Source organism: Pinus tabuliformis, chromosome 9, assembly GCF_031772625.1.
Source record: "Pinus tabuliformis cultivar Carrire ecotype Pingquan chromosome 9, CPIR1, whole genome shotgun sequence".
Classification (NCBI taxonomy): Eukaryota; Viridiplantae; Streptophyta; class Pinopsida; order Pinales; family Pinaceae; genus Pinus; species Pinus tabuliformis.
In genome coordinates, this window is record NC_142307.1 from 73,475,257 (window position 1) to 73,619,435 (window position 144,179).

General features: G+C 38.6%; 1 protein-coding gene and 1 pseudogene across 1 annotated transcript; both read left to right on the forward strand.

Moving 5' to 3' along the window:
* The first annotated feature begins 40,145 nt into the window (after positions 1 to 40,145).
* Positions 40,146 to 41,114, forward strand: LOC149147168 (uncharacterized). Its single transcript, XM_089441733.1, has one exon. It carries the CDS (start codon positions 40,452 to 40,454, stop codon positions 41,112 to 41,114), a length of 663 nt encoding a protein of 220 aa, XP_089297859.1. The 5' UTR covers positions 40,146 to 40,451.
* Positions 41,115 to 41,159: 45 nt separating this feature from the next.
* On the forward strand, positions 41,160 to 111,409 carry LOC149147169 (uncharacterized; annotated as a pseudogene).
* Positions 111,410 to 144,179: the final 32,770 nt, after the last annotated feature.

Here is a 144,179-nt window from a genome sequence, read left to right on the forward strand (position 1 = left end):
TGCCACTCAGACAGACCCGATAGAATATTTGTTTGAAGGCCGTGAGTTTTCTTTGTCGGCTGAGGTACAGACCTGGAAATCCACCACAACGCGATACGAAATGAAGCTAAGAATACCCAAGAGCGAGCATCCACGGCTATTTTTGAATATGTAGAGTGCATTGATATAATGTGACTGAGGCATGCAAAGCAACAATTCAAGGTGGAGCAGCTGGAAAGGCGAGTAGCAGAGTTAAAAACCGATAAAGAGCATATGTTCCATTTAGCACAGAATTAATAGCATGTCGCCCTCCTGCTTCCTGTTACTCTTTATTTTTTCATGGGCACTTTATTTTCTTTTGTTTAGAAAGCATCTAGAAATAAATTAGTCACGAGATTGAGGACAGTGTAGAGTTCCTCCAGATATTGAGAACCCATGATGTGCCAACTCAGCACTTAATGTGCGAACTTTATAAGCATGGGTATCTTTTGCGTGTTGAGAGAGAATTTAATCCGGTTCCGTATATGGGGGGCATTCATTTAAAGGCCCTCACCTCTGACACTTTTAATTATATAAGTTGGCAGAAGGCTTCTGACACATTCGAGTCAAATCAGGCCATAAAGTCTTTTATGGTAAGAGGAGAACCCGAGAGATCAGTGATTATGTATAATAAGCACACTACATTTTTGGAAATTATGTGAAACAAGGAACAGATGCTGAGGACACAAAAGTGGTGTATCGATCTCTGCATCAAACAATTGGTCACCTTTCAGAATGAGGCCCTGGATAGTTGTCAAAAGAGTTGGACGATGTCACCCACATCTGTCTGGAACAGAGAACCATTTGGAGCACCAAATTTTGCACGAGCACTCAGCAGGGTGCCAAGATATGTGGCGTGCATCCAAACATGTGGGGTCTGATGGATGGGAATTCGATTCCAGTACCCTATTCTATGGCTGCCAGCAGAACACTACACCCTAGCCTATAATGTACCAAATGATTGGTGGAAGGAAGTTCTCCTCTCAGAAGGGTTCAAGGTTCCAGGAACAGAAATGGCCGAGGAATATGATCTCGCCCAACTTCAGGAAGCACACAGCCTATCCAACCCAGACCTGTGGAGACGGTGAGCTGCACGAGGGCGTGTAGAAGGCTAGTTGGGGGGAGATGTTGGGCACCAAATTGGCCTATCTTTTCCCTGCATTTCCACTCCTCTTTTCATCCTTTTTGCATTCATTCGCATATATTTACTGTGTAACATTATGAGGTAATCCCCTTTATCGTCTCTTGGGATATTTAATTAATGAAGTAGAGTCATGAAGGTTTCTACCTACACAAACCACTAAAACTTGTGATGACCGTAGATTATGGAGCACAGGTGTTGACCGTGCAGCATATCGCAACAGTTCCACAATTCACAGTAGCTGATCGACCACAACGAAGCAGCATAACTGATTGTAGTTGCTCAACCCATTTTTGACCATTCCTGTTCTTGCTCTCTCGATGCTAGTGCTGTGATACAACTGATGTATATCTTTGGGCATATAGTTGCCAGGTTTTGGGGAGAATTATTCTCCTTTGTATTGTATAAAAGATGGGTCATTCCTGTATCAAGGAGACCCCTGTATGGTATTGTAACAACATTATTCATATTAATAAGATATAAACCCTTTTGTTGATCTATCGCTCACTGTGAGTAACGCAGCCCTGATCAGAGAGCTGGGCCCGCTCTTCTGATCAGGTGTTGCGTGTGTCCTTGTATTGTGTGTATTTTCTATTGTTGTGTTTATTTCTTGCCCCTATTACAGATCTCTTAGATAATTGTGAATACCTTTTTACGTGCCTCAGTTGAGTTTTACTTCTGTTTCAGTAATGTTTTGATTGCCTATCACGAACCCTTGGTTGAGAACAGATCATAACCTTGTGCCTACATATACCTTGCATGTTGCCTTGAAAATAATATGCACCTGGATTGATACATTAATGTAGGAAAAGGAGTGGATAATTTGTTCATATCTGGACACTAACAAGACCTACAGTGGTCCTGATACTTTTTGTTGAAGGCTTGTTGCATCTGAGCCCAAGTTGTAATGCTATCTCCAAGTAAACCCATGAACCAACGCAAAGCTGCATTCTTGAGAGTGGATGGAAATAGTTTCAACTTCTGCTCATCATTTGTATAGTCATAGGTTCGACATATGACAGCAAACTCAAATAAGAAAGTGCCTGGGTATTCTATGGTCAGGCCATGGAAATGATGAAGGGCAGAAGGGCTTATGTTTTTCATCTTAGTATCCCCATTGGTTTCCCTGATGGGGGAGGCACCCTCAAATCTTTCTCTATTTCCTCTGTCATTTATGTTTTCAGCCATAGGTTCAGTAGGAACGGGTTCTCCTTCTTCTTCTTCCCCTGTAGCTTCTTCAAATGTGTCTGGTTGCTCACCTAAGGGTTCCTCCAATTCACAGCCACCGAAGAAGAGGGAAGGTTGGTTGTTTGAAGCAGTGGGGTATTTGGCAAAAATTCCCTAAGTTATCCCTATTCCTACGAGGCATGAAAAGAAATGTTTTTGTTTGGTTTTGTGTTTTTTCAAACTTTTAAAGTAATTGCAGAATTGAAATTGAAAATTGAATGAAAACTACTAACTAAATGAAAAATTAACTACTTGATTGAAATCTTACTTGTATAATGGAAAGGAAAGCAAAGAATGCATAATGAAAAAGGAAGCAAACTAAATTACTTTTGCAGAAATGAAACTAAGACCAGAATATTACAAACAAGAAATAGAAGAAAGAAAGCAGTAATCACATAGTACTCAGACACCTCCCCGGCAACAGCACCAAAAAATGATGAGCACCAATATTGCAGCAAGAATGTTGCAACTCCTGGAGCCACCATCTTTACTTTATCAACCCAGGGTTCATACAAACTTGGAGCTGACAGTGTTGTATACACAAGTAAAAGTGATGGTTCTACCTTTTGTCACTATTCAGCTAGCAAGAGACCACTATGGTTTTGAAGCCAGACTTCTATGGATTCAGAAGAAGCTTGATTGCTGATGAAAGAAAGAAAAATATACTCTAGGAGAAAGCTTGTCTACTGCAAATAAGGAAAATGACTTAAATCCTATGCTGAAAACACACCATTCTTTAACTAACTGTTGAGAAACTATGCTTTACAAGAATTCCAAGCCAACATGTATGAAATGCTACTATCTAAAGCATGGAAATTCAAGACATCAAACATCACTATTATGCATGTAAACAACTAAAATAAATTTGTTTTGTTTTTTTATTCTTTTTCTAGAAAATCAAATGTAAACCCTAATCTCTTTTCGTGAAGTGGCAGGTGGCTTAGTGATGCTGGTGGATGGTGGGTGGTTTAGGATAGTAGAAACCTACAAGATTCCCTGTATTTCTACAGGATACGGCCGAGAGAAAAATGATGGTTGTTGGAGGTTATGGAAGGCTTAGGGAAGGTGGTGGATGGGTGGAATGGAGTTAGAAAATGCCTAGGATCACTCAGAACTCAAAACCAAGGTTAGGAGATGGTTGGATTCGCTCAACATGCTTGGAGGAATTTCTATGTAAAATGATGAGATTGATGAAGATCTTGGTGAAAGCAAGGAATGATTATGAATGGATGAAGTGGGAAGGTGGTTTCCTGCTATGAGATCCCTTTAGATTTCTGAAGCACCTTCTCTGCATCAAACATTTATAATTGCCAAAAAGTCATGTAAACAAGAATAATTCTAACAAGCTAGAAAAGCATAATTTAATGAACTAGCTGTCTACTTCATGCATGAGGAAAATTGTTGAATAAAATGGAATCATGGATGAGATCTACTGTAATACTGAAGATGGAAGAGATGGTAATTAAATCCTACACTTGCAAAAATGATCAAATGCTGGTTCAAGTACAGTAAACTCTAAATCTTATGAGAAAATGGAAATCTGTCTTTTTGGGGCTGCATAAGGGTCTTTTCCTCAAATCATGATCCCTGAGGGAAGAGGTGAGGCCAAGACACCTACTGACAGCTTTGTGGTGCTCCTTTTATCCCTTCTAACCTGCTACTGAAGTAAAGCACAAATGGAAGCAAACTAATAAACAACTAATCAAATCCACAGTACTTGCAATGAAATACTTCTAGAGACAATTTAACCATGAATCTATGAAACTAAGCCAAGCATACAGATACAAGAAGAGGAGCCTTTGCTGCTAGGGTTGGGCCCTAACCCAAGAGCTTCATCCCTCTGAGTTAACTCAGTGCTAGACCAAGAAAAAACTCATTTTCATTATCAAAACATAAACTTACATCAATGTCTTCCACAAGTCTGGAGCTTGAAAACAACAAGTGTTTTTACCACAAAAATTCAAATCCTAATGAGGCTCTAGGCCTCTCTACTTATACAACTGAAGTCTCCAACGACTTCCTTAAATCTAGGGAGGCTCAGCTCCCAAACTTGAGATGAACTAACTCTTTGTCTATCACTTGCTCAGCTACCTTTTGATCTTCATGACTTGGCTGCTTGCACTCCGAGCTGGTGTGATTAATGGAGGAATATTTGAATGGGGAGGAGTAAATGAGGAGGATTTACCTCCTACAATCTCTCTCCCTTATCCCATTCTACTTTCAAACCTTATTCTTGCCAAAATTCCTTGATTTTCTCTTCCAAACCTGCATTCAATGCATATTAGTCCACTAGGCATAATATCTCACTTTAACACATCCCATTAAACAAAATATAATCATAACATGTAATAAGTTGTGAGAAGAGTTGATTTGACTAAGCTAGGAGGTGAATTAAGGCCCATATAATTACCCAATGATGAGGCTCATCAGCCATCATGCTCGTGGCTTTCTTCCATTGTGGGCACGTCTTTTCTGAATGACACTCTTGATGAAACATGCAATATTGATCAATGTCCATCTTCTCAATGTTCGGGATAGCATTAGAACTCTACGCAGAATTTGTTGGTTGGTTACTGCCACTGCTAGAAACTGCAATCCTTCTAAATGGGTTATACTTGGGGGGCTTGCTTCTCGCGGTGGTCTTGCTTTTCCTCTGTTTGAGTTCTACCATTTCAGTGAACAGAGACTTGACGAGACAAATCAGGCTTCAATATCATTTGGTTCTTTCTCTTTAGCCCTACTCACATATTCTTGAGACCTCTTAGTTGTGTCCTTTGAGTCTTTTTTTGGTTCATCATCTAAGATGACTCCAATAGCATGCAAGTCCTTCTCAATAGAGATATTGTCTTCGTAATTTTTTGTCAATGTCTGTTTCGCAGTCCACTTCACAAACTCCGTAATACTTGCTGGCAAGGAAAAAGTGTGGTAATCTATGGTGGTGGAGTCATGAGGTTTTGTCTTTTTCAGAAGTTTGTTCAAGATGTGATTGAACCTCTGGTTGAAATCTTTCACTTTTCCCTATTGCTCCATCTTAATATTACCCAACTCCTTTAATAACATGGTCGAGGTCTTTTCATAGGAAAAAATTTCAAGAAAGATCTTCTTGAAACCCCTCCAATTCTAGATGGAGTGTGGGGGAAGGTTGCGATACCATAAAACTGCTCTACCATCTAGAGGGAGCAATTAGAAATCCTTGTTATGACCTCAGAGAAAGTTTACCTTAGATTCCTGGATGATGGACTATCAGTGTAAAGGGGAGTACTCAGTCAATGTGACCTGAAAGCATCTATGATGATGGATCATGAGAAGCTACAAGGATTTCCATATTCAATTTTTCGTCAATTGGCTCTGTTATAATTACTTGGATGAGCATGAAGCAATATGGTAGAGACCAATAATATTATAGTTGAATTGGCAAGTTGAGAAATATTATAGATTCAAATATTACTTGTGGATTTTGATCAAGTGCAGGTGAAGACCATGTTGAAAGACATGGTGCAGAAGGGAGCAGTGAAGCTCAAGTATATCTCCATTAAGGAGTAGATAGATGATATTTTGATGAAGCATCTTTCTAAGGGAATTTTGTGTACTTCTAGAACAATCTTGGGATTATGGAGAATGCCTCTCTAATTGAGAGAGAGAGATGATTTCATCATGGATATAGTTTCTCCCTATGTCATGTACTTTGACCAAAATTAGGGATGTTATCCATGTGTCAAGTACATTGATCAGAATTAGGGAGAATGGTTTAGATAACATCATGGAGAGACATTATTGGTGTGTCATGTATGTGGATCGGAATTAGTTATGTGATCCCTATATCAAGTACATTGACTAGAATTAGGAAGAATGATTTGGTGGATAAACATTCTCCCTGTGTCAAGTATTGTGATCAAAATTTAGCGTAGGTATCCCTGTGTCAAGTACAGTGACCAGAATTATGGAGAATGGTTTGGTAGAGGCTAGTTAATTCCTCCCAACATCCTACTTGAATCTATGAGAGAGTTGCTCGAATCTCTAAGAGAGTTGCTCAGATCTCTGAGAGAGTTGTTAGGACCTTTGAGAGTGTTTCTTGGATCTCTGTTTAGAGAGAGCTACTTGGATCTTTGAAAGAGTTGCTCATATCTATGAGAGAGCTACTTGGATATCTATTTAGAGAGAGCATGTTTTGGCATATGGCCTAGTTTGAGGTTATTTGGAGTTTCACTTGGACTATGTGCACTAATAATATGATGGTGAACGAGGACTAGTCTGGATACCATGAGGTTGAGGTGTGTTATGTAGCCTCTACAGTGTCTGGGGCAGTGCCCCGGGGAAATTTGTTTTAGACCCTATATTAGGTGGGTGGACCTACCTATGGTTTTGTGTGTGGTTTTCACACATGGTTTTGGGCATGATGATTTTCTTCCCATGGTATTTTGTAGATTTGGTCAAGGGAACTATGGTTATGTTCTAATCCAGGGTTAATGGATTGAGGTTTATGGATGTTGCGGCATATATATATATGTGTATTGTAACATTGAAAGGAATATAATGAAAAATCAATCAGGTAGTCCCTATTTTGGGATCCAAGGGAAAATCTCTATGTATATATGTTTTATGTTTTATGCTCTCGGCATTGTTTATTTTTGTGTTTTAGAATTTGTATGCATGTAATTTCTGTATGGAGTTAAATCCTACATTTGGTATCAGAGCCAAGTTTTGGCTTCAAGGGGATGCCTTTGCTGCTGAGGTGTTTTGCTCGGGCCTGTGGTAGACCCTGTTCTATGTGTTGACGATGCTGGACCTGCCAACATGTCAAGGGATCTCCCCAATAAGAAGTCCCAACTAAACCTCAAACCATTCGGTGTAGGAGTCCCAACAGTGGGTCGTATGGTATCGCCTTGACCGCGGTTGCGCGCAAAGGTAAGTAATATGTCCTTGTTGGTAGCAAGGGTGTGCCATGCGCAACAAACCAAGGAAGGTGCATGAATGGTCCTAACACATGGAAGATGGGGTGAGTGCACCCCTTGGAAACCTATGGAAACACATGTCTTGGAAGGGAACACATGAGCAAAGATGCATCACAAACTGGAAGGCATGTGAACCAACAATCCAAAGTGATGGTTAAACCAACAGCACATCTCAGTAAGATTCATACATACATTTATAGAAAGATTCTATACATACATGTGTAAGAAAACAACTGCATATATCATTAGAGTAACCAAGATAACTGAAATACAATAACAACATATGCATGAAACGTGTTGGCTCTTTTATATTAAGAAGTGAAAGTTCCAATCATATAGTACAACCATGACCAACCACTAGTCCTGATAACGGAACGTTATAGTCACTTCCGTCTGTTCCTCCAAAGAGATGTACTAGCTCTGCACTGTGGAGAAGTCAAGGTTCGTTATAATACACTCCAATATTTCTCTAAGATACTCCTATCAGAAGCTTAGCTGCCCAAAAGCCTGTACAATGAGTTATGAGGTTCTACAAATAGAAAAGGGTGGGGTGACCCTTGACATTCACCTTTGTGATTTTTCACCTACCCTCATGACTCTTCAACTACTCTATGGCTATTACATTCAACTATCGACACTTGGACTTTCACTTTACAAGATGTTACATACAATATGCACATGTACCCATGTGAGACAAAATAGGCTTGAGCAAGCCATGCAAGACATCACTAAGACTTGGAAAACTGTGGGAAGACCAACTCTTCGACATCCTCGCGATGGTCGATAGTGGCGAATTGATGCCAATCTTGGTAGTCCATGATGGTGTTCGTGTATTCTGTGGTGACATCTTTTTGGAAATGAAATCTTGCCTCTGTTGCATCCGGGTACACTGATTTGGCTTCTCTATCCAACTAGTCTGATAACATGTGCATAATCATTTTGAGTGTGGTCGGACCAGTGACATACTAATGCATAGTGTCTGCGTTGATCGCCAAGTCTTTGCTGGTGGCTATGCGCATCAACTCGTCAAAGTACATGTCTAGCTCCAGTCAGACTTGATTCTTTGTCTTTGCCTCGGTGAGTGTCCCAATGGATGGGATCGCATGCATGCACACAACAACATCCATGATTTTGAACACCTGTGCATGTGAAGCCTGCAAACTAGTGATGAGTTGCGGGAGTTCCTCATAGTTCCAGATCTGACTCCAGATGCATGCCTTCAACTCTACCACCTTGGACTTCATCAACTTTGGCAAGTGTAACGGGGCTCCCTTTTATCTCATTGTCCATATTTTCATGCAGTTTATGGTAGTTGTTGGCTTGTAGAGGCCTGACCCAGGTTTAGAGGTGATTTCGCCAAACAAATCCCTGTACTACTGACCCTTTCGGCAATAGTCCGCAAAGCATGGACTAAGGTCTCACCCGAAGTAGTGTGGGAGGGTGTTAGAACCAGGTTTCCACACTTTGGGGATGTCTTATGAGCTCTACTAGTCCCTGGTTTGACCCTATGTGCACGTCGCTACACGCATCTATTAGTTCCCCGCAACCTGTGATGTTGCCCTCACACAGCCCTACTCAAGGCGTGATCCGTATTATTACCCAATTTCCTTACTATTAACCTGTTATTATCTGATTACTTAACTTATCTGTGTAAGTATAGTGATAATTAATAGTATATCCAACATTCATATAAGTGAGCGCGATAAACAAAAAGCATAAATGTATAGAATGCAATATACAAGCAGATGCATAGAAATTGGAATCAACTTCTCTTTATTATTCTTCATTCAAGATTACAGACTCGACATCGCCCTGTGCACTCAGCTGCAGGGGTCCGCGCACTCAGCTATGGACTCTACTAGGCCTCTGCACACTCAGCTGCAGAGCCTCTTCCTACTACTACGACCCAAAACACTTAGACTCTTACTCTATGCTCAAACCATTCGTATTCATCTATATCCAGTTCGCTATCTTTACAACTTAGAGCCTCACTCTATTTATACAATTCCATGGTCCGTGGACCATGGGTAGGCCGACCTGACATTACATTACATTACAAAACTTAGGGTGAACAAACATATGACTCAACCTATACTTCGCGCTCTGCGCCCACAATTCACAGAGTCTTACAATACATTTGACCAAAATTTGGGCTTTGAGCCCCAAAACATGTTGTACGGGGATCTAATTCCCAAAAAGCCCCCAACACAAACATAGTGACTCATCCCCAAGTCACTCAGTTGGCACGGTGATCTTGCGTGGAGTCCCTCCAACTGGTCCCACGCTGCTCAAAGGTTCGCAGCGCACTGTTCTGCGATTTGCTGGACTTGCTACATGTGCTCTTCTGATGCTTCTTTGTGAGGATCAAATCTCTGCCTTAGCACGCGTAGATCCCCTACATTTATGCGAGCTTGTGCTTGATATCTACCGTAATGGTGAAGGCCTTGTCAATCCATGGCTGGACGCGCGCTTTGAGAAGTGCCTCTTTCTGTCTTGTGGCATCCACCTGCTCTTTCAGTGCCCTTGCTTGCTGCATCTTTGTGAGCCGTTGAGTGAGGACAATTGTCTGTGCAGTTCCTCAGACACTGTCGTACTGCTCCTGAAGTTTGTGCACCTCTATTTCCAGGCGCTGTATGTTGGGGTCCTCCTGCAAGGATGTGAGGATGCCAAAGGCTTGGTCCAACATACCGGTACAGTCCTGCACTGCCCATCCAATTTCTTCCAACCCTGTTTGGATAGTGCTAACGCGTTGCTCTCTAACTTCTAGGGGAGTGGAAGGCTTCACCTTCAGCCGCAGCTCAGCAATTTGGAGATTCAGCTCCAGTTACACTCGCGTTGTTTCCTTGTGCACATTTCAGACTCCACTTGCCAAATAGTGGATCCATACTTCTGTTGGTAAGTCTGCAGCAGGGAAAATTTTAAGAACCCCCCCTAAATTTATATGTATAATAAATGGGCGAATATCCATGGTATATAGGAAAAATGGAAGGCGATTTTATCAATAATATAATATTATATATAATTTTTTGGCAAATCTCTAACCAGGCATAGCGAATATTTTACTCAATTATAAAATCTTGTAAGATCTTGGCGAGTCTTTCACTAAATAATAAAACTTTGTAAAGTCCTAGTGAATCTTAGCATTATGAACTCTTAGATAATTTTTTGAAAAAGTATAAAACCATATATGACAAGAGCCACATGGTGGCAATATCACTATTTTTTTTCACATTTCCACAACATGGAACTTGTTTATAAAATTATAAAAAATCCAACCAAGTCCCTTATAATATGCAGGTAAGCTTATAACAGAGTCTAATACCTCTACTATGCTTGTCTTCATTCAAGTGTCATAGCTGCTATACTTAACACTATGAATCACAACTCTCTCATAACTCAACTCTATAGTGTAATTAAAGCCTTTGGAAATTGAATCTGACAACTCTATAAAAAGGATTAGTGAAATAGAAGCTTTTGTGAATGAGCCCACTAACTATCACTACTAAAAAATCAATCTAGACTATGAAGTCTTCCATCTTGATCACAATCGTGCTCACGATCAAGGGAGTGCGACCACCTGACCTGACATAATGGCCATCATAGCTTCCAATAATCAACAACCACCTTGCAAGGACATCCTAGCTCATGTCTCATGAATTTTATTCATCAATCTTAACTTATATAAATCTTATAAAGATAATATTAGAATCCTCTCCAGATTCACTGTTAATACAAGGGTAAAGGTCCAAAAGAAATTTTCTAGCTCAAGGCACTAGCCAATACCAAATTTGGTATTTGTGACCCCTTTGTGGGGATGCACCTACCCTGCCCCATTGAGTTTCTGCCTTGTAACATAGTTCAAGGATCACAAGACTTTCCAATCTTCCTACTCCATTAGACACACTTTATATGCTATACATAGTGAATGGAAAAGAAGCATTATAGAACATACAATTTCACAGGAGCAAGAAAACTCTTAGCCAGTTCAATATCAAAATCTTAACCACTGATTAATAAAGAATAACAAGTACTGTAATGAATTGTTACGAGTTATTTATTTACAGTTGTAAAGAATGTAGTGGAACGGAAAATATTACTTAGGCAACCCTTCAATATTTTCTACTAATATGTCTGTGCATGTACATATGAAATTAAGAGCATTGTTGAATACAAAGTTTCCTTTTCTCTTGCCTCCATTTTGACAAATCAGTGTGAAATCAGTGTCACTTTGAATCTCCTTTCCTGTGTGGATGTTTTGACAAATCAATGTGAAATCAAAGTCACTTTGAATTTCCTTTCCTACAAGGGATCACATCCACAGTTGATTAGTAAAAGATAATCTACTATATATTATGTTCAAGAAACTGACTGCAATCTACAGTGGAAACGAGACCTCAATTCTTATTCTGAATTTGAATATCTCGGTACAACATAAGAGATGAAAATTCATATGGCCTTAGTAGCTAGAAAACAATCACTCCATCATTACAGGACCACCTAGATTTCGGCACTTAATCTAAATAATGGCACTAGTTGCAGTGCTTATTTGCATTAACACCATGGAAAAGCAACAACAATGTTTCAAAGCACACTTACTGGAAAAGTTGTATTGTTCCGAGAATATTTAATGATAGCATCTGAACCTCGTAGCTATGGTGGGGAAACTAGGGAACCAAAATCTTGGAAGATATCTCATACCAAATCTAAGAAAAAAATAAAAAATGGAAAAAATCAAAATCTATAAATCAAGCAATGAATTGTTTACAAATCAAATACAATTCCTTTAACTAACAGTTAAATTGTGGTGATATATTTAAATATTTAGTAAGAGGGGAACTTCAAACCATGGAATATTACCTTTGTCATTATTGTCATCCCTCAGTGACTAAGATTACAAATCAATACTTATGGAAAGATTGTAAGAAATTCTATGAAATAGTAAAGCATAACCTCTATTTTCAAGCAACAAAATCAAGACATTGTTACATCAAGAGCCATAATTGATACATAATCAATGAATCAAGTCCTTGTATGGCACAGGCTTGTTTCACAACCTCTATTTTCTCAATAACAAAATCAAGACATTGTATGTGGTTATTGCCAAAATGAAACTGTGTTCTAATTTGGAAGAGGATCTTATCAAAAGACATGGATTTATTCAAAGCTACAAAGCCTAATGGGTTACTGAAAAATAAGTTGGAATATGGGATCATTATACTTAAATTAAAAAAAAATGCTTTCCTTTTAGAAACATTACAGTTATACAATGTTTTTTGAAAGCATTAGAATTTGAAATTGGGCCTTTCTATCAAGACAAATTTTCATTAACAAAATGTACTTTCCTACCTGAAACGTTGTAAATATCCAAGAAAAACTTGAAAAGCATAAGGGAACTTAGCATAATGTACTTTCTTTCCTTCCTTAACATTCTTAAAGAGTTGAGGTTCCCCAAGTCATCAGGTAACTTTCGAAGGAAATGACAGTTAGTAATAGTCCAATTCACAACTGAAGATGTGTCACAAATACGAGGGGGCATCTCCTCCAAATCACAAAATTGCTCCAGGTTAAAATCTAGCATTATTGGAAGCTTAATGCTTGACTGGGTGTTATTGAACCCAGACATTTAGCCAATCTTCACTAAAAGCTTAAAGATATCTTCTCTAAGTTCTACATGACTTTACTATGCTCTTGAAGTGGGGGCACATGCAGCCTCTCCAAGTGAATAGTCTTAAACTAAGTGAAGATAAGGCCAATACATCATTCAGTGTGGATCTCTTTAACCCATAATTGAATACTATGTCTCTCTTGAACCCATAATTGAATACTATTAGGACTTTCAAATTTTTCATGGAACTCAAAAATGTTGGAAGAAAGTATTTGCTTCCAGAAAAGAATAAAACTAAAGCCTCTGCTTGAGGACAATTGATGTCACACCACTAATACTTCTCCATGGAATCTGTATAGGTAAACCACAAATGCAGAATTCCATTATAATATTGTGTTTATTGAATACACAAATGAAATCATTACATTTCTTTAAAATATCTTTTGAAATCAAAATTATCGAAATTAAATATCGATAACCTAGTGGGTGTAGGATAAAATTCACCCGTGTCATTCACAGAAAGCATGAGAAAAAAACCTAATACTATATATAAAACCATTCCTGTTTGCAGTTAGAAAAAATACCCAAATTACAATCTGTTTACTCCAGCCTATGTTGGAAAGTTATAGAAGGATGACTAGTGCAGTCAATCCATTCCTTTTAGCCTTGGATTTGTTTCAGTTTAAAACAGAAGTATACAAATATACTTGTCCAATGTCAATGCTTTAACCATTCACCTTAAGATGTTTTACAATATAATTTCCTAAATCTATTTAATATCTTCATTATCATAAAAACCAACCTATATCCATCTTAACTCCACATCTACCACTCTTAGGGGGATGAAATCTATTTATCCCTCTGAGCACTTGGTAGACCCAGAATTAAGATGGATCTAAGATGATAGAATTTCCCCTTTAAATAGTCTATGCTCACATGAATACCATGGTATTACCATGGGTTATCATAAACCTAGAGCTTAAAAATTACTATTAGTAATTTATAAAAATTAATAAAATTAATAATTGATTTTTATTTTATTTTTTATTTTAACCAAGCTAAAATGTTTAACATACATTAAATTACAACATCCATTTTTACTCTTGATCCAACAAGTCCTGAGAGGGATCAAATATTTTTTCACTCTATGCTAGTTTGCATATCACGATATTTGATACCTCTTGGGGGTTAGTAGATCCAGAGTAAAGATGGATCTATGCTAGTTTAATTCCCCCATTTAAATAGGCTACATTCCAGGTGAATACCATGGGTCAATACCATGTGCCATTTTGGTGAATACCATGGGTCAATACCATGTGCCATTTTTATTTTTATTAATACTAATATTAGGGTTAATAATGTTTTTTTGCATGGTATTAATAATAATCTAGCCCATGGTATTTGTCCCATAGTATATTTCCATAGGTTTCACCTAAATATAAGGCATTTTTTGAGTGTTCGTAAATATAAGGTGACTTATGGAGTAAATATAAAAAAATGTTTTATTTGTTTACCATACCTCTAGTTTATTTATATTTTTATTAATTTACCATACCTCTTTTACAAATATGGCATTTGGCCCATAGGATTCACTTAAATAAAACCTCTTTTTTGAGCCTTCATAAATAGAACGAGGGTTATGGACTAAATATAAAAAGAGGTTTTATTTATTTACCATACATCTAGTTTATTTATATTTTTATTTATTTACCATACCTTTTGAGTAAGTATAAAAAGACTTTTTATTTGTTTACACCCTTGCATGTATATAAGGTGACTTACGGAGTAAATATAAAAAATGCTTTATTTATTTACCATACCTCTCATTAATTTATATTTTTATTAATTTACCATACCTCTTTTATAAATATGGTATTTGGCCCATAGGATTCACTTAAATAAAACCTATTCTTGAAAATTAGGGTCAATGGAAGGTTGTAACTCCTAATTTCAAGGGCTAAATTTACCTTTTTTACCCTCTCCCTTAAAATAAGGTGGGCTATTTGAGGTGATTTGTAAAAATGTACTATGATACAAAATATTCGCCCACTAAAAATTTAAAACCCCTTAATTTCACCAAAGGGTGAACATTCGCCCCTAAAATTTTCCATGGTCCGCAGCGATGGACAACTCTGGGACGCACCAGCACGCTTCATCAACTGTCTACACTAACTGCTGGTTTTGTGACACCAGTTCATCACGCTGCAAACTGAGTTGTTCGATGTTGATCTTTTGCTCACTTAGCACCTGTATCGCGTGGCCCTCCCTGGCGTGGAGTTCTGTGGTTACTCCATCTTGCAGTTGGTACAGTGTGTCTCGCGGAAGGGCAACCAAGTTAAGGCCAAGTCCCTTGATCCTGCCAACCGCGGCTCTATCAATCTCATTCTCTGCTGCTAGCGCCCCTTCCGATAACATTATGGTATTGGCCATCCTTGCATGTAGCATTTGTTCTGCTGTTGATGTGCCTATTGTGACATAGGTGGCTATGGTTCCTTCCTATGGGGGCCGCACCTGTAGTTCCTGCAGTTGTGCCCTTAGGGCCCCCAACATAGTCTGTTGCTCTGACATGACTTCTTGGAGTGCTTCCTTGGTGACATCGCGAACCGTCTCACCAATGTCGTAGAGGTCACCTTCTGTTAATGTGATCAGGTCAATGGCCAGCTTCGAGGCCTTGAACTTTTTCCACGGATCCAATCTCTCGATGACGCGCGACCTTTTGAGTTGGGTGGAAGTGTGCCCCTTTTGTGCGGTTTGTGTCCTCTACCTCCTATCCTATAGATAATTCCCAACCCTTCTTCGCCTGCATTGTTGTGGCACTACTACTGCTGCTTCGACGGCCTTTGTCTGCTCCGCAACTGCCTGTGCTGCCTCACAGACTGCCCTTACCTCTACTACGGCTTTTTCGTTGTGCCTCTTCTCGGCCAGCTGTGTGACGCACAGCTTGGCCTCCTCCTTTCTTTTCTGTGCTGCCACCTTTTCCAATTCTACTAAATTCAGGGCGCGCCACTCGGGAGGCCATGTCTCCAAAATTGTAAAAATTACATCATCAGTGGCGATGAATGGGAGCTTGGTCCACTGTTGCACCGGATCTTTCCACACCCTAATGTAGATATTGTGCATGTTCGCTTTGAAGGCTGTGAAACTCTACAAATTGTTGTGCACTGTGGGGGATAGGCGCAGCTTCCTATTGATCCACATGCAAATGCTTGCCTCCATGAGCACCCAGAAGATCTTTGTATCGTGAATCTGATTCGTGTCCTTGGTAGCCCAGAGCAATGCGTACTTCGCAGCCTCTAGTAAGTCACACTCAATGCTCGGGAACTGACTGTCCTCCGGCATTTCTCCCGCTACTAAAAAAATGAACAAGAGAAACCACGTGTAGTGGAAGGTCTTACCCTGCTCCCGGGCTTCCTTACAGTTGATCAAGAATTCCGCGCAGAGGAACTCAGCCAAATTGAATTGGATCCCCTCTGCGTATTGTTCATCCAATGCAACTACTGGCACTGGTACTTCATCGCCGTGGCATTTTCTCATTACCTTCTCGGCCAGGAGTTGGGTAGCTATGCGCACCCCTTTATCCTTGATACTGCTGATGGCGTAACCCCTCTTTTTCTTCTCGAGCTTATATTTTTTCTTCATGGCTTCCGCAAGATCCAAATCCCTGCTTTTCCTACTATCATCGTGAGGTCCTTTCCCTTATATGGAAGCAGAGAAATTCTGTGGATGAGAGCCTCTGTGATGGGAATAGACTCCTCCACCCATAATTACCCGTCATGCACTAGGAAAAGCAGCTGCCTGATGATGAAAATGGTGATGGGAGCACGGTGAAAGTGTGGTATCCACAACAGATGAAGCAATCCGGCCTTCTCCACACAGCGCAGCCATTTTCGTAGATCTAATGTTATTACTGGCCCCTCCATGCTCTGGTTCATGAGGCTCTCCGTCTCTAAGTGTGGCAACTTCTCGCTATCCGCGAGGTCCCAATCTTCGAACTTCATTGTGGGCATGCGACCCAAATGCGAGCCTTCAAATACAATTCCATCAGGGAGGAGCGAGGTCTGGATTGCACTCTTTGTGGCATCCAAATCCTTTGGTATCTTAGTTTTCCCTTTTCACGGAAGGACGTACTCGGGCAATTTTGCTGCAGAGCGCACTGGCTGGATGTCCTCTTCTATGTCCTCTACTTCCTCTACCTCAACAATGAGAGCTTGTAGGTCCTCTTCTTGCTCATCTGTCTCAATGGTGACAACCTTTCCCTTTTCTTCCATTGAGAGCTTACCAAACCGCGGATTCCTCGGGGACATGTGGACTGGTCCCGCTGCCTGCTTATATTTTTTCGGTCTCAATGTCTGAGGTGATTTTGGGATTTCTGGCATGACCATAGTATCTTCAGGAACATCGTGTGCCATGTGGGTCAGCACAGCCTCGCCGAAGATTCCTTCTTCAAAGCCCAAACATGCCCTGGTATCCATCATCTTGTCTGTAGTGTATGCGGTCTCTCGTGAACCCAGGGGCTCAAATATCACTCGACGCTCAACACTCTGTGCTCTATTCAACCGCTCAAGTATCAAGTGAACAAGTGTTGTCTCGTGGCTAACCCGTAGAGTTTTATAGTGCCTTTTGAATTCAAATTCGACCGTTCCCCCCAATTCTGGGCCATCAATGCTTTCTTGGTGGCAGATTTTCCAAAATCTTGCCCATAACTGTTGTCTTAAATGTCCATCGCCCACTCCATTTGGCCTCAAACCATACATCTCATCATAAACAGTGACACCAATGGTCACTTCCTAGCCTACCCATGCGATAGCGCAGCCCCCTGTGCGCGGGCACGAACCTTGTGACATGTTGATTCTACGCGCACCTCCCTTATCGCGCACCTCCCAAATAGACTCTTTTATAGTCCTGCGCTCACTTTCAACTGCGTGGAGCACTGAGACTGTGCTTCCTACAGCTATTCAAGTGGTCGCACCACCTGTGCGAAGCTTCATCTCGCCTTCTAGTATAGTCCGCAGAAAATCCTCAATTTCCCTCGCGACAGTTGGCGCCGCACGTTCTATCGTATGTAGTGCGCTCCCTCGGTTACTGTGTTTGGTGAGATGCGGTCATAGCCATGATAGCAGAGTCATAAATTCTTGGCAATAGTCTTTTAATTTAATGGTATAATCATCCACACCTTGCCTTTCCATCCTTGGTTTATCAACGAGACATGCTTACTTGATCTCGTTTTCCAGCCTCTTGACCTCTGCGTCCATCAAAATGCTTTTCTTCCTCAGTCGTACCCGGTCTTTTTCAAGTTTGCGAAGTCTAAGGTTCCCTCGCCGAATGGCTTCCTAAAGCCTTATGTGTTCGACCTCACGTAGCTGTGTGATTTCTTTGTCCTGGGCTTCGCGCACTGTCACATCTGTGGGCACTATTACGTGTGGATTCCTCTTTGCATTCTCTTCAGAAATTACAGTCCCTACTCTATTCCGCACCTTTGGAATTGTTTCTGCGGTCAAGGTTTTGCACATGGTCCTATAGGCCCATCGAACCGTTGGTACGCACAGGTCCCAATCAGTGTGTCTCGCCTGGTGAACCTTGTTCAGTACTTCACACACCCTATTGAATGCTTCTTCGTGGATAATTGGTAGAGCGCGTCACCTTTCCTGCTACTGTGTTTTGTTCTAATTCTCTATTCTTGGAGTGGTGTCACTTTTGCGGGTTGTACGGCATATGTTAGTACCCATCGGGAAATGTGGGCATGTAAGTTGTTCCGCCCCTGGTGACTGGCTCTCATCCTGAGCTGGGGTTTTCCAAATCATAGGCGCATCATCCTTCTACATCCGCGCCAATCCTCAAAACTTCCTTGATGCGTACCCCACCATCGTGCGGGCGTTGCGCACAGTACCCACTTCAGAGCATCAAACCACTGTTGTTCTAGTACTGTGCTTTCAAATTTGTTCAAGAATTCATCCATCGCTGTCAACCCATCATATGTAGGCAGATCCCTTGCCTCTGTTGTCATGCAGTGCAGTGATCTAACCATCATGTTGCAATTAAGCGTTGTTACTTCGTGCAGCCGATTCTGCCATCGCTCTATCTCTTCGTCTGAATCCAAAGTGTAGGAGCTTTTGCGCTCCCACGAAATCCTTCCATATGCAGTCGGATTCACCCAATCCTCTTCTCACACGGTTATCTTGTAAATACAATCGAGATCATCATCACTATCTTCGTCGCGCACCGGTTCAGTGTATCACGCTTCTTCAACTGGATCTAGCAGTACTACTACGCAGAGTGACTTTTTTTCAAAGATCATTTTGTGCTTCTTCAAATTTATGACTCTGTTCATATTGGTGGCCCAATCTATTCCTAGTAGTGCAGGATAGGGATTACTATCATCATCAATCTCTATCACTTCAAAATCCACCTGCGCACTTGCACCTTCAATATCTATTGTTACCCCTTGCAATCTTCCCATGGGTAAGATATTCTGTTGGTTCACCATTCGTAACTAAATAGGAGACCACTATAGCGCAGGTCTACCCATGCATTCCCATGTTTGTTTTGGCAGTACATTCACGTTTGATCTGAGATCCAGGATTACCTGATCCATTTCATACTCGTCGATTTGTGCAGTCAACCTCATTTCCCTTCCTGTGCGCAATGCATGCTTTCCAAGTTTCTAGACCATGCGCGGTTCTCCTGACCCCGCGCACCTAGTGATAAGTTCCTGTAGCCCTTTTACTGCCTTGTTGTCATGTAGCAGTTTCATGCATGTCTCCAAAAAGGTAGTGAGCATTGAAGGATCCATCCCTGGTTCTAGTTGATCCTTACTAACTGAAGTAGAGGCCTCCGTGAAGCTCTTCTTAGCTTCCATTAATGCCTCCTTCGTGCATTCTAAATCAAATTCGGGTTCCTTTATAGGAGCCTTGTGAACCCATGAACTTTCTTTTGACTTCTTACCTTTATCATTGCCAGTGGTCATTCCGCTCCTAAGCATCATGTTTACATTTGGGTCTTCTTCGCGTGGCTCAAACCTCATCATCTACAAATTCTGAGTTGGAGGGGGTTGAAGTACCCCTTTTTCGCACAGTCTCGCTATCAATGTAGGGTAGTCTTCTACCTCATGATCAAATTGAGTACAGTAAAAACATGATTTCCTTGTCGGGTTTGTACAATCACGGGCATAGTGCCCTGGCCCTCCACAATTGTAACAAATTAATTGTCCGCGACCCCTTCCTGGTCCCATTCCACCTTGACCTCGACCGTGCCCATGAAATCCAACGTGCACCATTCCTGCATTTGGGTTGAGGGCTCGCGTTTCTGTCTACACCCTGTAGGTAGGAGTCTGATCCATCATTAGTTCGTAGCTTCTGCAGGTGCGTTCATCATGGCCTACCGACCTGCAGAAATTACAAAACAATTGTTGGGACGTCTGCGTATACTTATGCAATAGATGAAAATTATCCGTAGTGTGTTTTCCTCCTATTTGACAGATCGTGCACCATAATGCAAGCTTCGTGCTTGGTCCTGCCTGTGCCTCAGGTTTTAATGGCATCGGCCTTCCTCCTGCCAAGTAATTCATGAACACTAGACAGTGGTCCTTGTCATGCCCCTGGCCTTCGCATTTTATGCACCATACCTCCTCACATGCCTGTGGCCAAGGTGTCCTGTCCTGTTTCAAACTATGCATCTCCAGACACAGATTTTGCAGTTGCGTGTGTATTTGTTGGACTCCCAGACTAGGGTCTTCTATAGGGGTCTCATGCAATCTCATCGCCATCTCCAAAGCTTCTTCCTGGGTGGAAAGTTTTTTCTATGACAGCGTCGTCCTTAAGTGTGGTGTTAGTGACGCTACAAACCATGCACGGTGTTGTCCATCTATCAACGTCATGTTGGATTCATGAATCATACCCTTCAGTCTTTGGTCCAGATCCCAGGGGGTCTCGCCCAGGAGCATCGCAATCTCCTTAAACCCGATGATTGATTGTGTTTCCGACTTTGGCCTGCTAAATTCCCTGTTCAGCGTGGTCTAGATTTCTGCAATTCCTATGTTTGGATGGTCATTAGAATGCTTGATGTACCATGTTAATGCATGATCCTGCAACGCGCTTACTAGCGTAGCCTTTTTTATATTGTCATCCACGACTCCTTGTGCTTCCCATACCGCTCTTACCATGAACTAGAATTGGTTCGGATCTTCATTCCCTACTCCTCTAAATACCGGTAGTTTGATCGCACTCACCATACTAAACTATGGTGGTGGCAGAGGTGGGATGGGTGGAGATGGAGGTGAGGAGGGTGAGACGGGTGGCGGTGTAGGTGGAGGTGGTAAGCGTGGAATTCGCTGCCTTATCAGACTGTCTATGCTTCTCGGAGAAACTTTCGCGAGCTCTTCCTCCACTTTCCCATGAGGGGGAAATTAAGGGACTGGTTTCTAATTCTTCACTACTTCCGCTTATGTAGATATTCCTACTTCGCATAGCCCCAAACATTAATTTATTTGCATAACCCGCTTTTCACACAATAACATCTTAATCCAAGTGTTCAAAGATTTAATATACTTACCTCGCGGTCCCTTGAGGAAATGTCGCTCTGCCTCATTGTAGTTGACGATCGTATCTACCGCGAACTCAGTGATAAATCCTCCTATAATTCAGGCGATCCAATGGTCCATAGCTCGCGCGATCTTATCTCCTGACGCTTCTAGTTTGCACACTAATTCCGGAGTCCACACGATTGGTTTGTCGAGCCTACACCTTCCCTAACTGTCTACTAGCTTCACAATCCACTCATACAGCTCAAAAGGAAAGGATGCAAAGAAGATTTTGTAGATTTCCGTATACAAGTAGTGTTCCAACCACTGTTCCTTAGATACTCGCGCGTTTCTGTTTTCCTACGTCGCGAACTCGTGAATCTTCTTTGTCCAACCACCCTTCAATTTCTTTCTTTGTTGGATTTCGGTGGCACGACATCAAACATCCCTTATGTAGATCCCAGTCCTGGCAATGGAACCATTGGTTGGCTTGTAGGGGCCTCACCCAGTTTCAGAGGTGATTTAGCCAAACAAATCCTGGTACTACTGGCCCTTTCGGCAACAGTCCGCGGAGCGCGGACTGAGGTCTCACCCGAAGTAGTATGGGAGGGTGCTAGTATTGAGCACTGAAGAAGGTATGTTATTATCATTTATTTTGTCATTTTTTCTTTAAAACTCATAACCTCTTTACATCATGAACTAGGTAGATAATAAGAAATTATGATAAAATCTAGAAGATTTGTATGTAATGCGAAATAACTAATAATTACCCTTTTCTTATGCAGAAAAAGGAGAAAACGGAAGATTTTCGTCCCAAGGGAAAAGACAAGACAAAGTTAATTGTTGTCCCTTTGACAGGGAACCGCATGCAAACAAGGCGATCCAAATTGGAGCATATCAGCTAGGAAAAGGAAAAGGAGATACCAAATCGGTGCAAGAGAACAAGAGGATAACTGAGAGCTAATAGTTTGGTGAATCCCTTAGGATCCTTTGATCCTGAGGGATCACTATCTTAACAATTTTTTGTATCGTTGATATCTCCGCTCGGCTGTTATAAGAAGGGGCAGCACTGCTAGCCCAGGGGGGATGAACTGTTGTTGTTTTTATGAAATTCTCCTTTGTATTTGAAACTTTGATCATCGACTCTCGTTGAAGAGCGATCCACTGTAACTCTATTTTGATGCTTTAATATATAAATCTGGTTGTCGTTCCATCTTTGATTCTGGAGTAATCTTAAGCAGTGTATCCCTGGAGGCTAAGGGCCCGGCCCTGGTGGAACACTTGCTCCTGTACCATTATTTCCAATTCGTGTGTGGTTTGATCTTCTCCATTAGCTCTATTCAGTAATCTAATCTGCCTCGTTGTTTTACATAATGGTTCTATTATATTTCGTTGATACTTGACTAAGTAATGTTATTCTCTGTAATAGGAATGTTGTGTTGTTCATTCTGACTTTATAGCGCATTGATGTTCCTTTAACCCTTGATATAACATTGTTGTTCTTTACAGATTGCCATTGTTGTTCGATTACAGAGTAATCGTGTTGTACATTCATAAATCGGTATTACTGTATTTATCTATGGTTCATATTTGAATGTGATTGTTGTTCATTTGGGATTGTTGTTCCATTGCGAATCACAATTGCTGCTCTTTATAACTGTGATTTATACTTGTTGTATCAAAGCCAGATTACTGTTCCTTTCAATATTAAGCGTGTCGTGTGTAATAATTGATCTGGTTTGTTGTGCATTTGTTCAAGTTGCTATTCCATATTTCATTTCTGTTAGTTTGTCATTTTGTTTCCGTTTGTGGTCCAATTCATCTTTAAAGTAAGGATTGTTACTTAATTCCTGGAGGATACAATTGATGTTGCATTCATTTCCATAGGTTAAGGTTTTGTTGTTCAATCCTATTCATAAGAATAGTTTCTGTTCCATTTCCTGTCATTTGAATTATCATTGCTTTGGTGTGCAGAACGATTTGAGACTGTAGAGAACATTGACATATATTGTCTAGTTCCTAGATTGATGATCTTTTCCTTGATCGCCTTTTAATTGCATCAGTTTACAGAGGGAGGAGTTACCATTACTATACCCTTGACTGATAAATTGTTATAGCTTTTTGAGTGCATGATTTGAGTTTTACGTTTCTTTTCTGTAAGTAGATCTTATTCCAAGCATCTGTTTACTCTTGTATTTAGAGCACCATACTACTAGCATTACTTTGAAAAATGACCACCTCAAATTGAGTACACTCTTTGAGATAACAAATCGTTCCTGGATTGACAATTAATGTAGGGTACTAGAGGTGAAAAAGACCCTTTTTATTGCTCGACAGCAAGAACCAGGTTTCCACACCCTGGGGATGTCTGATGAGCTCTGGCAGTCCGCGATTTAACCCTGTGCGCACGTCACTACACACATCTCTTAGTTCCTCGCAACCTATGATGTTGCCCTCGTGCAGACCTACTCGGGGTGTGATCCATATTATTACCCAAGTTCCTTACTATTAACCTATTATTATCCAATTACTAAACTTATATGTGTAAGTCTAATGATAATTAACAATATATCTAGCATTCATATAAGTGCACACGATAAAAAAAAAATAGTATAAATGTATAGAATGCAATATACAAGCAGATGCAAAAAAATTGGAATCAACTTCTCTTTATTATTCCTCGTTCAAGGTTACAGACTCTACACCGCCCTGCGCACTCAGTTGCAGGGGTCCACGCACTCAGTTACGAACTCTACTAGTCCTCTATGCACTCAGCTACAGAACCTCTTCCTACTACTACCACCCAATACACTTAGACTCTTACTCTATGCTCGAACCATTCGTATTCATCTATCTCCAGTTTGCTATCTTTACAACTTAGAGCCTCACTCTATTTATACAATCCCATGGTCCACGGACCATGGGTAGGCCGACATGACATTACATTACATTACAAAACTTAAGGCGGACAACCCTATGACTCAACCTATACTTCGCGCTCTACGCCCGCAATTCACGGAGTCTTACAATACATTTGACCAAAACTTGGGCTTTTAGCCCCAAAACATGTTGTGGGCGGGATCCGATGCCCAACAATAGTGTGTAAATCTGACAAGATGTGTGCTCTCCTAACACAGCACTACTTCCAACTGTTGAGATGGACAACTGACTTATTCACGGTGACAAATCTGGAACAGAACATTCGCATGATTATCTTGAGAGCCGATACCTCATTCAGTATTTGTTATAGACATTTTTGGGCACTACAACCCCAAGCATAAAATGTCCATAAACCAAGGGCTCCTAAGTCCCTAAAAGTGTTGTTCTAACCCCTAAAGGAGCAAGGTCAACTGATTACAGCTTCTCCCAGAAGTTCTCCATGAAAAACTGCTCAGAATTGGTCAAAACAGGATCATTTCAGCTACTCCATAGGCAAAGTGCGTTGCATCTCACCTAAATACACTGTGTGGGTGCGTTGCATTTCAAAAAGCCCTTCTATGGGGTGCGATGGGCGAGAAGTGACAAATGGCAGTGTCATTCCGCGAGGTGGAGAGGCATGGAAACTTCCAGAAACTTCTCCTGTGACACTTGCCTCTCTGAATTCGACCAAGGATGAGTAAGAGATCATCAATATCCAAGTAGAAGCAAGAACTATCAGAGGGAAGACACTAATCAAATCACAAGATGACTCATCTCCCTTACAGATATCTATATATGGATCCCTCATCCCAGAGATCCAGAGGCTGGAATTTTGCATATTGTAAGGAATTGTTGTTGGTTTCTTGAGACAACATCAGATTGTTGGGTGATCTAAGCTTTGTATGAGGTGAAGAGGGGCTTCCTTGCTGAGAGGACGATGCTGGGTCAGAACAACTGGTTGTAACTCCCCTTGGCTCTTTCTTGTTTATCAATAAAAGCTATTCAATTTTTCCTCCATACCCTTGTGTCATTCATGTTTGCTGCATTTGTATGGTCAATTTACATATGATCCTGAATTGTTTATGATTATAGATCCATGTTCTTGTATAGTGCTATGCTACTGTGATCTTACAGGTACTTTGTGAAGCTGGGCGTGCAAGGGAACAAGTAGCGAAAGACTATCAAGAGAGAGAGGAAACGAACTAGGAGATTAGTACAAGACAGAGGTTGGTCTTCTTTGTTCTTCTCTCATCTATACTTCATAAAGGAAAAACGAAAGTAGCTTTACTTTTTTTGTTTCTAAGGTAGCTATCACACCTTAGTGGGATAAGCAGTTCTGTGTGGACACTTTTCCCTGTAACAATATTGCTCTCTTCAAATCTTCTATGGTGGATATTGTAACTTGTTCTCCTCCTTGTTTGCCCATCTGTAACTCCTTAGTCATCCGCTCATTCTCTGCTATCAAGAAGCGAACACTCAAGATGGTAGCTTTGGCATATGCTCTAGTAGCATCGGCCAATGCTATTGGATACTTGAGCACGTCAGATACGATCACTTGTTCTTCATGTTATCACTCAGGCTTTTTCCTTAGAAGTTATTAAAGAAGGAATGGCCCAAGGTAACCACAAACCAATATCTTAGACTCAGGTTCTAGCCAACCTAAGTCCAGAGATGGCTCTCTATTTAAGATTTAACTTTGTTTAAATAAGATTCTAGGCTAGTTCTTAATGTTCAAGGTTGTTTTTTTTTATTGGGTGGTGGAATTAAGAAGACAGATGGGTAGATCAAATATTTAGGCCATTTGGCTATGGAGTCAATCAAGAAAGGCTTAACTAGATTTGATTTATCACTGAGGTAAGAGTTCACAAGGTAGGCTAACACAGTAAGAGCAAATCTGAAGGTTTCAATGAATGGAAAGTCCTAACCAGGGCCAAGGGCAATGAAGAATCCTTAACCGGGATTGGGATGAAGAAAGGAAGGATGGCCAATAGCAAAGGGCAATGAAGAATCCTGTACTATGGGCCAAAGGGGGGATAAACTACAGAAGTAAGGGGGCAATCAAGAATCCCCAGACCAAGGCAGTTTAGTTGAAAACATAAATAAAGAAAACAGTTAAAACAAAGAGCACTTAAGCTAATTCTAATGACATCATTCCTTGTTTGCTTTTAAGATTTTATAAGAAACACATATGAATAATTCATGACATAAAGAGAAAACAATATTTAAACATGAGAAAATGATACTTATTTGTTCCAACTGTGCACAAGAATCCAGTGAAATGTCCTCAGCTTTATTTCATTTCCAGCAAAACCAGTCCAGTCATGAGTAAAAATCTCCTTGGCTCAAAAATAATATGTCTACAGAAATGTATTTTAGTCCACCCTAATTACTTTGATTTGTGAAGTATTTATACAAAATATCTCATAACTATATGAGAATTATTCTAAGAAACAAAATATATATTCAACATGAAGATAGAGACAGATGGAGAACTGTTTGTTTGTTGTCCCTTTAATTGTGACTATGCTGGCTGTTGTTGCTCAGATTTGGCTCTTGTAGTTTGCCTTGTAGTTATGTGCTGGAATCACTTTTATCTTTGACCTACTGATACTCTTTACCTATGTTGTTTCATCTTGTCTTACCTGTTTTACCTGGCAATTATCTTTTACCTTAAAGATTTACTATAGTAGCTTATAGTAAATCAGTGAAACTTGTCCACCATTCACTGTTAGGTAACTTTATTCTTATCATCTTCCTGTAAATTTCATCAGCTTCTGTGTACTTAGAAAAACTTGGTTTTCTTGTGAATAAGTGCTTGATTTCATGTCCTATGTAGAATAGATTCTCAAAGCTGTCATAAAGCACTCTTCCAATGGGCAAAGATTTCACCCCTGAAGTACTAGCTTGTCTTGTGGCCAGCTTGTTTATTTTATCAATGTAATATTCCTGGGTCATCAACTTATCATGAATTACCATAGGACTGGGAAGTCCTTTTTCTCTTAAGATGCCATAGTTTAGCATGATGCTGTCAATGTCTGTTTGGATGCTCTGACATCTTTTCTCTAGGTTTAGCATTAAGTTCCTTTTAGTGAGGACCTTTTTGATTTCTATGATTGTGTTAAACACACATGGACAGCAAGAGAGAATATGAAAGATAAAACATGCAGTACAATTTTATTAACAAATGGTTTACATTTATAGTACATGTAGTGACCATTGGGTTTCACATCCCAAGGTCTTTTGGACTCCTTTTGTCCATTCGGCTTCCACACTAACCCATTAGGATTAGGTGTCCAACATTCCCCCCCTTAATCCGAAGGGTTATGTATGAGTCCAAGAAGAGAGCTGTAATACAAAATGTGCAAAAAATGCATGGCAGCGCTAGGCTGAATGTGCTCTATGAAATGTTGGTATAAAGGGCGGTGGTTTAAGGATGACCACTAACACTGGAACGCTTAGTGCAGTTCCTGGAACTCTTCCAAAACTGGCAAGAAACTGAAGTTTTCTGCTAGAGGAAGTGATCCTATTGTTTTAAAGAGGGAAACCTTCAACCATGAAAGGGAGGTCTCACCCCGCATAAAAGGGAGAACTTCAACCTGAAAAGGGAAGTCTCAACCTGTGATGGTTTAAGGATGACCAACAACTCTGGAATGCTTAATGCAATCCCTGGAACTCTTCCAAAACTGGCAAGAAGCTGGTGTCTTCTGCTAGAGGAAGTGTCCTCAATTTTGTTACTGGAATTCTTCCAAAGTTGGCGAGAAGCTGAAGTCTTCTGCTAGAGGAAGTGTCCCAGATTGCCAACTGAAGGCATGTTCATGGGCATCTTTGTCTCTGGCTACAACTCTGAAACTGGTGTGGCAAGTTGTGGCTCAGGCTCGCTTGATGTGGCTTTGAAGCTTGTAGATGACCATCATTTCCCCCCCTGTCAGATACAAGGTGAGATGATGGAGAAAACTCAACTGCAAGACTGTTCAATATTCTGGAACAAGTTCTGACATGTGTTTGGAATATCTTCTTGGCTGTTGATGCCCATTGCCAAGAAGCGATCCATCCAAGATGAATCTTTGTTCTTGCAGGACATTTGTTTCTGAAGCATCTGTGTGAAGAATGACTGGTTTTATGGTAGTGCTTACATTGATGAAGATCAAAACAGTGATCTTTCATATGGCCAACTCGGTCACAGTGTTGGCATTTTACAATCTATGGTTGTTGTTGTTGTTGTGGAAGAGGAGTAGAATCTGGAACAGCTGGAGGTGAACTGTCATGAGGAGCAGGTGAACTATCATGAATGAATCCAGCACTCTGAAACTGAATGGGCTTTGAGTAGTCTGAAATATGAAAGGAAAAGTCCTTGTCATATCCAAGACCAGTTCTGTGCTTGTTGTGGACCAGCTGTTCCCAAGGTCTGATGATGGGCTTGGGAAGAGCAGTCTGAGTTTCTGCATCTGCATGTATCACTGCTTTTGAATAGGGCACTGGATGTGATTCAACCTCAACTTTATACTGTTGATGTTGATGGGATTCCGTCTCAATATTCTCAATAGGCTCAGAATTACTACGCTTCTGTTGAAGCTCATCTCGCTGGAACTGAGATTCCAGTTGCAGAAAATCAATCTTTTCCTGTGCATTCTGTAGACAGTTTATGATATCAGAAAGATTGTCCTTGTTGATGTTTACCATCCCATCGTCATTGGATTGTATCAAAGTATTTAATAAATCTAATACATCATAAATAAAAGGCATTTTCTGGGCTTTAACAATCAATGTGCCAATCAACCAGCAACAATCACTGTGATGCTAAAAGAACACTACTTTCATGAACCATACATACTTATTCAGCAGTGAATATAACAAGGAATCAACAACTCTGGAATCAGCGAGTCAATACCTCTTTTCTTCAAAGATATAATGTCATTATCATCTCAAGAGCAGGTTCGATCCATACAGAGTTCAGATCAGGATCTTAAAAGATACATCTCAAGTCAGTTGATGTAGCTGCTGATCTGGAGGCTTTATTAAAGAAGTGGCCGCTGGAGATTAGTCAAAACGTAATGAATCAACGCATCAACACTGGAGCTTTGGTAAGGCAAAACTTTATGGATATAAACCAAGTGTATACCAGCACACGAACTAATGTAACATAGTCACTCAAATCAGAGCGTCGAATGCAATGATATTTTCATCTTCAAAATAAAGTTGTTCTGAGTGGTGCGTGGTGCCAATCGGGAGTTCGTAGAGCTTGTACATCCTGTTAGCGCTTGAAATTTCACCTCAGGCTGAGAAAGGCAAACTCCAAGGCAACATCAAACCACTTAGCCTCGTAGCTAGCCCTACGGGGCAGGAGAGGGCTCTCTCCGGTATATCTCGGTAAAGATCTTCAACGGGTGAGATAACCAATAAGGAAACACTGATTTTAGGCTAGTAAACTGATAAAAAAGGTTTGAATTGGAAGTTTTAAGATTTTGGTGGAAAGTTGGGGAAAGGCAATTTTGGGTGCGGGGATTGGACACAGTTTTTGCAGGGGGTTCTTTGGGGCAAGGTAGGAGACAGTATTGATGCCTTTGATAGAGGTGGATGGATGAGAATGACCGGTGAGGAGTTAAGGAGAGCAAGCAATAACCTTGAATTCCCCTTAAACAGTTGAAAACATTGATATTAAGCAAACTTAAAAGCAGAGCATGACAGTCATGAATTCTACTTTAACACTTCATTTGCCTGATTTGCAGAAGGAAAAGTAAGGAAATGATTCACATAACAAACTTACAAGTACAAAGAGAAACACACCATCAATACATGTGACCACAAGAATCCCAAAAAGGACTGCAAAACCCTGGTCTTTCTTCCTTTGCCAAAATTGCAGAGATACAATGAGTAATACAATAGAGTTTCTCCCTCAAGAGTCCAACCATGAAAATGAGCAAGAAAGTACATAATATAGGCCATCTAACATCTTTCCCTGCCTCTAGGGGTCGAGCTCACTATCCTAGGAGCTGTTTCAACCAATTCTAAACTAAGCACTGAAAACTAGGCAATCAAAACAACTTGCCTCTATAAGCTAGGAAACCAATTCATTCATTAAATTTTTGCCTATCTTATGAATGAATCTTCTAGAAGAGATAAATAAGTGTCAAAATATCATAAAATTACATCATTTACAACAAGGAGGATGAAAATCAACTCCAAAAAGTCAAATCCAGTCAAAACTGCGTTTTGCTGAGCTGTAGGTTGAATTCCTGTGCAAACTGCCTGATGGGTCGCGCGCAATTCCTGAATGGGTCGCGCGCCTTTGGAGGCACTTTTGAGGCACTTCTAGGTGTCCAAATGAGGCAAAAGTGGGCTTGTTGGAAAGGTCTGGATGTCTACTTTCCAACCCAAGTAGAATTTCTGAATTTGGTGGTCATTTTCCCTTCCAAAATTGCAATATCCCAATACGGCTTCCTGTGTGTCAAAAATGTGGCAGAAAGTCATTTTTTGCTTTTTTTTGACTTTCTGGAGGCCCAAAACTTGGTGAAATTTCTTGGAAATGGCTGAGCAAGTGTAAATTTTCATGACAAATCCATAAATGCTGAGTTTTCCCAAAATGGAGTTGCCAAACGAAAGGGTCGCGCCGCCATTGGTGGAGAAAACATGTTTTTTGCCAGAAAAATCACAAATGACCCAAAATGCTCAAAATTATTTGAAATTTGTGCTGGAGTTGAGTTATTTAGTATCATGCTCCTTCAAAGAAGCCTCAGCCAAGATGTGGAGGGGGTCGGGCCTTTTCCTTCGTTTTTGTGCTTTGGCCAACCGTCTTTGGAGCACTTTCATTCTTGCCTTGCATACGTGCATCCGCGCCCAATAATGATTTTTCATGTTCCTGAGCAAGTCCTTATCTTGGTTGGCCTTGGCCAGCAACCTCTCCAAATGAGCATTGACCCGGAGAAGCATAGCCTCTCGCTCAACGGGTACCAAATCGCCGGGTCTCTTTCGAGCCAAGTTGCGGTCCTCATGAATCCTCCGCAACTCATCAAGAGTGTGCTCATCCTCCAACTGCTTGTTGCGCTGTTCTAAATATGTGATCGTCCATTGTGCCCCTTCCAATCTTTGCTGCAATGAATCATTTTCAGCTCTTAGGTGCTGAATGATCTCCTTTGACTCTAGGCTAGGAGAACTGATGTCAAGATCAACAACCTCTATGCCCGGAACACCTGATGGCCCCTCATCAATCTTGGGCTGCTTGCCTCTCTCTGGTACCTGTGCTGCTATCGGAGACGAGACCCTTCCACCTGGTGTGGAGATAACACTCCCTGAGTTGATGAAGAAGGCGAGACCCCTTCCACCGGATGTGGAGAAAATACTCGCCGAGCTGCTGCAAATAAAGCCCTGTGGCCTCTCTGATAGGTGACCAATGGAGGAGAGCTGACATGTCTAGTCTCAGGGATATCATGCTGCTGTGATGGTCCTCCCTCCTCATGAACAATCTCAGGATGTGGTGGTGGTGCTGTGAAAAACTCACGAGAGATAAACTCCTCCCATGGGATGCCATGCTGAGCCAACTAATGTATGACCACAAGCTGGATCAAACCATAATGATAGAGGCTCCTATATTGTTGTGCTGGGCTTTTCCTCTGCATCAAGGGCACCATCCTCTCAATATTCTGGCACAGGAAAACAGGGATGTTCATCATCCGTACCCGTGTGAAATGCATCAACAAACCAATATGGTATGAATACACACGTGAAAATCTGCCCTCACAGGTGAAATAGCGCATGATAAGCCTCATCAAAGGAGCATACTCATTCCTCAAAAATCTGAAAGGAAATACACCTGTCAAGTGTCTCATAAATACAGGTTTAATGTAAGGCTCGTATTGAAAATTGTCCAATATTTTGCGCTTGTTCCACACTTCTCCAACATTAGATATCCCTGTTGCTTGAGCAATCATCTCGGGTGTCAATGTAAAATCCACCCCTGCAAGGTTCACATGCCCATCATGCAAATGCAAAACAAACAAGCGAGCCAACTCCCTGTGATGCTGAATCTGAGAGATCCTCTCGTAAAACTCATAACATGACAGATAGCGGAAACATGTGATTGCAATTAGACAAGCCTGCAAATTGGTCAAAGAGGTGGGCTCCTCTCTCCTATGGTGACCGCTCTTACCACCCCTGTGAGGCCTCCTATGTACCTCAAACTCTGAGGCTGACTCATGGCCATCACTTTGCTCATAATCGGTTTCGGTTTCTGACATGGTTTCAGGAGCAAAGTGGCTGAAATGTACTGCTGCTTCTGCTTTAAAATCTGATGTTTTAACTGTTTGAGATGTTGTTTCAAGGGGACAAATAGCACAAGGGAAATGTTAGGGAAGGGAGACTTTGAAGGGAAATTGGGAAAAATATATGAAATAGGAATGCACATGGATTCCTTATTTTGCAAATGATGGCTTTTTTAAAAAAAATTCTCATGCTATTCTCAAGCTCTAGCAAATAATAATCTTGATGATGGGAGGCCTACCTGCAAGCTTGAAAAATTCCGGGGTCGTTTGGCAGCTCACTGGCAAATTTCTGTGGAGAAATCCCCAACGGGTCGCGCACACTACCCAATGGGTCGCACGCCCTCGATGGGTCGCGCCCGTGTAATTTTTGCACTGGCAAAGGCACTCTGATGGGTCGCGCTCGCCCAACGGGTCGCGCGCCAGTCTCAATGGGTCGCGCGCACTCAGACTTCACAAATTCGCCCAAATTCTCTTCAACACAATTCTCTCTATTGCTTTGAGGCACAATGAAGACTAATGGAGGGAGAGTGAGGCTTTATATTCTTGTTTTAAATTGATTTCATTTCAAAACCCTCTTTCTAATGTTTATCATGACACTTTTTCAAAATTTGAATGCTGTTGACTTTATGGTTTCCTTTTGTCCTGAAATTGGTTGAACTGATGTTTTTTCTTGAAAATTTTTGCAGGGATAGCTTCTGAGGAATCTTGGCAAAGGGGACCAAGGCTGCATGCTGATTTTTGAAGACTTTTGAATTTTTACAACTTTTTACAAAAATGAGAAAAATGACCTTGTCTTTAAAAACAGGGTTTTTAAATCCAAGGTAAAAATTAGCTGTACAAGATGAAATCTTTTAAAGAAACACTTTGATAATCATCCCTCTGACCTGCTGGGCATTTATTGACTTTTAGAGACATGACCTTGAAGACAAATTGGACCTAAACCCTAGACCTAGAATTTTGACCTCAAGACAAAACAAGTAACCTTGAAATAGTTTATTGACTGAAACAACTTGATCCAGCAGTGCCAAGAGGGGAGTAAAGACACCAGCTCCTCCATCAGGGTTATGGCATGCCTAATGGAATGCAATAAGATGACACTGATGAGACACCTACTTATGCAAATGCAAAGAGCTTTGATCGCTGATGGAGGGCTACTAGACCGACTCTAACACATCCCCTAAAGTCATCACATCACATCGTTGTTGTCATAGGTTCACTGGTTCACAGGACCACGAATTTCTTCAAATGGCAGTGAAGAAGCAGAGTCTAGGGCACAATTAACCACAAAAAAACTGATGCGTAATCCAGGTGTCCTGCTGGCTTTTATTATGTGTATTAATTTCTGAGGCAGTGGAAGCATTAACCGTCATAAAACAATCGAAGAGCTTGCTTCTTACTGTTTTTGATTGGCCGAGATTGTTAATGTCATTGGAAGACCTGGAGCGAGATTCAATCGCCTGATTCACTCAAGGCAGCCAGCAGGTGAGCTTTATGTATATCGCATATATGAGAGATATCAGGATATGATAGAGATACCTGAATGCCAACATATAACTTTCCCACTGAATCAATTTTTACTCGACATCGAATACATACCGCGGCCGACTTTTTCTTAGGTGGGCAACATACTCTATTTCTTTGGGTCATTTCCTTACACACAGCGTGTTTGGGTTTTTTTTTTTGACATGAGTACCCAAGTCTGGAACAATGGCATTGTTGAAGCTCACTATTGGGGCAGTCTGAATGTTGAGAGAAATGTGGTGCTTATAGCTTATGATCTCACACATTTCGACATACTGAGATACGATTCATCAAATGAGCGATGGATTAGAGCTACATGGATGTTACCGCCGCTGGGTATTACCATGCGTTGAACTTCAAAAATCACATTCCATTAATGTAATTAGTGCAACTCATTCTACTATTCATCAAAACAAAAGAAGCAACAACATGTAATGCAAAACCAGCGACCATTTTAATCACCAAACAATCTCTATTAATTCCGACCGAAAGGAAGCATAGTTGCCCAACAATTGCACATCTTCTGGGTATGAGGGGAATACGCCCATTTTTATGTATCGCAGAGTTTCACAGCAGGGTTTATCCACGCTCCAACAGTGATGTCCTGAATCGTTTCATACAAAACTCAACAGCCTCCAAGCAACTTTACTTCTCGTCATTTCAGATGAGCTATTTCAGCTACTCGAAATCATCCACGTCGCAAGGGAACGTGAGCGGCCCTCCCTGGCCGTAACTTTCCGTTTCAGCCAGAAGTGTGGCAATGAATGGATGGCTCAGAACCGCTGCCGTTCTTCTCCCACGTAAACGGCCACGCAACCCTCCGAAACCAGCTCCCTGTCGTCGCTTGGATTCAAAGACTCGATCCACACTCGCTGGAGTCCATTGTTTTAAGCCTGCGAAAAAGTAATGGATAGAGATAGAACACTGCACAAACCGATTTCAGATTGGATGGCGGACGACATATACAGTATTGTTACCGTGTGGGTCACGGGTTTGAATCACGCACGAACCGATTTGAAATGACATTATTCAAAGCGTATTTGAAATAAACAGCATTCGAACTTATTTTTGAAACAGCCACATCAAAACCATGCACATTGTTCATAAAATTGTCAGGCTGCATTTACTTGAAAACAACAGCATTCGTTGAAAGCATTTATTTGAAAACAATCATAACCAGCGTTTGAAACAGTTGTGATACCGCTTGGCTCACAATCACGCTTCCGCTGCTGGGCTCATCATGCTTCAACAGCGTTAAGCAGCAAACGTATGAACAGTAGTTGCAAAAAACGCGTTGTTGTTGCAGTGCAAATATGGTTGAAACGCAACCATAATCAGGATCCGAGAGCCTCGCCTGAGCCTCGTAACAGATGGTAATCACAGTTTCATGTACGATTACTCTGACCCATGTCAGATTGAATGCAGAATGCGGCAGAATGGTAATGGTGCCAGGTGCTAGGTTTGTATGGGTATGGCAACCGGTGGGGAGAGCTGAGCATTTTTGTATTCAGGTGGAGCAGTGACAGGAGCAGCGGAGCAGAAGGAACAGGCCAGTGGAATAATAGTGAGTCGCAAGGGAATAAGGCAGAGTCAGAGGTCAGGTAATGCAGAGCATTAATATTCAACAACCATTCAATAATGATACCAACGCAGCGTTAAAATTGAACAGCGTTAATATGATATGGACAGCGTTCAAATGGAAACGCATTCAAATGTTATGCAACAGCGTTAAACCGATATGGACAGATGTGCAACAGCAGCAGCTAATTATATGGAGGAGCAGCGCAGGCATTGTCAGGGGTATGGAGGTGCTTTTATATGGAGAGCAGACACCAGCAGCAGTATAATTAGGTTGCAGCTAAAATTGAGCTGAAGAAATACTCATGAGAAAATATTCATGAATTTCATAGCAGAAATAAACTGCACACAAAGGCCATAAAACAAATGGCTCAAATTGAAGCAGGACCAGCAATCGGATATGAAAGATAAAACATGGACAGCAAGAGAGAATATAAAAGATAAAACATGCAGTACAATTTTATTAACAAATGGTTTACATTTATAGTACATGTAGTGACCGTTGGGTTTCACATCCCAAGGTCTCTTGGACTCCTTTTGTCCATTCGGCTTCCACACTAACCCATTAGGATTAGGTGTCCAACAGATTGTTGCAGTTCTATAATCTATTTCAAATTCATCCAGTTCATATCTGTTTTTTCTATTCAAAAAGGTGATCAAGTGATTGGCTTCTTCTAGTTTACTTCCCAATTCTTCCACTGTCTGGTGGATTGCCTCTGTAGCCATCTTGACCAATTATGTTTGCTCAAAAATAATCTGAATAGAAGGCCAAACATCATTGATGGAATCAATGATGTTGGCCCAAAGGATTCCTCTCATGTCTCCCAGTGGTTTGTGCAATGTTAAATCCTTTTCTAAGGTTTTAATCCTTTCTTCCATCCTTAAGTTCCTCTGAGTTTCTTCTTTGTTCTGTATTTGTACAAGTTTACAATTGGTTTCTAAATTTGACAATTGTTCTCTGAGCTTCTTAAACTTTGTGGCCTGGATACTCATTTCTTCCATGGCTTTGAATAACTCTGCAGTTTTATCTGTTGATGTATTTGTGCTAGTTGATGTGCCTGTACCTGCTGTAGTACATGTCACTGGCAATGTTGTTGATGGTGGAATTGTTGGTGCCAATGCAGCTGCCAAGGTAGAGGGCACCGCTATGGAAACTGTAGGAATTACAGTCTGAGGAGCGGTGGCCAACTCACTCTGTTTGGATTGTATCAAGTTGTCCAATTCTTTCTCAGTCTCCTTCAATTGATTATTTAACTTAAGGACCAGGTCCATAAGTTCTTCCTCCCTCTGTCTCCAAAACTTCAGCTGTTTGAGGATGATGAAGAGGTGGAATCTTTAGCTGCTTCTTCAGTGCAGCTATGTCATCATTTTTCTTCTTTATCAATTGTTCTACTACTTTAACATCCTTGGGATCATGTCCCAGCTCTATGACCAAGTCCTCTAAGGACTTTATTCTAATATCTTTGGCCTGAGAAGAGGCCTTTTCCAACTGGAATTGGGCTGAGATATTGTTCAATGAATTCTGAAGTTGGTGAGCTACTATGGCCTTACTGGTCAATGTGGAATAGACCATTTCTCCAGTTTGTTTATGCAACTCAATTTGGTCAATAGGATGGATATCCTTTGCCATGACCTCAAAATCTGTCTTAAGATAATCTGCCATTGTTTTAGGTTGTTGTATGGTTGGCTTGAGAAAGCTCATCTGCATCTTGCCTTCTTTTATATCAAAGGCTGACATTAGCCTTGTTTGGTTTGTTGGGGCCATTCTCAGATAATGTGCATAACTCTGCACCTTTAGCTTTTCATTCCTTGCCTTGATTTCCTTGTATTTTTCTTTGATGTCTTGGCTTTGTCCTGTGGGAGCCCTGAAGGAGGATACTTCCACACTCTGCTGCCTTTCCAAAATTTGATTTTGAGAGGTGGAAGGTTCTTGTGTCCCTCCTAAAGGAATGGTGTGCCCGCTTTTTGTCCTCTCTGCTCTTGTAGTCCCTACTGTTTCCTCAGTATATTCTTGCTCTGCATATGGATTTAACCTCTACCTCTTAGCAAAGGTTTGAGCAACAGGCATGCTGGAAGGAGTGGCCTCCTCTCGGTTTCTCTTAAGGTTTCTTTCCTCATTGAGAGGAGTCTGCAAAACAGGAGGATTGCTCATGATTTGTTCAGGTTGAGCAAATTCCTCTAAAATTTCAAGCTATTCAGATTCTGCTTGTTGTTCTGAAAGCTCTGGTTGTTTTGATGGCTCTGCTTGTTCTGATGATGTTGGTTGTCCTAATGGTCCTACCTCTGATGATGGATTTGCTTCTATTTGCCCACTGTGGTCTTATGCTTGTCTTTGAGACTGAGAGTCTCCTGGAACCTATACAAAGGAATCCTCATCAAGTCTCATGTCTAAGTCCATTAATACATTATCAATAGCAACCTCTGTACTATCTCGATCTATCAAAGTGCCTTCCACCCATTTGGATTGATTAGCATATTGTTCAATTTCAAGGATCCTATGATGGATGTAAGGAGATAGTTTATTCTTTTGTCTCCTATTACAAATGAAACTGTGGGGGTCATCAGTCCACATGAAACTATGTTTCAGTTTCAATCTTCAAAGGATTTCATCTGCCTCCTTTCCTGCTTCTCTATTGTTACAAATGAATGGGCCTAGCTGATCCTTTATCTTGAGTTAGGCTTTCTTCTCGGTTCTTACAAAGTGCACCTTATCTGAATTGATAATTTGTCTGTAGTACTCCAGAGAAAATAATCTCATGGGGAGGTACTTTGGCAATTTGTAAGGTGGCAGTTCACATCCATAAATTCTAATTTCAGTATGGTTTTGGTACAAGTACCAATCCCCTACTTTGTATTGTTTTGACAACTGCAGGACCTTCTTGATGTCTGCACTGATTCTGGGTGGAGGGCTTCCTAGCATCATGGTTGTCACAGGATGAACAAAGAGGTCTATGAAGTCTGTATAGGAGTATTGAGAATCAAACTGATGAATTAAAGAAGTCCAGAAGATCATTGATCTAGGTTTCCTTTAGTATCAAGCTTTTGGAGGGAAATTGGAAACCTATCAGCTTGGTAGTACAAGAAAAAATGATACAGAACTGAAGAATACTTGAAAACTCTTTCATTTTCCAACCTCATGAATTGATCATGCATTTTGTCAGCAATAAACTTTGCATAGTCAAACATGATAGCTGGTGGTTGGTCAAGAGAGTAGATTGACATGATGGATATTATGATCGCATCGATATATTCACTGGTGGTGCAGCCTAATATACCAGATATCATATCTATAATATCTCGACCAAGGTTGGAGAATATAGTCCATAGATAAGGAGGTGGGTTCTTTGGAATATATTTTTCTTCACTGATAAAAATTTGGAACAACTCGGCTAGTCTAACTGAAGTGAGTGTAGGGTATCTGTTCAGCATGTCCCCAATGGAAATAGGGGTTAGGTTTTGGCTTAGTTGCAAATGAAGCATCTAGTTGATGGATTCAACAGTGATAGTAAACAGAACAGACTAGTCAGGAGTTCTTACTACCCTTTGGATAGGATCATAGTTCATGTGGCAGTAATGTACAATTTCTGGGAATACATGCACTCTGGGGAACTGGTACTTAGGAAAACCTGATTCCCAAAGTCCAATGGAGTCGGCTTGGTTTAGGTACTGGTCTCTATACTTGCAGAAGAGTTTCAGAGGGGATTTTGAGACTGAGGTGTCTTTTATTTGGAAATATTTGTCTGCAAGTGGAAGGTGGTCTAAATCCCTGTGGGGAGTCATAATGGGCATGACATTCAGGAAAATTGGGGCTTCCATCTGTTATCACTCAAGAAAAAAATTTTAAATTGTTCACATCAGTTCGATTGTTTGTCAAAGGGTTGGTGTCAATTTTGGGTCTAGTCTTTTCATCTGGTTTTAGAGTCTAAATAGTTTGAATAGGAGTCTTGTGAAGAGTATTGTTGGTATGTACAAAGGGGTCAATTCTCTGTCTTAGTCTATCATTGGTCTCGCATCTCACATGAATATCATATGTCCAAACTCGTTTCAAAGCTGAAATTGTCTAGGTGATTTCGTAGCGCCTGTAATCATTTTAAAGTGGTTTCGCAGCACATAAATCCTTTTATCAATTTCGCAGCGCAACATGTTTTAGGTGATTTCGTAGCGCATAATTCATATTTTGCACTGGCTGCGCTACGAAATTGGGGATTTGTTTGAATCCATAGCAAATATTTCACAGCTGTCATATCCAGCAAAATCCATCAACAGTTGTCAGCCTATATACTTCGTCTATCATATCCGACCGCTTATCCTCATCATTAGGTCGTGAGGTGTCTTGGTATTGGTACGTGTTTGCAGTTGTATTTTACTCTGCGGGTTTGGTCGATCAATCAGGCTTTTCAAAATAGTACCAGTGCAGTCAGAAGAAATTAGAGCGATGGCAAGGCATTGTAGTGTTGGCACTGAACTGAGGATGTCTGTTGAGCGGTTTATTCTCCTTGACACTCAGCCTGTATTTAGTGCATCTGTTTTGGCGGAAATGATGAGGCCTGATGGATCTTCTTCGATTTCTGTTTTAAGTGGAGAGCAGTTATCAGCTGAGTTGGCTCATGAGTTAATGGGTATTCAGGGCACTTTCTAGCTTGGCGTTTTCCTTGCTTCAGTCTGCCATGTGCTGTTGCTTGTGACAGAGGGCCTTCATGATATCAGTCTCTGGAGACTCATGCTAACGGTTGATATGCTAAAGCAGGGGATACCAGACCCATCTCTTCTGAATTCCCCTTCAACTGGAATAGGTGCCTATTCACAAAGTTCAAATATAGCGTCTGACAGAGAGGAGCGGGACACTTTACAGGATGATTCAACTGAGTTTTTGGCTGATCCAGTGTTCATTCACACAAAGTTGCGTGAACAGGAGTTTTCTTGGTACAATGTTTTGTGTTTGAGAAAAGCGCTTTCACTTTATTTCAATTCATCTTCTTTCAGGAAGAATGGGTTTGTTCAGTATTTTCCATCACGGCTCCAATACAATGATCATTTGGATGTGCTGAATGAAACCCCGTCTCAACCAAATAAAGATGAAGCTGGCCCTCAAGGGCAGCATATATTCAATAACTCACAGAGCAGATCTTTTGAGATTCCGACTAATTGGTCAAGTCCTGGTGAAGTTAATTTCTACGTTCTTCCATTGAAGGTGTCAGATGATTTAACAAAGATCCAGCTTGAGAGCTATACCTCAATACTGAAGCAACTCCGTGATCAGGTGCTTTCGATGCCACGTCGTTCCTTTGCAAGGCCAATCAGTGAGCGTGAATTGCAGTTTACATGGTGTGAGTTCGGCAAAAGATGTAACACGTTTCAAGACTCACAAAGGGTTTTGGGATGAAGTAGCCGAGAAATTGAAAGAAGAGACAGGAAAATGTGTATCGCCATGGAAGTAATGGACCCAGTTAATAGAACTATTGTGCCATCATCACCTTCGGATGGAGAACCGTTGTCAGAAAAGGAGGAGCTTTCTGCTCTCAAAGCAGGTCTGAGAAAAGTTAATATTTTTAGAGATTATGTAGGAGCAGGAAGAGCAAAGAAGGCTTGTAGAGAAGAGGATGGGAGTGATGGTAGATTGTCTGCAAGGAGTGATGGATGTGAATATGTATTTGACAGTGATTCTGTTGATGAATGTGATGAGGATGAGGCTGAGGATAAGGATAGATTTAGTTTTCGGAATTCCTTTAGTTATGGGACATTGGCTGCAGCTAATCATGTTGAAGGAGCTCTCTATTTGGACTTTAGAGAAGATGGAGTTGATGACAATTGGATCATCAATCATAAAGCAAATATAGAGTCAAGTTCCAAGGTGATTGAGGAGCCATGTTCATCAGACTCTGATTATACTCTTGTACAGCCTCCTTCCATGCGGAGCCTTCTTTCTTGGAAAAAGAGGAAATTGAATTTTCGGTCACCACGAGCAAGGGGAGAGACGCTGTTGAATAAAGCATATGGAGAAGAGGGTGGAGATGATATTGACTTTGACCGCCGACAATTATGCTGCCCTATTGACTCTCTTCCTTTGTATCATAAGAATGACAATGGAGTATCGCAGGACATATGTGAATGTTTAGACTTTGGTGATGACCATTTCACCATAGGTAGCTAGGAACAGAAAGATTTTATTAGTAGAGATGGTCAGATAAAGTGTCGTCCCAAGTTTTTTTTGCTTCAATTGATCAGCGTAGTGAAAAGGCTATCGGGGAGAGTGCTTGTACTGCTTTGGTGGCTGTTATTGCTGATTGGTTGCATGATAATCCCAATTCCATGCCTATAAAATCTCAGTTTGATACCTTGATACGAGATGGATCTTTAGAGTGGAGGAATCTTTGTGATGTAGAAGCTTACAGAGAGAAGTTCCCAGACAGGCACTTTGATCTAGAGACAGTATTACAGGCAAAGGTACGTCCTCTTTCTGTGGCCCCAGGGAAGTCCTTTGTTGGTTTCTTTCAAGATGAAGGAATGGGAGATTCCTTTGAATTTCTACAAGGGGCTATGTCTTTTGACAATATCTGGGAAGAAATTACTAGTGCATGTACTGAGGAGGCTGAGAACAGTGAACCACAGATTTATATTGTCAGCTGGAATGACCATTTTTTTGTGCTCAAGGTTGAAAAGGAGGCATACTACATCATTGACACCCTAGGAGAAAGATTGTTTGAAGGGTGCAACCAGGCTTATGTCTTGAAGTTTGATAAGGAGACAACTGTCTATCAGTTGCCAGAAGAACAGAAGTTGGAAGACGAAAAGTGTAGCAGCACACATCAATCTGCACCAACAGAGAATTTGAAATCTATACCTGTAGACATTTCAAAACCTTCACCAGCAGCCAATGGGAATAGACCACAAAAGGAAACTCCTAAAGATAAAGAGACAGATTCATCTGAGATTGTTGAAAAAAGAGACTGTAAAGAAAGGTTGGTTTGTAAGGGGAAGGAGTCATGCAAAGAGTTTATCAAGGGATTTTGGGCAGCACTTCCATTGCGGGAGTTACAGATTGACATTAAAAAGGGGTTGATAGGAAGGATCCCACTACATCATAGACTGCAAATTGAGATTCATACAGTTATATTTGGAACAGTCAATGGTGTTATTGGTGTCATTACATCTCTTCCTCAGGAGCAATATCTGTTTCTTGAAGAGTTGCAAGCAAATCTTGTCAAAGTGATCAAGGGAGTAGGGTGTTTAAGCCATGAACAGTGGCGATCATTTAGCTATGAAAGGAAGACTGTGCTTTTGAAATTACACAGCAGCTTCGTAGCGCACTACGAAACTGCTGTAGCTGCATGTTACAATTGAGTTGATCAATTATGATTGACAAAGCAGCAAATCTTTTTGAAAGGTTTTGTCATCACACAGGTACATGGGAAAGGCTTACAGCACATCAAGGACGTGGCAGTCTGCTCCATTTTGGGTAATTAAAGGATAAAGGCATGCTTCTTTGGATTCGAACATTTTGAGGCAAACCAAGGACCGACAAACAGGGGTAGTTTCCTATGTTTCAGGGCAATGGAAAAGATGTGTCATTAAAGATCAAACATGGAGCCTTGAACATCCATTACAGCCAAACTAAAGGGGAGCAGATGTCAAAGAACGAGAACCATTGTAATCAAGGCTATTATTAGCATAACACGGTGTTAGAATCCTACTTGATTTAGATCTCTAAAAACTCCAGTCAACACTTTGTTGTATTTATTAAGTAGTTAGAGTTTAACAGATGTCAGTAATAGAAGTAGTTTTTGAATTCCCCTCATGCTGGAGGAGGAATCTCGATCAATTAGAATAAGAGCTCTATATATAGTTGAAACAGCAATGTAATCAGGGTTGGAAAATTTTATGATACAGCTTGTATTTGGCTTATGTAAAGACTCATTTCAGTAATATAATTTTGACTTTACTTCTCAGGGTTCATGAGGGATTTCTATTGTTCAGAATGTGTGATCTTGTCCTTTCCATAATTTTTACAGTGGTATAGATGTATAATCACTCAGAATTCACTGAATGTGCTCTGATTTCCTGTATGCATTTATAAACTGTGGTCCCATATGAGTTTTGTTCTGAATGTCTAAATGCTGAGTGCCCTGACTTCTATGTAAGGTTGAGTTCACTGTTATATTGAGGTGTTGTTGACTCCATAAGCCCAATGGATAGTTGTTTAATGTATTTCCAGCATTCATATTTGTCACACTTGTTCTATAAGAGTTAGCCATCTTAATCTTTATCAAAATCATTAACCTTTGAGAGAGCCCTCTCAGGTTGAGGAGGCTAAGCCTCAGCCAAAATTTGGTTTGAAATAGTTACTTAGAGTCAACCTGACCAGCAGCCTATCAGGGTCTGCTTTTGAGATAACACCATCCTTGGTTCTTATGGATTCAAGGACAGGGCGAAGGATTTCATGGAATTGGGGAACAATTGGTCTATTTCAGAGTATCTCAGGTTTACCCGGTGGATTAACTGACTAAATTACTTAGCATTTAAAGAAATTTAGCTCAAGTTTGGCAAGAAATCATGGTTTCTTAGTCATAAATGGGGTAAATATATGGTTTTGGCTGTTTGAATGGTGAAATGATGATTGTGCACTATTTGCAGGGAGCGCACGGGTCTGTAATGTGATCTGGAGTTCTTCGGCTGTGGAAAGTTGACGGTTGATAGCAGGTTTGTAGTTGAACGTGCTATGTGCTTTGCATGGAAGCCAGAACATCCTTTTCATGATAAAAAACAAAAACAATGAGTTTTTTGGCTTTATGTGTAAAGTCAATGATATTGGCGGGTATAATGGGAAAATGACAGTTGGCACCAATCAGAGGATGGGATAGTTTGTCACTTAGCAGAGGCGGTAAGCGAGATCCATCACACCGCTTTTCGAGAAAAATGGTTTTGGGGGGGGGAATAAATCGTGAAACCGCTCACGCCGAGCGAGGAAAGGTCGGCCTTCGGAGGCTGCCCGATATGAGTAGAGGCCGTTAGATCTGAAGGGGTCAGATCGTACGGTGATCGGGAGTGTGATTTGATTGCGGAGTTAATGGAGGGGCCTGACAGGATTTTAATTGCGGGTTAGGGCAGCTTAATGACGTCGGGGGCGATCTGATTGGAGGAAGGTTATTAATTAATCACTATTTGATTAATTAATCCTTTTTGGTTTGGTGGGGGGTTATGGCTCTTAATTAGTCGTGAATCGACTAATTAATCCATTTAATTATTTACTATTATAGTTTATATTGCAAACCATCGGGAGGGGATATTATCATACGGGATTTAAATAAAATATACGGGAAAGGGGGTTTTCTTTTGGGGAGTTAAATAAATACAATAAAGATTAATGTTAATATGAAGCGAAAGTGGAAAGTTAATGCGCTAAGTATAATATATTGATATTTATTTTAATATCCACATCTACACATCATTACTTAGGCTAAATGCTTTTTTGTGGGTTTTGCGGGAAAATGAATGAATTGAAGGGGATGAATTTTCATGAGGGGATTTTAGTACTTAGAACCTATAAGTTATTTGGCCGAGGTTCCGATCCTTCCATAAGTCAGAGAAATGCTTTGAGCCCCTTTAACTTAAGGTTTAGGTACTCTTTACTTTGCTTATGGGAAATTAGTAAAATTAAGGGTGAAATGAATGGGGAAATTAATCACTTGACTTTGTGGAAATGCTCAATTATCATCCACACTCTTAGCAACTTGTTGATGAAAGTAAATGATATGACTTTATGCAATCAATCACCATAATTCTACAACCATCCAACTACTTACCCACCTACTCATCCTACCAATTTTTTTCTTTATTAGGGTGCACTTACGCTGTTAAACCCTTATCAAACTTTTCTTTTCTTTTACAATAGAAATCTAACTAAATCTATCCTTATACATCCAAGGGCTTAGATTAAACTGTTGAGCTCCTTTCATTTACTCTACCTATCTACTTATCTGCCAAGATTAAACAGTTTTGTCAGATTTTATTCTCTATCTCTAAGCATGAAATTCAAAACATGGAATAACCAAGATTAAACTGTTTGGTTACCATGGATTGTGGCATGAATAACAAGTTGCACACAATCATTATTGTACAAAAAATAAAATAGCGGTGGCATTTGGACTTGCACATTTTCATGGTATTTTTCCTTTTCTTGGGGTTCATTTTTCATCTTTTTTTACCTTTTTTCATTCTTTTTGTCTTTTGATTTTTCTTTTATGACATACCCTCTTTACATTTTTTATTTTTTTTATTTTTTAAAAATATGGAAAACATTTGTAGAAAGAAAAGGTATGTACATATTACAATTTTGACCTCATCCATTCAAAAATTATGACACCTATTGGTATAGGAACATAACAGTGGCTCCACTTGGGGATGGCATTTCCTGGTGAAATGTCAAGAACTAGCAGATCAATGGCCTTCTGAATTTCTATGATTTAAATCTGCAACTTTCCTTTACCTTGCTACTTTATTGATATTTACTGACAGTAAAACTTTTTGAAGCTTAGGGCATTCTCTTCGGGCTTCAACTTCAAAATTTACCATGCAATCCAAACTAAAATTTGTGACGGATATAGTATGTACAAGTGATTAGTAAAATCAGTGATTGGGATCTACATAGTGCTTAAGCATTCAACCATTGACTAGTCCTCCTTCTACTTCTGTACAATTCAATTCTTTAAGGTAATCAGCATTATTGCCTTTGAAAGCATAAATAATGTAAGGACCTTTCCATAGGAAGTCAAACTTCCCATGTTTTCCTTTATCTTCCCTTCTTGAGTCCCATTTCAAAACTTTATCTCCCAGATAGAAATCTTGTGCCTTGGTTCTTTTGTCAAATGCTTTCTTGATTTTCTCCTGAACAACTTGGGACCTGATGTACACTTGTTCCTTGGTTCGCTGCAAATGAATAGTCTGGTTGATCCTTCTCTGAATATCATTGGGCTTAACCTGTGCTTCTTGGAGTAACTTCATCACTAGAGTTCCCAAAGAAGATGGGAAGACAGCCTCCATTCCATAGACTAGCTGATAGGGACTGGTGCCAATAGATTTCTTTGTGGTCAGTCTGTCTGCCCACAAAGCATTCACTAGTTTCTTATTCCAGATCTTCTTATTGTCTTCCAATAATTTTTTGATAATATTCATTAAGCTCTTATCGAAGGATTCTGCAAGTCCATTTCCCTAGGGATAGTAGGTTGTGGAATGGCCGAGGGTTATGTGGTACTTGTTGCAAAAATCAATCATCCTTTTTTATTTGAAGGCTGCAACATTGTCTGTGATGATTTTAGTGGGACAACCGAATCTGGATAGAATGTTGGCCTCAAGAAAACCTATTATGACAGTATCAGTGGCTTGTCTTGAGGGTATGGCTTCTATCCATTTTGTAAAATAATCTGTGGCAATTAAGATCCATCTATGTTGAGCAAAGGAAGGGGGATGAATTTCACCAATGAAGTCAAGACCCCACTACTGAAATGGTATTTAAGTTGATATAGGTTTCAAAGGTAATGGCAGTAATTTTCTTTTTCCTTATAAAATTTGACATTTGTGGCATGAGGTTACAATTTTTTTCACATCGACAAACAGAGTGGACTAGTAAAAACCAACCCTCAAGATCTTATCAGTTGTTGTCTTCCAATAGAGATGCCCCCCGCAATCACTTGCATGAAACTCTTGCAAAATTTTATCAGATTCCTCCTTTAACAAACAATTTAGAAAGATGCCTTCATGATTTTTCCAAAATAAAGCGTTATCAATTATGAAAAACTTAAGAGATTTCATCTTTAAGAACCTACTTAGTCCTGGATAACTCTGGAGGGGCTTGAAGGTTTTGTAGAACGTATATTATGGCAGCATACCATGGTGAATCTATAAAGGCTTGGTTGATCTGTGGAGTCGCCATCTCCTCTTCATGATCCAATTCTGCAATGAAGTTCATGTCTAGGGCCTGGTAGTTTGATTTAGCCATGAGCTTAGCCAAACCCTGGCCTTTGATAAATTTTGTAGGTTTTATTTCTAAATCATACTCTAATATGGTAGCTATCCACTTCCCTCTCTTTCCATCAAATCCATCCTGTGTCAAAATGTCCTTGACTACAACATAAGCTACTATATGAGAGTACAAGATATAAACTTCGAAATCTTTAATAGCTTTAACCAGAGCAAAAGCCTGCTTTTCCATTATGGTATATTTTAAAGGTGCATCTCTCAGGGATTTACTGAAAAAGGCTATTGGCTGTTAAAAACCCTGATCATTTTTCTGTAAGAGGACTGCGACAATGGTGTGTTTTGAAGCAAAAGAAAATATGATGAATTCCCTATCAAACATTGGACTGATGAGGACTGATGTTTGTGTCAAGGCCAATTTTATATCTTCAAATGAATTTTTAGCTCTAGAGTCCATTTAATAGTCGAATATTTCTTTAACATGTTGTTTAGTAATCTAATTAACTCGGCTAAATCATAGATAAATCTCCTCAAAAAGTTTATTTTACCTAAAAAGGCCTGAAGTTCTTTGATATTCCTAGGATGTGGTATCTGCAAAATAGATTCAATTCTTGTTCGATCAATCCTGATACCATCTTTGGAGATAATGTGACCTAGTAATTTCCCTTCTTCCAACCCAAACAAAGATTTTTTAGGATTCAGATAAATTCCATATTTCCTACATTTAGTAAAGACATGTCTAAGATGATCTAGGTGTTGCTGATCTGATTTAGAGAATATTGTGAGGTCATCAAGGTATATTACCAGGAAGTCATGGATTTCTTTGGCAAATGCTATGTCCATTGCTCTTTGAAAGGTGGCCCCTACATTTTTCAACCCAAATGGCATTTTCAAATACATGAAAGTGCCCCATGGAGTTGTGAATTCAGTGTTTACCTGATCATCTAGGTGGACTAGGATTTGGTTATAACCAGAGAATCCATCTAACAGTGAGATTCTGGAGGAACCTACTACCATTTGTAGTACGTGGTCCATTTTCGAAAGAGGATAGCTATCCTTAAGTGAAACTTTATTCAAATTTCTAAGGTCAACACACAACCTAATTTCGCCAGTTTTCTTTTTAGTGGGTACCAAATTGGAAACCCGGTCTGAGAACCTGATAGGTGCAATAATCCCGGCTTCATACATCCTTTTGATCTCTTTTTCAATAGAAGGAAGTAGAACAGGGTTGATTCTTCTAAGCTTCTGTCTAAAGGGCTTTTGATCTTCTTTCAATGGAATAGTGTGTTGTATTATTCTAGTATCATAGGATTTCAAGTCCTCATAACTCCAAGCAAAAACATCTTGGAATTCTTTCATCATTTCCATATATTTTATTTTTTCATTGGGAGGTAATGATTTTGACAATTTTATTAGTTTTGGATTCTCTTCAGATCCTATATTACATTCCTCAATGTCTGATTTCAAGGGTTCCATTTTAGGATTTTTAGGAATATCATTTGAGTCAAATAAGTCCTCTAAGGGAGTTAATCCTTTGGGTAAAAAATTGTCTTTAAGGTTTATGACTTCAGTTTCTTCATCAATGGCTTCATCAATTCCATTTGTTTTAGGTTTCTAATGTTGGTATTTGTAAACTTTGTAGGGTGAAATATATCTATCTGATCATCTTCTAGTCTGTTAATTTCTACTTCATCAAAGCAATCCAAATCTACTGCTATGTCTGTGTCTATGTTGGTATTTACAAATTCATTATCTAAAGTTAAAAAATTGTTAATTTTCTAATCATTCTCAAATACTTTCCAGTTCTTTAAATTTTCAGGAATGGAAGGTCTATGCCTAACCTCAACAGTGTACTGATGGTTGGGCTGGAAAGGCAACTTACAAGTACTAGCAAACATGGCTAAGCTGTGAGCCTGCATGTTGTGTTTTCTGGGGATAATAGCAAGTTTGGTTTCTAAGAAAGTATTTAGTATCTCTATGATTGTTCCTCTATAAAACCCTAACCTAGGATCCCTAATCATATAAACAGCATTAATTTTTTTAATCACTAACTCAAAACTCCCAGGATAGAGACTCTAATGGCTCCTAACCTTTTGACCAGTTTCAGACCTAACAGAAGCACTTCATATTTGGCCATATTGTTTGTGCATTTAAAGTTCAACCTGTAGGCATGACCCTCTGAATGATCGTTTTCTAAGTTATAAATCCAAACACCTGCTCCTGCACCTAGTTTGTTGACTGACCCATCAAACTCAAGATGCCATAGGATTTCATGCTCATAATTTTCATCTGGGGTAGTGGAATCCTTCTTGACTAAGGTATCTAGGTCATCTTTTTTATCTGAAATTTCATGAATTTGGACATTTTGATTTTCTTTTAATATTGCAATTTCTTTTGGTTCTGCTGTTATGTTGTTTGAAGTTTCTTCTTGATTAGTTTCAGCATTGTAAAGTATGAAAGAATCAATATCAGAATGTATTGAATATATGGGAAAATTCTGAGGTCTTTCCTGGGAACTCACTACATACTTCATCAGAGTCTCTCTATACAACTTCTTGGGGTGTCCAAAGACTGATATGGTAGCATAGGACATGTCCAGTTGCAGAGATCCCTGGAGTTTGGTGCCCCAATATCTAGACAGCAGCATACCATACTTGGGTGGTATGTCAGCAACAACTATGTCCATAAGTATGGTCTTGGCAGGGTACTGAACTAGGGAAACACACAAATATTTTATGAGACCTAAACATTTAACTTGGCTTGAATCAAAGGAGAACAGATCCTTATAAGGCTTGGTGATATCCAAGTTAAGTTTTTCCATTACAGACTTAGGCATAAGATTATGTGAGGCCCCAGAGTCAAGCATGGCATTATGTAGGATTTTATCATGGATGTTAAGACTGATGTAGAAGGGTGGTATCCTTCCTTCAACTAGCTTTCCATTAACATCTGGTCTGAAAATTAACTCAAGTTGGTCATCAAATAGATTCACAGAGTCTTCGTTTTCAACAAAGTTCAGAGATTTGCTAATTTGAGATCTTTAAGTTTCATGTTTAACTAATTCCGACAAAGGCACTGAAATTTTGAGTCTAGCTACTTCTGCCCCCAAATTGAAAGGCAGAGGGGATTTATCTGTTTGAATATTTGGAATTTTAGAGCCAAATTTCTAAGTCGTATGTTTGTCTTTTTCATTGTTAGGAATGTTTTTATCCGAATTTTCTAATATGATTTCTGGGGGTTGTTCCATTGTTCCCTTAAGGGGGATTGAAGTGGAAGGATTCTCATTAGAAAGCTGGTTATCTATTACATCTTCAATGGTGGAACTGGGAGGATTTTGATGTGGTCTAGAAAGAATTTGTAAGGTTTTCGTAACTTGAGGATTCTGATTTGTAGCTTTTATTTTCTTAGGCTGGTTAGGTATTGCTTTCTTATTTTGATTAGGAACATCAGTGTTCTTCTTGCTTATTAAATTGTACTATTTATGAACTTCGTAAATAGCAGAGTCGTACCCTTGCTTATAATCGAAAGATTCTCCTATTTGAGTCGGTAACTGTTGAAGCATGTATAATTCTTGATCATCCTGAGTTAGAAAAATTGTTTCTTCATCATCTAAGCCCATAAGGTTGATCTAAGTGTCTATCTCAAGGTCTTCTTGGTGGGAAGTCTCAACATAATTTTCTTGGAAAGGTGGTCTAATGTTCTGATCAGGACCATTTTTACCATTGGTTTAGTACCCGGAGCTACCGCGATCAACTGATCTTTATCCACCAACAGATCCTCCATCTTGAGTTTCCACAACTCAAAACTCTGACCACTAAATTTCTCGATCTCTATCTTTCCACTACTCGCCATCTTCTTTCACCACCAGAATCGATCTCACAGATCTCCCACTGAACAGGCTCTACCAAAAGCTCGAGCGAAACCCTTCAGCAACAAAGGCATCCCCTTGAAGCCAAATCTGCTCTGATACCAAATGTAGGTTTTAACCCTGTACAGAAATTACTTGCATACGAAATCTAAATTACAGAAAAATAAAGAATGCGAGAGCATAACACATAAAACACATATACACAGAGATTTTCCCATTGGATCGCAAAACTGAGACTACCAGCTTGATTTTTCATTATGTTCCTTTCAATGTTACAATACATATTTATACATGCCGAAGAATCCAATACCATGGACCAAAAACCATCGCGTCCAATACCATGGACTGAAAACCATCGCGTCCAAAAAACATGTGCGAAAATCATGCACAAAACCATAGGTGGGTCCGCCCAACCTAACATAGGGTCCAAAACCAAAATTTTTCGAGGCGCTACCCCGGACCCCATAAAGTGGGGTTACGGGTGCCCTTCAAACCCCCTGTTAACTACGTGGAAAGAATATAACACAACCCAACATTCTCCCACTTGTTGTTTTCTTTCCACAGGGGGCCACAAGAGAGCTTGGTCATTTTCCTAGCCCTGAAATGCCCATTGTCTCTCTACACCAAGAGAACTTCTCAGAGCTCGCAGATTTTGTCAATGCATCTGCAGTGTTCTTCAAAGTGTCCACCTTTACTAGCAACACCTTTTTTTCCTCTGTCATATCCCTCACAAAGTGATACTGAACATCAATGTGCTTTGTCTTTGAATGATATGCAGGGTTCTTTGCCAAGAAAATTGCACTTTGGCTATCACGGTCTATCCTTATAGCTTCCTGTACTAACCCCATACTTGAACACAATCTCTGCAACCAAACTACTTTCTTGCTTGCATGAGTGGCTACCATGTATTCTTCCTCTGTAGTTGATAGTGCCACTACAGATTCTTTCTTACTCATCCAACTGACTACACCTCCAAATAGGTTAAGCACATACCCACTTGTATATCTTCTCTGATCCAGATCTCTAGCCCAGTCTGCATCAACAAAGCCATGAATATCCAACACTCTGTCCAATCCTGGTCTTCCTTGGTAGCACAAACCATAATCACTAGTGCCATGCAAATACCTGAAAACCCGCTTCACTGCTGTCTAGTGCTCCTTCCCTGGTTTTGACATAAACCTGCTCAATACTCCCACTGCATGTGCAATGTCTGGTCTAGTACAGACCATTGCATACATCAGGCTACCGACTGCACTTGCATATGGAACACAGGACATGTCCTCTTCCTCTTCTTGTGTCTTGGGACATTGTTCAGCAGATAACCTCACACCTACAGGAATAAGAACCTTCACCAATTTACTATCCTGCATATTAAACCTCTGTAGTATTGTCTCGACATACTTCCTCTGGTTTAACCAGAGCTTCCTCTTTGTACAATCTCTTTTAATTTCCATGCCCAAAATATAGTTTGCAGCACCAAGATCTTTCATGTCGAATTTGGGGGACAATTGGATCTTCAAATCCTGGATAATTTCTTTGTCATTTCCAACCAGCAACATATCATCCACATACAAGACCAGATAAATAACATGGTCACCAACTAATTTAAAATGCACACAGTGATCTGCTTTGCTTTTGGTGAAGCCAAGTCCCCGTATAAATGTATCAAATTTCTGATGCCACATCCTTGGTGACTGTTTTAACCCATACAGAGACTTCTTTAACTTACATACTAGTTATTTCTTACCCTTCATCGCAAAGCCTTCAGGTTGCTTCATGTATATTTCCTCTTCCAGATCCCCATGAAGAAATGTTATCTTCACATCCATCTGTTCTACCTCAAAATCAAAAGCAGCAGCAACAGATAAAAGTAATCTAATAGAAGTTACCTTGGCAACAGGAGAAAAAATATCACCAAAATCAATTCCCGACACCTGGGAATAACCTTTTGCTACCAACCGATCTTTGTATTTCTCCGCCTTTCCTTCTGCATTTGTCTTCTTCTTGAACACCCATTTGCTGCCAATGGGTTTCCTTCCAGCCGACAACTCCACCAGATCCCAAGCCTCATTTTTGTGCAAAGATGCCATTTCATCAACCATGGCCTCTTTCCAGAGTTTTCCATCCTCTGAATCCACTGCTTCCTTCACAGTTCTGGGATCATCATCAGTAACAAACAAAGCAAAATTTGAACAGAAAGCAGATGGACTATACCTTTCTGGTTGCCTTCTTCCTCGAACTGATCTTCTCACAGCCAGAGTTTGTGGCTCTTCATCTTCTAATTCCTCCTCTGTTGTAGAGTCTTATTCTTCCTCCTTTAGCTCAAACTCTATCTTCTCAGGTTCCTTTGGTTGGACTTCATGTTTAATAACATCTTTCACCTCTCTAAACACCACATCTTGGTTGTACACAACATTCCTTGTTACTGGATTCCAAAGCTTATAACCCTTTAAACCATCCTTATACCCAATAAAGATGCACTTTTCAGATTTACTATCCAACTTGGTTCGTTTCTCCTTTGGAACATGTACGTATGCATCACATCCAAATACCCTTAGATGTGAAAGAGAGGGTTTCTTACTAGTCCATACCTCTTGTGGAGTCTTATCCTCCAACGCTGATGAAGGTGACCTGTTGACCAGGTAACATGCAGTATCCACTGCGTCTGCCTAGAATTCCTGTCCTAACCTAGCACCATTGAGCATGCTTCTTGCCCTTTCCATGAATGTCTTATTCATTCTTTCTGCAACTCCATTTTGCTGAGGTGTATATGCAGTAGTCTTATGCCGTGCTATACCACACTTCTTATAGAATTCTTCAAATTCCTTACTACAAAATTTTCCACCATTATTTGTCCTCAGCACCTTTATCTTCTTCTCTATCTGCTTTTCCACTAGAGCCTTGAATTCTTTAAACCTGTCAAAGACTTTAGATTTCTTCTTAAGGAAATATATCCATGTATTCCTTGAGAAGTCATCTATAAATGATACATAGTACACAGACTTACCCATTGATAGAACCTTCACAGGTCCAAACACATCATTGTCCACAAGCTCTAATATTTGTTTCGTCCTCTTACCACTAGAGGGGAAACTCACCCGATTTTGCTTCCCATATACACAATTTTCACAGAAATCAAAATCCAAAGAGCTATTACTCATACCTTCTACCATACCTTTACCATGAAGTATTCGAAGGCCCTTCTCTCCAATAGGTCCAAGCCTTTGATGCCACAGCGTGGTCTTCTCTCCAGAGACCACTAGATTTTCTGCTCCACTTTCAGGTACCATAGAACTATTGCACCCATCAATAACAGTGCTACCTTGTAGCTTGTACAGAGCTCCAATCCGAACTCCCCGCATCAATACCAGTGCTCCCCGAACCATTTTGCAGGTATCCTTCTCGAACATTGTTTTTACACCTGCTTCATCCAGCTTGCTTACAAAAATCCGATTTCTGGTTAATGCAGGAATATGTATAACACCTGGAAGCATTCTAACCCTTCCACCTTGCAACTTCAACTTTACTTTCCCGTGACCAATGATTCTAGCCTTCCTATCATCCCCCAAGAAGACATCACCACCATCATATTTCTCATACTCGCAGAACCACTCTCTGTGAGGAGTGAAGTGAAAGGATGCACCTGAGTCAATCAACCATGCCTCATGATCTGCATGTGTACTTGAAGAAGCCAAGTACACATCACCACCTTCATCTGAGGTGGTTTTCGCCTCTGCAGAAGGAGCCTCATCAGATCCCTTTCCTTTGTCAGGAGCTTTAGATTTACAGTCCCTTTTAAAGTGGCCTTCCTTTCCACATTTCCAGCACACCACCTTTACAGGTTTTCCTGGAGATTTAGATCTCCCTCTAGATTTAGATCTCCCACTTGATGACTTATTTTTGTTTCTGTTCTAGGACCGTCCTCGTACAGACAAGGCATCACCATTCTGGCTCTCCATATTTTTCCATCTCATCTCCTCCGTCAGTAAGGTTGAGACTATTTCATCAAACTGCAAGGCAGTTACATTGCTACCTATTGCAATAACCAGACTGTCCCACGAATCTGGTAGAGAACACAACAAACTGATGCAATTATCTTCATTTGAAATTTTAATATCAACAGATGCTAACTGACTTACCACAGTATTAAATGCGTTCAGATGCTCTGTCACCGAGTCTCCATCTTTCATCCTCAGGTTATATAGCTTTTTCTGCAGGAACAGTTTATTCACCAGAGACTTAGATTGGTACAAAGTCCCTAACTTGTCCCACAAAGCCTTCATCGTAGCTTCCCCTGATACATTCAGCGATACTGAATCTGAGACACACAATCGTATTGTGCTCTTTGCCTTCTGATCCAACTTATTCCATTCTTCATTGGACACTCCCATTGGTTTAGTACCCGGATCTACCGCGATCCACTAATCTTTATCCACCAACAAATCCTCCATCTTGAGTTTCCATAACTCAAAACTCTGACAATTAAATTTCTCGATCTCTATCTTTCCACTGCTCGCCATCTTATTTCACCACCAGAATCGATCTCACAGATCTCCCACTGAACAGGGTCTACCACAAGCCCGAGCAAAACCCCTCAGCAACAAAGGCATCCCCTTGAAGCCAAATCTGCTCTGATACCAAATGTAGGTTTTAACCCTGTACAGAAATTACCTGCATACAAATTATAAAACATAGAAAAATAAACAATGCGAGAGCATAACACATAAAACACATATACAAAGAGATTTTCCAACTGGATCCCAAAACCGGGACTACCAGCTTGATTTTTCATTATGTTCCTTTCAGTGTTACAATACATATTTGTACATGCCGAAGCATCCAATACCATGGACCGAAAACCATCGCGTCCAATACCATGGATCGAAAACCATCACATCCAAAAAACATGTGTGAAAATCATGCACAAAACCATAGGTGGGTCCGCCCAACCTAACATAGGGTCCAAAACCAAAATTTTCCGGGGTGCTGCCCTGGACGGGTGCCCTTCAAACCCCCTGTTAACTACATGGAAAGAATATAACACAACCCAACATTTTGGTTCCGATTTGTCCTAAAGTTTGCATTCCTTACTGGATTAGCCTGTTGGTTATCCCAGTGAGGTTTTCTTTCAATGACTTCTATTCTATCCATCAACCTTTCCATTCCTTTAGCTAAAGCATCCATTTTCTGATCAAAGGGTGAAGATTCATCTTTCAAAGGTGTTCTTCTCTCATTTCTAACTCTAGCCCTTTTGGACAGCAGATTAGCTTCTACGCTAACCACTACACTTTGCATATCTTCAAGTGTGGGGGGATTCCTTTCTCTAAGTTGAAAAGCCATATCTGTGTCAAATCCGTCTGGAAATTTAATCAGGGCTAAACCAGGTGGAGGTCTAAGGTCAAGTGGGATTGCATTATACACATTGTTAAACCTGGTGCAATAGTCCTGAACAGTTTCGTTTGGTCCCCTTTTAAGGTTTTCATATTCAAATAGAATTTGCAAGGGGTTCTTCTTTTTCTCCCACCTATTTTAGAATTGTTGGTAAAGGACTTCTAAACTATCTATGCTATGAGGGGGAAAATATATAAACCATGTTCTCACTTCTCCAGCTAAGCTCTGGACAAAGATTCTCATTTGGACATCTCCTATGTCAATCTCATGCAATTCAAAATAGTCGGTCATTTTCTTAGTGTGTTGTTGTGCTATGTATGTTCCAGTGCCATCAAATGAGGTAATTTTACTTTGATAATCTGCTGGCAAGACACCTTGAGGTGCAGGCATTATGAGGGGAGCATATCTGAGTGTCATAGCTCTGAGCTGTACAGAATTGAGAACGGGTGTTGGGGTAACTGGGGGATTTGGGACAACAAGGGGAGTTGGTGTAACAGGAGTGATAGGTGTTTGAGGGGTAGTGATAGGATGATGGGGGAGTGAAGGTATGAATGGAGATGAGGGATGATCTTCAGAGGTGTGGGGAAATGATGGTGAACTAAAAGATGTTGAAGCTGACTCAGAAAGTTCAGGGATTCTGTCAGTGGTGATGGATGACTGAGGGGAATTCAGACAAGTTAATTGAAAAGTTGGCTCATTGGGTTTCAAGTTCTTTGGTGAATTCTGGATCTGGGACTATGTCCAGCAATTCACTATAAGACATGGTTCTAAACAGATAGAGACCAAAATACTCATCAAAAGGGATGTATTCAATGAATAACCACTCAGCATGGCATGAATTGGATCTAAAAACAGGTCTAGGACTTACTAAACTTTCCTGTCTTCTGATTATTCTCGGAATAAGGTTGGGATTTTCAAATACAGGGGGAGGATTTGGATCAGGGTTGGCCCTGGTATCGAGTTTTTTATGATTATTTTTTGTTTTTTATGAACTTTTTTTTAAGAAATAACTTCTAATAACCCTTTAAGATGCTTAAAAATAAAAATTTGAATTCCTCAAAGGTTTATTAAAACCGAGGGTTTTGAATCCCTAGTATGGTCGCCACTATGTTATCACTCAAGTTTTTTCCTTAGAAGTTATTAAAGAAGGAATGGCCCGAGGTAACCACTAACCAATCTTTTAGACTCAGGTTCTAGCCAACCTAAGTCCAGAGAAGGCTCTCTCTTTAAGATTTAACTTTGTTTAAATAAGATTTCAGGTTAGTTATTAATGTTCAGGGTTGTTTGTTTTGGTTGGGTGGTGGAATTAAGAAGACAGATGGGCAGAGAAAATATTTAGGCCATTGGGCTATGGATTCAATCAAGAAAGGCTTAACTGGATTTGATTTATCACTAAGGTAAGAGTTCACAGGGCAGGCTAACACAGCAAGAGCAAATCTGAAGGTTTCAATGAATGGAAAGTCCTAACCAGGGCCAAGGGCAATGAAGAATCCTTAACCGGGATTGGGATGAAGAAAGGAAGGATGGCCAGTAGCAAAGGGCAATGAAGAATCCTGTACTATGGGCCAAAGGGGGGATAAACTACGGAAGTAAGGGGGCAATCAAGAATCCCCAGACCAAGGCAGTTTAGTAGAAAACATAAATAAAGCAAACAGTTAAAACAGAGAGCACTTAAGCTAATTCTGATGATATCATTCCTTGTTTGCTTTTAAGATTTTATAAGAAACACATATGAATAATTCATGACATAAAGAGAAAACGAGATTTAAACATGAGAAAATGATACTTATTTGTTCCAACACAAGAATCTAGTGAAATGTCCTTAGCTTTATTTCATTTCTAGCAAAACCAGTCTAGTCTTGAGTACAAAGCTCCTTGGCTCAAAAATAATATGTCTACAGAAATTTATTTTAATCCACCCTAATTACTTCGATTTGTGAAGTATTTATACAAAATTTGATACAAAATATCTCATAACTATATGAGAATTATTCTAGGAAACAAAAGATATCTTCAACACAAAGATAGAGATAGATGGAGAACTGTTTGTTTGTTGTCCCTTTAATTGTGACTGTGCTGGTTGTTGTTGCTCGGATTTGGCTCTTGCAGTTTGCCTTGTAGTTATGTGCTGGAATCACTTTTATCTTTGACCTACTGATACTCTTTACCTATGTTGTTTCATCTTGTCTTACCTATTTTACCTGGCAGTTATCTTTTACCTTATAGATTTACTATAGTAACTTATAGTAAATCAGTCAAACTTGTCCACCATTCACTGTCAGGTAACTTTATTCTTATCATCTTCCTGTAAATTTCATCAGCTTCTGTGTACTTAGCAAAACTTGGTTTTCTTGTGAATAAGTGCTTGATTTCATGTTCTATGTAGAACAGATTCTCAAAGTTGTCATAAAGCACTCTTCCAGTGGGCAAAGATTTCACCCCTGAAGTACTAGCTTGGCTTGTGGCCAGCTTGTTTATTTTATCAATGTAATCTTCCTGGGTCATCAACTTATCATGTATTACCATAGGACTGGGAAGTCCTTTTTCTCTTAAGATGCCATAGTTCAGCATGAAGCTGTCAATGTCTGTTTGGATGCTCTGACATCTTTTCTCCAGGTTTAGCATTAAGTTCCTTTTAGTGAGGACCTTTTTGATTTCTATGATTGTTGCAGTTCTATCCTCTATTTCCAATTCATCCAGTTCATATCTGTTTTTGTTGTTCAAAAAGGTGATCAACTGATTGGCTTCTTCTGGTTTACTTCCCAATTCTTCCATTGTCTTGTGGATTGCCTCTGTAGCCATCTTGACCAATTCTGTTTGCTCAAAAATAATCTGAATAGAAGGCCAAACATCATTGATGGAATCAATGATGTTGGCCCAAAGGATTTCTCTCATGTCTCCCAGTGGTTCTTGCAGTGTTAAATCCTTTTCTAAGGTTTTAATCCTTTTTGCCATCCTTAAGTTCCTCTGAGTTTCTTCTTTGTTCTGTATTTGTACAAGTTTACAATTGGTTTCTAAATTAGACACTTGTTCTCTGAGCTTCTTAAGCTCCGTGGCCTGGATACTCATTTCTTCCATGGCTTTGATTAACTCTACAATTTTCTTTATTGATGTCTCTGTGCTAGTTGATGTACCTGTATCTATTGTAGTACCTTTCACTGAAAATTTTGTTGCTAGTGGAATTGTTGGTGCCAATGTAGCCGTCAAGGTGGAGGGCACCGCTATGGAAACTGTAGAAATTACAGTATGAGGAGCGGTGGCCAACTCACTCTGTTTGCACTGTATCAAGTTATCCAATTCTTTCTTAGACTCCTTCAATTGATTATTCAACTTGAGGACCATGTCCATAAGTTCTTCCTCCCTCTGTGTCTCCAAAACTTCAGCTGTTTGAGGATGATGAAGTTGTGGAATCTTTAGCTGCTTCTTCAGTGCAGCTATGTCATCATTTTTCTTCTTTATCAATTGTTCTGCTACTTTAACATCCTTGAGATCATGTCCCAGCTCTATGACCAAGTCCTCTAAGGACTTTATTCTAATATCTTTGACCTGAGAAGAGGTCTTTTCCAACTGGAATTGGGCTGAGATATTGTTCAGTGAATTCTAAAGTTGGTGAGATACTATGGCCTTATTGATCAATGTGGAATAAACCATTTCTCCATTTTGTTTATGCAACTAAATTTCGTCAATAAGATGGATATCCTTTTCCATGACCTCAAAATCTGTCTTAAGATAATCTGCCATTGTTTTAGGTTTTTGTATGGTTGGCTTGAGGAAACTCATCTGCATCTTGCCTTATTTTATATCAAAGGCTGACATCAGCCTTGTTTGGTTGGTTGGGGCCATTCTCATATAATGTGCATGGCTCTGCACCTTCAGTTTTTCATTCCTTGCCTTGATTTCCTTGTATTTTTCTTTGATGTCTTGGCTTTGTCCTGTGGGAGCCCTAAAGGAGGATACTTCCACACTGTGCGGCCTTTCCAAAATTTAATTTTTAGAGGTGGAAGGTTCTTGTGTCCCTCCTGAAGGAATGGTGTGTCCACTTTTTGTCCTCTCTGCTCTTGTAGTCCCTGTTGTTTCCTCAGTATATTCTTGCTCTGCATATGGATTTAACCTCTGCCTCTTAGCAAAGGTTTGAGCAACAAGCATGCTAGAAGGAGCGGCCTCCTCTCGGTTTCTCTTAACGTTTCTTTCCTCATTGAGAGGAGTCTGCAAAACAGGATGATTTCTCATGATTTGTTCAAGTTGAGCAAATTCCTCTGAAATTTCAAATTGTTCAGATTTCGCTTGTTGTTCTGAAAGCTCTGGTTGTTTTGATGGCTTTTCTTGTTCTGATGATGCTGGTTGTCCTAATGGTCCTGCCTTTGATGATGGATCTGCTTCTGTCTACCCACTGTGGTCTTGTGCTTGTCTCTGAGACTGAGAGTCTCCTGTAACCTGTACAAAGGAATCCTCATCAAGTCTCATGTCTAAGTCCATTAATACATTATCAACAACAACCTCTATACTATCTCGATCTATCAAAGTGCTTTCCACCAATTTGGATTGATTAGCATATTGTTCAATTTCAGGGATCCTGTGATGGATGTAAGGAGATAGTATATTCTTTTGTCTCCTATTACAAATGAAACTGTGGGGGTCATAAGCCACATGAAACTCTGTTTCAGTTTCAATCTTCGGAGGATTTCATCTGCCTCCTTTCCTGCTTCTCTATTGTTACAAATGAATGGGCCTAGCTAATCCTTTATCCTGAGTTGGGCTTTCTTCTTGGTTCTTACAAAATGCACCTTATCTAAATTGATCATTTGTTTGTAGTACTCCAGAGCAAATAATATCATGGGGAGGTACTTTGGCAATTTGTAAGGTGGCAGCTCACATCCATAAATTCTGATTTGAATATGGTTTTGGTACAAGTACCAATCCCCTACTTTGTATTGTTTTGACAACTGCAGGACCTTCTTGATGTCTGCACTGACTCTGGGTGGAGGGCTTCCTAGAAGCATGGTTGTCACAGGATGAACAAAGAGGTCTATGAAGTCTATATAGGAGTATTGAGAATCAAACTGATGAATTAAATAAGTCCAAAAGATCACTGATCTAGGGTTTCCTTTAGTATCAAGCTTTTGGAGGGCAATTGGAAACCTATCAGCTTGGTAGTACAAGAACAAATGATACATAACTGAAGAATACTTGAAAACTCCTTGATTTTCCAACCTCATGAATTGATCATGCATTTTGTCAGCAATAAACTTTGCATAGTCAAACATGATAGCTAGTGGTTGGTCAAGAGAGTAGATTGACATGATGGATATTATGATCTCATCGATATATTCACTGGTGGTGCAGCCTAATATACCAGATATCATATCTATAATATCTCGACCAAGGTTGGAGAATATAGTCCATAGATAAGGAGGAGGGTTCTTTGGAATATACTGTTCTTCTCTGATAAAAATCTGGAACAACTAGGCTAGTCTGACTGAAGTGAGTGTAGGGTATCTGTTCAGCATGTCCCCAATGGAAAGAGGGGTTAGGTTTTGGCTTGGCTGCAATTGAAGCATCTGGTTGATGGATTCAGCAGTGATAGTAAACAAAACAGACTGGTCAGGAGTTCTTACTGCCCTTTGGATAGGATCATAGTTCATGTGGTAGTAATGTACAATTTATGGGAATACATGCACTCTGGGGAACTGGTACTTAGGCAAACCTGATTCCCAAAGTCCAATGGAGTTGGCTTGGTTCAGGTACTGGTCTCTATACTTGCAGAAGAGTTTCAGAGGGGATTTCGAGACTGAGGTGTCTTTTATTTGGAAATCTTTGTCTGCAAGTGGAAGGTGGTCTAAATCCCTATGGGGAGTTGTAATGGGCATGACATTCAGGGCAATTGGGGCTTCCATCCTTGGTTCTTGTGGATTCAAGGACGGGGTGAAGGATTTCAGGGAATTTGGGAACAATTGGTCTATTTCAGAGTATTTCAGGTTTACCCGGTGGATTAATTGACTAAATTACTTAGCATTTAAAGAAATTTAGCTCAGGTTTGGCAAGAAATCAGGGTTTCTTAGTCAGAAATGGGGTAAATACCTGGTTTTGGTTGTTTGAATGGTGAAATGATGACTGTGCACTATTCGCAGGGAGCGCATAGGTCTGCAATGTGGTCTGGAGTTCTTCGGTTGTGGAAAGTTGATGGTTGATAGCAGGTTTGTAGTTGAACGTGCTCTGTGCTTTGCATGGAAGCCAAAACTTCCTTTTCACGATAAAAAAACAAAAACAATGAGTTTTTGGCTTTATGTGTAAAGTCAATGATATTGGCGGGTATAATGGGAAAACGACAGTTGGCGCCAATCGTAGGATGGGACAGTTTGTCGCTTAGCGAAGGCGGTAAGCGGGATCCATCGCACCGCTTTTCGAGAAAAATGGTTTTGGGGGGGAAGCCACCCAATGCCATTCATCGTGTGCCATGTAGCGGCGGGATGAATAGTGAAACCACTCACGTCGAGTGGATAAAGGTCGGCCTCGGAAACTACCTGATATGAGCATTAGCCGTTAGATCTGAAGGGGTTAGATCGGGAGTGTGATTTGATTAGGGAGTTAATGGAGGGGCCCGACGGGATTTTAATTGTGAGTTAGGGTGACTTAATGACGTCAGGGGCGATATGATTGGAGGAAGGTTATTAATTAATCACTGTTTGATTAATTAATCCTTTTTTATTTGGTGGGGGGTTATGGCTCTTAATTAGTCGCATATCGACTAATTAATCCATTTAATTATTTACTATTATTGTTTATATTTCAAACTATTGGGAGGAGATATTATCATATGGGATTTAAATAAAATATATGGGAAAGGGGGTTTTCTTTTGGGGAGTTAAATAAATACAATAAAGATTAATGTTAATATGAAGCGAAAGCGGAAAGTTAATGTGCTAAGTATAATGTATAGATATTTATTTTAATATCCACATCTACACATCATTACTTAGGCTAAATGCTTTTTTGTGGGTTTTTGTGGGAAAATGAATGAATTGAAGGGGGTGAATTTTCATGAGGGGATTTTAGTACTTAGAACCTATAAGTTATTTGGCCGAGGGTCCGGTCCCTCCAGAAGTCAGAGAAATGCTCTGAGCCCCTTTAACTTAACGTTTAGGTACTCTTTACTTTGCTTATGGGAATTAGTAAAATTAAGGGTGAAATGAATGGGGAAATTAATCACTTGACTTTGTGGAAATGCTCAATTATCATCCACACTCTTAGAAACTTGATGATGAAAGTAAATGATATGACTTTATCCAATCAATCACCATAATTCTGCAACCATCCAGCTACTTACCCACCTACTCATCTTACCATTTTTTCTACTCTTTATTAGGGTGCACTTAAGCTGGTAAACCCTTATCAAACTTTTCTTTTCTTTTACAATAAAAATCTAACTAAATCTATCCTTATTACATCCAAGGGCTTAGATTAAACTATTGAGCTCCTTTCATTTACTCTACCTATCTACTTATCTACCAAGATTAAACAGTTTGGTCAGATTTTATTCTCTATCTCTAAGCATGAAATTCAAAACATGGAATAACCAAGTTTAAAATGTTTGGTTACCATGGATTGTGGCATGAATAGCAAGTTGCACACAATCATTATTGTACAAAAAATAAAATAGCAGTGGCATTTGGACTTGCACATTTTCATGTTCTTTTTCTTGGGGTTCATTTTTCATCTTTTTTTACCTTTTTTCATTCTTTTTGTCTTTTGATTTTTCTTTTAGGACATACCCTCTTTACATTTTTTAATTTTTTGATTTTTTACAAATATGGAAAACATTTTCAGAAAGCAAAGGTATGTACATATTACAATTTTGACCTCATCCATTCTAAAATTATGACACCTATTGGTATAGGAACATAACACTTCAAACTGCACAGAAGATGCGTGGACATCCGGAGTAGTCACTCTCTGTGATTGCACAACTCTATGGTATGCCTCGTCCAATGATATGTTGCGCGTCTCTGCTTCTGGATTGTCTTCAAGGATCTCAATATCTCCTTGATCGCTTAAGACTTTCTCTACTTCCAGATCTGGTGAAGTTGGTGTGTTGAGCTCTTGGTTGTAAGGCATGAGGTCAATATCATGTTCTGACTCTGGCTACTCCATCTCTGTATCCTTCTACTCAAGTATCTGTTCAATCTCTTAAGCGGAGTCATGATCCTGCAACTGCTCACTCTGTTTGCTTTGTGTCAGCTGCTCAGATGAGTCTACAACCTGTATGGGCGCAGTTTCATCAATCTGTGCATGTTGCACCTCCTACTGTGTCTGTTCCTAGTGCTCTTCCTTCTCCTGTCTGCACAACTCTTGCTCTTGCAAATCCTTCATTGTTTCCTCCATCCTCTGTTTCTCTCTCTACCTTTGTGCTTTCCTTCTGTCGTGTTTTCTCCTTTTTATGTCTATCTCCAAAGATGCTTTCTCCACAAGTGGGTCTGCTTTGAACTTGCAGCTTTATTCTGCCTTTGTGTTGTCAACAACCTTTCTCTTGCCTTTGTCATGCACAGGTACGTTACCCTCTGCTATTGTTGATGATGGTGCTCTCCTAGATGCTACTTCCCACTGTTTCGCTAACCATTCCAAAGCTATGCCAACCGGTTCATTGAGCCTGGAGAAGCTGTGACAATATCTCCATGGGGTCATGGAATCTAGGTTTTAAAGGAGAGAAGTTCCATCCCTATTTAAAGGACCATGGAAAAGAATGTTAAACCAAAAAATATATTGGTTTTGAAATTCTTTGTGGGTTATTCAACATCTAGCAAACACATTCAACTATTCAACCGTTCTAAATTTTAATTTGGTAAGCACCCACATCCATGTTATTTTTTCAAATGAATAATCAATGTGATTAATAAAATTTACATTGTGAAAAAATATTTTGAGCTACATTGTTACGATTTTTTCTTATTATAAAGCTTTATATAAATAGTAGGCATCGTTGAGAAGAAGATCGAGTTGAGTTTTGCCCAATCTGTTGAGCTCCATATTGGTGAATGATTCATCTATTTTGACTAGTAATAATATATCAATACATATGTTGACATAGATATAGCCATATATTTTATATCTCCCCCTCCTTGGATACCAACCTAAGATGATCATATGCTCTATTTTCTTTTTCCTATGAGCTTGAGTTCAATCCTACCTTTTGGTAGTTATCTCATTGGCACATGCAATCTTTTAAAATGGTTAGCACTCATACATAATGTATAATTTGATTTTGTTTATAATATTTATTAATAGATATGTTTCCTATAGATTTAGTATTTTAATATATATACAAAACAAATCATATTTAATTTTAAAATACTAAATATCAAGTTGTAGAGAAACAATTATTTATTCTTAAGAGTATGTTTCTTCTTCGAACTAAGCCACAGACAATGTCCTTGACTTTATGAGAAATTTCAAGAAGTAAACCACATCATATCTATTATCTTAACAATAGTGATGGTAAATAAGAAAATAATATAGCATAAATAGTTTTTAACAAAATTGAGGAAATGGTAAAAAAATTAAAGCTAAAAAAATGCATGAAAAACATTTAAAACTCAAAATTCAATGATAACAACAACTCTTGGCAATTAAATAACCTCATAGATTATGTTGCATTGGTTAAAAAACAATAAACATGTTTTTCCACATACATATTTTTAAAATTTAAATTTATTAATATAAATATAAAACTTAAATATATTAATAGAAATATTATATGTAGATAAAGTCAAAGTCAAACAAAGAGTAATTAAATTAAATAAAAAATAAATGATATACATTAAAATAAATTAAATCAATCAAATTAATATTTTGATAATAAAATAGTTTTTATATGTTAAAATGATATTTACATTAAAAATAAATAATAAAATTACTAATGTTACCATGTTTAATGTTATGCAAGACTAGTGTAGATTTGAGTCCCTATACTATATGGAATTTCTTTCTAATTTACTAATATAATTGATATTAAAGAGTTTCTAGTTGTAAAGATTATGTGATTTTAATATAATGCAACAATGAATAATATAATTGATATAGAATTTCATGTAATAAATAATACTTAATGTATTTTATTATGGAATAGATTTACACTAATAATGCATGTATGAGTAATATTGTTAACAATATAGAATTTATAATACCTATTTGTTAGTGATGTAGTTGTGTTTATATTTCTTGTTTTGCTATGTATATAGTTGAGTATATGAAATATTATATAATGACCATATATATAATATGTTCATATAACTAATGCAACCATATAAATTAAATGGCTAGTAAAGAGTAATAGGAATCAATCCATGATAAGAATCAAAACACTTACTTTATGATACATCTCTCATTGCTAAAATTTAAAAAATGATAAAAAAAATAACTAAAATATTATTATTATTATTAAACATATAGACATTTAAAAAGAACGTATAACAAGATTCTTAACCATGGATATTTATCTCCATCTTACCATGGAGATTCTTAATGTGTGAATAGGCTTTGTTACAATACCATGGCTTATTAATACCACATGCCCAAAAAAACATAACTCATTTCATATGACACTTGTTCATATGACATTTTTGTAAATTAATCAATTTAATTAAATCAGGAAAAAAAAGGCCATAACCACTTTGGAGATATATATTAACCTTTGATTTGTGAATATTGTTAAAAATGTTTTAGAATATTGCATATCCACCTGATAAGTATTCACAATTGAATTAAAATTTTGGAAGCCCTCAAGGGACTTTATTTCTCTTGGAACTTCATAGTAGATGGATATTAAATAGGATATATAAGTGAAGAAATGTTGTAATATAGGAATTACTTATGTAAAAATGTCAATTTGTTAGGTATTCAGTTATTGTTGGATGATTGAATAAATAATCACACAGTTAATCCATCTCTAAAAATAATAAGCTTTATTCTTGAGGTGTAGATGAGTTGGTGATAGAGTACATTATTAAGGCAACCTTTGTGACATCATTAATTCAAACCCTAAATAACCATGAGTACCATATGAAGGAGGTTTCCCTGGTCACTACAAGCAAGGTGGTTTAGTCAATTTTTGTGAATTATGTGAAGAAATTGACAACTAGAATGGAGCAACATTCATAAGAAAATGACACCTTGAGTTGAGAAGGAAATGCCCATTCTAGAGAAGGTAAGTACCAATATGTATGTATTTATGTATGTATAGGCATTTGACTTATTCCAAATCCATGGTTGGATATATAAAGATCAATTTTATAATGAAAGTATGTGGATCATAAAATTTCCATTAAGAGCAATGCATGAGGGGAATTTGTATTGGATAAACATTCTCTCATTTTAGACAAGTCAAGAGGAAGTTAAAGATAATTTTGGAGGTGTGTCCAAATCAAATAGAAAAAATAAGGCACATTAAAGTTCAAGTGAAATCAATATTATTGTAATTAAGTTGTAATTTGCAAAGGCATCATAAAAAGTTCATGTCATAAAGATTTGAAATGGTCGAAGTAATGGCATCCTTGTGTAAGTTAGTGTAATTTTTTTTTAAGCCCGACATAAATGGAGGTGGAGAGTAAGTGTCAATGTAAAGTCATCATCATGTTTTATTGTCCAACAAGGTGACCTTTGACACATTAACATAATACTTTTCTCTTCTATAGTCTCACTCATAAATGAGGAGGAAAGTAGGGACACTTTCAAACTAAATGGGGACAAGATTATATGATGTATGAAGATATACAGAGTAAAGTCTTTCCAATGATGCACCATAATAATATATCCTAGCCAGTCTTGTAGTTCTTGAAATGCATGCATGTACTTATTTTTTTATTTTTTTTATTAATCTGTTATACATTAGTTATTTAGATTTTTTTAATTATTTTAGCCTCAACCTACATACATGCATATATTAAAGGAATTTGTGGACACATTGTGAACTTATAAAATCCCATTAGGTAAGATAAATAAAGACAATTTTTCTTTATGGTATTCTTCATATTTTCTATTTATTTCCCATGTTTCTATGTTAATATCACATTTAAATAGTTTTACAATGTGCTTACCTTCTCGACTCTAGTATTTTAGCTCAAAAATGTTTGAATTTTCATCACATGGATTTAGATCTAGAGAATAAAATAGGTCATATAGATAGAATATTTGCATTAGGACTAAAATAATGGTAAAATTCCATAGTTTGACATTTCAAGGAAGGGTATCATTACCTAAGCCATGCTTGAAGGTGAAGGGTTACACTAAATTCTTGCTTGATACACCACATGTTCCTCTATCTTATCTTTTTGTTTCCCTTTCCAGATCTATTGATCACTAAGAACGGCTGGAGAAAACCCTTGTCTTTAGAAGGATATAAGTTCATGGCATAATTGATCAAGCTACACCTCCCTAGGAAATTACTTAGTTTAATTAGGAAATTCCTAGTAGCATGATAGTGTCTCTTAAATGTTGGTCCTTTATAATATCTTTGTACTACCATCAAAATGTATCAAAACCATATATAAACATTAAATTCAGACATTCATATCAAAATCAAGTATGGAATCATTATGTTATTTGGTTTCTATTAATAATATTAATGTTAGATCTAAGACTTTTGTGATCCATAATGTAGATATCAATCTTTCGGATTAATCACATCGTTAGGATTTGGTCGACGTTTCGAGCCAACTAATGTGGTTCATCCTCAGGACAAGGTGAGAAATCAATCTATCAGAGTGAATAAATAGCAGGGATGCATCATTGCCGGGAGTTAGCCTGTATATCCAAGGTACCACTGACAGGATTGCCCATATTCTTAAGAAGATGAATGTCTCTTCTTCTTTCAAACCTCTCTGAACCATAAAAAACTCCCTTAAATATGTTAAGGATCCTATTGACCCTAAAGACTCGAAAGGAGTTTACCTTATTCCCTGCTCCTGTGGCACCCCCTACATTGGAGAAACAGGCAGGTCCATTAAGCTGAGAATCGGTGAGCATGCTGCTGACATTAGACACAGTCACTCCCGCACATCAGCCCTTGCCGAGCATGCAGAGAAATCAAAGCACCATGTCTGCATTGAAGAATCCCAAGTCATTGCTAGGATTGATCATTTCCACCATAGGAAACTCAGAGAAGCAATTGAAATTGAGAGGCATGCCAAAAACCTTAATAGGGATGATGGCTGGAAATTAAGTAAAAGTTGGATTATGGCTCTCTCCTCTTGAAATTTCCTCCCTTCCCTCTCCTTTCTCCTCTTGATTTTTCCTCCCTTCCCTCTCCTTTCTCCTCTTCGTTCTTTCGTTCCTTCTGGTCTCTCCCTTTTCGCCCTCAGACCCCCTCCCTTCTTCCCCCTTTTTTTTCTGGATTAACCTCCATATGGTTAGCTTAGCTAACCCTAATTCTTATCTCGTTTTCCTTCAATTTCATTTCTCTTCTAAAATTTTTAATCCAATTGAGTCCATTCATTAAGTTCCCCCCTTGTATCTGTATTAACCTTTAAATTCATTTATGGTTGATGGGTTTTCCTCTAATATTTTTATTTATAATAATATTAAAATATTTTGAATCTATATTACTCCAAACATTGTGCCTTTAACCTAATTTATCCATCCTTAACAAATCACATCTCATTAATTTATTATTTATTAATTAAATTAGATAATTAATTTATGATATCAAAACTATTTTTTTTAAATAATCAATTGATGATACATAACGGCTAGTATCACTCTAAATATTAAATTATTAGATTAGTCAAACCCTAACAAGCAATAAAAAATAATTTTTCTAGATAATTTAGTTTGATATTATTTAATAATAAATTTAGACCATTATGTAATAAATAATAAATATTTAAATACTATATAGCAGCTCATTTCTATATATATTATTAAACAATTCAACTAATCAACTAATTAACAGCGACTTTTTAGCTAATTAACAACTATTTTTCAACGGCTATTTTTCAACAATGATGCATCCGTGCTATTTATTCACTCTAATCAATTGATTTCTCGCCTTGTCCTGAGGATGAACCACATCAGTTGGTTCGAAACGTCGACCAAATCCTAACAATGTGATTAATCCGAAAGAATAATATTAAAATTAAGGTTTGCTAATAAGGTTTAATAAGATTTATTAATACACTATTATTAATAAATTTTAATAATAAGGTTTAAGGTTTAATAATAATATTAAGGTTAAGGTTAATAACATTAACGTGGCTATTAATAATGTTAATAATATTTATATTAGGTAAATAGTAATTATTTATTAATAAGGTTTAATAACTTATTAAAAATATTATTTAAACCTTAGTAACTTTATAATACTAGATTAATAATTGTAATAAATAATAAATATTTAAATACTATATAGCAGCTCATTTCTATATATATTATTAAACAATTCAACTAATCAACTAATTAACAGCGACTTTTTAGCTAATTAACAACTATTTTTCAACGGCTATTTTTCAACAATGATGCATCCGTGCTATTTATTCACTCTAATCAATTGATTTCTCGCCTTGTCCTGAGGATGAACCACATCAGTTGGTTCGAAACGTCGACCAAATCCTAACAATGTGATTAATCCGAAAGAATAATATTAAAATTAAGGTTTGCTAATAAGGTTTAATAAGATTTATTAATACACTATTATTAATAAATTTTAATAATAAGGTTTAAGGTTTAATAATAATATTAAGGTTAAGGTTAATAACATTAACGTGGCTATTAATAATGTTAATAATATTTATATTAGGTAAATAGTAATTATTTATTAATAAGGTTTAACAATTAAAAATATTATTTAAACCTTAGTAACTTTATAATACTAGATTAATAATTGTATATCAATACATTTATCTACACATAATAATATATCAATATAGATATTAACAGATCTCAATCATGGTTGACATGGTCAACCATAATCAACATGGACATCATGCTCAACCATGATTATCAATAGACAACTATAGGCATTAGGTTTATTAATAATAAGGTTTAATAAGTTATTTACTAATAAAATATAATAATAAGAAGCTTCGTTAATAACATTAATATTAATAACATTAATGTGGTTATTTAATAATATTTCTATTAAAGATTATTAATTATTTATAAATAAAATTTAAGATTTCTTAATGATTTTAATATTAAAATTTATTAATAATAACATTTCTTTGTATATTAATAAGGTTTTTAAATATTTTTATAGTATTATTTAAACAATAATAGATTCATAATAATACATTAATAAATATGCATCAATACATTAATTTATACATTATATATATAAGAGAAACCACTTTCATTCACAATATATGAAAAAGGAGTACATAAGCAAAATAGAAACAAAACCTCTGGCAGGAATACTAGTAATGTGCCCACAGAGGTGCCCCATAAAGAGGCAAGAGACTTAAACTTTAACAACTCAAAAATAGTAGAAAAACAAAAAACTTATGAACATAGATAATCAAAAAACTAGCAGACTGGACCAAAGGAAAACCACGAGATGGTGAAACGTATCCAAAACAAAATATATTCCAGAAAAGTGAAAGGGAGAAAATTTTAGTGCCCGTTATCTCGTTGGATTGGTTGAAAATCCACAGGGATCTGTAGAGAGTCTCTTCGCAAGAGGAGAAGACCTTGACGTTTCTCAAAAAAATACTGCCCTCCACCAGTAAGGCCCTTTGGGTATAAAATCCGTTTGTTGATTCCAGACTCTCAGAATATGTTAGAAGAAAAGTTCTTGGAAGTGGCCTTTGAGATCAAGAATGTGGTCCATTCAGGACTTTAGAGAAATGACATTCAACTGACCCTTCCCGGCCATCTAGTTGGCCACACATTTTGGGTCCCCGAACGCTTGTAATGAGGTTATCTTCAATGAGGTTGCGAAGTACAAGAGGGCCCAAGCTGCCACGATTTCTGCTTTAGTGTTTGTGCCTTTACCAACATTCAACCATATATAATATGAGGCATTGTCTGGTAGAAAAATGACGGCTCCCCTGCCACAAACCCCATCTTGGAAGGCTCCATCAAAGAATCAGCATTAGCAGATAGGGAGCTAGGAGGAAAAGAATAAGTGATCGATTGATTCTTCATCTTTAAGACAGAGCGCAAATATTTGGCCCATGGAAGTCCATTTTCAACAGTCGATCCCAAGTTAGAATTCGTTTTCTGGACCAAGCCAAATAAAACATTTCAGATTATGCGCAACAAGCCACTTCCAGAGTTTTGAAAGCCACCATTTGTTCCTTTGAATTGAGGAAGACTTTCAAACTGCTAAGTATGCATTGCGGGCAATAACAGTTCAGTTGAGGACTTCCCAATCCACTCCAGAGAATCCTCCTTATGCGAGAGGAAGAGACCACTAGTTGTGAGAGATTTTATAAGCCTCTCCCATTCCTCCACAACAGGACTACACAAACCCAGCTTTTGAGAGGTCTTCCAGCTCTCAACTGAAACCCCTGGCAGGGAGAAAATATAACCCTGACGAAGACTGAATAAACCCTGCATATTGAGATGAAAAATAAGATCAGAAGAAAAAGGATGAAAGCCAGTTACACCATTGATCGGGAAGGATCCCAACCTAACCATATCACCTCTACCAACCTTCCACTTAATCCATTTCCAAATACATGGGATTTTAGCCTATATTTCCCTCCAGACATTTGAGCCAGCCTAGGGAGTAGGATTGAAACACCAAAGCCAATCCATAAGCGACCGACCATGAACATATTTCTCCAAAATAATTTTACTCCAGATGTCATCTTCAGAGAAATCCCTTTGGGTCTTCTTCATAGCTAGAGCAAGGCCATAATGGGGAAGGTTTTTAAAGCCCAATCCACCTTGGTGCTTTGGTTGGGCAAGGGCCTCCCAGCGCACCAAATGGCGAGCAACATTGTTATGATTATCAGACCACAGAAAGTTTCTCATACGTTGGCTAATCTTCTACATGACTGACTTTGGGATCTTTCCAACGGAAAGTCAGAACACAGGGATACTTTCTAGAACATATTTGATTAATGTCAATATGTCTTGGATTGAGACTCGAGAGCCTTGTTCACCTTACTGTTGTCAGTTCAATTTATTGTGTAAATTAAGACATGTATTTTACTATCAATCCAGGTTGGTAATCTTAGAAACAAACCACAATTTATGAATTTTTTGATAAAAACTAATATAGAAAGTAGTTATGAGAACAAAAACGCATATTACAAATATAAATCATTTTACATAACTAAGCAAAAATATTTAAGTCTATTTCATAAAAGCATGCATTATTGGTCAATGAAATTAGACTATTTTAGAAAACAAGGAAGAGGCTATTTCAAAGAGACCTGGTTATCCTCCCACAACAATTCTATAATGAAATTGCGGATATCTAAGTAAACATAAAAGAATGTAATGAAAGCATAAGAACTTAATCTAAGAAAGCTTGAAAGAAGTGAATCTTGTTCAATCTTAGTCGTAGCTCATGAAAAAAAGGCTCTTTTCAAAAGCCCTGGTTGTCTTACCACATTCAAGCTAATCACTAAAAGAAAACAATCTTCACTTAACACATTCCATAAAATGAATTCGCATTAAAGATATTTACAAATATTTACAGCGAATGAATATAATAAACATGGAGAATTAAACTAGCATATGCACAAATATGAACATCATACAACAAAGTGTACTTAGCTTGGTATGGGGGGCCCTCCAACCTTGCTAGTGCATTGCTAAAATACTTAGCTACAGCAACTCATTCACTCCAGCGAACACGAAGAAATCATTGAACAAAAGCTTTGTCTTCAATTATCTCAAAATAATATGTTTTTCTTCATAGTCTAACTATGAATGCCTCTCTTTAAATAGGCAAATTAATAACCATATAAGCTAAAAAGTTTGAAACAACCATCATTAATGTTATCCCACTTCATCAGGTCAAATTCATCCATTAGTTACAAGAAATCTGGAAAAAATCAAAAAAATCCTAAAACTACCCCTTTTTAATAGGGATTTCTGGGTGACAAATCAAGTTTGACCAGCGTTGATCGGGCTTGTATTTGCTCATTTTGACCGAGCCAATAGTTGTTCATCCATCTGTGGTTCCTAATCTTTCCAAATATGTATTCATCTCGCGCCCAGGTGTCCTGCATATATCACTTTAATGGAGCTATTACGGGAATTTTCAATTCTATCAAAAAATACTCTTAAAACCCAATTTTTCCAAAAATATCTAAAAATTGAAAAACATAATTTATTTACCTGAATATGCATAATAAGATCAAAAAAAGGCATATATGGATGATTTAAGGTGGAATACGATGGAAATTAAGTGGATTTTTAATAAGCAAAATTGACCAAAATTGAGGGCCAACATCTCCCCCTCGCTGATCTTCAAGCATGTCCTCATGCTTGCTTTCTTCTCTTTGATCTTCTGAATGTTGATGTCCCTGCTGAACTTGTACCTATACTTGTAGCATCTTGTTGTGTGGCTTGAAGTAAAATGTCAATGCCTTCTTGCTCCCCTGCTTTATAGATGGCAGTTTTTACCTTCTGTCTCTCATATTTGTATTTCCATGTGTTCCTTTCATTGAGCCACCTGTAAGCTTGTTTAGAGATCAAGATGTTCTTTGTTTCAAGCTTATCAATTTTCTTGATCAATTTTTCATTTTCTTTGGTTATATTTTTATTGTTTTGTTTGTACGTCTTATTCTCTTTCTTCAAATGCCTTTCCAAAATCTTGTTGACTTCTAACTCCCTTGTCAACTCTTCTAACTTCTTGAGGTGTTTTTCTTGCTGTAGCTCTCTTTCTTCTCCTACAATATCCTTGGAAAATGAATGTGATGAAGTGGTTCCTATCCATGCATGCTCAAAGTAGGAATATTTTTCCAAAGGCTCTTCTTGAACTTCTCTTTCCATTCTTTGCAATATCTCGTTAACTTCTTTTGATGTTGTTGGAGGTTCAACAATTTCTACCTCCTGGTCTTTTTCTTTCTCACTTCGCTCTTCTTTCATTTTCTTCCTAAGCCTTCTAGGAACAAATAGGAAGGATTTTTCTTTCTCAATCATGCCATTGTCATGTTTCTTCTTAGATCGGGTCCTAGGATACATAGGAGAGTTCATGATCCTCCTAGTAACATGCATTTGTTCAAATTTTTCTTTTGTTGTTTACTCCTCAATATGATGCTGAACCAAAAATTCTTTCCAAATCAATCCCTTGCTTCTCACCTGATGTTCTACAAGTATTTTAATGATCCCTTGATGATAAATATGTGTCTCTTTTACTTCAGTTTTATTTTTAACACCCTCTATCATTTTGGTCAAGCTTCTTAAAAATAAATAGGGTAAATTAAGCTTGGATTCTCCCTTTATGTGTTGAAGTAGCCTAATGTGGTAAAGATAAACTATGATGTTCCTATTGTCACAAGTGAAATATCTCTGAATGATTAGAACTAATTCGAACCAAGGCTCCCTGAACCATTCCCTTTGAATTCCTTTTGATCTATCAAATGATCATTTTCTCTGTTTTTCTAAGAAAAATGTCCAACCTTTCTCTTTGAAATGTAATCATTTGTGGTATTCTTCTCCTTTTAAGGGAAGATCTAGAGCTTGGGAAAGAAATTATGGATTTAGTGGTATGGAGAGATCACCCACTTTTTCTTGTCCTTGTTCATAATGATTTATGAATTCTTGTGTAATCTTATCATTATGCCCATTAAATTTATGAAGAAACCCTGTTAATCATGCTTTATACAATTTTTCAATGTTTTCTTTCCCCAGTTCTCTATCTTGAATTCATTTTGCTCAATTCTAGTTGTCATGTGCTCTGTATACCAATTAATATATCTTTGGACAGTTAACATCCTCATCATAAACAAAAATACATGTATATATATACCTTTGTCTTCTTATTCATGCAATTTTTATTCATGGATAATTATCATGGCAAATAAGCTTACATGATCTTTGAAGTTCTTTGAAAAAAATGAAATTATTCTCTTGCTTGAATCCTTTTCAATTTCCTTTGTTCTGCTGCAAAAAGGAGTCCACTGCTCTTCAAAAAAAAATTCTCACTGTGTAAAAGATATCAAAAACATCTTATCAATGTTTTACTGCTCCTAAACTCATGCTTCAATCTTTGTTTTCCCAAGTTTTTTTTAATGAAAATCCCTTCTAGAAATGCTCACTGTGCATATGAAAAATAGGACTCTACATTTTTCAAATATAGAAATTTCACAAATATGCATGAGGGAATTCGAAATGGGATACCTGAACTGGAAGAAAACTTGTGAATGTTTCTGAGTTAATAACTTGTTTTCCTGTGTTTAAATAGTGTCATTTTAATTAGAACTCCTTTCAACATCTTTGAAGATCTATTCATAACACAGGTGGCATAGTTTGTTTAATGGTGGAAAAGTTTTCAAATCAACAACTGACATCTTTCTCCCTCATAAAATGACACATATTAACCACATATCGAGCTTAACTACCCTTGGAATTCGTTTAATTGCTGATAGAAATCCGAGATTTGGCTCTTACCTCTTCTCTTGTAGAATTTCTGGAGTTTGTTGGGAAGCACGGTCAACTTGGCGTAGAGAGAATCTCGGCCTTCAATCTCCTTGTTAAAACCAATGTATCTTTCCTTATTTCTCCACGGACTCTTTAACCTCCTTGCCTATTTCTTATGTGCTCCCTTCTCTGTTCAGGGCTTCGCAAACCTCTTTGTTCTGGCTTCTCTGTCTTACGCGGACTTCTCTTCAATTTTCGTGTTTTCTCTGCACGTTTTCTTCTTCTATGAGGGTTTCTCCTTACGTTGTGTAAATGCACAGTGTTACTCTCACCTTCTGAGCTCAATTCTTTGCTATGATGGCGGAAGAGAGACTTACATAGAGCTCGGTTTATGCTATAATGGTGAAATATAGTATGACACAGAGTTTTGTTTGTTTGAATGTATTTTGATCGTTTTACCGCTCCCAGCGCATACTTTGTCCTACGTTCTCATGGTTGCCTACGTGTCACAGTCTTGAATGTGTTCTCTTCTTTATGTACACTCTTCCATTCACGGATTTGTATGCATGTCTTATCACCATAATGCTTGCACTACCCATGTTCTATTATGTTCATTTTTTTAATCATAGTTTCATTCATTTCTTTGTTTGCCCACTATAATTTGTAAGCACCATCATATTCATTTCTCATAGTTTTGTAAGCACCACTATAATTTCATTCATTTCTCATTGAAATCACCATCATATTCCGCATGTTTGCAATTGTATGTAGTTGATTTAAAAATGACCATAGTTTTAGGTCATTTTTTGTAATGATACTAACCCTTTTTATAATGACCATAGTATCAAATATTTTTATAATGATACTAACCCTTGTTTTTGTAGGCAAGCAAAAATTTCTTATGGGCAAAAAAATTGAGCCTCAATTTTTGATTAAAAATGCTTATGTTTATGTTGAAGGATAATGAAGGAGTATATGGAGTTAATGTAGGACTATAATGAAATGTAGTAGGATGCATATCCATGTTAAATTTGTTTTAACAATTCTAGAAAAAAGAAATTAAAAATCAAAGGTTTTAAGAATATATATATATATATATATATATATATATATATTTACTTACAGTACTTCTTCTTTCGCATAATAGCCCAATGTTCGTTGATGATGACCTTTGCTAGCTCGTCCATACTTGACTCTTTTGAATGATGATAGTTCTTTAAAGATAAATTCAGATGAAATGTAGACACTTGTATCTACTTATTTAATCATTTTGATGTTGTTTCATGTTTTTTGCATCTGATATTGATTCAGGTCCCTTCTAATGAATTTTTATGTTGTTCAGGTCCCTTCTACAATGATCTTTTGAATAATGTTTCAAGTCCCTTCTAACGTTAATTTGATTCAGGTCTCTTCTATATATGTTAATGATGATGTTTATTTCAGGTCCCTTCTGGTAAACAACTGCTTGATATCAAACCATTGCATGGTTTGTTGATTTATTGTGAATGTTCCCCCTTGCTTATCTTCAAACTTGTCCTCAAGTCTTTTAAGTTTTGGAGAATGATCCTGTAAAAACAAAAATGGAAAGAAAAACATGAAAAATAATTCATATTGACCAAACATGGTTTTTTTATATGAATTCAAGTTTGTATTGTGCCAGTATCCTTGATTTTCACAACCAAACTCTTTTATTATTTTTTAACTCTTTTTTTCTTTTCTTTTTCTTTTTCTTATTTTTTCTTCTTTTTTTTTTTTTTTTTTTTTTTTTTTTTTATTCTGGAAGTAGAGAAAGCATACTGCTATGTTTTTCCAATACTTCTATATTATTGTCTTCTGAAACTGTTTTCAAAAAGTCTTCTCTGTTTATAGGCTTACGATAAACTTTTAGTCTATGGCCATTAACGAGAAAAGAATTTATTGCTTCATCAATTGTCTTTATCCTTACTGCTTCATTGTCAAATACTTCCTCTATTTCATATGGCCCAAGCCAATGAGTAGTAAATTTTTCTTTGAAATCTTTGAACTTAGAGTCAAAAAGTAGTGCCCAATCTCTTTTATGAAATATTTTGTTTTTAATGAATTTTTCATGCCATTTTTTACTCTACTGTTGAACTAGAGATGTATGTTCTATAGCTTGTTTTCTTGTCTCATCTAGTTCATTGAGTTGCATGAACCTCTTTTGTTGTGCTTTTGTCAAGTCCAGTCCCAATTATGCTACAAGTTTATATGTAGGGATCGCAAATTCAATTGGCAACAAGACTTTTTTTCCATAAACAAGCTGATAGGGGCTAAATCTAGTAGTATTTTTCCATGTTATCATATAAGCCCATAGTGTTCCATTCAGCGTCTCTGACTAATATTTTTTATAATGCATGTTCAATATTTTTGTCATGATATTCTCGAGTACCGTGTTTGTTGATTCAACTTGTCCATTTGCCTGTGGGTGGTATGGAGTTGATTTTCTATGCTTAATCTCGTATTTCTCTATCAGGTCTCGAACAAGCTTGGAGGTGAACTGTCCCTTGATCTGTGACAATTTGTCTTGGAACTCCATATCTTACGAATATTCTTGATAAAGAAAAATAACTATTGTAGTTTTTGTTGTTTTGTTCAATGCTTTAGCCTCTGCCCATTTTGTTATGTAGTTAGTACATATTAGGGTGTACTTCTTAACATTTGATGGTGGACTGATAGGACCCACAAAGTCAAGAGCCCATTGTTCAAATGGCTCTATCAGTACTTACGGCTTCAATGGCATTTTATCTAAAACTACAGTTCTACCTATTCTTTGGCAACTATCACATATTTTAGCATAAGTCTTTGAATCTTAGAATATTGATGGCCAATAATAGCCTTGATTTAAGACCTTGTATGTTGTCCTCTTCCCTGCAAAATGACCACCACAGGGTTCGTTATGACATGTTTTTAGAGTATCAATGATTTCATCTTCTCTTATGCATTTCCTAATTATAAGATCAGGTCCGATTAGAAAAGATCTTCATTAATCCAAGTGTATCTTGCACTGTCTCTAATTATTTTATTTTTCTGCTTACTAGTGAAATGTGATGGTAATATTCCAGATGATATATAATTAGTTATATCTGCAAACCATGTGGTTTTACTTGTTATAGAAAATAGATGTTCATCAAGGAAGTTATCTGACACAGGTGTAAGATTATCGGAAGAATGAAGTCTTAATAGAAAGTCTGCAGTGATATTAAATTCTTGTATTAATAACAGCCATCTAGTAATTCTGCCATTAGTAATTGTTTTATTCATTAGATATTTAATGGTTGAATAATTTGTATGGACAAATACTTGATAACATGTTATATAATGCCTAAATTTTTTGAATGCATGGACAATAGCTAGCATTTCTTTTTCAATTACTGTGTAGTTTAATTCTGCAGGAGTTAAATTTTTGCTTATAAAATAGATGGCATAGTTAAACTGATTTTCTTTTTGTCCTAGAGATATTACTGTTTTTGTGTCTAATGCATCAGTTGATATATGGAATGGTAATGACCAATTTGGTCCTCGAGAATGGGTGTTAAAGACAATTTTTCTTTCAATTTTTCAAATGAATTTTGACAATTTGTAGTCCATTGAAACTCAATGTCTTTTGCAAGTAGTTTAAACAAGGGTAATGCTATCTTACTGAAATTTTCAATGAATCTTCTATAGTAGTTTGCATAACCCAAGAAACTTCTTACTTCTTTCTGTGTTTTGGTGGCATTAAGTTTACAATAATTTGTATCTTTGTTGGGTCTACCTTGATTTCAGAAGAAGAAATATGGTGTCCCAACACTATCCCTTCAGTTAACATCATAAAACATTTCTCATTGTTAAGGGATAGGTTTTTCTCTATGCATCTCTTTAAAACCTTTTCAAGATTATTCAAACAATCATCAAATGTATCTCCATATACAGTAGAATCATCCATGTAAACTTCTACATATTCATGGATTAGATCAACAAAGATTGCTAGGACTGCTCTTTGAAAAGTAGCAAGTTCATTACATAACCCAAAGGGCAAAACATTATAAGCATATATTCCCCATGGACAAGTAAATATGATTTTATCTTATTCCTCTAATGCTATCTTAATATGATTGTATCCACTAAATCCATCAAGAAAAGAATTTATTTCCAGCTAATGAATCTAGTACTTGATCAATGAATGGTAATGGGAAGTGATCTTTCAATATGGCTTTATTCAGTTCCCTATAGTCTACACATATTCTCCATTTTCCATTTTTCTTTTACACAACTAAGGGTAAAACCCATTGACTATTTGAAATAGGATAGATGAATCCTACTTGTAACAGTTTTTGCAGTTCCTCTTCCACTATTTCTTTCATCATAGAATTCATTCTTCTTTGTGGTTGTTTCACTTGTTTGATATGATCATCAGTATAGATATGGTAAATACATGTCTTTAGATGAATTCCTTGCATGTTTGTATAGTCCCAAGAAAAAGCTTTTGAAAATTTCTGTAATAATACAATTACCTGTTGTTCTTGTGATAATTGTAGATTATTACCAATATTTAGATTCTTTCTTGGATTGATTTCAACAGTTTTGTTTTGAAAATTGGTAATTAGGTTGACAAGGAAAATGCTTTCAAATGAATTCTACAATGTTTGAATAGTACAGTTTTCCTGAAAACATTGATTTAAAAGATTATTTGTAGCTTCATATTGTGTTATTCTTAGCTGCTCAGAAATATCAGGTTCTGAGATAAAAAGATCTATTAAATCCTCATTTTCTTCATCTTCTCTAAAATTAAAGGCTTGATCAATGCTTAAAATAGGCTGAGTATTTTCTTGTTCATTATCAAGCCATGATAGTAAAGAAAGAGATTGAACAGAAGGATAGAGTGTAATATGTTTCCTTTCATCTCCATGTGCTATGATCATGCTTCTTGATCTGCATCCAATGAAGGCATCTGTTGTGGCTAACCATGGTCTGCCAAGAATTAAAGGATGGCCTCCTAGATTTGTTTTTGATTGCAAGATCAAAAATTCTACAGGGTATTCCCATGAATCTAAATAAACAATGATGTCCTCAAGTATTCCTTCCGATACAAATTTAGATTTATCTGCTAGTTCTAAAATTGTAGTAGTAGGTCAGATGTTTAGCGATTTTAAATACTTCATAGTTTTTGTTGTCATAACATTTATAGCAGCTCTCAAATCAATTAAAGTTTTAAGAACTGAAAAATTATTGATTGAAATGGTAACCATAGGTATCCCAGGATCAATATATTTTTCAATTGTTGTTTTTGTAGACATGAGACTAGCTAATTTTCCAATGACTTGTATTGTGTGTGGATCTCTTTTCTTTTTGCCAGTTTGCTTAATGCATAATTCCTTTGTTGTTTTTCTATAAATTGGAATTTCCTTAATAGCTTGGAACAGAGGAACTTTGAAATAAGCATTCTGTAATTCATCTACAATATCAAATTCAGGAATAGAAATTGATGGTTTATGATCCTTTAACCTTTCTAGGAAAGGTGGTGTTTTATTTTTTTGAATTTGATTCCTTGGATTAGATTTTTCATATTTTTATCCTTCTTCAATTTGTTCTTCTATTATTGGTGGAGAATCTTTTTGTAGAACTTTTCCAGACCTCAAGTGAATATCTTGAATAGGAAAAATAGAATATGTAGGAAATAATGTTGTTTCTTCCATATTATATGTTGGTATTTCCACTCTATTACTCGGATTTGCTACTGGTTGAGCTGGTAATTGAGTTGGTTTGGGTGGTAGTTGATTAGAAGGCAGTTGAAGATACTGAGGTTGAGTTAGTGTAGGCATTGATTGTTGTGTAAATGGATTTGACTGAGTGGATTGCTAGAATTGTTGATATGGAAATGATTGTTGAGGATATGACTATTTATATGATGGATAATAATGATATTGTTGAGGGTAAAATTATTGAGGAGGTTGGGCTCCATAAGAATATCCTCGTCAACTTTGTGAAGGTTGGTTTTGGTTTCGCTAAGGAGGCCAAACCTGCCATGGCATAGTAGTATTCCATGAATTTTGATATTGAAAATTTTGGGGAATTTGTTGAGCAAATTGTTGAGATGTACCTGCAAAACATGGTTGACAAGCTCTTCTTGGTGCCATATAATAAAATCCTTGAGTTTCTTCTATTTCACTTGCTTGCAACTCTTTTAATGTTGTACAATCGTCTGTGACATGATTTTATGTACATAGTCCACAAACATGTATATTATCCAAAGGACATTTGTGTAAAAGATGTTTCTTCCTACACTTAGGACAAAAGATTGACATTGTTTATTTTTCTTCGTCTTGTTTTTTATTTGTTTTTAATACATCAACTTGTGTTCCTAAGGTACTCAAAGGATCTGTTTTAAAGTTTTCTAACAATCTCCCTATTTCTGCTCTTGCCAATCCTCCTGCTGCAGATTTAGAAGCTCTAGAAGTTACATCTCTTTTTCTTGTTTTGGATCTACTTCTAGAGTACTTTTGACATAGTTCAACTATTTCATCAAATGGTATGTATGAAATACCTCATTTACCCATCACATTGAGAATATCAAGATACTCATCTCTTATTCCTTTAAGAAAAATTGTTCTAATGGTATCAGGATTTAGAGAATGTTGTTTGGATTTTTGCAGGTTGTAAAGAAATCGTTCCAAATATTCCTCCAAACTCTCATATTCTTGTTGAGACATTCTAAAAATATCTTCTTTTGAATCTCTAGGCTAAAAATAGGCTTGATATTTCTTAAGAAAAAAATTCTTCATTTCTTCCCAAGAAGTAATAGAGTGTTCTTGTAATCCCATAAACCATTTTAATGCAGTTGTTTTAAGAGTAACAGGAAAAAAACAAAGTTTGTGTATCATCAGTATAACCATAAGTTCTACATAATATATCAAATTCGAACATGAACGAATCAGGATCTTTGGTAAACATTCTATAGAAATTTGGTAAAACTAAAGGTGGAATATTCTTCATTTTTACTTTTTCTCCTAGAATTGCTCTAGTCTCTACAATAGGAAATACAAAAGTAGATTCTTCATCATTTTTTTCATCTTGTCTTCTTGTATGATCATATTCTCTTTTGAGATCTTTTTCTCTTTTCTTTTCTATTTCTCTTCTCGTCTCTTCTTCTCTTCTTCTGTGCCATTCTTTTTGTTGTTTTTCATATTGTAACCTTTGTTACGTAGTGAGAATGGTAGATCCTTGCCCTTATTCTGCTATATATTTTTCAGTAGTTTCAATTGTTTCAATAGCAATTTGAGATTCAACATGTTCTATGTGTTCAAAGATAGGTTGATCTATTTGTTCAATAATAGACTGATCAATTGGTTTTCTTGTTTCTCTTTGTTTTCCTAGGGAAAGTATTTCTGTTTGTTTTTGTCTTCTTTTCACTTTATAAGCTAACAAAGTTTGTCTTTCAACAAGAGTTAACTTTTGTTTTGAACGTTGTTTTTCCTATAACTTTTCCAAAGTTGGTTTTCCAGCAATTGGTGTAGTTAATTCAAATGGAGGTAGACCTGCTTCTACCAATGGTTTAGTCTCTGGGGGGTCTTGTTTGATGTATCTACCCTTTTCATCTCTATATCTAGGCATAAATGACCATAACGAAAAATCTTTTTGATGTTTTTTTTTATGTTTTTTTAATCTTCCTAATTAGTTATATCCAAAATTTGCTTCCCCGACGACAGAGCCAAAAATGTCAGCTCAATTTACTGTGTAAATTAAGACATGTATTTTTTTATCAATCCAAGTTGGTAATCTTAGAAGCAAACCACAATTTTTGGATTTTTGGATAAGAATTAATATTGAAAGTAGTTATGAGAACATAAATGCACATTACAAATATAAATCATTGTACATAACTAAGCAAAAATATTTAGGTCTATTTCATAAAAGCATGCATTATTGGTTAATGAAATTAGACTATTTTAAAAAAACAAGAGGCTCTTTGAAAGAGCCCTCGTTGTCTTCCCTCAACAATTCTATAATGACATTGTCAATATCTAAGTAAGCATAAAAGCATGTAATGAAAGCATAAGAACTTAATCTAAGAAAACTTGAAAGAAGTGATTCTTGTTCAATCTTAGTCCTAGCTCACGGAAAAGAGGCTCTTTTAAAGAGACCTGGTTGTCCTTCCACATTCAATCTAATCACTAAAAAGAAACAATATTCACTTAACACATTCCATAAAATGAATTCACATTAAATATATTTACAAATATTTACAGCAAATGAAAATAATAAACATAGAGAATTAAACTAGCATATGTACAAATATGAACATTATACAACAAAGTGTACTTAGCTTGGTATGGGGGCCCTCCAACCTTGTTGATACACTGCTAAAATACTCAGTTACAATAACTCATTCACTCCAACAAATGCAAAGACATCATGAAACAAAAGTTATGTCTTCAATTATCTCAAAATAATACGTTTTTCTACATAGTCTAACTATAAATGCCTCTCTTTAAATAGGCAAAATAATAACCATATAAGCTAAAAACTCTGAAACAACTATCATTAATGTTATCCCACTTCATCGGGTCAAAATCATCCATTAGTTACAAGAAATCTAGAAAAAAAATCATAAAACTGCCCTTTTTTAATAGGGATTTATGGGTGACAGGTCAAGTTTGACCAGCGTTGACCGGGCCTATATTTGCTCATTTTGACCGAGCCAATAGTTTTTCATCCATCCATGGTTCCTAAGCTTTCCAAATATATATTCAGCTCACTCCCAGGTATCCTGCATATATCACTTTAATGGAGCTATTACGGGAATTTTCAATTCTATCCAAAAATACTCTTAAAACCCATTTTTTGCACAAATATTTAAAAATTGAAAAACATTTTATTTAATTGAATTAATAAGGTAAAAAAAAAAACATATATGGATGATGTAAGGTGGAATATGATGAAAATTAAGTGGATTTTTAATAAGCAAAATTGACCAAAACTGAGGGCCAACAACCATCAATTCTTTTTATAAGCCATTTCCAGTCTTCAACCCTATAGCAATTTGGTTTGAGAAAAAATCCCACATAATGAAAATCTTGTTCCAAAGGCGGCATCTTGTAAGCGAAGGTAGATATAATAAAACCAGTAGTCTGATCCGAAACATTATTGATGTAAAAATCATATTTGAGTTCCTTGATTTTCATGCTAGAGGCCGAACAATAAATGGAAAAGATTTTATGGAAGGATCTCCATTCTATCTACATATAATAAGAGATTAATAATATTTTGTCTACACATTAAGATATTAAGCTATACATTAATATATAGAACAAATCTAAATCAATCTTCAGAGATTCACCACAAATAAACAACTTACCAATACTCTTTATTTTTGAAGATGACCCTTATACTCCAGCTTGATTAGAATAGTGGTCTAATGACTCAAACACTACTCTTACATCTGGAACATATAGCAGTAACATTCATAACAAAACTGAATAAAATATCCACAGAAGACGCTTTACAGCATTCCCAACAATCTTGCACTCTGTTGCAAACATATATGCATCTGTAACAATCTATCCAATAGCACAGACGATATTCAACACATGGCTGCAGTCATGCTTTGCAATGTACTGTTTTTATGATATTGCTTATCGAAGCACTTTAAAATGTTAATGCTAGAGTATACACAGCTTTCTCTAACTCAATAGCAAATTCTCACAACAATAGCATTCACAATCTCGATTATGTCATCAAGATACATACTTAGATCAACGAATACTTTGTGGATAGAGTTAATGGGATTTACCACAAATCAACATAATAGAGCTTTTTGTGCGATCATACTTGTTCTACGAATTCTTCTTCAGATTTGGTTTTTCCTAGGTCCCACACAATTTTTTGCAAGCCCTAATTCAATAATGGCAACAACATTTCATTCCTTCTTTGGTCAAACAACCATTACAATGCAAGTCCTTTCTTGTTGATTTGGGGTAGCATCAGATGTGCTCTAGCCACGAAATTTGGTGGAGATTGGGGCACAAGAGATTTCCAATACCCAAAAAGGGTTTGGGAAGATTCTAAACAGTTCAGGAGATATTAATATAATTAATATTTTTAATGGAGTCCCTAAGTTTGAACTTAGGGAAAATAAAATATTAATGTGGATTAATATGAAATTGTGTTAGAAGGGTCCAAAAGACATGGATCAAGCCAGATCTAATCTTATCCGTTGATTAGGGACTTAAGCTCGACCGTTGATATGTCAACAGAAAAAGTATAAGAGGAGGCTTGAGGGTCACTTGGAGAACACACTAGAATGATCAGTCATTCTATTCTCTAGAGCGGGGTTTGCTAAGAGAGATAGAATCAGTGATCGGAGTTGCAGCTGAGGGGCATTGAGTACAGAAAGACAGAGAAGTGGAGATAGTGTCGGGAGAGCAGCGCAGTAGCCGGGGAGAGTGACGCAGTAGCAGCCAAAGCTCATGCAGGGCCACGCAGAGGTAGTCGGGAGCTGCGCGAAGCCTCATAGAGGCCAGCGTTGCTGACATAGAGGGCCAGAAGGCTAACACAGGGCCTCCTGAGGTTGACGCATACCCATCCGGGGTGACGCAGGGCCAGCGCTGGGCAGAGAGAGGCTGACGCAGTCCGAAAAAGGCTAACGCTGGGGTTTCTGGGGCAGATTGGTGTTAAGGAGTTGTCGGAAGGATTATTCGGGGTTTCAACCAGGAAATTTGTCAGAAACTAAGAGGTATTACTGCCAAGAAAATTCTCTGTTGGGTAGGCCAGTTTCGGCACCCAGATTGTACTCTGATATTTCTTAATAAGAAAACCCTCATATAGCTGCACCGGTTTTCCCACATTGTGTTTTTCCGGGACATTGGTCCAAAAATAACGGTGTCATTTGGTGTGATTGTTTCTGTTTCTTTCAGTTGTTGATCTGTAATATGTTAAGCATGCACTAGTGTTTATTTTCAGTATTTACATTGTAAATAACTTGTTAAGTAACGGAACAAGTAGGTAGGAATAAATCAAGTAAAGTGCATGGAGGGTTTCTAACTAAGTAGAATTAGAAACTTCAACATGGTATCAGAACGTGATTGCAGATCACAGGAGGACTGAGGACATCAGCCGAGCGGAGCAATAGCAACAAAAACCAATTGTCCCGAGGTGATAGAAGTTGTTTCTAGCAGAGCAGCAACAAGGGAAGGGTGACGTAGTGCTTGTGTTATCAAGGGTGAGCCGGGAAGAGGCACCGCAGAGGCTAAGGAAGGCAAAAGGAGCCTCACGCAGAGCCACGCAAAAGCTGAGAGGGCTAACACAGTTGGCTGAGGAGGTCGGGTTGCTGGTGCCGGGATTGCGTAGAGCCTAGGAGCTCTCACCTTCAAGTTGTTGGGGTCTGGAAGGTTGTGGGAATATTGCAAAGTGGAGCTGGTAAGGTACTGTAGTTAGAACAGTACCTGACAGGGCAAGGCCAAGAGGAGGGAGTTACTACCGAGGGTTTCTAGCCGAGGAACCCAGATCAGTGGTGCGGTTGCTCAAGATGATCAGAGTAGGGGGCATCTCAACAGCGGCAAAAGGATTTCCAGAAGGGAAATCGGGACTCAGAGGAAGTCCAGAAGAGAACTTCCAGACGAGGAGTAGAGACTCGAAGGAGTCGATCAGAGAACTTCCAGGAGGGAAGTAGAAGAGCATCATAGCACTACACAAAGTAAGAGACCAGGATAGACTGGAAGGAGCGTCGAACTTCGCAGTCTGGAAGGCCAGAATCTTATACGTACTTGACATAAATCATGTCAAGAACTTCGCCTTGAAGGTTATAGTTATCCCAATCGACCCCAATGATAACAATAAGTATGAGGAGGCAATGGCGAGGGCTAAGAGCATCATCCTTGACGGGGTCAAGGACCATGTAGTACCACACATTGCTGAGAAGGAAACGGCATATGAGATGTGGGAGGCCCTCAAGAAATTGTACCAACATACTTCTGTGCAAAGAAGAATGTTACTTGAGAATCAGTTGAGGTCGTATCAAATGAAGAAGGGAGAGTCAATTGACACCTTCCTCGGAGGACTGAATGAGATCTGAGATCAGTTGACTACTATAGAAGCCACGCCAAATCATGAATTAATGGTGAGGACGGCCCTGAATGAAGTCTCAGAAGACTAGGAAGTATTTGTCCAGAGTATACTAGGCAGAGGGACACTTCCACCTTGGGATGAGATGTGGGCTACTCTTCACCAAGAAGAGATTAGACGACAGTCGAAGACGGGTAGCAGCAGCAAGGGGATCCAAGTCAAGCAGGAGGAGGAAGATGTTGCCTTAGCATCTGAGGGAAAGCAGGAAAAGCAAAAGAAGAAAGATCTCTCCAAGATCAAGCGCTTCCATTATGGGGAGCTGGATCATTATGAGACCCAGTGTCTAAGGAAGAAGAGTAAGGGAGAGTCTTCGGAGACTAAGGCAGCGCCAACAAGGCAGAGAAGGAAGTTTTGACAGACGATGATTGTACCATGAGTGCATACGCACCACTTGAGCGGAAGTGGGGAGACATAGAGCTATAGTCAGGCGGACTATAGGCGATGAGGGGCATGATCCTCAAGGTACCCAGCCTCTTGGATTAGACTTTGCTATGGGAGCCCCGAAGAGTAGCAGGATTGGCTGAATCGGGTAGAGATGGATGCGGATGAAGCGGCAGTGAGAGTGTTATAGACATTTTTGGGCACTGCAACCCCAAGCATAAAATGTCCATAAACCAAGGGCTCCTAAGTCCCTAAAAGTGTTGTTCTAACCCCTAAATGAACAAGGTCAATTGATTACATCTTCTCCCAGAAGTTCTCCATGAAAAACCACTCAGAACTGGTCAAAACAGGATCATTTCACCTGCTCCATAGGCAAAGTGCGTTGCATCTCACCTAAGTACACTCTGTGGGTGCGTTGCATTTCAAAAAGCCCTTCTATGGGGTGCGATGGTCGAGAAGTGACAAATGGCAATGTCAATCCGCGAGGTGAAGAGGCATGGAATCTTCCAGAAACTTCTCCTGTGACACTTGCCTCTCTGAATTCAACCAAGGATGAGTAAGAGATCATCAATCTCCAAGTGGAAGCAAGAACTATTAGAGGGAAGACACTAATCAAATCACAAGCTGACTCATCTCCCTTACAGATATCTATATATGGATCCCTCATCCCAGAGATCCAGAGGCTGGAATTTTGCATCTTGTAAGGAATTGTTGTTGGTTTCTTGAGGCAACATCATAGTGTTGGGTGATCTAAGCTTTGCATGAGGTGAATAAGGGCTTACTTGCTGAGAGGATGATGTTGGGTCAGAACAACTAGTTGTAACTCTCTTGGCTCTTTCTTGATTATCAATAAAGCTATTCAAGTTTTCCTCCATACTCTTGTGTCATTTATGTTTTATGCATTTGTATGGTCAATTTACATCTGATCCTAGATTGTTTATGATTATAGATCCATGTTCTTGTATAGTGTTATGCTACTTTGATTCTACAGGTACTCTGTGAAGCTGGGCGTACAAGGAAGCAAGTAGCAAAGGACTATCAGAAGAGAGAGGAATCGAACTAGGAATCAAGCGCAAGACAGAGGTTGGTCTCCTTTATTCTTCTCTCATCTATATTTCATAAAGGAAAAACGAAAGTATCTTTACTTTGTTTGTTTCTAAGGTAGCTACCACACCTTAGTGGGATTAGCAGTTCTGCATAGACACTTTTCCCTGTAACAAAATGGCGACTCCGCTGGGGAGCGACTAGGTTGCTTGTTTATCTACCTTGTTGTTTATTTTATAAACTTACAAACGGAGCCTGAAGTTGAGCCAGGTAGCTTTCGAACTGCATTTGCTATGCGAATGCAAAGTAGATAAATGTCGCTTCAGTCAATCTCCGGGTTTTGTTTATGAATTAAACAACTGATTTACAAACTCTCTAATTGCCCTTGTGGTGGCTCTAGTAACCTCCTTAGATCTATCCCTGTTGTTGATTTACTGATTACCACTTGCTCGGCCAAAATCCTTGAACTGAACTGCAAACTGTGACCCGGAACCCAAGCAAAGTCTCGTCTCTGGCCCAGTGCAGTCTCTGTTCTGTGAATCTGAAATTCAGCGCACTTCCCGAGTGTAGTAGGTGCGCTGCATTTCAAGTTCACTGTGTTACAGGTGCGCTGATCAGACTAGGCATTGTTCCTCAGTTTTGGTTTCTGTGTTCATTCTTTTCAGTTCTATTCATGAATTTTGTTGCCTGTAGTCAGTATACCTCTGTTTGAAACCCCTTTTCCTTGCTGTTATTCCGCCTCCATTGTGCAAAGAACTGTAAATGTTTTTGTGTATTTGTTGAGTCATTTTCAGTTCTCCTTTGCAAAAAAGTAACGTAATTGTACTGTCGTTTCTTGATTTGAAAGTGTCACAAGTGTCGTTTTCAGTCGTAGAAGAGAGTCTGATTGCTCTTGATAGTCGATTACCCTGTTACTGTTGTATTTGATCTGGATTTGTAGTTTTTCTAGTGTCGAAAGCAAGTATTCATTTCCAAATTGTAAAGTGTTGTCATTATCTTCATTTTTTATTTTGAAAAGAAACTTGTTAGTAATTGTCACTTGAAAAGTAATTCATATTTGCGCATTAGCTTTCTTTTTATCATATTAAGAAGGCCGAAAACAAATACATGCATGTGCATTTGTATTTAGACTGTTTGATTGGTTTGATTTAGGACAGTGCATATAGTGTGTGCTCTTTGCTCTTTGTGAAAGAATATTGTCTCTCTTTCCTTAGTAGCTAGGATTTTCATTGCACAAAGAAGATAAAAGACTGTTTATCATCTTAGATTGCATTTTAGGAATTGTACATCTACATCACGCAGTGAACCTGAAAGGAAAATTTCTTAAGCAAGATCAACTATAAAATAAATTTAATGAATCTAAAAACGCTTTGGAACCTAACGCACAACATCTAGAAGTCTAGGCTAGAGATGTATTCTGGCGTCGTAAAGCCTGGTAACTGTTGTTCTCACTGTTGGTTGGGTGATTCCTCCACTTTGAGACGATAAATGTCAGTACGGACTTGTGCTCCCACATACCGTCGAGTATATTTTGGGAGACCACAATAGGCTTAATCCTTTATCCATAGGAAGCCGTGTCTGCCGCCCTATCGATCACAATGCACTGAACACAGCATTCGGGAAGATTGACTGCGTACCGTAAAAAGTATTCTGCAGTTTTGCGATTGGTTTGGTAATCCCTCTGCCTAGATTTCCATAGCAGTCCCTTTCGTTCCTTTTCAGACTCCTTAACAGAAAAGGTCCATCTGAGCACTTGTCACTTCAGGCTCATTAAAAATCGAAGGCGACTAGAGTCATCTTTTGTTTTTTCTCGACTCTTTAAAATTGGAAAAACAAGTTGTGTCAAAACGTCTAAAATTTATTTTAAACGGAATAATCATCACCCTTTCCTACGTTGATCTTAGGTTGAGAAAATGGAATCCACCAACCAAGGAATTCCCCTTGGAGGAAATCCTGGTCCCTTCTCCTCTTGGGGAGATGTTGGTGCACCCCATATGGCCACATTGTCGCTTCCAGGATTGACAATCGGCTTGCCCGTATGGCTCTTCTCAACCTCTGTCGTTCAAAACACCGCAATTCCTGAACAATCGAGTCAACAACTAGACAAATCCAGAGTTACCCCCCAACCCTCTACTTCCTCCAATTCTTCCTCTCCTCCTTCCTCTTCGCTTGATGGGGCTGGTAAAGCCAAAAATCAAGTATCTGAGAAGAAGAAGGAAAAGAAGAAGAAAGAGAAGAAGAAGAAGGAGCCAAAAGCGAAAGGGGGCAACCAAGCATCGTCTAGCGAAAATCCACACACTGCACCGACCAGGCCTAAATCGTCATGTGTCATTTACAAAGGAGACCACTATCATAGAGATTGTCCCTGCATCCCTCGGATCTTAAGGGACTGGTCTCCTCGTTTGCACAACCCGGTGTCGTCAACCTCTGATGATCATGTTGAAAACACATCGTCGACTAATGAAAGTGAAGCCCCAAGACAAAAAGGAAAATATAGATTTCCTTGTAAATTGTGCAAAGGCGATCATGCCGTCCACCGTTGTCCCTTCTTAGACGAGGCTGAAAGAGTTTTGGATGATCGTCCAGTTTCACCGTTACGACTTCCTCCTGGATATAAAAAAACTCTTGCAGAGTCCGTCACTAGTTGAAAATCCGGCTGACCTGCTCAGGTGGTCGCCCGAAGCGTCCATCATTGAAGACAAACCATCTGAACCCATACCAGACGAAAGTCAAAAGGTCGAGGCGGCAGTTGACCCGGTCTTGCCTTCAGAGGTTCCATCTTCAGATGATACAGTCACAGAAGAGAATAAGGATGACATCGTCCAAATTCTTTTCGTAAGCACAGACTCCGATGAACATGGGGGCAATTTACCCATTCCTTTACCGCAGGAAGGAAGTTCGTCAGAGTCGTACCTGGCCGTCTATTCGGTCCCACCTCCAAGAAACCTAGTTGTTTCCTTTGACTGGAATCAACTAGGCAGACCCCGTTTACCGGCTAGTGTACCATTCCGAATCATTGCTCAAATATATAGAATGGTTATGGCCGGTACCATCATAGATGAAGGGGCTTCTGTGAGTATCCTTTCCTCGACTGCTTGGAAAGTGTTTGGTTCGCCATCGCTTTTGCCTGAAATGAGAAATCTAACAGGCTTTGACAAAGGAACCAGTTGACCGTTAGGGATCCTTCCCAATGTGCCCATAACATTGAGAGGGAAAACCGTTCACATGAACGTAATGATAGTCCAAGGACCCTTGGATTATAATCTACTCCTTGGATGAGACTATATTTATTGCATGGGAGCCATTGTCTCATCACTCTTTAGAGTAATGTGTTTTCCGCACGAAGGAAGAGTGGTCAAGCTCGTAGACCAGCTTTCATTTCCTGGATCACGCATAGCAAATAGTCATATACCATCCTGAATGGTCTTTTCACACAAGGAATGTCTCATCAATCTCCAGTCCGTCCACCTGATGAGCGCGAGTGATTTGGGGGACATGATTGAAACCCAGGGGGCATGCACCCTGGTCTGTTTCGGCAGGAAAACTTCGGGTATAGGATAGGTTTCCGCGAGAGATATATGACTAGTTTGTACTCCCGTCCGTGATTGGAAAAGGGGGTTAGACTGGAATAAGATTCCCTCGTCAAAGTTATGTGAGTGGATTGTCTCACCTTTGTCTATTTCGGTAGACATCGCCGAAGAAGTGTTTTGTTTGCGCTGTGAATAGGACAATCTTTGGTAACCTGAAAGAGGTAGACCTTTCCTGATAAAACAAATGTTTTGTCGGTAGAATAAAAGGTGACCTTGAAGCTTTATTTTATACCTGGGGGCATGCAAACCTTTTGGCATGCAAGCGAAGAGCGACTATTTATTTTTTAAATTTGTAGGTCCTCTAACCCTTTAAACTCGTAGGATTGGTCGTTTCCTAACTTGCATAAAGAAAGGATGTGGGGCAAAACTCTAAAAATTACCGTTTCCATCTATGAGACATTCTTATTATACGACTGGATTAATCGAGCAGTTTTAGCACATGGTTCAAGCTTGTTGAAAAATAAACATAAGTCAGGAGCAAATGTTTCTCCCCGTGTTTAAGCTCATTAAAAAATGAACTATTTCCCGGTAAATAACCATCGTGAATGTAGTACTTCAGCCTTTAAAGCTTTGGTCGTGTTCCCATCATCACCTCCACTCTGTGTTGGTCGATCATTCACCTCCATTTGATTGTTTAGCCCTTTTGAGGAACAGCTGCGAAGAGTGATCCCGCTAGCCATCCTTGTAACACTGCCGTGATTGGAAAATTCCAAACCTTACCTGGAATCAGCTGCTACCCAATTTTATCACTCGTTCCTCAAAGACGAGTCTCCTTTAAGCTCTTTTCAACTGACTCGTAAAATATGAAAAGATTGCCGAGCCATTGGCCTCTCCAGCTCGTTAAAGGGACCGGAAGTGCTATCCCTCCTTTAGATTTTAATCTTTTTGGACCTGAGGGATTATTACACAAAAATATCGAGTGCTTGTTTTGTTCGGCTCGTTAAAAGTATCGAAAATTCATCCCTTCTGTATTGTTTTATACTTTTTCGGACTTAAGGGATTAGATGACGAAAAAAGAATTTTGGAGTTTCCTTTACGTCCCTTTTCAGACTCTCTAAAATTGAAAAGGACCGAGTTATCTTTGTCGTTAAACTCGTTAAAACCTAATAGCAACAAACTTGTCCATAGCAGACAAGAACGAGTTTCACTATCGCTAGGATCGTTAAAACATAGCGATGGGTTTGCCCGAAGGGAAAATTATAGAACAAGCATATGTTATCCTCCTCAAGCTTGACAAAAATAAAGAGGTACTGGTCAGCAATGACTGGGGAAAAATTGGGAAGAAAACTTGAAGAAACTTTGTTGGTAGCAAGTCGCTCTTGAACATGACACTTTCACTCCGCATCCAAGTCGGGTTGGGTTGTTTCATTCACCGGTCACATCACCATGGTCCCATCACACCATCCACATTTGGGGTTAATGCTATCGATCCATCACGTCAGTGTCACCGATATGTTCAAGAGAAGTCACTCAGAGAATTCACCTGTGTCTCACCCGATGCAATACATTTACGCTCCATTCTTTCATGACCGCCACCTTGAACCTTATATCACCAGATGTTTTCACCTCCATTAAAATCATTTGCTCCGTTCCGTGTCACTGATGTGGGATTCATTAAGGCCCTCCTATGACGGATCGCTTCTTGTCGACATCAGCTCATTATCCAAGAAGTTGATCTAGGAACACCCCTTTCAGTACTTTGAAGCTTGCATGCCTCAATGGCAAGTTTCTCACTTCCGGCGACAGGTTTATATCAATGACCTTCGACCGAAAGATTTTGCGTGGTGTTCGACGCCAAGTCCTTTATTCACACCACGTGAATTGTACTGCAGTACCTTGAGGGTCATTATCATTATCAGTGATTCCTCCCGCGCCTGTTAACAGCTTACATCATTGGCTGGTAATCAGGCGATGTCTTTCCATGTTCAACTCTAGAACATCTCTCACATGGATCGACTTGTACTTCGAGTGAAGATCGAACGAGATTGAAGACTCCGGATCTAGTTTCATCAATCCGGGCTGCGATATATATTCAGGGAAATAAATACATCAAATGTACATCGTTACTGCACAGATAATCATCCAATCAAAGGGATGATGGCTCTACCAGAATCATCAGTCTACACTCAGACGATTGTCTGTCCTATGTACATGAAAATGAATTTATAAAGCTGAGCATGGGAATGCCCACCTCAGCTAGATCATGAAAATAATATGAAGATAATGTATTGTATTGTATCTTATTACAGGTCTCCTCCCAGCTTGAAAGAACTTCGGATCCTCATGATAAAGCATTTCACCCGACATCAAAAAAGATTAACGACCTCATGCTTTAGGGGGCAACTGTTATAGACATTTTTGGGCACTACAACCCCAAGCATAAAATGTCCATAAACCAAGGGCTCCTAAGTCCCTAAAAGTGTTGTTATAACCCCTAAAGGAACAAGGTCAACTGATTACAGCTTCTCCCAGAAGTTCTCCATGAAAAACCACTCAGAACTGGTCAAAACAGGATCATTTTACCTGCTCCATAGGCAAAGTGCATTGCATCTCACCTAAGTACACTCTGTGGGTGCGTTGCATTTCAAAAAGCCCTTCTATGGGGTGTGATGGTCGAAAAGTGACAAATGGCAGTGTCAATCCGCAAGGTGGAGAGGCATGGAATCTTCCAGAAACTTCTCCTGTGACACTTGCCTCTCTGAATTCGACCAAGGATGAGTAAGAGATCATCAAACTCCAAGTGGAAGCAAGAACTATCAGAGGGAAGACACTAATCAAATCACAAGCTGACTCATCTCCCTTACAGATATCTATATATGGATCCCTCATCCCAGAGATCCAGAGGCTAGAATTTTGCATCTTGTAAGGAATTGTTGTTGGTTTTTTGAGGCAACATCATAGTGTTGGGTGATCTAAGCTTTGCATGAGGTGAAGAAGGGCTTACTTGCTGAGAGGATGATGCTGGGTCAGAACAACTAGTTGTAACTCTCTTGGCTCTTTCTTGATTATCAATAAAGCTATTCAAGTTTTCCTCCATACTCTTGTGTCATTTATGTTTTATGCATTTGTATGGTCAATTTACATCTGATCCTAGATTGTTTATGATTATAGATCCATGTTCTTGTATAGTGTTATGCTACTTTGATTCTACAGGTACTCTGTGAAGCTGAGCGTACAAGGAAGCAAGTAGCAAAGGACTATCAGAAGAGAGAGGAATCGAACTAGGAATCAAGAGCAAGACAAAGGTTGGTCTCCTTTATTCTTCTCTCATCTATATTTCATAAAGGAAAAACGAAAGTAGCTTTACTTTGTTTGTTTCTAAGGTAACTACCACACCTTAGTGGGATTAGCAGTTCTGCATAGACACTTTTCCCTGTAACAGAGAGCTACAATGTAGGAGTCCCGAGACAGAGTGAGGCTAGCAGGTTGCCGCAGTGCAAGAGGCACAGGAGTGTTGCACTAGTACAGGATGGCACAGAGAGGTGTGCAACGGTGCGAGATGCAAGGAGTTGTTGTAGTAGCGCAGAGATCAGAGAAGGAGCACTTGTCAGTGGTAGAGGGAGCTTCAGCATCAAGAGGGTCTCTAGCCCAACAGGGAGGTCAGGTTGGGAGATCAGTTACTTACTTCTCAGTAATTGAGTTGCAGTGTAGCGGTGGGCAACACAATGCAGCGTGATGAGAGGTGCAGTGCGGATGTAGTGCTGGGAGAAAGGACCAGCGGCAGCACGGATGCAGAGGGAGCTGTCATACAGATGCAGCAGTGGCAGTGGTAGAACCATGGGCAACAGTACAAGACACAATAGTGCAGAAGATGGTGGGCAACAGGCCTAGCATCAGCATAGGGCTAGAGCATAGTCCTCACTAAGAGGGAGTGTTGATTTGGGGTAGCATCGAATGTGCTCTAGCCACGAAATTTGGTGGAGAGGTTGGGGCACATGAGATCTCCAATACCTAGAAAGGGTTTGGGCAGATTCTAAACAGTTCAGGAGATATTAAAATAATTAATATTTTTAATGGAGTCCCTAAGTCTAAACTTAGGGAAAATAAAATATTAATGTGGATTAATAAATTCTGTTAGAAGGGTCCAAAAGACATGGATTAAGCAAGATCTAATCTTAGTTGTTGATTAGGGACTTAATCTCGGTCGTTGATATGTCAACAGGAAAAGTATAAGAGGAGGCTTGAGGATCACTTGGAGAACACACCAAAGTGATCAATGATTTTATTCTCTAGAGCGGGGTTTGATAAGAGAGGTAGAATCAGTGATCGGAGTTGCAGCTGAGGGGAATTGAGTACAGAGAGACAGAGAGACAGAGATAGTGTCGGGAGCGCAGCACAGTAGCCGGGGAGAGTGATGCAGTAGCAGCCAGAGCTCACACAAGGCCACGTAGAGGTAGTCGTGAGCTGCACAGAGCCTCAAAGAGGCTAGCGTTGCTGACGCAAAGGGCCAGAAGGCTGATGCAGGGCCTCCTAAAGCTGACGCAAACCCATCTGAGGTGATGCAGGGCTAGCGCTAGGCAGAGAGGGGCTGGCGCAGTCTGGAAAAGGCTGACACTAGGATTTCTGGGGCAGATTGGTGCTGAGGAGTTGCCAGAAGGATTATCAGGGGTTTCAGCCGGGAAATTTGTCAGAAACTAAGAGGTATTACTGCCAAGGAAATTCTCTGTTGGGTAGGCCAGTTTCGGCACCCAGATAGTACTCTGATATTGTTTAATAAGAAAACCCTCAGATAGCTACACCAGTTTTCCCACATTGGGTTTTCCGGGGACATTGGTCCAAAAATAACGGTGTCATTTGGTGTGATTGCTTCTGTTTCTTTTAGTTGTTGATCTGTAATATGTTGAGCATGCACTAGTGTTTATTTTCAGTATTTACATTGTAAATAACTTTTAAGTAATGGAACAAGTAGGTAGGAATAAATCAGATAAAGTGCATGGAGGGTTTCTAACTAAGTAGAATTAGAAACTTCAACATTTCTCACTTTGTTCACAAGGAACTGTCAACCATTAGGACTTTACCATATATCTTTAACATACAAAGGATTGTTATCACAAACTTACTGTCATAATTGACATCACAGTCATGAGAACATAGTTGTAAGATCATTGACCTATCAAGGTCATAGTCATACATAAAATTATTGCATACTTAGAGCACGGCATACATAAGAGCCTAGCATAAAAGCACATGTCACAGTTATCCCTGTTGCATATCACTGTACACAAGTTCCTGAAGCTTCGGCCTTGGTTAGGGCACACTGAGATAGCTACAAAAAAGTCTGAACTTTTCATAAATGTAGCTTCAGTAATGTCACATTCAGAAATTTGTGTTTAACTACAAGATGTCTTTGGTAATTAAGGCCGCAGAGAATTAGTGATAAGGTCGTTCTTCATATGTGCTACAAATCCTTGTTTTGAAGGCCAAAACAAAACCTCAAATATTGCACATTTACCACAGAAGTTTTGGCTTCAGATTGTGCGAGATTTTGATCATAGAAGCAGCAATTGGAATATCCCACAGTCCTGGACTAAACTCAAGAAGATTGGGCCGCAGAGGAATTAGGTTACAAGACTACATTGCTCCTTATCAACCCTAGCATTGTGTAGTTCTTGCGTACTGCTTCCAGATCAGTGGAATTATCACAATTTTCAATAGTTGCCTTAGGATTAGCTTCAAAAGTGGCAAGAGCTCATAGATTTATCCTTGATGGCATACGAACTTTAGGACTACCTGCAAATAAAACCAAAATCAGCAAAGCCCTAGTACCCAGAAGATAAACCATTTAACCCAGATAGAAACAAAAATCTCCCAAAGCCAACGTTCAAAACCAAAGCATCAAACAAGGATTTTCGAGCCTTCTTATGATATGTCTATCTTACATAGGGTTGAAACTAGTTCAATCATAATTTGTTTCAATTCAATGGTTCGATCATGATTTGATGGCTAAATCACCTCTGTATTTATAGTATTAGGGAAGTCGGCTCACCACCATAGAAAAAGGGGATCCGTTTTAGCTTTAAAAATGATTATTAACACTCTACATTGAGGCCGACTTGCCTTGGAGGGAAACGCAATTTTTGAATTTTCAAAATTTGTCCTTTTAATAACAATTTGAATATTTCTTTTGACATATTCCCCAAAATTTTGACCATAACAAAATTGAGATTTTAACCTTTTATTTCATCTTATGAAATATACCATAATCTGACCAATAGAATGTTGCCACATCATCCTCCATTGGAGATTTTTCCCACAAGTTGGGGGCTTCATCTTCAAACAAGTATAACTCCTAAACCGTGAGGCCTCTCGTTGTGTGCAAGATACTACCGGAATCGCCTCGATGAGGATAATCCAACAAATATGATCTTGAGATAAAATTCACTAAGTTTCATCCTTTAAAACCTCAACAAATGTGGGGCTACTAGGGTTTCCAGCCATCCTTCCATTGGAGCTTCCAACTAATGTAATCCATACAAATATTAAAAGCGTTCAATAACAGATGTTGACATCAACGACAACACCATTCAACAATCTCCCCCTTTGTCACTGATCGAAAAACATACTCCTTATGTGGTCACTGCTCCTCCTAACTTCATGCCTCTGATCTTATTTTCCTGATTTCTCTCCCCCTTTGACATCAATGGAAAAGGATGACTCCTCCTAACAAACTACTTGCTTCTTTATTCCTATTACATGCATGTGCTCCCCCTAGTGAAATGCCTTCCTTTGTCTTCCTATAAGATGCATGTCTACTTCTCTTATATAAACTTGTTGCTTTGCTAACCTATTTTCTCAGAATGTTGATCAGGACTTCTTCATATCTCCCATTTGTCAGCTTGTTCAAAGGACAGATCTTCAAATGTACAATTGTTGCTACATAGACTCCCCCTTTTCAATGTTCATAGGACAAGGAGTCATCATGTTGGATTCTTTAGAATAATGTACAAACTAGCGCTTTAGCTGGATCATCCTGAACTTCAACATCTTCCATTGGAGGGTCATCATGCCCTTTTGCCTTTACAAAACCTAAAAGCATGACTGCTGAGACATTCTCATTTGCTTGATCTTCTTGCATTTGTTTTCTTCTCTGGACTTTCTTGTACCTAGTGTTAGGTTTGGAAGATTCCATCTTGAATTTACAATCGCGAGCTATATGCCCATAGTTATGGCATTTGTAACATTCAATGTTGGGCATGAATAATGGAGCAAATGACATATACTTTCTACTGGCAAAGTCATCATTAAACATGTCTTGTGATCCAGCAGCCTTGCTTCTATGGTTTTGATAATGTCCATGATAATCAACCCTGCTATATATATTGCAATCCATGGCCATATGCCTGAAGTTAGAACATGAAAAACAATAGCCATTAAATTTGCTAAGGTACATGGATGAGATGTCGTGTCCTTATGATCTTTTGTAGTCATTCTTCTTTGGAGGAGGTGCATCATATTTCACCTTCCTCTATTCTTCATCTCGATTTGGACTTTGAGGGATCCTGCTATCAGCCTTCTCATCAATTTTTCTCTGCGAAGACTTGGAGCTTGTGCCTTCGTCGCATGTATCGTTTCCTACTTCTGCTTTCATCTTCAATTGAGCAATTTCTTGATCTATCCTTTCAATATCCTGCAAGTGTTCCTTTTGTCATTCCTTGAGCTTGTTGATTTTAGTAAGAGCTACGTCAAGTTCTCCTTGCTTTTGAGCAAGGTCTTCCTGAAATTTTCCTTTCAAAAATTTCCTTCTTTCTTCTGCCTCTTCTACTTGCAATTTTAGAAGAGTGATCTTTTTAGTTGCTTTGTTGAAGGTTTGCATTTGTTCCTTCTACCCTTCATTTTCTTTCCTGAGTTTGTCTCTTTTTGTAATAGTTGTATTCATTTCCTTTTGCTTTTGGCTAACCTCTGCCTCACACTTTTGAATAGATTCTTCTAATTTATTTTCTGCTTCCTGCATTTGAAGTTTTAAGAGAGAAACTTGTTCTTTGAGTGTGGGATTTTCTTTCTCTGTGTTCTTCCATTCTTTGAAGGCATTAATTAATGATTTCTCTACATCCTCTTCTGCTTCTTCTTCATCACCATTGTCGAATTCTTCAAACTAAGGAACTGCTTGATTTGAAACATGGTTATCGTCAACTTGATTTGAAACATGGTTATCATCAACATGATCTTGAATGGCATGAAGATTTTGAATTCTCTCCCTAAGATGTTTGGAAAATGAGCATGGACCTATATTGGATTTCATAGAATCTGGCAAGGCACTTAAAATGATCCTCATGGCCTTTGAATTATACCTTCTTGATTCATCAATGGATGTATCTCCAGTAACAACTGAAAACCATATGTCACATCCAATATCTTGCAAATAGGCTTCCATTTTAGCTTTCCAAAATGCAACATTTGATTTATTGAATAAAGGAATTGGACCAACATGTTTCTCTTCATCAATGGTAATAGGATCTGAAACTATTTCAATACTTGGAACTTCCTTTGATTCCTTTGAATGCTTGGTAGCTTGCTTCCTTGATTTTCCCATCTTTGCACTCTGAGATCTACCTTCCAGTGGTTAAGTTGTTGCTGAAGGAACCCACTCTAATACCATTTGTTGGAAACACTGAGGGTGGGGTGAACCAGTGTTTCTTATCAATTAGTATATTTTTAACTTCACAGAGAATTAATTGTTATTAGCATCAAATAAATATAAACATTCATCAACACCATTCAACAATGCACAATAAAGATAGTAGACGGATTTTTAAGTGGAAACCCCTCCAGGACAAAAACCACTGAACGTTTCTTAATATTTGTCTTTCAATAAAATGTACATCAATATTTTCCGCTCCAACTGAGGAAGGCTCCAACCCCCTAGTTTACAAGCTCCAACCTGTGTGACGCTCCAAAGCCTTGTTTACCAATTGCAACTAGGAGGATGCTCCAACACCCTAGTTTATAGGCTCCAACCTGAAGGATGCTCTAACACCTTGTTTACCAGTTGCAACCGAAAGGACGCTTGAATGCCTTATGCAGGCTTCGACCTGCCCTAGTACCACCCTACCACTCTGAAGTGTTCTCAAGATTCAACTAGAAAGAGACTCCACTCTCCTGCCTTGCACCACCCTACCACCTTGACCAGTCGACGGACCATGTTTCACAATTTCCAGACTGGATCCACCTGCGCTCAATGTCAATACAAATAAACTGTGATAGAAGAAATTGTTATACAACCACTATCAATTAATTTTGCCTCTGCTCTTATCTATATATCAAACCAAAGCTACATCAACAAATACTTCTATAGTAAATCAAATTTACATCTGCTCAATTTTCATATTAAGCCCCTGTATTAGCTTCTGCACAAAACATCAACCTCTATCAACCTTTAGTTGTCAGTGTCATTGTTGCACTACCGAATGATATCATCAGTGTCAAACCCTAACAATTTCTCATCACATCAACAACAGCTACAAAATTTGATCCAAACAATTTCTGAACCAACAAATTGCTCGAAGGTAAGTCTGCTCAACACTGCAGCAAACCCTAGGTAGACAACCCTTGCTCAAGTACAACACAAGCTCTACTCATATCAACTTTGATCAATATACATGATTACATGCAGCTTAAAGGTTTTTATTTAGTACCAAAACAAGTCAACACAATCATAGATTTGTGCATCTGTCACATAATGTTTGACAAAGTTGTCCTAGCAGTAACAGACTACAAAATTTCTGCTCAAATCATGTACATTGTCCAACCTTATCTGCACAGTTCTAGATTCACTGATCAACTAAATAACACTTTTCACACTGCTGCAAATGATAAGACAAACTTCTTCACTTTCCAAACTCTTTCAACTGATATAAGGTGTGACAGATAGAAAACAAAAAACTATCCTCTACTTAATTTTCCCTCAACATGTTGATGCCTGTCTTCATTTCTGAAGATGACCCTTCTACAACAGCTTGATTAGGATAGTGGTCTAATGGCTCAGACAATAGCCTTACATCTGGAACATACAGTAGTAACATTCATAACAAAACTCAATAAAATGTCCACAGAAGACTCTTTACAGCATTCCCAATGATCTTGCACTCTGTTGTCGCGCAGATTGGCACGACAACGCTCGGACCGGGGGCTGTCACTCTGATCCCCGATCCCTCCGTTTAAGCCGGTCTCCCGCGGCTAAGGGGGGTAGACCCTGCGAGATGATGTGACCAACTGTCGACCAGTTGGTTGGGAGACACGATGTAAAAAAGCACGCGATGATTTGGTTAATTTAGCAGACCAGTGCCTTGTGGAGTTAATGTTTAAATGATTACTTTTTAAATGATATAGAAACATGGACCATGAATAGCAACCATCTATCATCAGCTAAATCATATGACCAAAACGATACCCGGCAACTGAAAATTTGAAAAGATGAATGCTTTTAATCACCACGAGAATCATAAACCATTAACCAGATATCAATTTCGCATCTCGGCTTGAAAACTTTAGATCTCAGCAATAAAGATATAATGTGATAAACAACTGAAGGTGGAAAGAGCAATTTTCCACAAAAAGAAATTTTTATGCTTTTTCAAATTTTTTTTTTTTTTTTTTTTTAATAAAATCTTAAAAAAAATAAAATCTTAAAATAATCTAAAACTAAACTAATAAAACTAAGCCTAAAGTCTTTTTTATTTTTTGTCATTTTTTTTTTTATTTTTTTTAAATATTGTAAAAATCTACAAAAATTTAAAGTTAAAATCTAAATATGAAATAAATCTAATTAAAATAAAACAAAATTTAAATCTAACTCACATTAATCTAAAACATTAAAAAACTAAAGCATAAAATAAAAATAAACTATATAAAACTAAAAACTAAAATATTTTTATGATTTTTAAATTATATGAAATCTAACTATATGAAACAAATTAAAATCTAAAAATAACTACGCTAACCTATCAAAATCGTTTTTTTTTTTCTTTTTTTTTATTTCCATATCATTTAACGTCTAAAGAAATAAAATCGAAACTATTCGAATCGCATATATACAAAGTCTGAACTATGCCTACGGATTTTATATGCATATATGATTTTTTTTATTTTTATTTTTATGAAATTTTAAAAAAATAAAATAAAACTAAAAAAGAGCCTACGTCTAAACGCAAATGCATCCGATCAAAACGCATCAATTAAAAATCGTAAATGGAGCTTTTGAAATCTGAAGCGGAACTGGAACTGAAGGAACGATTACGCAGTGATACACATGACCATAGACTAAAATCAATTTGCCTGGGCATTACGATACCTCTCAGCAGAAGTCAAAAACGATACATATTTGTTACCTGAGGCACGTGATAGAAATTCGTTTGCAGATCTTCGATGGTGGATAAGGAGGACTCGATGCCTGGTCTTTGCAATCTGAGGGTTTGCGTGTTTTTTGCAGGTTCGATCACCAGAAGGCAACGTTTCGGCAGCAAGTTACATGGATAAGACACCTCACGCTAAGATTTGCAGTCACATTCCTCCAGCGGCGATTTATAAAACGCGTGGATGAGCAATTCTGACGTTTTCATATGTTATATCTATTACGTGGAAGAGATTTCTTTTCTTATTTTTGTGCAATTCGAAAGGCAACAAGAGAACCACGCTGCTTCATTTAATAATTTTTTCCTTCTGGGCATGAAAACACATTGACAGTCTCCGCTTTTTTCTCTTAAACTGAATTGTGTAACCCTGATGGCGATCTTGCAATCAAAAAAAAAAAAAAAGACAAAACCCTAATAAAAACTGTACAAAATTTTGAAACCCTAGGTCAGAAAAAATTCGAAACCCTAAGACAGCTGATTTATTTGTACATTTGGCCCCTTTATAGCCAGATTCAGCAAATAAGAGCAGGAATACTTTCAATATATCAGAAATTTTGAACTTCACTGTGAACAGAAAGAAAATCTCTCAATGTAAAACAGAAAAGAAACTTTGATTGATTAACCCAGGGAACAATCAGCTGAGCTCTGCACAGAAAAGCCAGTGGGAGTCGGCTGGTTCAGCCTAGAACTTCCCCAAACGCCCACAATTTCCTTCAGAAAGGTTTTCCTGCACATCTCAAGCAACCATCAGCAAAGAGAGAGAGAATGCTGCTAGATCTCAGGAAATAATGGAGATACCTGCCATTATTTCAGAAACCCTAGCAGCCCTCAAACCCTAGCAGGTGAACAAGATACCTGTGCTCACACTACTCTAAAAACAAGCTATGATTAATGGCTGAAAACTGAAATATGCAGAAAATTAAAGATCTCACAGCAATTCCAGAGAGTAACACCAACACGATTTGGACCCCAAAGTCTTTTTATTAAACATAAAATCAGATTACAAGAGAGTTTTTCAGTACAGACTCACAGATCAGATGATCTCAAATGACTCCCTAAGACCCTATATAAAGGAAATGATCCTAACGGCTAGTTCGAGTGATCCATGTAGAAATGATCTCGACCGTTGATGAGGATCAAAACATCTCTTGATCTCATCCGTCGATTTATTAACTTAAAATATTATTATTTTATTAGTTAGGGTTTTTGCTCCATTTTATAATTTTTATTTATTTTTTATTATTTTATTATTTTTATTCATTTTTTAATTTTTTAATTCATTTTAAAATGGATCACTGAACTAAGCCTTCGAAGACATCACCTAGGACCTAGGACTTAGGACTCATGAGGGGATTTAAAACATTTCTCGACCCTCAGGACACATTACATCATGACTTTTACAAAATTACATCTTAAGGGACAAACTCATTTAATACAGACCCTCACAAAACACCCAGTTCTGCGACACAACTATAATCTAGCAGATTAACTCACTAGGATTCTCCTAAAGTTCTAATGACAAAATCCATCCCGGCTTTGGGGTCAGGTTTGAAGGAAAACTCTGCCGATCCATGGATCGGTGAGACGAAAAACCTTCCGGGACATAGATTATCATAGAAAGTTAGGTCCACCTAGGCAAATTTTACATACATGACTCTGATCTGCTTAGATTATTTACAATTCATACATGCAAACTGGGTTTACAAAAAAAAGATCAAGCTGCTGATGATGGCAGGATGGCACGGACATGCTGATCAGGTGCTGCTTCTTTCTGTCAAGAAAAAACGGGGTGCACTGCATGGGTAGTTGACCAGTAGGGGTCAACATCTGGCTCTACTTGGGGACACGTTGCTGCTTGCAGGAATGTGAGAATCCAGAATCTGCATCCAAACAACACAAAAATAAGTAGCGTCCATCCAAAAATCAGCATATACGTTAAGCACAGGAAAGATAAAAGCTCTTCATTTATTGACTATCTAATAACATGAAAAGTAAATCTAATCCTAAAAACAGAAATGAAATGCTGAAAAGACAAGGAGTAGGGATAGAAATACAATACAAAAGATGCCCCATGGCATCAGATGTGTTCAATATAGTGCATACTGAGCATTTGCCTGCTTTCAGGCAAATCTGTCGGCTGCTTGTCGGATGTGCCATGTCCAATTTTGCATATGGTAGGACTCTTTCCTATCCGAAAATCAAGTTGCTCGCGGCCGTCTGATGCATCAAATCTTCGTCTAATCTTCTTTCTCTTACGCTTCTTCTTTCTGGCAGGATGAATTACTGATGATCTGGAACTTTCTGTTTCGAAACTATTAGATGAAGTACGCGTGATATGTCTCTCTTTAGCCCGCATCTGATCTTTATCATTCTTAAGTCCAACCTCGATCAACCATCTTTCAACTGAACTAATAACCTCCTCATAATAAGATGGATCTTGTTGCAACAAATCAGAAGGCTCCTGATCTATTGATGTTATCTGTTTTCTTTCATTTTCCAATTGCTGAAATTTTTGAACCTGTATTCTAATGGCATCCATCTGTCTAGAGTGTTCAACCTTTATAGCATTAATTTGTCTGGCATGATGTTCTTCCATGTCTTTTATTACTTTAACATTTTCTTCCTTTATGTTCATCAAGCAATGTTGTATGGAATTTATTTCTTCTTCATGATTCGCTTGCATGTTTCCAATTTCCGTTTCATGTTTAGTTTTCATGGCCTCAATTTCCTTAGCATGCTGATTTTGCGTGTCCTCAATCTCCTTATTACGTTTTTCCAGATGGGTGCGTAAAGTTTTAACATCATTGATAAGATTAGTTTGGTTGCTTTCCAGATTTTTTACCAGCATCTTTAAATCTTGTATTATTTGCTTTTGCTCCTCCTTTTCATTGTCATTTATCCCTGATTTTTCACTATGATGATCTGCAATATTTCCAGTGGATGACACATTCTGACCTTGAAATCTTTCTTCAACAACTGAATTACTTTCTTTCTGTTCAACAATTTTAGAAGTAGAAGGCAAGCTGTTTGGACTATCATATCTATCTTTAAAAGCATTGAGAATGTCTTGTAAAGAAGTGAAAAAATCATTAGGAAAGTTATTAAACCAATTCAAGGCATCACCCTCTAAAGAACGGACAAATAGACGCATCTTGAAATCTTCATTATTATATTGAGGAAATCTACAGTATAAGATCATTACACAAGTAAACATGTTTAAATGCCTTTTAACAGCGACCGAATCATCACCCGAGAACTTAAGTAATTTACCAATGGCCTCTTTCGGAAGATCATGGAGATTATCAGTAAAATGACATGGTTTAAATGAATAATCCATGATGAACAATAAGGGATCAGATGGATGATAGAACTAGCTCTTTGCTCAAGAAAATCAAAAGATGAAAGAAGTGGAGTCGCCACTTGAACAATAAAACTGATTCTAAGATCCAAGAAGTAACCAACAAACAGATATGCGGGAGGCTTCTTGTCTGGGAAAAAATAAAAAATGGAGTCGCCACCCAAACAAGAAACACACCGAAGAGATGCTGCTGATATGTGATGAAAAGATGCCAAAATATTGAATCTGCCAGCTCAAATGAGAGATGAGAAGATGAGAAGATGAATGTCGATGAAACTCCAGGAACAAAAAAAACTCTGTCCCCGGCAGCGGCGCCAAAAAATGTTGTCGCGCAGATTGGCACGACAACGCTCGGACCGAGGGCTGTCACTCTGATCCCCGATCCCTCCGTTTAAGCCGGTCTCCCGCGGCTAAGGGGGGTAGACCCTGCGAGATGATGTGACCAACTGTCGACCAGTTGGTTGGGAGACACGAGACACGATGTAAAAAAGCACGCGATGATTTGGTTAATTTAGCATACCAGTGCCTTGTGGAGTTAATGTTTAAATGATTACTTTTTAAATGATATAGAAACATGGACCATGAATAGCAACCATCTATCATCAGCTAAATCATATGACCAAAACGATACCCGGCAACTGAAAATTTGAAAAGATGAATGCTTTTAATCACCACGAGAATCATAAACCATTAACCAGATATCAATTTCGCATCTCGGCTTAAAAACTTTAGATCTCAGCAATAAAGATATAACGTGATAAACAACTGAAGGTGGAAAGAGCAATTTTCCACAAAAAGAAATTTTTATGCTTTTTCAAATTTTTTTTTTTTTTTTTTATAAAATCTTAAAAAAAATAAAATCTAAAAATAATCTAAAACTAAACTAATAAAACTAAGCCTAAAGTCTTTTTTATTTTTTGTCATTTTTTTTTTTTTTTTTTTTAAATATCATAAAAATCTACAAAAATTTAAAGTTAAAATCTAAATATGAAATAAATCTAATTAAAATAAAACAAAATTTAAATCTAACTCACATTAATCTAAAACATTAAAAAACTAAAGCATAAAATAAAAATAAACTATATAAAACTAAAAACTAAAATATTTTTATGATTTTTAAATTATATGAAATCTAACTATATGAAACAAATTAAAATCTAAAAATAACTACGCTAACCTATCAAAATCGTTTTTTTTTTTTTCTTTTTTTTTTTTATTTCCATATCATTTAACGTCTAAAGAAATAAAATCGAAACTATTTGAATCGCATATATACAAAGTCTGAACTATGACTACGGATTTTATTTTTTTTCAAAAGGTGGAAAAATCTATCAAACTCAGTTTGTCAAACCAACAGTGAGGACAGCCATCTCTGGCTGCTATCCGCAAATGTCAGTTGACACATCACTGTTATCAAGGAAAACCACGCCACCTGAAATAACCCGCTGGTGGTCCGTAAGGGAGCAGGCTTTCACTCCTGCCAGATGCCTCTGGGTCTTGGGCCGTTAACCTGTTTCCTTACGTCTGAGGAAGACGAGCTCTTAGCCAAGCAGAAGCAGTTTTAGGGCATACTCCAGGCCCAATGACTACGGATTTTATATGCATATATGATTTTGTTTTTTTTGTTTTTTATGAAAATTTAAAAAAATAAAATAAAACTAAAAAAGAGCCTACGTCTAAACGCAAATGCATCCGATCAAAACGCATCAATTAAAAATCGTAAATGGAGATTTTGAAATCTGAAGCGGAACTGGAACTGAAGGAACGATTACGCAGTGATATACATGACCATAGACTAAAATCGATTTGCCTGGGCATTACGATACCTCTCAGCAGAAGTCAAAAACGATACATATTTGTTACCTGAGGCGCGTGATAGAAATTCGTTTGCAGATCTTCGATGGTGGATAAGGAGGACTCGATGCCTGGTCTTTGCAATCTGAGGGTTTGCGTGTTTTTTGCAGGTTCGATCACCAGAAGGCAACGTTTCGGCAGCAAGTTACATGGATAAGACGCCTCACGCTAAGATTTGCAGTCACATTCCTCCAGCGGCGATTTATAAAACGCGTGGATGAGCAATTCTGACGTTTTCATATGTTATACCTATTAAGTGGAAGAGATTTCTTTTCTTATTTTTGTGCAATTCGAAAGGCAGCAAGAGAACCACGCTGCTTCATTCAATAATTTTTTCCTTCTGGGCATGAAAACACATTGACAGTCTCAGCTTTTTTCTCTTAAACTGAATTGTGTAACCCTGATGGCGATCCTGCAATCAAAAAAAAAAAAAAAAAAAAGACAAAACCCTAATAAAAACTGTACAAAATTTTGAAACCCTAGGTCAGAAAAAATTCGAAACCCTAAGACAGCTGATTTATTTGTACATTTGGCCCCTTTATAGCCAGATTCAGCAAATAAGAGCAGGAATACTTTCAATATATCAGAAATTTTGAACTTCACTGTGAACAGAAAGAAAACCTCTCAATGTAAAACAGAAAAGAAACTTTGAATGATTAACCCAGGGAACAATCAGCTGAGCTCTGCACAGAAAAGCCAGTGGGAGTCGGCTGGTTCAGCCTAGAACTTCCCCAAACGCCCACAATTTCCTTCAGAAAGGTTTTCCTGCACATCTCAAGCAACCATCAGCAAAGAGAGAGAGAATGCTGCTAGATCTCAGGAAATAATGGAGATACCTGCCATTATTTCAGAAACCCTAGCAGCCCTCAAACCCTAGCAGGTGAACAAGATACCTGTGCTCACACTACTCTAAAAACAAGCTATGATTAATGGCTGAAAACTGAAATATGCAGAAAATTAAAGATCTCACAGCAATTCCAGAGAGTAACACCAACACGATTTGGACCCCAAAGTCTTTTTATTAAACAGAAAATCAGATTACAAGAGAGTTTTTCAGTACAGACTCACAGATCAGATGATCTCAAATGACTCCCTAAGACCCTATATAAAGGAAATGATCCTAACGGCTAGTTCGAGTGATCCATGTAGAAATGATCTCGACCGTTGATGAGGATCAAGACATCTCTTGATCTCATCCGTCGATTTATTAACTTAAAATATTATTATTTTATTAGTTAGGGTTTTTGCTCCATTTTATAATTTTTATTTATTTTTTATTATTTTATTATTTTTATTCATTTTTTAATTTTTTAATTCATTTTAAAATGGATCACTGAACTAAGCCTTCGGAGACATCACCTAGGACCTAGGACTTAGGACTCATGAGGGGATTTAAAACATTTCTCGACCCTCAGGACACATTACATCATGACTTTTACAAAATTACATCTTAAGGGACAAACTCATTTAATACAGACCCTCACAAAACACCCAGTTCTGCGACACAACTATAATCTAGCAGATTAACTCACTAGGATTCTCCTAAAGTTCTAATGACAAAATCCATCCCGGCTTTGGGGTCAGGTTTGAAGGAAAACTCTACCGATCCATGGATCGGTGAGACGAAAAACCTTCCGGGACATAGATTATCATAGAAAGTTAGGTCCACCTAGGCAAATTTTACATACATGACTCTGATCTGCTTAGATTATTTACAATTCATACATGCAGACTGGGTTTACAAAAAAAAGATCAAGCTGCTGATGATGGCAGGATGGCACGGACATGCTGATCAGGTGTTGCTTCTTTCTGTCAAGAAAAAACGGGGTGCACTGCATGGGTAGTTGACCAGTAGGGGTCAACACACTCTGTTGCAAACATATATACATCTGTAACAGTCTATCGAATAGCGCATAAGATATTCAACACATGGCTACAGGCATGATTTGCAACATACTGTATTTATGATATTGCTTATCGAAGCACTCTAAAACGTTAATGCTCGAGTATACACAGCTTGCTCTAGCTCAATAGCAAATTCTCACAACAATCACATTCACAATCTCGGCTATGGCATCAAGATACATACTTAGATCAGTGAATACTTTGTGGATAGAGATATGGGATTTACCACAAATCAACATAACAGAGCTTTTTGTGTGGTCATGCTTGTTCTACAAATTCTTCTTCATATTTGGTTATGCCCAGGTCCCACACAATTTTTTGCAAGCCCTAATTCAATAATGGCAGCAACATTCCATTCCTTGTTTGGTCAAACAACCATTACAATGCAAGTTCTTTCTCTCTTTATTCAAAAGGGACTGTCAACCATTAGGACTTACCATATATCTTTGACATACAAAGGATTGGTATCACAAACTTATTGTCATAATTGACATCACAGTCATGAGAAGACAGTTGTAAGATCATTGACCTATCAAGGTCACAGTCATACACAAAAGTATTGCATACTTAGAGCACGGCATACATAAGAGCATAGCATAAAAGCACATGTCACATTTATCCATGTTGCATATAATTGTACACAAGTTTCTGAAGCTTCGACCCTGGTTAGGGCACCCTGAGATAGCTACAGAAAAATATGAACTTCAGAAATGAAGCTTCAATAATGTCACGTTCAAAAATTTGTGTTTAACTGCAAGATGTCTTCGGTAATTAAGGCGACAGAGAATAAGTGATAAGGTCGTTCTTCGTATGTACTACAAATCCTTGTTTTGAAGGCCAAAAAAAACCTCAGACCTTGCACATTTACCACAATTTTTGGCTTCAAATTGTGTGAGATTTTGATTATAGAAGCAGCCACAGGAATATCCCATATTCCTGGACTGAACCCAAGAAGATTGGGCTGCAAAGGAATTAGGTTACACGACTATGATGCTCCTTAACAACCCTAGCACTGTGTAGTTCTTGCGCACTGCTCCAGATTAGTGGAATTATCACAATTTTCAATCGTTGCCTTAGGATTAGCTTCAAAAGTGGCAAGAGCTCACAGCATTTATCCTTGATGGCATACGAACTTCTTGAGGACTACCTGCAAATAAGACCCAAACCAATGAAGCCATAGTATCCAGGAGATAAACCATTTAACCCATACGGAAACAAAAATCTCCCAGAGCCAACATTCAAAACCACAACATCAAACAAGGATTTTCAAGCCTCCTTATGATATGTCTATCTTCCACAGGGCCAAAAACTAGTTCAGTCATAAGTTGTTTCAATTCAATGGTTCAACCATGATTTGATGGCTAAATCACCTTTGTATTTATAGTATTCGAGAGGCATTAGGGCAACAGACTCACCACCATAAATAAAGGGGATCTGTTTTAGCTTTAAAAATGATTATTAACGCCCTGCATTGAGGCTGACTTGCCTTGGAGGGAAAGGCAAATTTTGAATTTTCAAAATTTGTCCTTTTAATAATAATTTGAATATTTCTTGACATATTCCCCAAAATTTTGACCATAAGAAAATTGAGCTTTTAGCCCTTTATTTCATCTTTTGAAATATACCATAACCTAACCAATAGAATGTTTCCACATCATCCTCCGTTGGGGATTTTTCCCACAAGTTGGGGGCTTCATCTCCAAACAAGCATAACTCCTAAACTGTGAGGCCTCTCGTGGCATGCAACATACCACCAGAATCAGTTCAATGAGCAGAATCCAACAAAGATGATCTTGAGATCAAATTCACTAAGCTTAATCCTTAAAAGCATCAACAAATGTGGGGCTACTAGGGTTTCCACCCATCCTTCCATTGGAGCTTCCAACTTATGTAATCCAGACAAATATTAAGAGTGTTCAATAACAGATGTTGACATCAATGACAACACTATTCAACATGTACACCAACACTATTCAACTTCTTGTAAAGTCAATTATAACTCTTTGGTTTCCCATAAGTTACAAACATAATAAAGGCGAATATTTAGAATTCTTCAAAATTAGCTTGATAATTGTCTTCCTTTGATCAGGTTTTCAATGGAAGTTTCTCAATCTCTAGAATAGGTGCCACGTGGTCTTCATAATATGATGTATAATCATCATGGCTCTGTTGAAAAGTAGGCTCTTGATGATGACATGGCATTGTGATGTGCCCTGGGAGGTGATTAAGATTTTCAAAGGCATGCTAGAAGCCCCCTGTGAGGAAGAAGTTGCTATTTCAAGAGAAAGATGGTGCTGCCATCTTCAGGCTTATCGTGGTAGAGATGTCAAGAGACCACTTCGAGGATGCAATTGACATAGATGTGAAGCTCATAGTGTCTTACAGCAGAGGCACATTCATTTCTTTTGCAAATGTGCAAGGAAACCACAGAGTTCATTTGGCCATTGTTTGAGACAGTTATTATAGTAATTGCCATGCTCAGAATTGTTCTTCTTAAACCATGGTCACAAGAAACCTGTAGCAGATTTTCGAGCAGGCAGATCAGCTAAAGTCCTGTAGCAAGATCTCATTCAACAATTGAACATAACCCCTGAAGATTATAAGGTTTGTTATGACAGATTGATAAGTCGAATATGAGGCAGATTATTTTGTGGAGACAACAAAGCTCAGAGCCTGATATAATATACATCACCCAGGACATGGTTTTGGACAGTACCTAACACTTACTAGTACAAAAGACAGGCAAACAGGTGCTATACCATGCCTCTCTTTTAGTCCTGTGTATAATGGGTTGGTTGCTGCTGGGTCCTACAATTGCACTGCATTATGTGTTGAGGGAACTGCAGAACTTTTATTTGTCCTACATGGCCAAGAAGGTAGTGTTACCCAAGTCCTTTTTTCAAGGAATGGAAACTCTATCTACATTAGGGGATGTAATAATCCCTACATTTTGGGATGTGTGAAATACAATTTGGGATTTTGTACAAGTTGTACAAATACTAACCAGTGAATAGCCTTTGATATCGAACCTAATGGGCAACATTTAGGTACTGGTAGGCAGGATGGGAAAGTGAATAAATGTGATTTGCAAATTGGAGAGTGGATTACAAACTTTCGGGCTTCTTTTGAGCCAGTGAATGGATTTTGCTTTCATCCATGTCTTTCTTTAGCTGTGTCTTCCTCTAGGTATTGCAGATTTTGCATACCAGGTGATGATAGAGAGATTTTAAACATATGCGCTGGGGTGAGCTGTGTGTCAATATGGAGTTTCTCATATACATGGTTGGACGCCATGGGCCTGATGTTGACCGTCAAGATAATAACAAAGACAAAAAGTCCAGAATGTGTGTTCTGAAGCTGACAGTAAAGATGCAGTTTCCAACATCATTCTGGGGTATTAAAGGCCTTAAGAGGACTAATCTAAGAGCTGTTGTGATAATACTCCTGTCTCCTAAGTCACCATTTGACCATTTCAAGGCACATTCCTGTAGCAGATCTGAGGGCAGAATTCATGTTGTCCTGTGCTAGACATAAACACCTATAATTACAGTCTGAAGATATATATATTATGTTGATGAATGAGCATGTAATGTTGAGAGTTATAACAAAATCCAGGGCATAATCTGAGATCATAATGGACATTTTATTGTGACTGCTGTTAGATATCCAATGCCATGTGTATGCATAAGTTGAACAAGCTTATTGTTAATACTGCCAAATGTTTGGAAAGGTAAATCTGATTGGAAGTTTATAGTATATACAGCCCTGTCCCATTATCAAATAGTGGCTGAAGTTCCGGTAAAACTAGCAGTAAGGGTGGATGCTTCGAATTGGAGTTACAACAACATTATGAGATCGGCCACACTTGTATTTATTAATTTAAAGGGTTTAAGAGTTGGCCTTGACCTACTTCTGGGATTTAAGCACAAATAGAAGGACAAAATGGGAAAAGAGCTCATTCATGGTGTGCACATGTAGAGATTGAGATTGCACTGCAGCTGATAGTCTGTCTTTTGAGGTCTTTGGGGCACCAGCAAGGTGCTTGTATCAATCAAAAGTCCATCTTTTGAAATGATATAACCAAAAAGTTTGCCTTCTGAAACTGAAAAATACTCTTTTTCAAGGTAAGAAAGCTGCCATTTCTTAAGTCATTCAAAAATAGACTGACATCATGAAGGTAAACCACTACTCTTTGGTTTATGAGCCCCCAGAAGGCTATGTCCATGGCTCACTAGAAAGTAGCTCCAGCATTAATTAAACCAAATGGCATTCTATGACATGAAAAAGTTCCCCATTTCATATGAAATGTGGTTTGAAGTCTGTCAACTTCAACCACCAATGCTTGATTATAACCATAAAAACTATCCAAAAGTGAAAACATTACGAATCTTGATATAAGCTACAAAGTCCTGGAGGAACAAGATAGTTATCAATATTTGGTGCTTAGTTCATATTTCAGAAGCCTAGACACAATTTGATCTCCCTTGACCTTTTCCTAACTGGGACTAAATTTGCCACCCATTCGAATGTCAACTTTAAAAATGATCTTAGCATCTCGCAATTTCTTCAAATCTTTTTGGATCAGTCATTTCAATGTTGGATGTACCTTCCTTGGGAATGGTTTGACACCTTCCTTCTAAGGAATGGGTTGTGTAATTCTTGTGTCAGTTGCCCTTCAAGTCCTCATAAGTCCAAGTGAACACATCTATATACTGCCTAAACAAACAAATACAAACCTAATTTTCTGTTTCTGAGTAGCAAGTTCACAAATTAACATTTCTGCTGGGATGTTCTGCAGTGTCTAAGTCAATCCATTCATAATACATAGAAAAGCTGTGTGCCTTGACATTTTCAGATTTTCAAAATTTGCCCAGTGAATTATATGGCATCTCCAAAGTTAAGGTGACCTTTGGAATTGAATTGCATTTAAGATCCTTCATTCCATCTTGGCAATTGTGTATAGCTTTCAAATGCTCATCATCAATTATTACATCTTTGAAGTATCCTCATCGGTCAACAACTGGATAATCTATTAATCATCATTAATCTGGATAATATTACACCCTACAGTAAGTAACATTGTCAAGAACTGATGGGCTAAAAAGCAATTCAAAGGAAAAAACATCATTTAATAAAGCCAAATAAAAGCAGCATCAGCCAACACATCAGCAGCTACATTTTTAGGCCGAGAAATAGAAGCAATATTAAAAGAGTCAAATTCATCAATTAATTTCTTCACCTCAAACTAGTAACTTTTCAAATGAGGCAACAAGTGATCAACAGAATACCGGCCTCATGATTATCTTTAAATCACCAAACACTTTCAAGGATTTCACCTTTAAATCAACTGTTTTTCTTAGACCTTGAATTAAAGCCTCATACTCAACAATGTTATTAGTGCATTCAAATTAACGTCTACAGGAGACAAGGTGTCGTTTTTTCTACTGCAGATTAATCAAAATATCACTGGACCTCCTGCTTTCTTGTGACTTATATCCATCAAAAAATAAAGTCCAACTATCAATATTTACATTCCAGTTAGTTGAAATACTACTTTCAAGTTTCTTCATCTACTATGGTACAATTATCATTTTCATCAGTCCGAGTGCAGAGAAGGAGCTCAAACTATTTGTCAACTTCCAAAGGTGATTATTTTGCGATATAATTCCCAATTTTAGTTTCAAGAAACTACCCAGAATTGTATGCATAAACTATATAGGTTCATTTGATCCTTCCAATTCTGTAACTGTGCTTCATATTAGCCTCTCCATCAATACAAATCTGATTTTATCGTCCCTTCCATGGTAACCATAGATGAAACCAATCTATTGTGAAATATCATTTCAAATTCTTAGACCAATCCCTGCTAAGAAAAAGAGCATAAGACTCAAGATATCAACAACAATAATGTATATAATCTAGTATACCTTTGGGTTAGAAGCTACCCTGATTAAAGCGTCAAGTTCTCCAATAACTTTAACGTTTGATCTATTGATTTGAATAATTCAAGCAGAGCACTTGGTTGGAGTAGCATTTCTCTTGTTGTATATCAAGTAAAGATGCCCTTAAATTGACCAAACAGTTATGAACACTTTAGTTGCATATTTCAAAGGACTCCAGAAAGGGTGGGGTTTGAAACTTGGATTGATTACCAAGACTGCAGAAAGGGTGGGGTTTGAGACTTGAATTAGGTTTTACCATAGTAAAGTTTTGTTTTGTTTTAAAATTTTCTTCCGTTTTCTAAGGTCCTTTGAGGGAAGTCTTGAATGTTTGTAAAATAAAGTCTCTTTGTGGAGGAATATCATAGATATCAAAAATGGAAACAATTGTCTTGGTTTTCTACATATCCTCAATCACATTCTAATCCATGTTCATCCAAGGTACATTTGTCATTTTTGTTTTCCTAGTTGATGCAAGAACTACAGTTTTCTTAGGTGTTATGGCAGGTTGTGATGTAGAAGGAATTGAAGAAACAAGACCCTTGTTCTTCAAGTCGTAATTTCTTTGTATTGTTTGATTGACCTAAATTTATTCTACCAATTCTTGAAGTCCAAGTGACATATCCCATATGAACTGTTGTTGCAAAAACTAGCAGGCCCGGTGCAAAGCCTCACTAGGCAAGGGGGAAGACCTTATGGCAACAATGAGGAAGGGTTGTCATTGTCACCTCAGCAACCTTCCTCCTGCTCTTTAGTGGGATTTAAACCACAAGGGAGGCTTCCCTAAATCACCTATAACGATACTCTAATACTAGGGCTCAAGGTGATAAGTTTTTGAAGGTTTAAAGATGGATAAAGTACTTGAGAAGGCCAAAGATGACCTAGGTTTTCTATGTTAAGGTTCAAGTACTCTAAGCCTTGACCACTAGATGGGCTGTTATAAGTTAGGGTTTGGATGATCTTCAATAATATGGCATTCAATGTCATATAGCAGCCTTAGAAAAGGCCTTAAAATGATATTCAACAAGAATGGTACAAAGCCTTCAAATAGAGGTTAGGGTTAGGCTAGGGTAAATTGTTTTATTGCTGTTAGATATGCATAAACAGCAAAATAGAAGGGTGACATCAGCCCTATTAAGGTATGTTATGCTATCCCTTATGCTAGATTTTGCTTGTGGGTAATTTATAGAGACTAATCCTAAATTATGAGCCACACTCATGCAATAAAACAACACTTTTATGCATAAATCAGACCTAAAACCCTAGCAGCTGCCCTAGCCGTCTGGGAGAGAGGAAAGGGAAAGGATTATTATGAAGTTTTATGGTGATCAATGTTAGTTTTTGTAGCATTGGAGGTGTTCTAGTCTCAAAACTTTGTGGAGAGACTAAAACACAGGAGTTCTCCATAACCCAAAAATTGTTTCTGGAAATTCCACCTAGAAGTGTTTCAATTAGATTATTAGCCTATTTTTAAATATTTCATAAGTCTAAACTTAGAAAAAGGGGTTAATTACTCAGTATTAATTGAGAAAGGTGTGAATTATCTAGAAACTCACACGGATCGATCCAAAAATAATCTCAGCCATCGATTATGTTTTAATTTTGGTCGTTGGAGTCCCAACTGGAGATTATAAGTGGAGGTCGATGGATAGATGGAGAACACACACTTGAGATTGATTTTCTTGGGCAGCTCGATTTTCCAAAGAGCAACATAGCATTCTGCCAAAAGAGTTTAAGCTCGAGAAGGGAAGAAGAGACAGAGAGGGGCAAGGGCAGTGATCTGGTGGAAGTTTCCAGATCCAGAGAGGCAGCAGCAAGTGGTGGAAGTATTCCACGCAGAAGCTTCAACAGAGCAGTTCGATTTAACTGGAGAGGAAGTCGATTTAGCCTCCAGAGGCCAGGAAAGTCTTCCAAAAGTCACTTTCAGCAGCAGAGACAGGTAGGACGGCTTGATCAGAGGCTGAACAGAGCCACGTGTGAGAGGCAGCGCAAGGACTACACAGAGGGAATGCGCAAGGGTTTGGACAGAAAAATGGAGGAGCTAGTGTCGGGATTGCTTGTGGAGTGAGAAATTTCTCTCTAATTACTTTTGTCAGATACTTGTTGATTGGATAGCCAGTTGGGCATCCATAGATTGTACTCAGATTATTTCACTGCTCTTAATAATTAAAACCCTTAGTTGTTGCACCAGTTTTCCCAAGTTGAGTTTTTCCGGGGACTTTAGTAAAAAATAACTGTGTTAAATTTATTGTGTGTGCCAGTATTTTCTCAGTCTCCAACGCTTTTATTTTCCACAGTATTTTTGTGAAGATTGCAGTGTGATTATTTCATGTGAAAATTTCTGAATCTACACATCAGAAATCCTACTGCAATCATTGGTTTATCATCTCCAACTTGTTTTTACATTCAACAAGTTATTTAATTATTTAAATACTGATGAAAAACACTACTGCAGACTACACTGACATACAGATCATAAACCGAAACAAATATGAGACAAACACACAAGGAACACTGTTATTTTTGGACAAACGTCCTTGGGAAAACCCAATGTGGGAAAACAGTGCAGCAGCTTTAAGGGTTTTCTATTATTAAGCAATAGTTCTGAATACAACTCTGGATGCCCTCTCAGCTATCCAGTTACAGAGATAAAATATATTGGCAGAAACCTAACTGAGATTACCTCACTTCACCCAGAAAAATCTCTCTGATCCGGCAACTGGACTGACTATCCCCGGCTACAACTTCGATGCCCCTTCGTAGTAGCTACATGGAGCACTCTGAGACACTGCGTCAGCTTTGCGCTGCCTCCTCTGCCTCCTAGAGCTCTGACGTCAACCTTCTCGGCTGATCCTGTTGCTCCCCAACTGAATTCGAACTTCTGCAGGAGGGCAGCTCTTCCCCTGCACTGTCACTTCGTCAAGCAATGCGTGGGCCCTTCTGGCCCAGTGTCAGCCTCCCTTGGCTTGCATTGCCTCCTCTGGTTTATCTTTGCCTCTCTATGCCGTGTATTCGGGATCCCGGAGAAGATCCTCCAACCCCAACTATCCCTGCCCCTCTGCTGCAACTCAGATCACCTGTTCGATTTTCTCAGCAAACCACGCCCCAGAAAAATCGAACTAACTGATCAATATGGTGTGTCTCCAACTGACCCTCAAACCTTGTCTTATACTTTTCCTGTTGATGAATCAACGGCCAAGATTAAGTCCCTAATCAATAGCTAAGATTAAAACAAACTTGATCCTCGTCTCTTAGAAGCTTCTCACCCATATTTTTATTAATACCCATTAATATTTTTATTTTCCTAAGTTTAGACTCAGGAACCCATTAAAAATATTAATTATTTTAATAACTCCTCATCCAGGTGGAATTTCTCCAAACAATTTTTGGGTCTTAATGATCTCATGTGTTCTAGCCCCTCCACCAAATTTCGGAGCTAGAGCACATCCGATACTACCCAAAATCAACACTCCCTCTTAGCGAGGAATGTGCTCTAGCAATACTCCCCAATACAAGATCACACTGACCCACGACATCAGTCCTTTGTGCTGCTCATGCTTGGCTTGCTGCCCATGACATTGCCACTGCCACTGTTGCATCTGTACTACAACTCCCTCTAAAAATGTTGCATCATGCTGCCCATAGCAGTGCCACTGCTAACTGTTGCACTGCAACTCAATTAGTGAGAAGTAAGTAACTGAAACTTCACCCAAAAACTGACATGTTGGTCAGTATGGATGCCTCGTGATGTTGAAGCTACCTCTGTTGCTAATTTGTGTTGACCCTCTACTACTATTGCACTGCTGCAATCTGCTCTGTGCCTCTCGCACTGCTACAACATCCACTGTGCTGCTTCAGACTTTGGCACTCTAGCTCTGCCATTGTTGCTCCATCACACCTCGCACCAACCGACACCCGTCATTTTGCTACTATCATTAAGGGCTCCCGTAGCCGTATGTGATCCAAGAGTTTGGGCACCTCAAGGATCCTGCCCCCATGTAGTCCTCCCGACTACAGCTCTATGTCGCCCCACCTCTTCTCCAGAGGTGCATGAGCACTCATGGCACAATCCTCATCATCATCCTCCTTGTCAGCCTTTGCTAGAGCAGCCTTCGAGTCAAAAGCCTCTTCCTTTCCCTTCTTCTGGGGGCACTGAGTGGCGAAATGTCCTAGTTCACCACACCTGAAGCATCTGACCTTGGATATATCCTTTTTCTTCCTTTTCTGCTGCCCATGTTGTCCCGATGATGCGAGAGCTACATCCTCCTCCTCCTCCTCCTTGACCCGGGCTCCTTTGCCGCTACTTCCTGCCTTGGTCAACCTCCTAATCTCTTCTTGTCGAAGAGTTGCCCACATTTCCTCCCAACTAGGGAGAGAAGCTATGCCCAAGATACTCTAGACAAATGTCTCCCAGTCTTCGGTGACTGCATTCAGGGCAGTCCTGACCATGAACTCAGGATCTAGTGTAGACCCCATGAAAGTCAACTAGTCTCGAATCCCTTGCAACCTGAGAAGGAAGGGATCGATCTCTTCTCCCTTCTGCATCTAGTACTGTCTCAGCTAATTCTCCAATAGCATCTTTCATTGAACGGAAATCGCTTGGTACAAGGTGGTCAGTGTTTCCCACATCTTCTTTGCTGTGTCCTTCTCAGCAATGTGTGGGACCACATGATCTTTGACCCCGTCTAGAATCATGCATTTAGCCTTCGCCTAGGCCTCCTCGTACTTCTGCAGCGGATCAGCGTCGACCGGAACAGCAACTACCTTCAAGGCATAGTCCTTGATGCGATTCTTGTCTAGGACTGCCAAGATCTTGGCCTTCCAGATGACAAAATTGGATGCTCCATCCAATCTGTCATGATCCCTTAGTCCATTGATTGCCATCTCTGCTCAAAAATATAGGACTGGTTCTCTTCTCCCTCTCCTGTTGTTAATCCAGCAAGACTCAGATCTGGATTTCTTCGGCGCTAGAAATCCTCTAAGGAACAAGCTCCTCTAGACTCCCTCTGAGTCCTAATTTCCTTCACGAAAATCCTCCAGCCAAATGTCAAATCACTCCTCTCCAATCCTCCTTTGTTGCTGCAACCCGGATCTAGATTTCTTTGGCTAGAAATCTGTCAAGGCAGTGACTCCCTCTACCTCGGCTTTGTCTCCACAGACATTATTCTACACCAACAGCAACAGTGTCCCACTAGCTCCACTGATCGAATCTGCTCTGCTCCTCCAGCCTTGACAACTGACTAATTTGAGCCTCTCAGGCTCTGCGCTGGCCCAAAGAGCTGACGCAGTCACTACGTGAGCTCCTCTCGGGTACTGCGTCACCCTCTACAAGCTCGAAATGCTGATGCAAGCACTGTGTGAGCCTCTACATCACTTCTCTAGCTTTGCGTCACTCCTTCAGCTACTCCTTTGCCTCTGAAACAACGCTGTCACTCGGGACAGTTGCTTCTCTGCAGCAAATTCACTGGATCTCTCGACTGATGTCTTCGGTGTCCTATGATCTGCAATGATCTGATACCATGTCAAAATTTCTGAATCTACACATCAGAAATCCTACTGCAATCACTAGTTTATCATCTCCTACTTGTTTTTACATTCAACAAGTTATTTAATTATTTAAATACTGATGAAAAACACTACTGCAGACTACACTGACATACAGATCATAAACTGAAACAAATATGAGACAAACACACAAGGGACACCGTTATTTTTGGACAAACGTCCCCAGGAAAACCCAATGTGGGAAAACCAGTGCAGCAACTCTGAGGGTTTTCTATTATTAAGCAATAGTTCTGAATACAACTCTGGATGCCCTCTCGACTATCCAGTTACAGAGATAAAATATACTAGCAGAAACCTAACTGAGATTACCTCACTTCACCCGGGAAAAACTCTTTGATCCGGCAACTGGACTGACTATCCCTGGCTAAAACTGCACTGCCCCTTCGCAGTAGCTGCGTGGGCCTGCGTGGAGCACTCTGAGACACTGCGCCAGCTTTGCGTTGCCTCCTCTACTCCTGGAGCTCTGACATTAGCCTTCTCGGTTGATCCTGCTGCGCCCCTGCTGAATTCGGAAATCTTTAGGAGGGCAGTGCTTCCCCTGCGTTGGGACTGCATCAAGCAATGCGTGGGCCCTCCTAGCCCAGCGTCAGCCTCCCTTAGTCTGCACTGCCTCCTCTAGTTTATCTTTGCCTCTCTCTATTGTGTATTCGGGGTCTTGGAGAAGATCCTCCAACCTCAACTATCCCTGCCCCTCTGTTGCAACTCAGATCACCTGTTTGATTTTCTCAGCAAACCACACCCTAGAAAAATCGAACTGACTGATCAATATGGTGTGTCTCGAACTAACCCTCAAGCCTCCTCTTATACTTTTCATGTTGATGAATCAACGACCGAGATTAAGTCCCTAATCAACAGCTAAGATTAAAATAGACTTGATCCTCATCTCTTAGAAGCTTCCCACCCATATTTTTATTAATACCCATTAATATTTTTATTTTCCTAATTTTAGACTTAGGAACCCATTAAAAATATTAATTATTTTAATAACTCCTCATCCGGGTGGAATTTCTCCAAACGATTTCTAGGTTTTGGAGATCCCATGTGTTCTAACCCCTCCACAAAATTTCAGAGCTAGAGCACATTCGATGCTACCCAAAATCATCATTTCATTGTTGTCGTAGTAATAAATTGTTAATTAATTTACAGTGACAACAAATGCTGCAATAGGATTTAGTGGTGAAATTTTCACATGCTATCAGAGCGATTTTGATCAAACAGGGAAGCTCAGAAGCAGAGGCAAAAAATTGTTGTTCAGAGAGAGCAGCAAGACAAATTTCTGGAGGTTGCGCAAAACTTAAGCCAGGCAATTCGAGTTGCTTGAGAAAGTTTGATTTTTCATTGCAAGTGAGCAGGAAAATTTGGCTTGCCATTTCGAATGATTCCAACAAGCAGAGGGAGCAGCAATCCAATATTTTCGTTGGGAAAATTCCTTGTTTGGGCGCAGAAGGGTTTCGCAGTAGTAGAATCAGCATCGGGTGGAAGAGAAAGGCATGCACAAAGAGAATTTCTCTCAGAGGGTTTCTAGCCTAGAAGTCTGATTTTCCCAGTTGTAGTTGGCAGTTGTTGCAGGTAGTTTTTCTCACTCCAAAAGGGAGTGCGAATCGCAGATTCAGTAGCGAAGCAGAGGAAGGGGGAGATTTTTGACCAAGTTCAGATATGGCCACATCTAGGGTTAGAGATCATGATAGGTTGGAGGGAGCCTCCAACTTTGTCATCTGGAAGGCTAGGATGTCCTTCCTTCTGGATGAACATGGCCTGAAAGCCTATGTAGATAATGTGGTGCCAGTTCCTCAAGATGCAGATCAGCCGAAGGAGTACCCTAAGGAGATGGAGAAGGCGAAGCGGTTGATCCTGGATGGAGTCCAGGACCATATAGTCTCGCATGTATTTGGCAAGACCACTACCAAGAAGATGTGAGACGCTATTGTCCAGCTATATCAGAACACTTCCGCGCAGCAGAAGATGTTCCTGCAAGAGAAGCTGAGAACCATCAGGATGTTGAAGGGTGAAGGCATTGATTCCTTCCTCACTAGGATTCAGGAGGTTCGTGATCAGCATGCAACCATTAGGGAGGCACCTCATCTAGCAGAGCTTGTACGGTTGGCACTAAACAGTGTCTCATAGGAGTGGCAAGTCTTTGTCCAAAGTATCTTGGGCCGAGACACATTACCTAGATGGGACAGGATGTGGTCAGACCTACAGCAGGAGGAGTTGAGGCGAGCTCTATTAAAGAGCACCATCAACAGAAGCAGCAGCAAGGGCACAAAGGGTGAAAAGGAAGAGGAGAATGTGGTTCTAGCATCAAAGGGACAGGGTGAGAAGAAGAAGAAGAAGAAGGACCTATCTAAGGTCAAGTGTGGCAAGTTTGACCACTACAGTACCCAGTGCCCTCTTAGGAAGAAGGACAAGTAGGAAAAGTAGGACCAAGCGACAGTGTCCGCAGAGGTAGATAAGTTGTCCTCCAAGTTGGAGGAATATTTTTCCATGATAGCAACTATGCGTCCAGGAGTGAGGTGGGGCGATATGGAGCTATAATCCCAAAGTTACAAAAGGTTGGGCAGGGTCCATTGAGGTGTCCTCATGGATCATTACCTTGCTACAAGGGCCCACAGTATTAAGTAGCGGGATGGATCAGTGCCAGTGATGTTGTCAGATTCCAAAGTGACAGTTGCAAACTAGTTGCAGTCAAATGATGAGGATCGCAGATGCAATGTTGACAGTAGAGCAAGTGGCTCAGTGCAGAGTTAGCAGCAGCGCAGATTCTTCAATAAACAGTGCAAAGGCTAGTAGCAGTCAAACGCTCAAGTGACAGATGAATCACAAATACACATTTGATTCAGTATTTTGGATGCTTCTCAGTTGCAGTTGTAGTAGCAGCAACAACAGTTGATAGGGAGTTGCAGTACAGATGCATAGTTGGTAGCAATATAGCAGTGTCAAGTTGTCAACAGCAACACAAATGCAGCATCAGAATTGCGCATTGGTTGGTGGGCAGTGGCAACGAGTCACAATGGCCAGACATCAGCAGCGTGACAGAGGGTGATATAGAGACAAGGGTGTTGTAGAAGTAGTGTAGCAATAGAACACCTTCCTCGCTAAGAGAGAGTGTTAGTTTTTGTAGCATCGGAAGTGTTCTAGTCTCGAAACTTTGTGGAGAGGCTAAAACATAGGGGTTCTCCATAACCCAGAAATCATTTCTGGAAATTCCACCTAAAAGTGTCTCAGTTAGATTATTAGCCGATTTTTAAATATTTCCTAAGTCTAAACTTAGGAAAAGGGGTTAATTAATTAGTATTAATTGAGAAAGGTGTGAATTATCTAGAAACTCACACAGATCAATCTGGTAATAATCTCAACTATCGATTATGTTTTAATCTTTTTCGTTGGAGTCCCAACTGGAGATTATAAGAGGTTGATGGGTAGATGGAGAAAACACACTTGAGATCGATTTCCTTGGGCAGTGCGATTTTTCCAGAGAGCAACAACATTCTCCTGGAAGAGTTTGAGCTAGAGAAGGGAAGCAGAGACAAAGAGGGGCAGGGACAGTGATCTAGTGGAAGTTTTCCAGATCCGGAGAGGCAGTAGCAAGTGGCAAAAGTATTCCATGTAGAAGTTGCACAAGGGCTATGCAGAAGCTTCAGCGGAGTAGTTCAATTTATCTAGAGAGGAAGTCAATTCAACTTCCAGAGGCCATGAAAGTCTTCCAGAGGCTCGAAGAGTCACTTCCTACAGCAGAGACAGGCAGGACGGCTTGATCAGAGGCTGAACACAGCCACACATGCGAGAGGCAGCACAAGGACTGCGCAAAAGGCCTACGCAAGGGTTTGGATGACTAGATTTTCTAGAGGAGCTAATGTCGAGATCGCTTGTGGAGTGAGAGAATTTTCTCTCTAATTACTTTGTTAGACACTTGTTGATTATATATCTAGCTAGGCATCCATAGATTGTACTCAAATTATTTCACTGTTGCTTAATAATAAAAACCCTCAGCGATTGCACTAATTTTCCCAAGTTGGGTTTTTCTGGGGGCTTTAATCCAAAAATAATTGAGTTAAATTTATTGTGTGTGTGCCCGTATTTTCTCAATTTCCAACGCTTTTATTTTCTACAGTATTTTTGTGAAGATTGCAGTGTGATTATTTCGTTGTTGCCATGGCAATAAACCATTAATTAGTTTACAGTTAGAAGAAATAATTCCAGCTGATGCAATAGGATTTCAATGGTGAAATTTCACAATCAACATACTCTTAGACCAATGCCTTATCCTACAAGGGTTAATTGAGTCTTTATGGCACAAATTCGAAGGAAAGATATTAAAGGAGTAAGAAGGATGCCTTAGGGCATCCACTTTTAAAACCCTAGCTATTGCTCTTTTAAGGGGAGAAATTAAGTATAGAGTCTGCACATATAGAGTTTCCCTGTAGGCCTTGGAGAGGGCAATTTCACATGTAATATTGAAGAAAAAGTTCAGCAATGATAAAGAATTTAGTCATAGAACAATTGAAACCTTACTTTAAACATTAAAGCATGAAAAATACCAATAATAGACAATAAACTTACAACAATCCTCCATAAAAGCACTTCTTTCAATCCCACAACAAGTCTCCAAGCAAAAATCACATCCTTTAGCAAGTAGCATCCATAAATATCACATTTTGCCCAACGTAACAAAGAAAGGCTAGCTCACACTCTCTTAAAGAAGAATAGAATGCAATGTGTGATGATCAAAAAACAAAATGAGGGGAGGCTCTATTTTTATGAGGCCTATCCCACTCATTTTTACAATAAATCAACTAATGAAGCCTTATTGACAAGTTTACATTAATTGTTCCATCAGAAAGAGGTTATAAGCCAACTTCATAGCTTAAAAACACAAGTGCCATAAAATGCCCACACGTGTGGGAGAAAATCCTCCTCAAGCATGATGATATCCTCCAAATGAGCTCTAGAAGCCACAAGTGTGATATGGCTAATGAGCACTCCATACTCCAAGATGCATCTCAAATATCATGTGCAAGTCTCCAAAGTGACTCTATGCCAACACGTCATGTCCATGGGGCCTTACGTCACCCTCAAACGAGCAAGAGGGGAGACGTGGCACTCTAACTCAAGCATTGGGGCTCCAGAGTGATGTGCAAGACCTCCCCTATCATCTTAAGAATGACTATCATTCAAGCACTAGAACAAGTGATGCCCATCAAATAGTGTCAAGGCTAGCCTGGGGACTCCTAGGTCCACTGGGCACATCATCAATATCTCCAACACCAAGCTTCATGGGCTCAGTGTTTTAGCATCTGGGGGTCCCTCGATGTGTCAAGCATCCTATTGGGGTCATCTAGCAACCCAACGCTCTGCTCTAGATAGGAAATGTTGCATCAACAAGGTCACTCTCTCTCTTTGCAATGGGTAAAACGACCTTTGTTGTTTTGCTGAGAAGGTGGGCCAATCACCTCAATAAGCCTTTGTAGTTGTGATGAGAATTGTTGCCGCCTAAATCCACACCTAGGATTATTGTGGAGAAAATCTTTAGCTCAACTTGGTGCGGCCTTGGTGGCAAGTTTTGAGTTGAGTTGTTGTCACTCAATTCTCAATTCTCAATTCCTTCGTCTAGGCTAACTCCTAGCAAAGCCAAGGGGGTGGAGCCTATAAAAATAACTAAGGCTCAACTAATCTATGCAAGATAAATTAAGTTCTAGGAGTTAAAATTAATGACCAAGATACATCCACAATGTAAATGCAACCAATGAATTTAGAGCATCAATTTCATGAGCATATCAATAACCATCTACAAGTAAGTATTGCAATAAATGAACAAGTAGACCAGTGCCAATATGTAAAATACTTGCAAAACAAATAATCCAAGTAAAAGGTGATAAATGTGACAACGAAGCTTGGAAATAATTGCTCAAGCGATATATGCCCAAAAGAAATGCTTTGGAAATAAATGAAATGTGTGTACTTGAAAGAAATGACGATTGCTTCAAAAATAGATAAACTTTGCAAGGTAAGGAAGCAAATGAAGTGAAAATTCAAGCACTAAGGTTGCAAGATAAATGTAGTGAAATGCTCTTGGTTTATTTTAAGTTAAGTTAGTTTGGTTAGTTGTAAGATCTAAAACAAGTTTCAATTGAGCTTCTTCCCCGTACCTTATCCTCACCAGGGCCTTGATCTTAGAATAAGGAGTCAACATGGGAAGAAGGGTCCCTAAGTCACTACTTCAACCAACAATGTTGGAGGTAAGTTAATTATTGCAAAATGGAAAAAACCGCTATTGAAAGATTGAATCTAATCTAGAGAGTTGCTTGCAAAGTAAAGTAATGCTTGAAATGCAAAACAAAACAACTAAATTAGATATTAAGTGAGAAGAGACTAAACTAGATTAATGCAATAAAGTAAGAAATGAGTGAGTTGTAAGAAACGAATAAAGCACAAGTTAACCAAGTTGCACGAAATAATAGAAAGGATTGCTTTAGAGAGACTAAATGCATAAATAAGGATTAGCCACCTATTTAGTGTGATTAGGGTATTCTACTTTAGTTTAGCAAAACAACAAGCAATCACTAAAACATCACAAGAGAGACTTCCCCAAATGGGGAAGGGGGGATGCCTAGGGGAAAAATCCCCTAACTACCAAGAAAAATAATTTCTTTATTAGATCCCTCTTATAGAATGAGGGATGTAGAGATGTGATGTTACAATGGATCCCATTGGGAAAGGGATTTTGAAGAAGAGTTTTGGAGAGAGAGCTTACAGCAAGAGCCCCTTAAAGGGATCAAATGCTCTCTTCCAAATAGTTACAAGTTAAAAAGGAGTTACAAAATGGATCTCTCTTATAGAATGAGGGATGAAAGATTTAGTGAGAAAAACTTATAGTAACCCCTCTTTTAAGAAAAGGGGCAAATGCTTTGCTCTAAAACGTTGGAAATTAGAAACAATTACATGAAGTTACAATTGGCCTTTGGGAAAACACAAAAAGAACCTTCTTTTACAAAAATGTTCAACATCTTCCTTGAAAAATCCTTGAATGAAAAGGCCCCTTAAAGGGGTTTACAAGGAGGAATGGTGGTTTATAATTGGTTGTCCAAGGATGGTATTTTGATTGCTTCAAGCTTCAAAGATTTGGCACGATCCACAAGTTTTCCTTCTTGCACTCAATGGCCTACAAAACAAATCAGCAAAATGCAAAGTGAAAGATGCCAAGACACTTTGGACATCCACAATGTTAGTAGCAACCTTGATCAAAATGAAAACTACAATCAAACTCTAGATTAAATGAAATGAAATCCTTTGACGATAATCAACTTGTCATTCCTCAAATCTTTAACAAGGAACCTATCCGGCCAAAATTCGATAATTTTACCAATCTATGTCAATTGGGAAACCAACAATAGATTTGTGTTTAAACTAGGCACATGACAGACATTCACAATTTTGCCATGTCGACAAGGTATGTCACCGTGACTAGCAATGTTGAGACAAAAATCATCTACTACATAAATATTTATAGCTTTATCCAAAGAGAAAAACAAAGAAGCGTCCCTTGCATATGTTGAGTGCAGCCAGAGTCGACTACCCATTCATTCTGCGTGGTGTGACCGTGCAATGCTTGAGTTTCAACTAAGAAGGTGAAGTTGTCACCCAACCAACTAGTCAATCTTTCAACTAAGAGGTTTACTTCAAGTTGTCTAACCCCTTCTCCTCTAAGTCATCACGCTTCTTCTAATAGGTTTTCTCACCATGTCTTGACTTTCCACAATAGTGACATGTCAGCTTCTTTCAATTCTTCCTGGTTGATACTAACCCATCAATCTTCCCTTTAGCTTTCTAGTCGAGGCATTCCAGCCTACTTCCTCTCTCCTTCTGATTCGAGTTTCCCATTCCTTTGAGCAAGTCATCCGAGTGATTACTACCAAGCTTTCCTTCATCAAGCAACCTTTGTTAGTCCTATTACCGCAAAATCTAGCAGGTCTAGTGCAATGCCTCACTAGGCAACCTAGGTATTATGCAACAAGAGATCAACTACCACTATCACAACAATGGCTTCTCTACAGTGGCTTAGTGGTGGTAATTATCCCCACAAGGGAAGCTTCCCTACAAAGATCACCAACAAGATATTTAACAAAAGAGGGCCCAAGGGTTATGCAAGGAGTCTACTAATTGAAGGAAAAGATATTGGCCAAGCCTCGAAAGATTGAGATAATAGTTGTCAAGATCAAGTACACTTTCCTAAGACCTTTATAATTTAGGAGAAGGAACTAAAATGACCACCAAAAGCTATTCTAGTGCCTTCACTCAATTGGGCAATGGAGTCAATGATGATGAGGTCAAAGATAGACAAATCTAGATGAGCTAGGTGGGGGACTAAGAAGCCTCTCTTAGAAACCCTAACAACTTTCTTTAAGTGGAGATTTAAGATCAAAGGAGGCATACACAAAGTTCCTTTAATGGATTCTTGAAAGACTAATTTTGCAAAGCATAAAGAAACAAGATTTCATAAAAAGATATTGCACTTTTTAATATGGCACAAAGAAACCCTAATTTCATAAATTTGCATGCAAAATGGAAGAAAATCAACAATAAACTTACACCATTCAATGAAAAATCACTTCATCAATTCAAGACAAGTCTCCTCATGCAAAAATATCCCTCCCAAGACAATTTTCTCCACCAAGATTAAAATTGCGTCCAAGAGAAAAGAACAAGAGAGCTAGTGAATATTTCTTAAGAGAGAGAAGTTTTGTGAATGTGTATGATCCAAGTTGCTCCCCTCTATTTATATGAGAATAACCAAGTCACTTTTCATTAATTTACAAGTAAAAGCCCTAAATTTTTACTTGAGCATTCAATTAGGACTAAAGGCCACAAGCCAACCTTAGGATAGTTTTAAAACATTATAAATACATCAAAATTTCCCATGTGTGGAAACAAAGGCTCTCCATGATGATGCCATCCTCTCAAAATGGACAATATCCATCAAGCAAGTGACAAAGAGGCTCATGAGTGCTCCTCACTCTAAGAAATCACCCAAGTGCATGGGTATATCTCCAAATAACTCCATGGCGTCATCTCCAAGAAGGCTCACATCACGTTTCTAGGGCACATGGGGGTGATGTGGCATGCTTTGAGGCAAGGCGTTGGCACATGGGCATGATGTACTAGCCCTCCCAAGTCAGCTCAATGATAGCCATCCTCATCTAGGCTCTAGAACAAGGCAACGTCCATCAAACAAGGTCAAGGCCAACTTGGGGGCATCCTAGGTTCATCTAGGCACATCATCAATCAAGCCAACACCTTTGCTTCTTAATACATCGTTCCAACATCTTGAGGTGTAACAGGGGGCATACAACCATGTGGAGTCTCATCAAAGCCCAATGTCCATCTCATAGGGGCAATGCCAAGGCTACAAGGTCATGCTTGCTCTCAACCAAGGGCAAAACCAAGAAGACAACAAACAAAAATCCTAATCTTCTCCTTTGGACAACAATACCCCTATTAAGGCCTAAGATGCAAACTCAAAGCAAATGAATTTGAAACAACAACAAGGTTACCTCATGAAGCTCCAAGAAAACCACACAATTCACAACACCATAAGCCCCCAAAGCTTTCTTTTATTTATCAAATATGGAACAATTACAAAACAGCAGCACTTCCCCAAGCTCTCAAGCTTCAATACTACTTTACAATGGAGTAGAAACTCCAATTTATAGAAGAGAAAGGGGTGGAGATCTCAAGAAATTGATGATCCCAAGAGAGGTACGAATCCCCCCAAGTGGCAAGAGGAGCATCCCAAGGCAACTTGATCCAAGTGGTAAAGAGGAGCTGCTAAATGGGACTACACAAGCCAAGAGAGGAGCAGTGTATGGCCATGTGTAGAATGTGTATCAAGCAAGGAGACAAAGCATTGATGGAATGGGGGTGGCCTTGCCCCATGCCCCTATTAATCTCAACTTAACTCAACCATCACTCAAGATTGAACTTGGCCTTCCATGTGTGCAATGCATTGTTGCTAAAGAGGTAGCGTAAGCTTCAAGTGTTCAATGCGTAGTAGAGGAGGAGACAATGCATATGTTTGAGTGGGAGTGGTGTCCCTCCACTTCAACTCCGCCTATCCATGAGTTAACTCAGCCCCCAATAAATGATGCAGCTCGGCCTCAAACTCCTAAGACGCGTCCTCTAACTTGCACTTCAATGGGCAGCGAACTTAGCTCTCTATGGCAGCCAACTTCAACTCCCTTTTGTGCCATTAACTCGGCCTCTAAATCATCATTTGACTAATCCTTGTTGCTTAGTCACTTCACTTCAAGTGATTGTGACCCTTAGTTAACCAAAAACATGGTCCCCACATCTTCCCAGTTATTTAATAACTGATTTCTCTTGCTTTTTCTCAATTTTATGAATAAAAATGATTTTATCTCCCAGGCTCCAACTTGTATTTTGCCAAGCACCGACTTGGACTTTCCAAGGCTCCAACCTTGTCAACTTTGAGGCACCAACCTCTAGGGCTCCAACTTGGTCTCTTGAGGACTCCTATCCTCTAGGGCTCCAACCTTATCTTCAGTACAGGCTCCAACCTGGTCTTTCGAGGACTTCTATCCTCTAGGGCTCCAACCCTATCTTCGGTATAGGCTCCAACTGGTCTCTTGAGGACTCCTATCCTCTAGGGCTCCAACCCTATCTTCCAAGGCACCAACCTTGTTTCTATGAGGCTCCAACCCTCAGCTGCAATTTGTCAAGATAAGTTTGATGATTCTCTATGGCTTCCAATATTTTCTGCAACGAGCCCTGTCTATCTTCAACAAAGCCTCCTCCAAATCACTTCATCAATGACAACCTTGTCTTCACATGAAGGTGTCTCCACAACTCTTCATGGTACCCAAACATAATCTCCAAGGTTACTCCATGAGGGCTTCAGCACAACATCAAGTACATACTCTTCAAGGACTCTCTCCAACAACAGGACTTGTCCACTTCAAGTCTTTTCAAATCGCATTATGTAATGAATCAAGACACCAAAGAATCATTGTCCACATGTCTGAGAATGTAGCTTGACTTCACAACTCCGAAATGTATCGACAATTTCCGAAGACGCAGTTACAGGTCTGAGATTGCAAGTCTGTTGAGCTACAAAAGATCCAAGCCTTCGCAAATTTGTTGTAGCTCCGAGCCTTCCACAAATGTCTGTTCCACTTAGTCTGAGCCTTCCACAGATAGTCTGAGGTGTATACCTTTGTTTCGAGCCTTTGTTCACAATGCCGAGGTGACTGCTTCAGGAGTTTGCGATATGCTTACTTCCAAGGAAAACTCACAAAACACTTCAATGTTGGTGTCGTCTTCAGCTCCCTTCAAATGATGACAGATGTAACCTTACTTCGTTGGTCCGAGGTCATACAGATCTGAGAATTAATATTTTCACAAATCCGAGACAGAGATATAGAACTAAACCGAGCTACTAAACGAACCTCCACAAGACTGTCATTCAGGTCAAGGTTTGCACTTCTTCTACAGATTAATTCATCACAGGTCCGAGAGATTTTGTTTCATCAATTTTAACCCAATCAAATTCCCTTCTCCTTCTCTGCCTTAAGCTTCCTTTCCTCTGTTCTTTCAAGTTCACGAGTTGTGAACTGTATCTTACTCTTGATTTCAGATGATAGAGATCGATCATGGAAATGAGGTATTTGACTTGAATTTATATGAGTTTTGCCAATAAATGAAAAGACACGTTCATTGGAGAGGCCGACTTGTGCATGAGGTGGCACATAAAAAAATATTGAAGGGGCCTTTGTTAATAATTCACCAAATATAAAATAGTTTCATTGAGCGGAAACCATATTATAATAGATGCCAAGAGGTTCCACATGCCACATCATCACTTTACTCCCGCATATCGCAACCACATGAATATCGGAGATTTTTTAGGTTGTGCACATGTCAAAGTTCTGATATGTCAACAATGTCGATATTGCGATATCACATGTCACTCTTACTTTCTCTGACCACTGATGCAGCGGATGCAATATTTCAATAAAACAGTTTTGATAAACCAATCGGGTCTGTAACATATCGCAATCGGAGCTTTGGTCTTATCGGAGGATCTTATCGGAGGTTTTAACATGACATGCCTTCAAAACTTGCGATAGGAAAGTTCCGATGCACGAACGCGATATTACATTTTAAAACGTTATAATAAGGCCAGTCGATCGCAATCGGAGATTAGGCCTCGTCAGAGGATCTTATTGGAGGTCCCATTCCAAAAGCTCCGATAAAGGGCAAATGCGATTGAACAATTAAATTCGTTATTAGATCACATCAAGTCCACATATTGGAGGTTGGAGCAAATCACATATCGGAGATCGGAGTTTTTGGGTGGAGACACATAACAAAATGTAGATATGATTTCTTCGATTTGGTTCTGGATATTTCGCCAATATCGTTTCTCTTTGCTCCTCCGATATCACTATTTCTACCCTTTGGCTCTTTCTCTTAGGCATATGTAATCTTCTGTTTGGATCTGCTCCTCCTTGGCTTGTCGCTCTTGTTCTTGACTTTTGATGGCTTCTCTTTGAGCTGCTTCTCTTGGATCTGCTCCTCCTTGTCTTGTCGCTCCTGCTCTTAGCTTCTGATCGCTTTCCTTTGGCTCTTGATGGCTTCCGATCGCTTTCTTTTGGCTCTTGATGGCTTCCAATGGCTTTTCGATGGATCCGATGGATTTTGATGGCTTTCCTCCTCTTGCTCCTTGGGACTGCTCCTTGGGTCCGATGCTTCTATTCTGTCTGTATATATATTCAATGCTTATGCTATATTCAATCCATATGGTTCTCCATCTCATCATATGATCTCCAACTATGTCATCATATGTCATCAAGTCCTTCATCAAGGATATCATAATATACATGAGGTTATGGCATCTTCATTAGAACTTTCATCACTATGATCAATGGGCAACATCACGGATCACAAGAATTTGCCATCACAAACAATGCCATATTGACATCAATGACAACCTTGACTAACAGTCTCCCCCTTTGTCATTGATGGCAATATTCTTTCCCTTCCAACATTCTCTCCCCCTTTGACATCAATGGCAAACAGGGTGCCCAAGTACTCCCCCTATCAAGTTGCTTCTTGTCATGTTGCTCCCCCTGTCATGGTGCTCTTTCTTGTCATGTTGCTTCTTTCGTTGTTGCTTAGATAGTAGCTTGTACAACTCCCCCTGAACCTGTGCTCCCTTTTCTGTCATCATCATACTGCTCAGTCACCTCTGTCATTCTGTTCTATAGTTCTCCAATGGTGCTATACTGATCTGGGTCTGTTTTACTCCATCTGTCAAGTATTATAATATTTGTTTGTATATTCTTCTTATTCAACTGTTGTTTTCTTCCACAAATGTCATTTCCAGATTTTAGCTCTGTTTAGAATCTTTTGAGATCAGTTTCAGTTTTTTGTCTTTACCAAGCATCTAACAGTTTGATCTCAGCAGCTCGTAATTTTCCAACATTAGTGACTGTCTACAATTCAATTGTAGATGATCAATCGGCTCCCTCTGCCTGCATAAACTCCTCTAGATTTTTGTTTGCTTCAAACATGATAAATTGTTGTAAGTGGAAGGTATCTTCAATCAATGGATGATTTTCTTCAATGGAGTTACTTTCGGGAGATTATCTATCGGGAGATATGCCTCATAGCACAATTGTCCATATGTGACTCATAGGGCTCTTCACAGATAGCTTTTGCAAGAATCACAAGCTCCCCCTACCTGTATGGATGGTCTCTTCTTGGCAAAATCTCATCATCAAAATCTGTTAAAGATGTATTCATCAGATCAACAACATGTGTTGTTGGCTTGAGTGTTCAAGAGGATTTCTGATCCAATCTGCTTCTTTCTCCAGACTTGTGTGACTTTCTTTTTTGGCTTAGTAGTTATGCTTTGAGCTTGTTCAGGAACCCCAGAAAAGTTACAATCACGAGCCACATGTCCAATGTTATGACATTTGAAGCACTCAGTCTTAAACATGAAAGAGAGAGCATAGTTTCTTTTTGTAAATCTTGTTCTGGAGAACTGATAGGGATCTTCATAGGCTCTGCAATGTTTAGCCATGTGTCCAAAATTTGAGCAAGAATAACAATAACCATGAAATAAATTTTGGTACCTGGGAAATGATGATTGCCTTGATGCACTTCTGAAAGCATTCTGCCTCAAAATTCTTTGATGATATCCATTTCCTCTTGCATCCTTAACACTTTCTGCACAATTTTGTCTCGATGCACTTCTAAAGTTATTCTGTCTTGGAAGCCTTTGATCAGATTTATTGCCTCTTGCAGTCTTGACACCATCTTCACATCTTCTTGGAGCAGGGTTTCTTCCAATGTCATCTTGACTCTTCTCTTTGCCTTTGCTGGAACTGAGGACATCAATGTTTCTTCCAGGTTTCTCCACATCTCTGTTGTTTGAAGCAATAAGAGTTGCTTCACTTCTGTTTGAGGATTCACCTATATAACCGAGACCTATTTTATCAAATGGAGATCTCTGATGGCTGAGCAAGTCATCCAAGGCTTGAGAACTTTTCAAGCTTTTGTTCAGCAATTCAACTTCTTTCCTTAGTGAAACAATTTCTTCTTCCAATTTTCCACAGTCATCATTTTTCTTAGCTAGTTGTTTCTCAATTTCTTCCTTGACTCGTGTTGCTTCATTAGCTTCTACTTTAAGGGGGATGATATCTGATTTCAAGTTAAGAAAGATTCTTCGGCGAAAATCACATGGAATATCATTTGTCGACGCGTTTCGAACCAACCAGTGTGGTTCATCGTCAGGACAAGTTGAAGAAACAGATCAAGCTCATCATGTTAAATAGTCTAATCGGACCCTCCAACAGCTATCTTTTCTAACGGCTAGTTTGACTCAAGGACAGAGGTCAAAATTATTATATTCGATTAATTAAAAATTATTAATAATTTAACGGAAAGTTAGTTGAGTGAATGGCCTTATAATAATAGAATACCTAAAAATTAATATAGAAATAATATTTTTATTTAAATTATATTAATATAAAATAATAATAATTTTATTCAATTTTAATTAATAGATAAAAGGTAATTAAGTTAGAAAAACAAAGTTAACTATTATAAGTTAATGGGAAAATTAGTGAATGCCTCAATAGAGTATATAAATAAAATAATATTAATTAAAAGAATCATTAAAATTATAAGTTGATTAATAATTTAAAGGGCAGTTAGTTAAATAAATGACCAATAATAATTTTATTTTCATTTTATTAATATAAAATAATAATTTTATTTAAATTTTATTAATAAATAAAAGGAAATTAAGTTAGAAATCAAAGTTAATTACCATAAGTTAAAGGAAAAAGATAGAATAAAATAAATTAATATTATTTAGAAGTATCATTAAAGAGTATATACAAAAAGGTAAAAAAGGACCTTATAAGGCCAAAATTAGTTAAAAATATAAGGGACAAAATTAGTTATAAGAAGGACCTCAAAATAAGAGGGCCTCAGAATATCAGAAGAAATAGAAAGAAAGGAGAAAACAATAAATAGAAACGACACTAAAATTAAAATAAAGTTTATTAATTAAAATTGAATAAAATTATTATTATTTTATATTAATATAATTTAAATAAAAATATTATTTCTATATTAATTTTTAGGTATTCTATTATTATAAGGCCATTCACTCAACTAACTTTCCGTTAAATTATTAATAATTTTTAATTAATCGAATATAATAATTTTGACCTCTGTCCTTGAGTCAAACTAGCTGCTAGAAAAGATAGCTGTTGGAGGGTCCAATTAGACTATTTAACATGATGAGCTTGATCTGTTTCTTCAACTTGTCCTGACGATGAACCACACTGGTTGGTTCGAAACGCGTCGACAAATGATATTCCATGTGATTTTCGCCGAAGAATCTTTCTTAACTTGATATGGATCACAGAAGCCTGAACTCTATGATATCTGATTTCATCCTGAAGATTTCTTCATTCTCTTTTCCTAGATTGATCTCCATTTCTTCCTTCATCATTGTTGCTTCACGCATTTTGGCCTTGAGAAAGTTGATATTTGATTTCAGTTTGAAGATCTCTTCATCCTTTTCTTCTAGTTGGCATATCATGGTGTTTCTTTCCTTTTCTACATCATCAACTTGTCCTTCTATGAGTGCCAAAGCTTCCATCACCTTCTCACCTCCTTGTGCTTGTTTCTTTGTTTCTTCTAGTTGAGATCTAAGGGAGGAGACCTCTTCCTTGTATTGACCAATTTCTGCTTCAAGTTTGTTCAAGATCTTGTGTCTTTGTTCAAGGTGGATTGACAAAGTTTCTTCCCTTTTCTTTGCCTTATCCAATTGATTTGTCATGGATATGACTTCTTCATGATGCTTCCTTTTGTTTTGATGAAATTCCTCCTTAAGCTTGGTGAGCTCCTTATCTCTTTCTTGAACTTGAATCTTGAATAGGTTAACTTCCTTCCTTGTCTTGTCAAGGTCATGGTCACCATCTTGTGATTGCTTCTTGAGCTCCTCATTCTCCTTTTTCAAACTGCTTATCTCTTCTAGGGCAGCTACAAGCTTCGCCATGAGATCTTCTTCAAAGTCATCTTTACTTTCTTCATCTTCTAGGTCTTCCTTGGCCTTGATGTCTTCACTCATGTTTTCAGCTTCCTTAATGGATTCTGGATTTCCTTCTTTCTTTCCATCATCTTCTTGACTAACAGTCATGGTCAATGCTCCTTTTGAGTGAAGATCATGAAGTTTGTCCCACATACCTTTTTTCGATGAACATTTCTCCACTTTGGCTTTTATAGCATCTGGTAGCCCATTCAAGATTGCCTTCATTGCTTTTGTATTATATTCCTTGGATTCTCCTTCCATCATGTTGTCAATAATCATTGATTCCCATACTTCAACGCCTTGAGCCATTAAGAAATTTCTCATTCTTACCTTCCATACATCAAAGTTTCCATTGAACAATGGAACTTTCCCAATATGATTGTCTTCAGTTTTCATAGTTGAGGAAGAGACATCTTTAGAAGGATTGGAGGCTTTCTTCCTTGGCTTTGCCATTTGTGTTCTAAGGATCAACCTTCAAGTTGTTAGGCTTTGAGAGAAGGTATTGGCTCTGATTCCAATTGTTGGAATAATGAGAGGGGGGTGAATCAGTATTTCTTTTCAATTGTTATTTTTACCAGTTAAGATCACTTATAATTAGAACACAAAATGAACAATGATAGAATAATAATTTTATTAATCAATGATGAGGACTCCAATCCTCTTTACAATAAATACAATACAATAATGTGTAGGGCTCCAACCCTAGATGAAGACACCAATCTTCAATCTCCCAGGCTCCAACCTGTATTTTGCCAAGCACCGACTTGGACTTTCCAAGGCTCCAACCTTGTCAACTTTGAGGCACCAACCTCTAGGGCTCCAACCCTTTCTCTGGTACAGGCTCCAACCTGGTCTCTTGAGGACTCCTAACCTCTAGGGCTCCAACCCTATCTTCAGTATAGGCTCCAACCTAGTTTCTTGAGGACTCCTATCCTCTAAGTCTCCAACCCTATCTTCGATACAGGCTCCAACTTGGTCTCTTGAGGACTCCTATCCTCTAGGGCTCCAACCCTATCTTCCAAGGCACCAACCTTGTTTCTATGAGGCTCTAACCTCTAGCCCTCAGCGGCAATTTGGCAAGATAAGTTTGATGATTCTCTATGGCTCCCAATATTTTCTGCAACCAGTGTTTTTAAAACCAGCCTAACTAACCCACTGGTCAGGAAGGCAATGTGGTGAAGTTTTGGCCCTAACCGGTCCTAACCGACCGGTTTAGGACGGAATGTAGTCAAACCGGCCGGTTACCTGCCATGCCAGCCTCCACCATTTGTATTGCTGGTTTGGCATGTGGTGTGAAGAAAGTTTGCTATGGAAACTAAAATTGTGTCACTCTATGGTTGAAATTTGCATTATGGTTACGTTACTCGGTAGCAGGGGATTCTTCATTACAAGTTTTTTTAAGGCATGTTGGACTGTACAAAACATAGACAGTGTACTGATTTCATGTCCGTTGTTCCACTATGGTATTGGCAACCTGTAGGGCACATTGAATTCCAACCGATTGAGGATGGTAAGTTTGGAGAATTCACAATTTAAAGGTTGTAAGTGCACTGTGTCTGGTCCTGTTTCAACATCTCAGACAGCCTGTAGATTTAACACTGTTTCCAGTAGTGAAGTATATCTCCAGGAATCATGTAACAAAATTCAAGTAGCAAATGTATCAACAGAAAGAACACTCTAGTTCAATGTTTCTTTTCAAATTATAAATGAATTCTAGTTGAACCTAATTTCATGCCTAGATCATCCTTCGGCCAAGCAGCCACAAGACTAGAAATAATCTCCAGTAAACATGTAACAGCAGTCAAGTAGCAAAATGTATCAGCAAAAAGAGCGCTCCAGCAGAATGTGTTCTCTAGTTTAGAAAGAATGTTGGTTGAACTTGATTTCATACCTGGATCATCCTTGGGCCTAGCAGCCAAAAGACTAGAAACAATAGTCGCAGTCACCTTTCAGCATGTAACAAAGAATACTTTGAGCCTGTCTAAGGGAACACCTCACCTCTTATTGCTCACACTTTGGTTACAGTAAAAGGTAAGCTCAATATTGAAGGAAAAGGAATAATCAACCCTTGTCTAGATATTGTATGCTCAGTCCAGTTCCTAGCAACAGAATTACAGAGGGTGCATGATTTTGGAACATTTTTGTGATTATGGTTATATATATATTCCCAACCTTCTTTCATGTTTAAGGGTTGACCTGAGACAAGATGCGGGAATGTTTGAGAAGACATATAGACTGAAGATTAAATTGATTTAAAATAGAGTTTTAAATCTGAGTCGGCCTGTCCATATAACCAAAAGCAATTTAACTTGAGACCATGAAGAGCTTGAAAGAAAAACATGTTGACCCACTTGTCCATATATAAAGGTGGATTTGAGGTTTAGTTTACATGCTGTGTACAAATTTGTAAGGCATAGATGACATTTGTATTATTGGTTTGTTTGTGGAGATCCTATCTCTGACATGGATATTGAGAGTTTAATAGAGAAATGTCTAATTGGCATACTCAATTACTCCAATTCCAATTAGCGTCAAAGACCATCTCATGAAGCACAGAGAAAGCATTGTAGGGTCTATCTTTGATGATCTCAGAGAGCCAAACATGGTGGAGGCAGGTGAACCATTTTTCATTATTAATGAACAACCATATCTTTTCATTGTGGTGATTCAGTGCAAGATAAAGGGTTTTTTTATGGCAATAAAATTGCAAACCAAACAAATTGTTTATTTGAGTCATTGCTTATGTATTTTACTATTTTGTCAATGATATGTATTGCACTCAGTGCCATTTTGATATATTCACCTTTACATGGTATATAAATGAGAAAACTTTGGATATCTTGTCTCTATTGGCTTGGAATCATGGTTTTAAATCTTAAAAATAGTTTTGTTTCATTAAAAAATAATTATTTAATGTATTTTTCTAAAACTAGTTCGTTTAGACCTAACCAGTCCCGATTCGACCGGT

Coding starts and splice junctions, on each gene's coding strand:
- LOC149147168 (XM_089441733.1), top strand. CDS start 40,452: ATGCTAACGGTTGATATGCTAAAGCAGGGGATACCAGACCCATCTCTT.